At 41.5% G+C, this 141,519-nt stretch overlaps 1 protein-coding gene and 1 long non-coding RNA gene across 5 annotated transcripts; one reads left to right on the forward strand and one right to left on the reverse strand.

Moving 5' to 3' along the window:
- Window positions 1–26,552: 26,552 nt before the first annotated feature.
- LOC117876166 lies at window positions 26,553–35,011 on the reverse strand. Its single transcript, XR_004645435.1, has 3 exons — window positions 34,842–35,011; window positions 28,431–28,517; window positions 26,553–27,155 (listed from the first exon to the last, which is right to left on the reverse strand). It is a non-coding gene; the product is annotated as an uncharacterized LOC117876166 (long non-coding RNA).
- Window positions 33,585–120,059, forward strand: WASL (WASP like actin nucleation promoting factor). 4 transcript variants are annotated; one of them, XM_034767993.1, is made up of 12 exons: window positions 33,585–34,095; window positions 73,680–73,814; window positions 76,447–76,533; window positions 77,225–77,321; window positions 89,425–89,448; window positions 101,346–101,517; window positions 106,646–106,688; window positions 107,150–107,303; window positions 109,178–109,195; window positions 115,046–115,566; window positions 117,149–117,257; window positions 118,941–120,059. In XM_034767993.1, exons 1-12 carry the CDS (start codon window positions 33,979–33,981, stop codon window positions 119,000–119,002), a joined length of 1,539 nt encoding a protein of 512 aa, XP_034623884.1. In that variant the 5' UTR covers window positions 33,585–33,978; the 3' UTR covers window positions 119,003–120,059. The 4 variants fall into 4 exon arrangements, with proteins under 4 accessions (XP_034623884.1, XP_034623892.1, XP_034623869.1 ...); XM_034767978.1 differs by lacking the exon at window positions 33,585–34,095 and adding an exon at window positions 69,075–69,355; XM_034768001.1 differs by lacking the exon at window positions 109,178–109,195 and having other exon boundaries at window positions 33,586–34,095.
- Window positions 120,060–141,519: the final 21,460 nt, after the last annotated feature.

A 141,519-nucleotide genomic window follows, 5' to 3' on the forward strand; every position in this document is an offset into this window, starting at 1 on the left:
TAACAGAAGCCCATCCAGGCACTGATAATAAAAATCCCAGAAGCACAAGCACTAGCTCCAGATGGCAGAACAACCTCAGTGGCCAAACAGTCCAAATCAGAAGGAATTGTTTGAAGACCAAATAGTGGCTGCATGACCACAAAGTCACTGCGGTTCTGAGAGAGTAGTCAATGACAGATCTTTAATAAGAAGCAGAATAATCTGTCAGGAGTCAGGTAATCAACCTTGATCTCCATATTAGATATCCTGATGTAAGCAGGGTCTGAATGATCTCTGCCCCAAGAGCTAGTCATGAGCTGGGGAGGGGAAAAGGCTTCAGACCAGACTATATTTACATGAACACACCCACTCTGCCTAGCTCTGAGCAGACAGTACTTTGCTGCCAAAGTGACCAATTTTGGATGGTGTTGGGTTACAAATTACTTTAGTATGTACCTCATGAACCTTGTAACCAATACTTGCAATCCCCCATAACCCAAGCCTGACCGCAGATGTACAGTACCTTCCCTGTTAACTTGTGTAAATTTGATTTTAAACATTAACGTTAATATTTTTTTTAAATTTGAATGCAGGGGTAATGAAATATTATCTTTACTGTATGAGTAAAGGGCAGCAGAACTGTAGTAGCCTGTCCTGATTGAGGGGATAGCCCTCAACTTAATTGAACTTGCTAAACAGGGGGCTCAGATACCAGACCGCTGTGAAAAATAAGAGAGGATGGGGAAAGGCGTCGCGGCCTAGAGGTGTGGGCTCTGCCTAAGAGTCCTAGGCATGTTTTAAACCATCTGTTCAAAGATAGAGCTAATTAAGGCTCCATTAGCAGTCTTTGTTTTGTTAAGTGCTCACTAGAGTTGAAATCACCTGTTGTGGGACAACATTTCTGCCCAGTCTGCTTCCCCCACTAAGAGCTGAAAATCACTGAGAACTGAAAATCACTGAGAGCTGGGTGGAAACTCAAGAGACCAACCCACAGAGAAGGAGGTGGCAGCAGAAGGTGATGGTGTGCATCAACGACAGCTAGCAGGGTGGCCGACAAGAGCGGAGTGGCTAGCAGGGCAGCCAGCCAAATGACTGGTGGAGCAGGGCAACCGGCAGAGTGGCACAGTAGCTGCCCAGCAGGGTGGCAGTGTCAGAGCAAGAGCTAAGACAGCAGGGTAAGCAAGGTGCCTTCTCCCCCCAGGTTGGGAGGTGAACTCATGTAGATGCATCTCTGAACTCTGGGTCTTCGCCGACCAAGGACAACCACTGTGAGTGTGGTGTGGTAGAGGGAGAAGGGAGGGGCACGCTAAAGGAACTTTTGGTTGTTGGAATCAAGAACCTGAGGCAAAAAACACTGCCCAACTCACTCAGAGGTGGGTGTTTTGCTCACGGTTTTATGTTTATGAACCCTGCATACAGCATTTTTCCCAAATGAATGCTGGGTTACTTCCCTCCTTTCATTAAAAGTTTATTTTCTGCACTCAGATTCTGTACCTGTGAGAAGGGAAGTATTGCCTCTTAGAGGTGCCCAGGGGTAGAGTGTAATTTTCCAAGGTTACTGGGTGGGGTCTTGAGCTGGTTCTCTGTTGTATTATTGAAAAGGAACCCCTATATGTTGCTCCTGGCCCTGGTTGCTGCTGACTCCACCTGGCAGAAGAGTTACACCTATTTGTGCATGTATTAATAACTGGATGTATTAATTTGTGATGATTATTTTTAGTTTGGTGTTGTGTTATGTTTGCATTTGACTTTTGAAAATTGGACATGGGAAGGGAAATGTGATAGTAGTCATCAGAATCAGTAGATACCGAAACCTGCCATGTGACAAAGGTGTACCTGTAACCTTTTGTAACTCTGGCACATACCATGTGACTGGGACCAGGCAATAAAGGCCAGTCCCTTGCCAGCACTCATGTCTGTCATGCCTTTGTTACAACATCTGAAAGCCTGTGATGTCTTAAGACAGTTTCTCAGGACTCTTATTCTGAGTCACCATAAAGTCAGGTGCTAGTACCCTGAATAGAGACACATAGTAACGTCCGCTAACTCATAGTGGTAGGTGGATCTTGTGGGCTCCAGTCATGCTATAAAAGAGGTTGAAGCCTCTCTTGAAGCAGAGAGAATTAGGGGCTGAGTCAGAAGCATTTCTGCAGGGACAGTTGAGAGTCGGGTGATCATTTAGACTGAAGTTTGTGTGTTGTTATTTGTATTTGAGTCACCAATAAAAGCAAACCCTTTGAGGGGCTAAATACATATGGTATTGGCATAATCTGTTCAGAGCAGGGTGGGAACTTCAGCTGTCTACGGGTTCTTTACAAATAGCAGAGGTATAAAATAAATAATGAGGGCAAGGTAGTTTGTTTTAAAGTATCTTTCCAAATAAATGCAATCTATCTCCTTCGGAATGCCTAAGGACACCTGGTAATTGTAGGAGGGAAACGATCTGCTACTTGAATAAAATTTAGACTGCCTTAAATTATTGGACCCCTTTATTAACTACCTGACAAATAAATTTAAATTTCTAAATTATGTCTCCTTAATTAATACACTTCACTAATTACTAATCCTGCTAAGGATTTAAGACCCTCAAGAAAATAAGAAATTCTGATGTATGAAAGTCCAGGTTCCAACCTGAGTCTCATACCTGTGTTGTACAACAAATACTGATAAAAATTGATCCTTTGTGAGATTACCTACATGGTCTACATGGTGCATAATACCCTTCTAAGGTAGAAATGATAGTTTCTTTTCTTAGACAAAACTCAATTTAGCCTTTACTATGAAGCCCCAACTGGTGGCTCCATAATTAGGAAAAACATTAATGAATACATTTGAGATAGTGCAGATTCATGAGATCTAAGAATTCCTCAGTTCTAATCCTAGCTCTGACAATGGCTCCCTCTATATTTTTGGTTTCAGAGTAGCAGCCATGTTAGTCTGTAGCCGCAAAAAGAACAGGAGTACTTGTGGCACCTTAGAGACTAACAAATTTATTAGAGCATAAGCTTTCGTGGGCTACAGCCCACTTCTTCGGATGCATATAGCAGAAGAAGTGGGCTGTAGCCCACGAAAGCTTATGCTCTAATAAATTTGTTAGTCTCTAAGGTGCCACAAGTACTCCTGTTCTTTTTTCTATATTTTTGGTCAAGTTGATTAGCCTTCTCTGCATCCCACATATAAAATGAAGATAATATATACATATCCCTTTTGGGAGCATTGAAAGAGTTAATTACTGAATGTTTGTAAAGCATTTTAAAAATGAAAAGTGCAATATAGATGTTAAATATTAGTAACATATGGTGTAAAAATAAATAAGGATTAAATCATTCAGGAAATTGGTAATGGGATAGAGCCTTTCTAATCAAGGTTGGTTTAATCTAGCTCAAGACAGTAGTCTCCAAACTTTGCCACAATCCAACAGTTATTCAGTGAGTAGTACAGAATGAATTAGTGTTCTCAGACCAGCTCCTGTACAGCCACGCGCAAAACCTCACATAAACAGAACAGGAACATCAGGCTATATTCTACACCATCAACACATGCAACTCCCATGATTATATTCCAGTGGTGAATTTAACTCAGTATAGTCTGAAATTGTCCAAATCTGCTGACCATCAGAGCATATCCATTTTCATAGGCTGCTACAGAGGTAGGCTTTTAAGGGAAATCAGTTTTGTATGTTTGGGAAAGGGTGTTCTGTGGACAGCTTCATTTTATTTATTTTTGCAGTTTATGCCAGGGGCATCTATGGCCAGATTTTCAAAGATATTTAGGCACCTAGTATGATTTTCAAAAGCTCCTAAATAGGCATTTAACCTCCTGGCATGCTTTTGAAAATCCCAGTAGGTGCTTATCTGCATCTTTAGGCACCTAAATTCCTTTGAAAATAGAACCTTGGGTAGGTGCCTCTTTTATTTTTTTGTATAAATCTAAATAGATAATTGTGGGAAACATGAATCCAGGATTAGATGTCCACAGAGCAAAATGAACTCTAAAAATATCTAGGTAACTGTAAAACAGAATAAATTCCCTTCATTCTGTGGGGAATATCACCCCATTGTGACCCTGCAGGAGTCAAGGATGCCAAATCTATCACCACTCTTCCACTAGCAAAGCATTCTCACTTAGTAGCAGGCCCACAACACAGCCTCCACCACTTGTGTCCTACCGCCATCACTCAAGCTATAGGCTCATATCCAATCTGACCCCGCTGATTTATCTTTTCCAACTGCCTGTTTTAGGCTGTTTCCTCCTCATTCTATAGCCTAGTCCAAAAGATGCCAGAACTGCATCCTGCTGAGTTACCAAAGCAGCCCCAGTATGTCACGCTTTGTAGCAGGGCTGAAGTTCTACCAGATGAGAGTGACTGATACAGAGATACTATGTATGACTGGCAGTTTTCCTCTGGACCTATATGGATAAGTAGAGTGAGCCTAAGCAAATCTGCTCCCAGGGAATGAACTGGAGTGGATTAAGGTGTGGATAATAATTAATGCATACCTGTCTCTGATGTAGCCCTTTTTGTCAGTAGATTAGGAAATCAGTATAATTATTCCCATTTTGCACATGGAGAAACAAAGGCACCAATCTGGGACCAGCAATCAGAAGGCAGATTCAGTGCTGAATCTGAACAGCAGATAGCAATGCAGTGCTTGGGTTTATTAAGATGCTTCATAAGGAGGAAGGTCAAGAATTCAAAGGTGGGAAGAAGAGATTAGCTGAAGAGGATGTTGAGTCTGCCCAAGGTAGGGTGACCAGATGTCCCGATTTTATAGGGACATACCCGATTTTTGTGTCTTTTTCTTATATAGCTCCTATTACCCCCACCCCCTGTCCCAATTTTTCACATTTGCTGTCTGGTCACCCTAGCCCAAGGGATCCTAATATGTTCCCATTTAGCCTGTACCCACCTCTGGGCACCTTTAAAGAATTAAAGGATAAAAACACTTCCTTAACTTTGCTTATGTTTTCTATAGAACCTAAGATCTATTTAAGACAGAATCTAATGTTAATTGTGCTTGGGTTAATACCTTTGTTTTTCTGTAAGTATTTATTTGCCCCACGTGAATGTTTGATTTTGTGAATATCTGTAAACATAAGGCACTTCTATTTTAATTAGAATCTCTGGTTTGACTTTGTGGCTTCTTTTAATCCTAGTCACTGGAGAGGAAAGATCTGGAATGTAAGAGGTATATCATGTCTTTGAACCTAGAGAGCAGAGATCTTACTCTTACACTGATTAAGCGGGAATGTGCTTTGGGAATGCACAATGCATGATGGTCTTTGCAAGCTTAACTGGCACAGAGTGTGGATTTGGGAAAGGATAGATGGTTTTGTGAGAACGCATATTAAATTTGAAAGTATCCAGGGCTCCTCAGCTCCTCATAAACAGGTAAGATAGATAAGAGATAAGATGACTTCCTCTTCCAGAGTAAGTGTCTTGAGAGTTGAGGTTTCCCTGCATACTCTTTACTTTTGTGCGGATATTGCCATTATCTTGCCATTCCCCAACAGTAAAGAGTTGTGAATTAACTTTCCCTGTAGTCTGTTGAATTTTTATTGTCATGTGGAAGCTACTTTGAAGTATTAACTTTGTTTCAGCTCAGGGAATCCATAAAGATCCTCATTCTCTTGTATGTTAGCATTGTGCTGGCTGGAAGAGAATAGGTAAGTGGCCTGGTTCCTAGTAGAACACAGGAATGGGTTTTTATGAATTTTTTTGTTCTGCTTCATGCAGGGAGCCTCCCTGGGCACAGACCCAGAAGCTGGTGGAGTTTTCAAAAGACAGCAGGTAACACATGGGAAAAAATCAGTCAATATATATTTTCTGAAGATTAAGCTAAAGAAAAACCATGACTTCCTGTACATTTCTCCAAAGCAAGTGATGTGTTTATATCATGCAATGAGAAATCAAAAGGTAATTCCTATGGATAAATCATAACTAATCACTCTTTCTCAGACAACTTCTTAAACACTATACAACAGAGCTAGGATCCTACAAAACTCTTAAAATCAAGTTATCCCTGTGTATTCAGAAAGAATTCTTTTCATTTTTAAAACCAAGAAATTAAATTAAATTAAATTAAAAGCCATAACAAGAAATTTGTATAAGTGGAAAAAGGTATTTGCCAATAAAACTAGCTGATTCACTCTGTTAATATTCTTGACTACTTTTATTGGTGAACTCTCAGGTGAGTAAAATTTTATTTGCAAGAATGTTCACAGACAGAAGAAACATCACATATACATGTTTGTGAGAGTATTCATACTGGCAGTATTCCCTGGCCTTTTCTTTTAGGTGGAAAGTGGGAGGGAAAGGAAGGAATATAGTGGCTGAACTGGGAGATTATATCTTTAAAATGAGCAGCAGTAGCAAAAAACTACTGAGTACCAACACCATTAAGAGAGGTGCAAAGGGGGCCCTAGCCTGAATGTGCTCAATCTGACAGTATACGTGGAGTGCAATTGGGAAGTGAGGAGGGGAAATGATCACCCGGGGATACCCTCCCTCTGGAACCGCCTTTCAAAATGATATGCAGAGATCTATAGTGGTGTTCACCTGGATGGGTCACCACCAACATCCAGGCATAGGGGTGTTTGAACCCACAAGTTCATAGCATCCCAAGGAAGTAATGTGTAATCCACACTCTGTTGATCACACATTACTTCCTTGGGATGCTATGAACAATCAGAAGAGGAGGCTGGTCCCCAGCAGCAAGCAATAGTGGTGGAAAAGGTCCTCTGATATTAGCATCTGCCAAATGATGACAGTCATTCAGCAAGGGAGCAAGACTTGGAACAATGTGCTGTGTTGATAGAATCATGCATAGGTGCCAATGTAAAATAATATTTTTACATAAGCTATTGCCTATAAACCAAATTATGAAACTGTTTCACAGGTGCAGCAGTGGCGGCACTGAATCAGCTGGGCCATGCCACTACCATGACCCCCTGGTTCTATTCCTCTATCTTGTGCTTTTTTCACAATGCATGGAACTCTCTCTCAAATCATTTCCACCATTTCACCCGCTCTACAAAAAGGGAGTTAGTAAAAATAATGTTTAAAAATCTAATTGAATGGAGCCAACAAGATATGCACATTCATTACTGAGCAACTTTGTGATTTTACAATTGTAACCCTTATCTAGCTCTGCTCTTCTCCTCCTTTTTGACCATTTAGAACCCTGCACTTGTCATGTCCTGCATGAATTCTCCAGAGTAGGGACTGTGTCTTTCCATCTTCCTGTGAAGTATCTGTTCAACAAACGTAAACGATAATTTTTTAAAAGTACAAAGAGCAAAAACAAGTTCCCAGCTTCAAACCTAATGGCTTTTAATGTTGTGGGAGTAAAGACAGTAACAGGCCCCACAGAAATGAAAATCCAGTCAATTTCAACGGAAGATCCTCAGTGGCCAAAGAGTAGCTATTTAACAGAGAATTTAGCTCTTGATGCACACTTGCTAGGCTGTGTTGTGGGTGTAAATGTGGGAAACTGAATCACAAGTCTACCTAATTTAGGCTTAATCAATTTTCAATTGTATTTATATAATTTCAGATAGAATTATTGTCACTTAAGTATCTGAACATATATTTATGCCAGACAATAATAACAGACAAGATGGACTAGGTAGAGGGTCCAAGTTACCACATTCTCATTCTCCTGTACTTCATGAAGGTCGTGGCCTACTCTGATCTGTTGGAGTGGTCCTTCAGTCCTGTTCCTTCATTTTCTAGTCCAGTGGTTCTCCAGTTTGGCACTTGGATTTGTATACATTTTCACACCCCAGCTGGTTGCGGGGCGGGGGGCATGGACAGGGGCAAGTGGGGGCATGACCCTGAAAAGTTTGGGGGCCACTGCTTTAGCACATCAATCCATAGCTATATTTTAATGATTTGTAACTATAAAAGCTTTTAATCTTATCATTAGCAATCCTTCACTTTTATATTTCAATGTTATGTCAGTCTATATTATCCTACTTTACCCTTTAATCTGTTAAGGGGAGCGGGAGGGGCTGGAGAGCATGCTAGGATTCTCTAATGTCAACATTTCTTTATCGTCTGCAAATATGGATTTGTCAGGGGATTTTTGTTATCCAAAGTCCAAAGCCTTATATTTGTAATTACCAAATCTTGTCAGTGATTTTCCTGTTACAAATTTTGAAGTGCTTATGTTTTAGAGACTTAATATATAGTTGCTTTTAATAGTAATCCAACAGCTGTATGAAATTTTTGTTACTGTTCTTAAAACAAAAAATACTCTTTGTTAATTTTGAGATAATTTCAGTCTTCAGTTTAAATTTCACAAACGGCATGTATTTTCAGTAGGCCTAAGGCATGATCAGGAGAAATTGGAACTATCATAAGAAAACTGGACTATTCAGAAGGTGTGGAAACACATGTCCCTGTGACTGCAGCTAACCTAATTGAATACGAATACAGCTACGGGGCTGCTGAGAGTCATATAAATGATTGTAGTTGATGCAAATACTTGAAAAATAAGTTAACTGAATGTCTTTCAACATTTATTGGGATGAAAATGTAGTTATATAAGGTCCATGTTTTGAATAGGTTCACTGTAAAATTAGATATGCAAAGATTAAAACATAGATGAGGCTTACTGAATCACTTGAGACAAGAAGAATTCCGGTGTGTGGGTGGGTAATTACCACAAGACAATAAGTTGCCTCATATTTGGAGTCACCCACATTTTTTAACCAAATTACCTCTTCCTGTTGTTCTGTTTCTATGATGTGTCATTATGCAACAGTATCACTGATACCAGTTTAGTCACTCTTTGCCTGTTTAGTTTCTCTATTATAGCTAATTATTGCCACGTGAGTAGAAGCAATTTGGATTTTACTCTCAAGTAAACTTTTAAGCACCCATGAGACTGAGCCCTGGTCTACATTGGGGAAGGAGGAGGGGGTCGACTTACCTGGCCGTGAGGACAGCAGTGAGTCCACCGCTGCCACTCCCCCGTCGACTCCACTTCCGCCTCTCACGAGCTGGAGTTCCGGAGTCGACGGGGAGTGAGTTCAGGGATCGATTTATCCGCGTCTACACGAGAGGTGATAAATTGATTCCCGATGGATCGATCACTACCCGCCGCTGAAGAACTGCCCTTAGGTGCTTAAATCATGGTGACCTGCAATAGGAGTTTGGCTCCCAAGTCATTTAAGCACTTATGAAAATGTTATCTCTCTAACTTAAATACACATTCGGTTCCCACTGGTAAAAGGTAGGGCTGTCAAGCGATTAAAAAAATTTATGGCTATTAACTGCGCAATTCAAAAAAATAGTTGCGATTAATTCTACTGTTAAACCATAATAGAATACCATTTATTTAAATATTTTTGGATGTTTTCTACATTTTCAAATATATTGATTTCAGTTACAACACAGAATACAAACTATACATTGCTCACTTTATATTTACTTTTGCTTACAAGTATTTGCACTGTAAAAAAAACCAAAAGAAATAGTATTTTTCAATTCACCTCATAAAAGTACTGTAGTGCAATCTCTTTGTCATGAAAGTGCAACTTACAAATGTAGATTTTTTTTGTTACATAACTGCAATCAAACACAAAACAATGTAAAATTTTAGAGCCTGCAAGTCCACTCAGTCCTACTTCTTGTTCAGCCAATTGCTCAGACAAACAAGTTTGTTTATATTTGCAGGAGATAATGCTGCCCGCTTCTTGTTTACAATGTCACCTGAAAGTGAGAACAGGAGTTCTCATGGCACTGTTGTAGCCGGCGTCGCAAGATATTACGTGCCAGGTGCACTAAAGATTCATATGTCCCTTCAGGCTTCAACCACAATTCCAGGGGACATTTTTGTCTATCATTTTTACAGCGCAAATCTTTTATTTCAATTATAACATAGAATACAATATATATGAAAATATAAAAACATCCAAAATTATTTAATTTTTTTAATCACGATTTTTTTTTTGTTAATTGCGTGAGTTAACTGCGATTAATTGACAGCTCTAGTAAAAAGTGAAAGAATTCTCCAATAGCCTTACCAAACCTGATCAGTGTTGTTATTTGAGTCAGAGCTGGTAACAATGCCTAGAGTTAAGTTTTCCCTACACTTTTCCATTATATGACCCTATTTTTAGTTGCTTATAACATTGCCAGACTTGAACCATTCAGGTTGAAAGTTTCTTTGCCAGAAGTCTGCCTCGGGATGATTATTTTTGGAAAGTTTCTTAAAACAATTCAACCGAGAGGAAGATTAGGGAAAAAATATGGTTTTGTTTGGGGTTTTTTTGCTCATATTAAGAAGATTTTTACAACCATTTCATTGACAAGCTCTGGGATCTCCTTGCTTGAAATGTGGCAAGGGGACAATGTTCCTTTATCAGGAACGGGCCTTTTGCCATCCCCTTGAAAATTCACCCACATTTGGCCAAGCTATAAAGCTCCAAAAAATCTCAGTTTGCACATGCTCAGCAGAGATTTGTTTGAGTTTGGCAGCTAAATTCTCCAAAAACCCCAACATCCATCTACACTGAGCATGCTCCAGCTGAGCAGAACATTCCTGCAATTGCTGCTCCCAGAGCCTGCTGTAGTGTCAGGCACCAGAGCAGAGTGTGGAGAGGCTCTCTCTCCTGTACTGTCAGTGCTCCCCTGTCCTGGCTGTTGCCCAGGCACAGTGTGAGAGGAAACGGTTAGACTGGAAAGCAGTGTTGGGAAATGGTTAGACATAGGGAGAGTGGGTTGCAGAAGCCAGTGGGTGAGGAGGAGTAGAAGGGGAGGGTGGGGGAAGCAAAGGGAGACGGGGACACTGGAGCTCGTGGAGGGTGGATAGGAGTTGAGGGGGTTGAGAGCCAAGGGGATAGATTGGCACAGAGAGGAAGGGGAACAGAAGCCAAGATGATGTGGCATGCATAGGAGCAGAGGTGAAAGGGGGCAGAAGCTAGGAGCAGCAGGGATGAATAGGTGCAGAGGGGCACTTGAGTTCTGGCATCTCCAAACTTTACAACCTTAATGTTCTTTTCACATCGTTTTTATGGATATAATATTGTCTATAATCAACTGGGACCATAGATTTATTAATCTTACAGTTTTTTGTCTTGAATAATGAACTAATGTGCAATCATGACCAGCACTTAACATCCCGAAAGAGCCAAATGTGGTTTTAGTTTGAAAAGTGACTAAAAATGGCATTGTGGGCGTATATATTTATTGCCTTTCAATTATTTCTATATTGTATGTACTCAATTTTTAAGTAAACATTTTTTCCTACTGCCAGCTTTGAATACCCAGTAGGGATCTGAAAGTAAAGCTGGGTTCTTTCCACTTTATTAATCATCACCAATAATGACAATTCTATAAACCAAACTATGCCCTTGGTTACACATTACAGTCTCATTTTTTTTAAATTATACCATCAGTAATAGCTGTGCAGTTCTGCTGTCTTTGCACTGATATAATTCTTTAAAATTTGGTAAACAATTATTTTGGTGAAACATGGAAAGGAACAGAATCCAACTCACTTTTAGTTATGTTAACTCTCCAGGGCTAACAGAAACACAATGCAGTGAAGCTTATTTTTGTCATTCACGCCAAAAAATATGACTGAATTTTGCAGAGGGCCAGCACAAGGCCTACACATTATTTAAATCCCTCTTAAACCCTATTCTGAAGGCTTACATGAGATTTATGTTGTCCATAGCCCTTTTCACAGGGATTAATTTAATAAAAGTATCATTTTTACTTAGTTTTCAGAGTAAAATTGCATTCTAAATTAAGGAAGTGGCACCATCTTGTGGGTGATAGTAAAAAAATTTCTTAAAGTGAATTTAGAGTTCATTTAGTGTTTCATTCTACTCTTCTTTAATTTCTCTCTAATATTTCTTCAAGGCGCCACATAATTCTACAGAGAGGATTAACACAAGGTAAACATTTACTGTTATCAGAGCCTTTAGAGAATAGCCACCCAAAAATTGATCAGACGTATGCCATTTTGATAACTCGAATATGGTGTATAGACTTACATGAGATACTTAGGATGATACACAAAATGATGTACGAAAATCCATTTTTAAGCTATCCCCAGTCTTACAAAAAATATTTAATGACTGCTGTTTAATATTTGACAAATATATTCACTTGATCTTCTGTTCTGTTTTATAAATACTGTCAGATGAAACATGCCTATCGAGAAACTGTTGGTAGTCACACTGAGCCTAATAAAAATATAATTACAAAGACTTTCTGATCACCTACTCCACCCACTTTTTCACATGCTTCAGTGCTTCCTGGCATAAAGTGAGATTGAAACCATAAGGCTGCTCCGGTGGTATTTTCTGGCCTAATCGCAAACATGAAGCAATAGAAATTGTTCTATAAAACCTGTTCTCAAGGGATTCTCAGCCTAACTTTGCACACCAGAGGGGTGTGAATAGTTCAGAAAATTCTTAGATAACCTTCTAGGCTTCCAAATTTTGCCCAAGTCAGTCTGAACAAAACAAGAATTGACCCACCTGAACCTTCATCCAGAATTCAAAATGAACCAAATCCAAGCTGGTTTTGAAGTTCCCAAATGCTTGGTTAACTTCATTTGTCACCCTGCCTGTCATGTTTGTTAACTGTCACATTAATTGTCAGGTGTTCTGCATTTCCTCATTTTGGGCTACCCTAGAACTGGCACTGGGAAAATACAGCTTCTCTTGCAGTATTTTTGACTTGGCTTAAACCAGAAAGCAACAGAAACTTTGAGAGGAAATCTGTTCTTGTGAGACTACTTCCCAGACAGAAGAGATTTAAAGGTTTATAAACTAAAATTTGGATAAACTTTGCATAAGCCTCCAAACCCAACCAACCTATGAGCCTTTTGAGGTTTTCCCTTCATTAGTTACTGTATTTGAAAGGATCTTTATTATTTAAAAATGAATCGCCATCAGTCTGCCATTCAGATCAAATGCCATCCATCAGTCTAATGGATGGGCAACTTGATTGGATCTGCAAGGTCTTGCACAGCTTTAAGACAAAAGGTGAGTATATACACGGATAGGCCCGTCCTCCCCAAGTGCTCCCTTGCCATTGGCCAGCCTGAGAGATAAGAGCCAACTGTCTCTGGCTTCCCACAGTCATTTATTAAAACCCTGGTCTGGGGTTTTCAGACCTTTTGCCACACTTTTAGCTGAATCCACCCTCCCTCCCTGTAGTCATATAGTATATAACTGTGTTCTCAGGTTGCTATGGGTCTGACTGATCACTTGCTCAAGGAGTCTGGGGAAATGGACAAATAGTGCCCCTCTCCAATGTTAAATTTTTATAATGTTGTGGCCTGCCACTTAAAATCCATCCCTGTGTCTGTCCTCATTCACCTGCGTGTCCTGATCAAAAAGGCAGTACACCTTTTCTTTGACCTTCAGTGAAATGCTTTCAATGGTATTGATAGGTCCAGTTAGGAGTTCTAGATTTTATAATGGGCAGGGGTAGAGCAACTTGGTAGTGAGTGATCTTCAAGCACTGTTAACTGGACAACAACATAGGTCTCTATGGGCCCAAGCCTTTTCACTCAAGTCAATAGTAAAAATCCCATTTATTTCAATGAAAGCAAGATTAGGTTGTTTGGGACGGATGCTCAGCTCATGTAAATTGTCAAAGCTCCACTGAAGTCAGTTTATGCCAGTTGAAGGATCTGCCCCTTTTATCTGTTATATTTTGAATGGTTTGTCTTTCTCGATGAGCGATGACTTGCAACATGCTGCAGCTGTCATTTAATACATGGTTAAGCATCACTCAAAATTAAGAACATCATTCCTCCTGTACGTGGCTCTGATAATAAACTTCCAGAAGGAAACAGCATAATCGTCTGTTGTTGTTTCTCTTATTATAGTCCAAGGCATTTATCCAACGCCCATTGAAGCCAATCTTTCCATTAACTTTAATAGAACAAACCCTAAGGCAGCAAATTATCCTCTTTGGAATTTATGATCTAATGTCTTATTAGTACAATAAGGATTCCCTCCCTACCTCCTCCCTCCCCGATTTATCTTCAGCTAAATTCAAATAAATATTTACTAAATCCAGGAAGTGAAATAGCATGTTGAGTCTCTTCACAGAAAATCAATAGGAAGAAGTTGCTATGCCGGCATATGTACTGTAACAAAAATAAAAAAATGGAATGCTGTCTTTAAACTTTTATGAAGGAGACAGTGAAGAAGGTTACTTTTCTTCTTCAGATAATGAATATAAAATAGAAATAATCTCACAACTTAAGCCAAAAACACTCGACTGAAACATTATGGCATTGCTAAAGCGGTCACTAAACTTAAAGATGGGCTTCGACTGTAGTCTCCTAGTTTTAGGTGTTTTCACTTTTTTCTCAGCCACAGCCTTTTCTGTTTTTCTTTTTAAATAAATAGAAATGAAACACAAGGAAACAAGAAAAAATGTTAATACTAGGGTAGGACACTAGAGTCAAGGTTTAAATTCCGATTGAAATCCATACTTCAAATTCAGTCTCGTTCAGATTTATTGTCCCAAGTGGCCTACTGTAGAGATACTATACACCTGAGCTGTACTGTTTGGACCCACATCTTGACCTGAACTTCCCCTACAGTCTCATGAGCTCAGATCCAGTGTTCTACACTGAGCTCATCTCTAAGTACAGTAACAAAAAGTGATTGAAATTTTATATACACAAATCAAGAAATTCAGTTATGGTTCCTTCCTGCAGCAGTTCAGTCACATCGCACATGTATTTTAGGGCTTTATCATTAACATTCTGCATAGAGAGACAAGTTACTACATATGGGCAAGGGGATTATTTACGTGTGCCTGGAGCCAAATTCTGATCACAGATACACTGGTGTAAATTTGGAGTGAAGCTAACTTCAGTAGAGTTACACCAACAACTACCGAATCTGTGAGCTGAATTTGGCCTGAGTATCTTTGAATGTCCCAACTTTTGTACGTTTAAAATCTCATCCACAATGATGCATTAAGATACTTATTTGCATTTTATTTATATATTTGTTTCAAATGAAGCTTGCAAAGGAAATAACATTATTTAAAAGAAAAAACAAACATTTTTTTCACTTGTCTTTTGCTGCTGCTCCACCCATTATTCCCACAGGCAAATGTTATTTAAATAATTGCAATTTGTTGGTTCATTCTGTACTATTAGATATCACATCTTTCTGATTAGCTATTAGACGTGCTCTAGCCCAACAACTCCCAACCTTATTAAATTTACATATGGTTATATACAATATGCAAAGGCTGTCCACCAAGATACTGCAGCTTAATGCCTACCCAGCCATAAAATTAAAAAATCCCTATTCTTTAGTCTTTAGAGAGGAAACATATTAGGATATTACATTTAATTTTCTGTAAATGTGGTCCATCCAACACTTATCACAGAGTAACAGATATTTCTTTCCATGGAGGAATGTATTCATCCCTTGGTTCTGGACCAGAAAAGTGAGTAGTGAGAAGAAAATAGACCAAGCTGGTAAACTGTAAATAGAAGATTTTCCTTGCAATTAAAAAAAAAATGTTTAGCTAACCAAAATTAAGCTCTGCCTTCAATGGTATTATTTTTTATTCTTATATCCTGTATTATTTACTACAATGTTTATAGACACACTATAGTAAATAATACAGTACAGTATTGGTATTATGGGAAGGCACTTAATAGAATGACAAAAATATATCTAATATATCTGTCTTATATTATTTATATATCAATATATTTTTGCCATTCTATTATGTGCTTTCCAATAGTACCAGTTGTCCCACTGTGGCAGCTAAAGCCTTAATAATCTTAAACTTTTGAAACATTTGTTCAGAGACTAATTTTTCTCCAGGAGACCCAAAATCACTGAGTCATCCATATAATTTAAGACAGGGGACTCTGGACTCCTCCCATTTGTTAAATTAGAGCCTATTTATATTAATACCCTTCAAGCAACAAGAAATCAAAAGGGTAAATAACATTAGGATACAGTGACTAAGGCAGCTCATACATTTCATTGAAAAATTAACCAAAGTGCATATAATGGATTGCATCATGCTTTGATTAAATAAAAACATTATCATATAAAGCAAACAGACTTAAGGAGGCAAATGTTTAGGTAACATCCAAGTAACATGTTATAAATTAAGAGCAAGTTATCACTTATTTCAATAGATACCTTTTTCAGTGTAAACGTTATGATTTTTATCTTCTCTGCAGAAAACTGCAGATTACAGCTTTAGAATTTGTGGGCCTGATCCTTGTTCCTTGCTTGCATTCTATCTGCTTTGCACCAGTCAGCAGATGAGCTAATCTCCTAGCGTGAGGAAGGTCCCCAGATGGCATAAAGCTGATGTAATGACCCTATACTGCCCTCTTTTATAGACCTGTCCTAGCATATGGACATGGCCTGGGAAAAGGGAGGTGTGGCCGTAACACCACTCCACTCCAGTGACCCTAGGCTGTCAAAACGGCTCCTTGAGGCCCAATACAGCTGGACATAATTTAAAGCTGCCTTGAGGCATCTCTAAATTACATCAATGGACAAATGAGCCCGTCTGACAGCAAAATTGTTGAGTGGGAATGTGGCATAAAGATTGTATGAAGCTACATTTGCCTCCTACCACATCTATGCCAGACACAGCATCTATGCAGATGAGAATATGAACAAAGTCATGTGCATTCTAGCAAATAAATCTTAGCTAGACATTAATTAGAAACTTATATCTTTATTCCAGCAAAGTTCCATAGTCAAAGCTCTGCATGAGTGTAATTTGTGTTGGCTGTATTTTGGCTCTCCAGATGGCAGTCAATGGCACAAGGCAAATGGCAGCTGGCTAGAGACACAGGGCTTCCAACTTTCTTCTTCTGTTAATATTCAATTTCTCAGTTAATGATCTGAGACACTTTGTGTTTGGTCACTGGAACCAGCAGGAACAGTGGACAACACTCACATATCCAAAATTATCCTCTTAAGGTACAGAAATATCTTTCTCTTTAACTTAAGGATGATCCTATCTCTCATATAACTACCAAGTTACCAGTTCTTGGCTAACTAAATTCTTGGACATATGTTTCTATTTCCCAAACTAAATGTTTACACCTGGTATTTTCTTATGGTGATATTACCATCTACTTTGGTTATACCTTTTACTCCACCTCACATTCTCACTCACTCAAAAGCTTACTTTTCTTCCCTTCTGACTTCCTTTTTATGTCTAACTTCATTCTCTATTTGAATGTGTCTCCCCTCTTTCCTTTTCTGCTACTCTGTGAATAAAAATATTTGGCAAACACAAATCTAAGAATACCTTTCCCAACATATACAACTATCATAAGGACTCTTTTGTCTTATGTGAGAAATTTTAGCAAGTTGCCTTCTCATATCTAGGAGTATTCAGCTCAGAATACTCCTTGTTCCTGTAGTAACGGGCTCTCTTCACTCCCCACCAAATCCAAGGACAAACTAGCTGACATAGTTAAAAATCCCATTAACCCTTAGTTCATCAGTTTTGAGCAAATGATTCCACACCACATAGAATGTAGACTTAGTTATTAGGAGGTTTATTGAACAAACATACTCCTCCTAAACAAATGCCACACACGCTATACTTAAGGAAAATTATTCTCACAGTAATCAGCTGTAAATGCTGACAAACTGGTTCTCTTCTGGGTTTCCTATTTGTCTACCAAACCTCCCTCTGGCTCATTGCACTGACCTCTATGAAAAGGCAATATAGCAGCATTGATGTTTTCCCAGACAGCCTCATTGTCTCTGCTATATGTTTCTAGTCTCCAAGCAACTGCTTGTTTTAGTCTAATGAATTTTTAAATATTCTAAGTCAGCAAACTTGGTGTTATCTATTATACAGATGTGGAAAAATCCAAGGCCACAGAACATCATTGAATAAGTTAAGCTCAGTGTGCAGATTATGGAGTAGCAGCAAACACTTCATCGCTAATGTTCCAGATGAGTTTCCATTATAAATCCAATTCTGACACTCTTCTAAAATCCATAAAACAGTCATATCAGCTCAAAATTAGTAGGTTAGATCTGGGGCTGATTAGAATTTCTGTCAGATTTGAAGTTACTAAGATAAGGGTTTTATGAATTCTGACTCCCTAAAAATAGAGACTTTCACCACAGTTCAAAAGTGGTGTAACATTTATTAGACAATTTTTGGGAGAGGGACGAAGAGAGAGAAACTAGTTGACAAGTCTGTCCATCTTGAGCACCCATGATTACTTAATTACTAGCACACTTGAAAAGTTTTAACATTTTAATAGGAAGATCACTGTGGATGTTCATCTACAACAAGCGTAATATTTAGGGCTTTTGGGGATGAACCTTGGCTCTCAAATGTGATTGTTTGTGACCTCTGGACATTACCGTAATACAAATAATAAATAACAATAAGAAGACAAAATAGCTAGACAGTTGCTTGAAAATAAAAAAGCCCCAACTTTTCCACCTCCTTCATGTTGTTTTGAATTAATTGGCAAGCATGTTAAGTGGGCATCTGCATACCACATACTCATTGTTATGTGTCGTTTCATAACAATTGTTTATAATAGGGGAGACTAGTTAACCAAGTGTAGTGATAGAGTAGCTATGAAAACATTAGTTAGAATAATTTGGCTGTTTGTGTTAACATTCTTCTAGACATTCATAAGATCTTAAAAGAATTGTGTAATCTTCTTTAAATAAGAATCTTCTTTCTTTTGGAATCTAAACAAGTCTTCCTCAGAAAATGCAGATTTCTCAGACTCACTCAGACTTCACTTAATAACAAGACTGATTGTTGATTTTCTTGCCTCACAGCCCATTCATCCCCAGTACCTAGTAGTCAGCATAACATTTTTGCAAGTGATTTTCTTATATATCACTTTCATCTCCCTTTTCAAGATAGATGTTAATTTGTTTACTTCTTTCTTTTATCCACAGATGAAAAGCTGCCATATTTATTAAACATATTCTCTTTTTTCTACAAAAACGAAGACACAGGAAAGTGTATGTTCTATAGGCAAATTTTCTCTCCTAAATATGGATGTGAACATTTTATCCAATCTCTTGGAAAATATAGCATAGAAGTCAATGCAAAACCGGCCAGAGGTAGACAGTTATTAAAAACCCTTACAAAAATGTTTGAGCTAAATAATACTTAATTATTCTTCTGATATTTTATCAACAGTTCAGGTGAACTTATGTCACATTCAGGGCTGAAAACAGTGCCATTTTTCTTAAGATAAACATTAAAAAGAATTATAGTTACTGTAATGAATGATACCAACAAAGTCAACTATGAAGATCCAACCCGGGGGTGATACTTACTGACTGAACGTCATTACCATTTGACAGCTGTTCAGAGGCCTATGTGAATGAACTAGTGATAGTGAATCAGTACTTAATGGACGGTTTTCACATCATACTTAGTAGTCTCAGCAGAAGTGCTGAAGTTTGAATGGACATGAAGATTATACTACCCTCTCCCCCAACATGTTCCTTCCTGGTTAAGAGAGAGGCAGGTTGGGGTGAGGGGGTTGGTGACATTACAAAAGAGAATCCACATTTCAAATCCAGTGGGATCTCTTAGTTGTTAATGAAATCTTTTATAATATCAGTCTGACATTGGCAAACCAGGTGCCAGCTCTTTCCAAGACTGCTGGTATTAGCTAAGAACTAACAAACTCATAGCTGGAGAGCAGACCAGTTCACCTGTATGTTAGTTTTGCTCAAAACAGGTATTAGCCTTATAAGTATTTTGTGTTTAGACTCTATGAAATGCTAGTAAATTGCTGCATGCACTAATCTCACTTGTATTGTCAGTATTCTATGCAATAAGTAGGGCCCTACTAAATTCACAGTCCATTTTGGTTAATTTCACGGTCCTAGAATTTTAAAAATAATAAATACCAGGTGTTCAGGTATTTAAATATGAAATTTCACAGGGAGCAGTGGGGGGCACAAGGTTATTATACAGGGGATCATGGTATTGCCACCCTTACTTCTCTGCTGCTGATGGCAGTGCTGCCTTCAGAGCTGGGTAGCCGAAGAGTGGCAGCTGCTAGCCAGGAGCCCAGCTCTGAAGGTAGTTCTACCACCAGCAGCAGCGCAGAGGTAAGGATGGCATGGTATGGTATTGTGACCCTTACTTCTGTGCTGCTGCCTGCAGAGCTGGGCCCTCGGCCAGCAGCTGCCACTCGCCAGCCGCCCATTGCCACCCTTACTTCTGCACTGCTGCTGGTGGTTCTGCCTTCAGAGCTGGGTGCCTGGCCAGCAGCTGCCGCTTTCCGGCTACCCAGCTCTGAAGGCAGCGCAGAAGTAAGGGTGGCAATATCATGGCCGCCCTAAAATAACCTTGCAACCCCCCAAAACCTCCTATTGGGTCAGGACCCCTAGTTAGAGTAACAATAGTCTCCCCTATGAATTCTGTATAGTATAGAGTGAAAGTGCACAAAAGACCAGATTTCACGGTCTGTGATGCATTTTTCATGGCCATGAATTTGGTAGGGCCCTAGCAATAAGAAAATATGTAAGTTTTGCTTTATAGCTTTAAAAATATTTGCTCTGAATTTGTGAACCCAGCATGGGAATCGTCTCCATCACTATCCCTCCCTTGCCCATCCAGAAGGACTATCAAAATCAGATGGGCCATCAAGGAACACCACAATACAAATGATTGGTTAATGCACCTTTGAAATGCTATTGCAAAGAAGCTTATTCTGGGGAGTTGGAAGCTGAATAAAGGAAATAAAACAAAGTTGCAGGAAAATTTTCCATCTCTCTTGGCTGTTTCCACACTCATAGACTCATAGACTTTAAGGTCAGAAGGGACCATTATGATCATCTGGTCTGACCCCCTGCATGCTGCAGGCCACAAAGCCGTCCCTACCCCTTCCCTTGATTCTGCTGTTGAAGTCCCCAAATCCTGTTGCTTAGTGACTGCAATTGGCAGAGAACCCTCCTGCTAGAGATCCCTGCCCCATGCTGCGGAGGAAGGCGAAAAACCTCCAGGGCCTCTGCCAATCTACCCTGGAGGAAAATTCCTTCCCGACCCTAAATATGGCGATCAGTAAAACCCCGAGCATGTAGGCAAGAGTCTCCAGCCTGACCCTTGTTAGCCATTATACTATTTACCTGCCATGGCTCAGTATTCCTTGGCTAAAATCATGTTTTTCCATTAAACCATTCCCTCCATAAACTTATCTAACTTAATCTTAAAACCAGACAAGTCCTTCGCCCCCACCATTTCCCTCGGAAGGCCGTTCCAATATTTCACCCCTCTGACGGTCAGAAACCTTTGTCTAATTTCAAGCCTAAACTTCCCCACGGCCAGTTTATATCCATTCTTTCTCGTGTCCACATTAGTACTAAGCTGAAATAATTCCTCTCCCTCCCTTGTATTTATCCCTCTGATATATTTAAAGAGAGCAATCATGTCCCACCTCAGCCTTCGTTTTGTCAGACTAAACAACCCGAGCTCCTCTAGTCTCCTTTCATACGACAGATTTTCCATTCCTCTGATCATCCTAGTGGCCCTTCTCTGTACCCGTTCCAGTTTGAGTTCATCTTTTTTAAACATGGGAGACCAGAACTGCACACAGTACTCCAAATGAGGTCTCACCAGTGCCTTATGACTGACATGGCCAGAGACTCTAAACTGAGGCAGAGATCTCCATGAGTTACCCCTGGGTCCACTATGAATTGAATTGACAGATCTCTACAATTCTGCCACTCTTAGGATTGAGATAACTCATCTGTGTACATAAGTTTGCTTGCTTTAACCTGTAAATAACTCTCATTTCTTTTTCCTGGTTAATAAACCTTTAGATAGTTTATTACAGGATTGGCTATAAGTATTGTCCGTGGTGTAAGATCTAGGGTACCAATTGATCTGTGGTAATTGACTCGTCTCTTGGAACTGGAAGCAACCTAAAATTTGAGAGGTTTTTTTTGGTGAAAGTGACCATTTATCACTAAGTCCAGATTGTCTGGGTGGCAAGATAGACTGGAGAGTCTTAGGGGACTGTCTGTGACTCCATGGTAAGCATGTTAGCTTGATCAAGGAGTTTATATTTGTTACTGGCTTGGTGAAATCTAATTATAGAACACATCACCAGCTCGGGGTGTCTGCCCTGTTCGGACAGACTGCCCTGAAGTGAGCCACTCCAGACAATGTGACAATCAGTTTGAGGGATTATTAGACCTATCTGGGAAATTAAATGGCAGTATGCCAAATTTTTGCTGTGGGGTTTTTGGTTATTGTAAAAAGCAACAGAGGGTCCTGTGGCACCTTTGAGACTAACAGAAGTACTGGGAGCATAAGCTTTCGTGGGTAAGAACCTCACTTCTTCAGATGCAAGTTGCTTTTTACAGATTCAGACTAACACGGCTACCCCTCTGATACTTGGTTATTGTAAATATGCTGATTAGAGGCTGAAGAGGGATTTACAGGAAGGTCTATTTCATTTCTGTATTATTTAAGAATTGTCAACCTTATAAAGAGGAATAGATGCCCTTTTTCACAGATGTGTATATAAATCAAAATAAATATATACCATCACTCACATAGTTATTGAGTGTTTCCAGGTTTAAAATCAGAAATCACACTTCCACCAAGGTATGAACCAACTAAACAAAATAAGCTGAAAATACAAACAATACGCCAACTGTCCAAAAAATCCAATGGTGGTGTGCTGATGTGTGGTGGGGCAGGGAAAGAAAAATACTTCCTTCCATGCTGTAGAGTGGCTGTTGAACTGCTCCGCAAAGGTTACTGCAGACCAATGGCCAGGACACTTGTGCAGCTCCTATGCAGGAAGGGTGTAGGAGCAGAGATAGGAGGTTCCTTCTAACACCAGATTTTCTGTTCTTTCCTTATCACTGAACAGGGGGCTCATGCAGGCCCAGGCTCCAGGCCATTCAGGGACTCCACATGGACTCTCCTGGGCTATGGAGAAGTGGGCTGGATTTGCCCCTTAGTGATTCTAGGGTCAAATCAGTATCCCCACTAGGTTTATTCTTCAACAGTACATTCCAAGTCAGTGAAATCTTCTGGCTCTATAGGTAAAACTAAATTGGTGTTGTCTTCTGCTGAGCAAACTGGAATGGGTACAAACATGGAAATTCCTCCTTCTTTATCTGAAAATAAACAGATCAAGGTTTAAAAGGTATAGCCAAAAGATACAGTAAGCAGGAAGAAATGAACAACAGGCACAATTAAAACTCAGCTCTAGCTAGCACCCCTAGCAGTATTAATGAAAGGTGATGAAAAACCCTATTGTCCTACCACACCGAGTCTCAGACTTCAGTCTGGATACTCTGGTGGCTAAGGTGCATTTCCATGTGGTCTGCAGATCTGTCAATGTTCAAAAAGAAATGCTTCCTGCTAATAGTAACCCTGTCCAGGACTCTCAGAGAATTATCCATGGCTTTATTGACTAATTAAAAGAAAACATAACTGGCACCCATGTTAACCCTGTATGGCTGTTTCATGTCTTTCTGTGACAGGAGTTTCTCTGGCATAAATTCAGTTAAGAGCGAAACCTGCATACCACAATCTACCCAACTTTTATTTCAAAGAAAGAAAATAAAATCTCCATGGGAAAAAGAATACAGTGATTATATCTGAACTGAACAATAAAATGGTAGATACTTCAGAGTTGCTTCTGCAACAAGCTGGCATTTCCTCATATATTTAAAGGTTCAGTACCCAGAGAGTAAAAAAGTGAATGAATTAATCTCCTGACAGTAAAATAACTATATACTCATCTATTCAATAGCCTCATTGATTCAGTAGCCATTTGAATGACTAGCTCTGTCAGACAAATTCTCTCTTGGGGGAAAAACAATGCTGTTTTCCTAAAAAGAGAAGTGTTTATTGTCACAGCTCAAACCGCATCTTCAACCACAACTGGAGTTTTTTCTTGGTTACCACAAGTGGTTTTTGAGGAAATGGAGTAACGTCCTCCACAAGGACGATGAGGGAAACATGGCCCCCCTTACACTCGCCCATTTTTTTACTATCCTGTTGATGTCCTCTTTCAATGTGGCTGCAATAATCATACATTCTCACTTCTGGTCTCCACAAATCATATTTATGTGGCAGCAACTATGATGTTCTTGCTCTTCATATGTTGTGTCATTTAGACTCTATCTTCTCTGAGATCTGAAGATGTGAGATTTGAACAAAAAATGTTTGTATTAAGATCTTCACTGGCCTTTGATTTTATTTGTTCTTGTGGCCAAATCACTTATCTCTTGGTCTGCTGGAAAAATTAAAAAACATTACTCTACCACATGTAGCAGTTACCTTGAATTCCTGCTTTAAAAAAATTACACTGCCATGTAGGGCTTTAACACATTTTGATAAAGTTCACTTTACCATTAGAGTAATGGGGGAAATGAAGTGAAGGGAAATTTGGCTGAATAATAAAAAAAAAATCCTCAGTGAGTTTCCAAAGGGATGTAATGGACGTCACTTTGGGCATTTAAAACTAGACCTGACAGAGCATTTAAAATATTCTATGAGTAGGTCCCTACCAAATTCATATTTTTGTAAATTTTACGGTCATAGCATTTTAAGAATCTTGAATTTCACGGTTTCAGATATTTAAATCTTAAATTTCACATTGTTGTAACAAACATGAATCTGTATTTTAAAATGGCAAAATATAAACATGTAAAGCCCTTAAGACTACGCATTTCTCAAACTGGGGGTCCTGACCCAAAAGGGAGTTGCAAGGCTACTGTAGGAGAGTCACGGTATTGCCACCTTTACTTCTGTGCTGCCTTCAGAGCTGGGTGGCTGGAGAGCAGTGGCCGCTGGCCGGATGCCCAGCTCTGAAAGCAGCACTGCCACTAGCAGCAGCAGCACAGAAGTAAGGGTGGCAATATTGTGACCACCCCCCACAATAGCCTTCTGATCCTCTTTTGGGTCAGGATTCCCAGTGTTAGAAATGCTGTGTACTTTTGTATACTTTTACTCTATAGTATAGAGTACTTTTATAGTATAAAGTAAAAGTACACCTCTACCCCGATATAACGCTGTCCTCGGGAGCCACAAAATCTTACCGCATTATGGGTGAAACCGCGTTATATCGAACTTGCTTTGATCTGCCGGAGTGCGCAGCCCCGCCCCCCAGGAGCGCTGCTTTACCGCGTTATATCCGAATTCGTGTTCTATTGGGTCGCGTTATATCGGGGTAGAGGTGTATGCAAAAGACCAGGTTTCATTGTCCGTGATGTGTTTTTCATGGTGTGAATTTGGTAGGGCCCTATTTATGAGACAATACACTGCAGGGAGATTGACTTTAATATTAAACAGGCTTCTCCATCTCTATTCTCTATGTATGTTTTCTTTAATGTTATTTATAATTTCAGATTAATTCTGACATTCAATTCACAACCAATGACAAGTCATAAAATATTTTGTGGAGATTAATAACCAGAATTCATAGAATCATAGAAATATAGGGCTGGAATGGATCTTGAGAAGTCATCAAGTCCATCCCCCTGCACTGTGACAGGACCAAGTAAACCTAGACCATCCCTGACAGATGTTTGACAGGTTGGGTCACAGAGACCCCCTTGGGACTGTCACCTGATGTGCTGAGACTACCTCTGAGCCCATTTTCCATGCCAGTTTGGGACTTCAGTACCCTGTCTTGTTGAGCCAGACATGCTAGCCTGCTGCAAACACAGACCCAGGGTCTGAACCACGTCCCCCAAAAGCTGCAGACTTAATTGAAAACAGCTTAAGAAGTGCTCCTGTCTCTAACCCGACTCCCAATTAGGTCCAAACCACAAATAAATCTGTTTTACTCTGTATACAGTTTATACAGGGTAAACTCAAATTGTCCACCCTCTATAACCCTGATAGAGAGATATGCACAGCTGTTTGCTCCCCCAGGAATTACTTACTTACTCTGGGTTAATTTATAAGCAAAACGTGATTTTATTAAGTATAAAAAGTAGGATTTACATGGTTCCAAGTAATAACAGAGAGAACAAGCAAAATAAAATAAAATATACAAGTCTAAGCCTAATACAGTAGGAAACTGAATACAGATGAAATCTCACCCTCAGAGATGTTCCAATAAGTTTCTTTCACAGACTAGACTCCTTTCTAGTCTGGGCCCAATCCCTTCCCCTGGTACAGTCCTTGTTCCAGCTCAGGTGGTAGCTAGGGGATTTCTCATGGCTGCAGCCCACTTTGTTCTGTTCCACCCCCTTTATAGCTTTGGCACAAGGCAAGAATCTTTTGTCTCTCTGGGTCCCCACCCCTCCTTCTAATGGCAAAGCACCAAGTTTAAGATGGATTCCAGTACCAGGTGACATGGTCATGTGTCTTGGGAGACCCCAAGCCTTCATTCTTCCTGGCCTGACTCACAGGAAGGCTTGCAAGTAAACAGGGCCATCTTCAGTCAATTGTCCTGGTTAATGGGAGCCATCAAGATTCCAAACCACCATTAATGGCCCACACTTTGCATAATTGCAATAGGACCTCAGAGTTATATTTCATATTTCTAATTTCAGATACAAGAATGATACATTCATACAAATAGGATGAACAAACTCAGTAGTTTATAAACTTTGTAATGATACCTTACAAGAGAGCCTTTTGCATGAAGCATACTCCAGTTACATTATATTCACACTCATTAGCATATGTTCATAAAATCTTATGGAGTGCAACGTCACAAGATGTTTGTCCAAGTTTTTCTCAAAAACCTCCAATGATGAGGATACTTCTTGGAAGACTATTCCAGAGCTTAACTACCCTTTTAGTTAGAATTTTTTTTCTAATATCTAACCTAAATCTCCCTTGTTGCAAATTAAGTCCATTATTTCTTGTCCTACTTTCAGTGGACATGGAAAACAATTGATGACCGTCCTTAATGATTACTAATGAAAGTCATTAATGAAAATATTTAATAGTACAGTGTTGCATGTTTTTTGTTCATTTCATGTTCAATATAGTCCTATGCACTTTTAGCTGTTTGTTATTACATTTACTGTTATTAGTACAGGTTAGACAGGTGTGTGTCTTTAAAAAGATTAAATTAGTCTGAGCAACCATTGCTCGGAGGATGTCCTTTATAGAGACAGTCAAGGTGCAGTCTTTTCTGTGCAGTGTCAGATCTTTGGATCAAGACCACCAGACCAGGCAATCGGATCAAGATGACCAGCAGCTGTAAAGACGTTGAAGACTATTAACATCTAGCCACTTACCTTAAACACTGTGTTCCTGAGTTCCAACTGTGATGGGTTAGATCACAGAGCCCCCCTTGGGAGCTGACACCTGATGTGCCAAGACTACTTCTGCCCCTGCTTTTCTGTCCTGTCAGCTTAGGACTTTAGTGCCCTGCCTGGTTTGAGCCAGACTCGCTAGCCTACTGCAAACCCAGACCCAGATTTGAATCACGTCCCCTAACAGCTGTAGGCTTACCTGAAAGCAGCTAACAGAGGTGTTCTTGTCCTTAACACTCAGATGCCCAACTCCCAATGGGGTCTAAACCCAAATAAATCCATTTTACCTTGTATAAAGCTTATACAGGGTAAGCTCATAAATTGTTCACCCTCTATAACACTGATAGAGAGATATGCACAGCTGTTTGCCCACCCAGATATTAACACATACTCTGGGTTACTTAATAAGTAAAAAGTGATTTTATTAAATACAGAAAGTAGGATTTAAGTGGTTCCAAGTAGTAACAGACAGAACAAAGTGAATTACCAAGTAAAATAAAATAAAACAAGCCAGTCTATGGCTAATACAGTAAGAAACTGAATACGGATAAGATCCTCACCAGTTCCAGAATGCTTCCTTTTACAGACTAATCTCCTTTTAGTCTGGGTCCAGCAATCACTCACACACTTTACAATCACTGTCCTTTGTTTCAGTTTCTTTCAGGTATCTGTGGAGGTGGAGAGGCCCTCTCTTTAGCCACCTGAAGACCACATGGAGGGGTCTTCCCTGGGCTTAAATAGACTTTCTCTTGTGAGTGGAGACCCCCTCCTTTCTCCTATGCAAAGTCCAGCTACAAAATGGAGTTTTGGAGTCACCTGGGCAAGTCACATGTCCATGCATGACTGAGTTCATTACCAGCCAAGCCACATTCCTAGGAAAGCCTAGATGTGGATTGGTGTTTCCAAGTTCATTGTTGGCTTAAGTGTTTCTTGATTGGGCAGTTACTGAGAATAGTCTTTTCTCAGGAAGCTGACCAACTGCTTCACTACAGCCTACTTAGAATCAAACAAGTATGAAGCCAATATTCATAACTTCAAATACAAAAATGATACATGCATAGCAATAGGATTAATAGATTCAGTAGATCATAAGCTTTACAGAGATATGTTATATGGCATATGTAGCATGAAACATATTCCAGTTGTGTCATATATATACACTCATAAGCATACATCCATAAAGCCTTATAGGGGGCACCATCACACCAACATCTTACCTTTGGGAATAGTCACCAGGATCCTGAGGGCTCTCACCTTTGGGTCCCACTACTTCAGCTTCCACATCCCATGAGCCCATGGATTACCTGTGAAGACAAATGCATCTTAACCTCAATCCTGCTGGCTAAGAAAACCTAGAGACAGTAAAGTATCTTGGGGTATTCTTTTATTCAGTTGTTGCCAAGGTTCGGGTTAGTTGGGGCCTGAGCTTTATACTCGCCTCTGTTAAACCACAACTCAGTTGTTATTTGGTTATAGTTCATGATTTTCCCGTTCCCGTTGTTACTTCCCTTAAATAAATCTGTTGTTGTTTTGGAAAAGTCCTCTATCTCTTTTGTCCACTACACTTCACAAGGGAGGTAGGAGGCACACCAACTTCTATCTAACCCCAGGTGATATATCCTGAGGGGTGAAAAGATCCCGCTGCTGAAACTAGAATTGTAGCTGGCCTATTTACTCTGAGTTTCAGGTTAACAACTGGATATAAGCAGTGTTCCCTCTAATTTTTCCACAACATGTGTGGAATGAATTTTGTTATGTGCATCAATATGGAGGTGATGTGTGACCTTCATATTAGTGCACATAACCAAATTCATGTGGTGGGGCCAAGGGGTTCAGAGTGTGGGAGGGGGCCAGGGCTGGGGCAGATGGTTGGGATGGGGATGCAGGCTCTGGGGTGGGGCCAGGGATGAGGGGTTTTGGGTGCAGGCTACCCCGGGGCTACAGCAGGGAGACAGGACTCCCCTCACCTCTCTCTCCCCTCCGCAGCAGCTCCAGGAGGGGGGGCGACAGGATAGGCACCCTTCCCCTGGCCACGGCAGGTCAGGGGCTGGGTTGGGGCTGGGGCACGTCTCCCACAGCCGCGTCAGGTCCGGGTCGGGGCTGGGTTGGAGTCGGGGTGCCCTCCCCCAGCTAGTCTGGGGTTTGGGCTGGAGGAGGTGCACTCCTCCCCCAGCCATGGCAGGTCTGGACAGGAGCTGGGTTCGGGCCAGGGGAGGGGTGCCTCTCCCCCAGCCACAGCAGATCCCAGCTGGGCAAGTTCCCTAAGTGCCTGCATGGCGCTTAATAGGCTGCTGTGCAGCCGCACAGCTTGCAGGGAACTTAGGATATAAGACTGATCCCTGATGAACTCCCACTAGATACACCTTCCCAATCTGACAGCAAACCATTGATAACTATTCTTTGAGTAAGGTCTTTCAATCAGTTGTACACCCACCCTATAGTAATCTCATCTGCACCATATTTCCCTAATTTGCCTATGAAAATGTCATGTGGGACTGTGTCAAATGTTTTACTAAAATCAAGATATACCTTACTACAATCAAGATATTAACAGATATGTTTTGTTTACAAAGATAAGTCCTCTAACAAGAAATAAAAAAATCACTAAAATTTCACATTTAGAAAAAGCCTACAAAAATAATTGAACTTGCTCATATTGAAGAATGTATGTCATGGTGTTATGCGATGGGCACTTTTATAAGTAGGTTCAAAAACAAATGCATTTGTATGACTCTAAGAACAGCCACCAGTTACCACAAACAGTGACAGAGTTGTAGTCACTGTCACCAGCAATCCACTCAGCTTGAATCTTAAGAGGACAAGGGAGAAATCTAGAACAAAGCCCAGCAGAAACAAGAATAGAACTTTTCAGGGAAAAAAATCTAAGGTTCAGAAGCCCACCTGGGCAGTATATAGAACAGCAATCCCCCTAAGAGCTTTTCTCAGCAGCCTTGCAACCTCTTAAAACAGTAGCCCATAACTCTGGTTGGTGACCTAGCTGGAGATTTATTTGGGACCGGGGAACAGCAGCTCTTTGTTGTTGGTGCTGCAAATGCCATTATCAGAGACAAAAAAGTGATCCCCTGATTCCCTGGCCAATTACTGATATTTTCTATCCCACTGCTATGCCAATGCGTCAGGAACAGAAGAGAATTTTGCATAGATGGGATTCACACAATGATAGTCATTTCCCCTCTGCCTATCTACTACAATTAAAACAGTAAGTAAGATCCTTTGGGTGAGGACCCTATAATAACAGAGGTGGAATATTGGAGTTTGAAGGTTCTATGACAGTTAGGAATGATTGCTGAACAGCTGGGTTGACCAAAGAGATGCATGTGGTGGGGAAGAAATAATGCCAGTAGCATCAGGACTCTCAGGTGTGGGAGTGGATGGAAGAAATACAGGAAATGAGGAACAGTCAATAGGAAGTGGAGAAAATGTCAGAACAGTCAGGGTGAACAAGGAACAATACAAAAGATGAATCTGCCAGGTTTTAATGGCCAGAGGTTTGTCCAATTTCCAGTACATGGTTTGGCCAGCAGTAAAGCCAGGTTTATGAATTTATCTACAGTAGCTATTGGCTACAAAACAGTGCACTATTTGTAAGACAGAAAAAAGCTGCAGTAGCTTGTAAAGTATTTCCATGTGTTATCATCTGTGTATATTTTCAGTCAATGTGATGCTGCCAACATTCTAATAAGGGGCTTCCACTAAAATGTTTCTCTCAGCATGTGTCTCAAGGGTGCATACGCTTACACAGAAGAGGGATGAGGAACTGCAGTATCTATATAATAAAATTCCAGGATCAGCACCTGTCTGCATCACTCTGAAGCCTAGAATGTCTGTTGAGTCAGTGTGAAGTGATGGAAATAAGCAGGGCTGAGGGTTCTTTTTGTTCAGAACATCACCAGATTCAATCATCACTGGGATTCACGGTTTGTTGCCGTCCATTTTTTAAGTTTTCAGCCATTTTGACTTTACCAATTACACCCGTGCGACAGCAAGGCATGTATCGATGCCATGCCACATCCTAAGCCATTGTGATACAAGAAATAACTCAACCAATCACCACCCTTACTCTACCGCTAATTTGCATGCAAAATTTAATTGATTGTATGAAGGAGACTGCACAGATGGTGGATTACTTGGCCCAACTGCTACACCCATGCAACAGCACGGGCTTTCAGCTACAAGTTATTGAATGTTTTTGAAGGATCAGGACCTAAGCTATTTGTTTTCCCTTTTAAAATAAATTACTTTCTCATAACCAAGGCCCAGGTCATCTCCTCTTCCTCCAGAGATCTGCACTTCCCATGCATTGATCTCAATCTCTCCACATCGGAGGCTCAGGACTTTCCACAATACTATGCCTCCCTCACATTCCCAGACGCCACAATAGGCTCTCTTAAATTTGAACCTATTAATTTTTTGTGGTTTCCCCCCAAGCCTCCTCAGTTCATTTTTATCCAGGCAGGTGCCAAACTCCAACAAAGAGAGGGAAGCTGACACAATATTCCCTTTAAAATGCAGAGAAAATTTTAGCTAGGGGCTCTGATTGACACCTGCTTTCATCTCAGCCCTGGTGGAGGCTTGACTGTTTCCCCTTTGCAATTGGAGGCTATGTGAATTGTTCTAAAGTGTGTCTATAGCTGTCTTAAGCCCCAATCGCACGAAGACACCCCACCCCTGCCATAGGGAGGGAGGAGAAGCCTAATTGAAAAAAGTACTGACTTGCGTATCCATTTTATGATGATCTCTAATAGCTGGTCCACAGAGAACCTAAAGGATCTATTGCCATTACTACTAGCTAAAAGGAAAGTTTCTTTGCTTCAAATGGCCCGTGTTTCAGAGTCTAACATCCCATTATCCTACTTCCTGCTCTCCACATATGTGTGATTTATTATAGAGTTGTAATAGCCTCTCTACACTTAGGGTTTTATTGGGAAATGTATACAACCCTATTTTACCCACACTACAACTTTGGTTTGGGAAATTATATTGGCTTGAAAATTTGCCAGATGTATTCTGAAAAGAGAATTTCCCTACAATGAAAGAAAAAAAAATCATAGGATTTTTAAGTTACAGGTCACTACAAAATTACCTTGAATTCAATTTTTGACTTCTATCTAATGTTCCCTTTCTCCCTTTCACTCAAAACCAATACCCCTTCAAATACTCCATAAAGTAAAACTCCTTGAAAACTCAGACACCAATTATAGATAATGAAAATAAGTTACAACTAAGAAAATGTATCAAAGTTTTTTTAGTGAATAGTTCTTGATGCAATCACACTCCAGTTAATTTTAATGGGGCTTAAGGGTCAAATCTCTCTCCCTTGCTCCTTGAAGTTGTTGAGTTTTTGTTGTTGTTGTTGTGCATGCTATTGACATCAGTGGGAGCAAGATCAGGCATCCTGGGTTTGATTTACAGAGATGCTGAACAACCGCAGCAATCATTGACTTCAGAGAGAGTTGCCAAATCAGGCTCCAAACCTGTGTGTGATGTTACCTGCGACTGTCACATTGCAGATTAGAACCAATATATGGATAGTTCTATAGCAGAGAGCTAATACAGAGCTTCATTAGAAGAAGTGGCAGAAGTCATTAGCAACCCAGGTTCCCTCACCCCATACCCTCCCAGGGCATTTGCAACCCAGGCTTCCTCCATTGCCTGCCCCCCTTGTCATTTGCAACTCAGGTTCCACCATCCCCTCCCCCCCCAGACCATTCACAATCCCGGTTCCTCCATCCCCTGGCCCCTCCCCCCAGCCATTCACAACCCAGGGCTTCCTCATCCCCAGGCCACTCACAACATATGACTTCCTCATCCCTTAGTTTCAGAGTAGCAGCCGTGTTAGTCTGTATCCGCAAAAAGAACAGGAGTACGTGTGGCACCTTAGAGACTAACATGCTCTAATAAATGTTAGTCTCTAAGGTGCCACAAGTACTCCTGTACATCCCCTAGTGATTCTCAAACCAGACTCCCTCATCCCTTACCCCCTCCCCCTTGCCATCTGCAACCAAGGCTCCCCCTATCCCTTGCTCCCCAGGCTATTCGCAACCCCCCCGCCGGCCCACAGAGGCCACTCACAACTGCTCCCCACTCCCTGCCATTACCAACCCAAGCTACCCCATCATCTGTGCACCCACCCAGGCATTAGCAGAGCAGCAGGCTCCACGCCCAACCCAGCCTATTTGCATCCCTGCAAGCGCCTTAGTCCCCGAGACAAGAGCCCAGCACCGCCCCAGGCCCCTCTCGGCTCCGCCGCGCTCGCCCGCCGCACCGGCTGAGCAGGTCGGACCAGGCGGCGGCGGCGGCGGGGCAGGTATTTAAGGGGAAGGTGAGGGCGGCGCTGCTCACTAGCCGCACCAGTTCCCAGCCAGCCAGGCGCGGCCCAGCACAGGGGCTGCAGGCGGAGCCGGGCTCCGTCAGCGTGTGGCGGCAGCGGCGGCGCAAGTCCCGGCCTCCCCTCTTGCTCCGGTGCCGTGTGGTCTCGCCCGCCCCCGCTGCCATGTTGGATTGTGCGGCCGTGGGAGCCGGGGAGAAGTTGGAAGTTTAGTGCTGGTCCGACGGGGTGGGGGCGATCGGGCCGCGGGAGCCGGTGCTGCCCCGCCCCGTGCCGGGCTGCCGGGCGCCGCCAGCTGCCCCCAGAGGAGAGGAGACTCCGCTATGCAGCCGCTGTGAGGCCGCTGGGCCAGGGGACGCGGACGGCGAGTTGCGAGAGGCGAGGGCACCGCGGAGCCCCGGCGGCCGGCCCCGGCCATGAGCAACAGCCAGCAGCAGCCCCCGCCGCCGCGGAGGGTCTGCAACGTGGGCTCGCTGCTCCTCACCCCGCAGGAGAACGAGAGCCTCTTCGGCTTCCTGGGCAAGAAATGCGTGGTGAGCCCCGGGCGGCGAGGGCAGGGAGCGGCCCGGGGCAGGGGCAGCAGCCCCTGGGGAGGAGCCGAGCGCAGTGCTGGGGGCCAGGGGCTCGGGCGGGTTCATTCATCCACCCCGAGAGGGGCCCGGCCCTGCCCGGCGGGCTCCCTGTGCTGGGTGCGGGCAGTTCCCTGCCGCGGCCTTTCCCTGGGCCCCTTGGGCAGCTGCCTCGCCGAGGTGCTCCCCCGTGTCCCAGGGAGCTGGCCCGAGGAGGCACCGGGACAGCTCGCTCCCTGGGCGGCTGGGTGCCCTGCTCAGGGGGCTTCCTGCCTCCCCCGAGGAGAACCGGGGAAGGGGCGTGAGGAATGAATGAAGCTGGGGCGAGGGGCAGCCGCGGCCGCCGCCCCCGCGCTACCCGCCTCCTAGCGCTCTGCGCTGCGGAGGTGCTGGGCGCAGGTGACTGGGCGCTTCTTGCCGCTCCCGGGGCTCTCGAAGTAGGAAATGCCGCTGCTCTGCTTCCCCCGAGCAGAGCACGGAGGGCTTGTTTCCCCGAAATTCTCCGCCAGGCCTCGCCCTCTCCCCCCCTTGTTGGCTCCTGGGATGCTGCCATGCGCAATGGAGCCAGCGTCTACGCCTGCTGGTTCTGGAGGACTCGGGAGTTGGGCCAGGTTTAGGGACTTGAACTGCTGAGGAGATGGGAATGTCATTATGGGAAAGGGGCCGGGGTTTTCATTACACTGGCCTGGGTGGTGCAGATCTGCTCAGACCTGCTTTTTCAACGGCTGGTCTCGGAATGCTGTCGGCAGCTCAGTTCCTCCTCCCCTCTCCGTCTACCTGCTGCTGAGTACTTTTGTAGGTATGTGTGACCAGGGCTTGCCCAGTATGCAGTGCAGCTAATCTATGACTTGGTATGGGAGCTAGTCAACAATAGAGCTATTGCAGCATCCGGTAGAAAAGTTTAATCAGTTGACAAGGTTGAACAAATCTGGCAGATTGCACCTGTAGTAGGACAAAGCTACAGGAAAACTCTTAGCAGAGCTGGGTCTAACTTGTTTTTAGCTTGTCTGTCCACGTGACTTTGTTAGCCTAAACCAGGGGTCAGCAACCTTTCAGAAGTGGTGTGCCGAGTCTTCATTTATTCACTCTGTTTTAAGGTTTCGCGTGCCAGTAATACATTTTAACGTTTTTAGAAGGCCTCTTTCTATAAGTCTATAATATATATAACTAAACTATTGTTGTATGTAAAGTAAATAACATTTTAAAAATGTTTAAGGAGCTTCATTTAAAATTCAATTAAAATGCAGAGCCTCCCCCCCCCCCCGGACCGGTGGCCAGGACCCAGGCAGTGTGAGTGCCCCTGAAAATCCGCTCGTGTGCCGCCTTCAGCACGCGTGCCATAGGTTGCCTACCCTTGGCCTAAACAATGGATTCAAACTTGCAGATGCAGTAACTCCGTTGCTGCGTTCATCCCTGCAGGAAAAAAAAATACAATAAAAAGATTTTAAAAGCCATTCATAGACCTGGTCCTAGCCACCTTAATTAGTTTCAGGTTTCCTAAATGACATCTTGTATTCTAAAGGTAGAGGATAAACTGCTTTGGGGCTACAAAAATGGAAAGGTTACTGTTCAGATCTTTGCCAAAGAGGAATCAGATCTATGGAATACGCCTCATAATTTTTGAAGGTTTTCAGAATCATCCCTTGTTGATCTGGTATAAAATTCATTGATAGGCTATAGTATAGTACATTGACTTGATGCTGTTCTTTGTATGTCGTGCCTAGAACATCAGTAATAGGCACCTAATATTTTTATAATATATTTTTATTGTATGTATGGTTTTATTGTAATTTAATACTTATTTTTAAACAGGGTATCATGCACAAGTCTTAGCAGAAGTCACAAAAGTTACACATTTTAAGTGAGGTCTGATCAAACTGACTACTTTCTAAATTGTAAGGGAAGTGTGGGAAATATGGTGATTGAACAGGAAGTATGCAATATTTGCATGTAGGCAGACTACATAAAATTATAGTAATTAAACTACTATCACCTTATTCTAGGTGTTTAGATGGTTCAAAATGTGTAGTCATAAAGCATGAAAAGGAAGAGAAAAGACAAGAGAAAAGATTTATAGGGTTAACTTAGGGCCAGCTTCACCCAACTACTTGAGCTACTCACTTGTAAATTATGCCTATGCATACTTCTGGGGTCTAGAAATAAGATTTGATTAGGTCAGTGAATTCATATATGCTTGATTACAGAAGAAAACTTCGTGGCTTGGCTAACAAAAAAAAGCATACGAATTACTCTTTAAAAACAAAAAGAGATACAACTCTACCTCGATATAACGCTGTCCTCGGGAGCCAAAAATTCTTACCGCGTTCTAGGTGAAACCGTGTTATATTGAACTTGCTTTGATCCACCGGAGCACTGCTTTACCGCATTATATCTGAATTCGTGTTATATCGGGTTGCATTATATCAGGGTAGAGGTGTACTTCCTGGGGAAAATTGTTGGTTTACAAGCCATTCTACTACACCTAAGACTTTCTAACTTTTCTTAGGGGAAGGGATAGCTCAATGGTTTCAGCATTGGCCTGCTAAACCCAGGGTTGTGAGCTCAGTCCTTGAGGGGGCCATTTAGGGATCGGGGGGGGAAATCTGTCAGGGACAGTACTTGGTCTTAGTGAAGCCAGGGGACTGGACTTGACCCTTCAAGGTCCCTTCCAGTTCTGGGAGATAGGAATATCTCCATATAGTAGTAGTAGTATTATTTATTTTTTAATTATTAGCCAATAGTTTGCTCTCCTATAGTGCTTTCTCTGAGGCACTTGGAACTCACTATAAACACTGATGAATTAAGCAACTTCTGAGGTAAATACCACTGGTCACATTTTGCAGACAAGGAAACTGAAACACAGATAGTTATTTGAGAGTGTCAGGATGTCCGTGCAGATGGCAGCTCTTTTGGGTTGACTTTTTAAACCGTGGTGGCCAAACAACACTGGATTTATCCCATCTTTTCTTAGATTCTACGCATATTTGTGGCATACTCTGAATCTTGGTTATTTTTTAAATTGGTTGAAGATTTTAGGAATTTAAGAAAGATTATGCTTTTATTATGGTCTGACTAGTAGGGCTGCCTAGAAAACAAGAGTTCCATTTTGCAAGAACAATTGAGGTTTCAGCATTTGGTTTTCTTCTGTAGCAGAATGAAAACTAGGCCTAAAAAAATTTTTTTTTTGGAGAAAAAAATCAGATTCCACTCTGGAATAGCCAATAGTTCAGTGGTTAGGGTACTAACTTTGGATAATAGGGAATTGAATCTGGTCTCCTTCTCTAAATTAGGCAGAGCAGGCACTTGAACCTGGGTTTCCCACTCCCAATTGAGTTCCCTAATCGTTGGGCTCTGTGTGCATGGTTTTTTTTTTTTTTTTGCTGGTTTTGACCAGAAATTCCATCCTGGATCTGCAAGACATTTTTGATTTAAAAAAAAAAAAAATTGTCAAAACAATACATTTCCACAGAATTTTCGTTTTGCAAATCAGCATTTTCTGATGGAAAAAATGTTTCATCTAAAAATTCCCAACTAGCTCTATTGACCACACAGCACACTCAGTTTGCAATTAGGGACACCTTAATTATTGTTGTCGGGACCTGTAACTAAAGTCTGCCTAGGGAGTCTTCTGGATTAGTCTTTGGACATCTTGAGTGTAGTGCTCTGGATGCATTAGGACCATCCACTATTCCACAACCATCATCCTTAACGCTGTCTCCTTCTGTATCATCCTCTCAAATTGCTGTGCTATGCATCTATGTGACAGATGAAACATAAGGCAGAGGCTAGAGTACTGGTGACCTGACAGGCTTCAACATCAGAGTATTTAAAGTTGTATGCTATGCTGATGCACGCTTTCTTCTCTGTAACATACATAGTATTTTTTCATTTTTCTAGGTGATGAGCACTTGCCATTTTCTGGAAACAATCAAGTATTTCTCACTATGACAAGTTAACCTAACTTCTTGGGATCTGAGATCACTTGGATTTAGACTGGATTAACTGTGCACATGGGTTTGCGTTCAGGTCCAAGTCTAGATGGGATATACATCACTAGTCTGTTTTTACCAGTGTAGCTCACTAATATGTTGTATTAGATGTTCTGTCAGACTTCAAGCTATTACTGTTTACACATCTAGTAAAATCAAACTAAGAGGTATGGGGTGCTTTAACATGCCTTGTGTAGTTGCAGCAGAGCACTGAGAGAGAGCTCTCCCAGCACTCGTTTTTTTTAAAACACCTCCATGAGGGGGCATAGCTACCAGTGCTGGGAGTGCGGATTCCAGCGCTGGTGCACTATCTACATTGGCGCTTCTAAAACTTGCTGCGCTAAGGGGATTGTCTTTTCACACCCCCGAGCGAGAAACTTACAGCACTGTGTAGACAAGCCCTTAGACGGTACTGTTGGGGAGAACGTGGTGCTGGCATCTCAAATATGTGGGTTTATTATCTGGGGCGTCATTACCATTGTTTGATATTAACTCTTGTGCTAAACTTTCAGCTGTAAAGTTTTAACACTCCTCTTTGGGACAGATTTATTTGAGAAGGTGGTAGGTATGGTGTCACCTGGAGGGTTTAATCCGATGCTAGCATATTGACACACAGATGGCTTTTCGTTGATTATCTCTTCCAAGTGATAAAGGTGTAGGGTGTCCATGTTGAGGTCTTAGATTTGCTGGTAAAGTTGGTAATGTTGACCCTTTCAGGATGGTATGGCCTAGTGTGGCTGCGTTATCTTGGAAGATGTCTTTGTAAGAGCTCTTACACTTTGCATGTTCTGTTACCTATCTTGTTACTCAACGTGTATTGTTGACCAGTAAGGAGATAGCAAGGTGATTCAGAACAATGGACATGCAGATTGCCAGCAGGTTTGTCTTTCATTGGATGCAGACACTATTGGTGCCTGACAGAGGATGGATGACAACAAGGTAGTGGAGTCTCAGTCCATACAAAAGAGTAGATCTTGTTCAGATAAGCATCTAAAGACGATGATGATGGCAATGTCTGCTCCATCATTAACAACAAATGAGTTTACCTGTCATTGAGAGTTGGGTTTAAAGGTTCTCATGTGGTCTGATTACTTCTGATGGTTTTGATCTATAAAAATACCTGTTTTGTTGGAAACTGGCATTATATTAATGGCTTTTATGAAAGAAGTGGTCATAGTCTTCCAGGTTAGACTATCGTAATACTCTCTTAGTAGACCTACGTTTGAGATTATTTGGGAGCTTCAGCTGTACCAAATGTGACTGCCTGCTTGTTTAGTGTTAGTTTTTCTGTTTGGCAGACTATGTTGGCTTTTTGTTTGCTTCCAGGGGCAATTCAGGGTGCTGAAACAGAGTTGCTTTTGGTCCTTGTTTGCACACAATCACATTTGCCCTCCCTGTGTGCCGCCACAACAGTTGAGACTACCTGATGAGTTCATGCTAACAATATTGCATTCACCTAAATTCATGTGTCCGTTTAACAAATGGAAAAATAAAATTGCACTGCTAGGTAACTTCATTACGCGCTTGTTCAACTTAATGAACATTTTAACAATAGATTTAAAGCTTATTTTTGCTCTGAATTGATCTTTTTTAGTGAATATTGCTAGTCTTGCATTTTGTCTTTCAGACAAATCTACTGTTAGTTTTTATTTATATATTGTATTTTAGCTAGTCTCTAATGACTTCCTGTCCATGGCTTTGTTATAAATTCAGTTTACTGGTTATTGCTTATCTTCTAAAGTCACAGTTGGGCTCGATGGAAGACATTTTGGTGATCCTAGGTAGAGATTAATAAAGGTTAGCAAGGCAGGTCATAAACATTACTGCTGAAATTAAGTGCATTTATTTATAAGCCTACGAAAGTTGTGTGTGTGTTGGGGGGGAGGGTTGATCCAAAAGTTGGGGCTACAATGTGTTAGGCTGTATGTCTTGAACTGCAACTTTATCTTCCAGAGTAGGGCAGCAGCACAGAAGAGACACTGTCTCCCACTTAAGTCTAGAAGGCAAGTGTGAAGGAGGGGTGGCAGTGCTGAATTTGAGCAAGTGGCTTTGGAACCTGGTGTGCAAGAGTGGAACACTAGTCAAATTTACAGCAACTATAAGAAGGTGTGTTGTGTTGCAGTTTCTGCAATAAAATCACAACCTGTGACTTTTGTACAGCCTTATTTACTGTGAATGATGCCAGAATGATGTTACTAGGACTAGAAACTGAAATCCTATTGTCATAACTATAAAGGGAAGGGTAACAGCTCTCCTGTGTACAGTATTCTAAAATCCCTCCTGGCCAGAGACTCCAAATTCCTTTTACATGTAAAGGGTTAAGAAGCTCAGGTAACCTGGCTGACACCTGATCCAAAGGACCAATAAGGGGACAAGATACTTTCAAATCTTGGGGGGAGGGGGAGAAGGCTTTTGTTTGTGCTCTTTGTTTGGGAAGTCGTTTGCTCTTGGGACTGAGAGGGACCAGATATCAATCCAGGTTCTCCACATCTTTCTAAACAAGTCTCTCATATTTCAAACTTGTAAGTAAACAGCCAGGCAAGGAGTGTTAGTTTTTATCTTTGTTTTCTCAACTTGTACCTTTTACTAGAGTGTTTATCTTTGTTTGCTGTACTTTGAACCTGAGGCTAGAGGGGGGTCCTCTGAGCTCTTTAAGTTTGATTATCCTGTAAAGTTATTTTCCATACTGATTTTACAGAGATGATTTTTCCTTTTTTCTTTAATTAAAAGCCTTCTTTTTAAGAACCTGATTGATTTTTTCCTTGTTTTTAGATCCAAGGGAATTGGATCTTGATCCACCAGGGAATTGGTGAAGAGTTTTTCAAGGCTTCCCAGGGAAGGGAATTAGCTTGGGAATGGTGGCAGCAGACCAGATCTAAGCTGGTAGTTAAGCTTAGAAGTTTTCATGCAGGCCCCCACATTTGTACCCTAAAGTTCAGAGTGGGGAAGCAGCCTTGACACCCGTACTTCAGAATAGGCCTGAGCAGCCAAGGCTCTATGCTATCCTACCAGTCCTGTTCTGGAAACACTACATGCAGGGCTGTGAATAGGTAAGCTAAGTCTTCATGGCCTCTGTCATTGGTCTGTATGCTAAAATGGAAAATTCAGTGCCAAGTGGGCAGATTTCTCTAGACAGGGAGGATGAGGTAGAAGCAGTTCCTAAGTCAACTATTGCAGAATGTAAGTTGATTTATTTTAAACCCACATAGTTATGTAGGTAACTTGCCCTTTTGAAGGGGAGAGGGAGGGCAGGTGGATGAGCCAGGCTAACATGCTTTGGACTTCCAATTACCATCCTAGCAGTTATTGACAGGAACCGTTTACACTCAGCCAAATATTTACCATTATTTAGCATTGGTGGATAACATATTGGCTGTATGTTTCATTGTTGATAACTTCAGCTTAGAAATCATAGAATCATAAGACTGGAAGGGACCTCGAGAGGTCATCTAGTCCAGTCCCCTGCACTCATGGCAGGACTAAGTATTATCTACACCAGTGGTTCTCAACCAGTGGTCTGGAGCCCCCTGTGGGACTCACTGGGGCCCAGGGCAGAAAGCCGAAGCCCCACTGCATGGGGCTGAAGCCTGAGCAATGTAGCTTTTCAGGGGGCCCTGTGGTGTGGGACCCTGAGAAATTGTCCTGCTTGCTACCCCCTAATGCCAACCCTGGCTTTTATATGCAGAAAAAACGTTGTTGTGACACAGGTGGGCCTTGGAGTTTTTATAGCATTTTGGGGGGCCTCAGAAAGAAAAAGGTTGAGAACCCCCGATCTAGACCATCTCTGACAGGTTTGTCTAACCTGCTCTTAAAAATCTCCAATGATGGAGATTCCACAACCTTATAGTTAACAAATATTTAAATTGACCATAGATTTCAGAGTTAACAGCCCATTGAGATGAATTGTGTAATTAAGAACTCTTATAGCTGTTTTGTGCTGTTTGATCAAACTCTCTGACAACTCTCCATGGGCTTATGTTCAGTTCGTGTTTGTAAGATTTCCTCTGCAACCAAAAGAACTAAAAGCCTTTTAAAATGATACCTTAAGTTCTTCTCACACAGCTGCAGGTGTGGGTTCTGTGCTTACTCCACAGCCATAGAATATGTAGGGCCCTTCCTACATATATTTCAAAGCTTTCTAATAGATTGAACCAGTGCATTCAAGGGTTTATTACAAGGCATTGAAGCACCTTACATTTTCTTCATATTCTGTCCAAATAGAAAGCAACAGTCTGCAGAAAAGACCTTCGTTATAAATTAATACTGACAATTTCAAAATCACAATTCTTATGTGCCTTTAATGAAAAGTTAATACCATTAAAATTACATGGGAGGGATGGGAGCAACAATATATAATTGTTTGGATCATTCGAGCTGGTTGGAATAATTCGGATAACATTTTTTTGTTAAAATCTGCTGATTTAAAATCCCAGATGCTGTTACATTTGACTGAACTTCTGACGGAACACTGCCTGCCAGGCAGATTTCAGAACCTGTCTAATTTCCTGACAGTTTCTCCTCTTCCTTCTCCATCTCTCTCGAAGGGGCTTCTCAGCAACATATATTATGGGCTGCTAAGGAGCCTGGGCTGTCCTGAAGCCAGGGCTTCCAGGGTTCACTGCTCTGGAGCAGGGATTCCACTCCTTTTTGCAGAGAATTCTGAAATTTTTGAATTTTGATCCAAAGCCAGAACTAAACCATATTTTAACATACTGAAACAGAATGATCTTTCTCCATCCAGCTCTAGTCATGAAAATAAAGTGATTGTTTAATTTGTGACACTTTTTCTGAGCACTCTCATATCAGTGCAGTATTTAATGTTAAAGTACTAAGTGCTAATCATAAAATAATTTGAAGCATTTAAGTTCTTTCTTCTCTCTGATATTCCATATCTTTACATATCTGGAAATGGCTTCAACATAGTTTAAACTCAAGCAAACTAGTATTGATACTTTGCTTCTAATCTTCATTCTTACAAGCATTCAGAGGAACATGAGCAGTCTGTTTTCATGTTAGTACAACATCTAATGTAGTGGGGCCCCATTCCTGATTAGTCTCTGGGGCTCTATAAATAATGTGGTGCATTTCCACTCATAGTGCTGGAGCAGCACATTGAATCTGACAGTCATCTTGTCAGTTTTGCCTTTTTACTCTTGCCAATGTCATAAGCTGTCCTTGACAAAGGAAAAGTTCAAAAGAGGAATTGCTCCTGCAAACCAGGAGGAAACAGAAAACTAGGGAGACCTAAGTAACTGACACATGTAGATGCTTGCATGTGTCACAGTTGCAGGGCTGGCTGCATCTGTCCTCTTTTTGATTAGTTGGAGTACATCCCCCTCAGGTGTCTATCCTTGTGACTTTACCTTTCCTGGGATGAAATACCACAATTCTTCCATTCTTACACAGGGTACTGGAGCCCAGGCCCTGGTGCATCAATCTTGCTTACCCAGCAAGTTGTGCACTTGCATTTCTTCCCTTTGTGAATAGTGAATACAGTGACCATGCAGCCTTTTTTTAAACCAAAGTATTTAATTTTAATAGTAGAAACAAAGTTCTTGCAAGGAAAGGATTTTAAAACAATAAATAGTCTAACTACACATCTGTTTTACCTAATGCTCTACCATCTTGCTATGGTAGCCTTGGCAGGCCTCACTTCTTCAGACACACTTGTGGAACCTGGCTTTCCCCAAATAACTATCTCCCTTTTTGAGAGAGAGACCCTCTTGTCAGTTCCCGGAATTTTGGCTCAGTTTGTCAAAACTGGGTCTGTCGGCTCAATGGGAGGCTGAGCCAAGCTCCTTGGAACCATATGTTATTGTCCCATAATGACCCTCAAATGTTTGCTAAGGGGTAGCTTATCCCTAGCTTATTCTTCATCCTTCCTGCTTGTTTTCCTTACAGCCTGCTAGTAAACTAAACCAGCATATTTCTGACAATAAACATCCCAATTACCAGGTCAGCACATGGTATTCATAAAATATTTCAGAGGAGCTCCATGTGTGTCGCAACGTATTTAGGTGAAAATTTCTCTTGGTGTAGACCCAGAGTGTATCACTCTTGCATGCCCTTCTGATCAGCTGAAAGGAATATGGACAGACTCTGGACAGGACTGGGTGTGATTCATTCCAAAGGGAGAGTCGATGGTGTGGGAAAAGCAGAAATATGAGAAACTGGTTTCTCTGTCCCTTGCTCCCAGGCCCCCCTGCTGTCTCTGATCTGCATGTGTAGAAGCAGCTGGGCAGAGTGCACTGTGATGGTGGTGAGTGGGAGCCAGCCCCAACAATTCCTCACAGCCCTTCTGGGATTCCTTATCTCTGCCTCCTAGAGTGCAGCGGGGGCAGAGAAAAGGGACACCCCGGCAGTGCTGGAGCACACTGCATCCCAAGCCTTGGGGTTGCACTTTACGGTTCAGCCGTTGGCGGCAGGCGGGGGGTGTATGTGTATGCTTTTTCTTCTGAAACCTTTATTTTACAAACTTCAAAACAAACAATAATAAATAAAAAAGACAGCCAAACAAAAACACCTTAATTGAACATTCCATTTTAAAAATTAAGAATTGCAAAGTTTCATTTTAATAGTTTCTCAGCTCTAGAGACTGATGTCCTTATTATCTTCAGAGTCAGGTGCACATGGGCATTTTCCTTTCAATGTGACTGAGTTTAGAGGCGAGTAGCGCAATTCTCAATTAGATTGTCGTTCAGTATAAAGCAGTCATTCTATCGAGACAGCCATCAAAGTAGCTAATTAAGCACTTTATGTACTCATGTTGCACCTGCGTCCCATCAGTAGAACCATCAAAGTTATGAAACGGTGGGCAGTAGTTTTTTCCCATAGTACAACACATTCGTAGGGCTAGAGTGTCAACATCGGAGTGGTGGCAGGCACTAGTCTCTCTGGGATAGTTATTTTGTTTGACTCAGGTCTGTGCACTGCAATATGGCCACTAGAGCCATAGGTTTAAGAATGGGTCAGAAAATCCTTAAAATAGAGTTAAAATGCTTTGTAGATTTTTCAAGCCTAGTGTTCCCTGACTCGAGTCCCACTAACCTTAGGCTTACATTGCTGTGTAGACATATCCAGTAAGAGGTATCTGGTCTGGGTACTGCCATCCAGTAGGTCTGCAGAGCTTGTGCACTCTTTTGGATTAGCTTGCAGACCCCTTGAAACTTCTGCTGCTTTCTTGAAGTGGTCAAAAATGTGTGTACCTCTTGAGGAGGGTGCTAGATAAATCTCCCACCTTCCCCACAAGAGTTTAGAAGTGTTAGTATCTAGAGAAAAGATCAGCCACACTCATGGTAGTGCATCCCAGAATCCTGAGACGCACCACTGGAATTTAAAGGGAAGAAGTTGGGCTGCATCTGCAGCCCCTTGCATCATAGACTACTAGGGCTTTATAGCCTGGTGCACTTTAATATGAAGGCCTTTACTCTGGTCCATTTTCTTCCTCAAGAGAAATGTTGGAAAATGTTTAAAAAAAAAAAAAAAAAAAAAAAAAACACACTTGGCTCCATGTTGGGTACAGGTAGGGTGACCAGACAGCAAGTGTGAAAAATCGGGACAGGGGGTGGCGGATAATAAGACCCTATATAAGAAAAAGACCCAAAAATTGGGACTGTCCCTATAAAATCGGGACATCTGGTCACCCTAGATACAGGCAGCATTTAATGCATGTGTGAATATAGAAGGCAGCTGACTATGCTCACAAAGCACTTAGCTGCAAGCATTGGGGTTTCACCAAGAAGTCCAGAGAGATTGATGATCTGCCTTGCCCTGGAAGGAATTTGGGAAACAAGTGGTGGCTTCTTTGCCTTTTGAAAAGGAGACAGAAGTCACACTCCGATTTCTTGAGCCTTTATCTCACTCATCTACCTTTTCCTCCATGGGAGGAAAGGCAAAGGCTGTGCTTTGTACCTGCAGCATTGGAGTATATAGAAGTCCTGCGAGATGTAGCTGAACTCAGTGTTCTTCCCCATGACAGGATCCAGAATGTTGCTAGTCTGGTAAAAAGGGTGAGCATGAGTCAACAAATGACTGGTCAGACCATGCGTTAAAAGTTGGGTCTAAAGTTCATAACTATTATTAATGTACATGGCATGTCCCCTTGTAAGGCAGCCAGAGTGGAGCATTAAATCCTAGTGAAAGCCAGCATGACAGGTACTCTTGCATTTCACGTGGTTAATGTCCTACTGTCAATTCAGGGACATCTGACAGTTGGGAATGGACATCCAAATTGATTCAACCACATGTGCATCCAACTTGATATATGGGAGCCAACACAGTGGGACACCACACCCAGATAACTTGATTTTTCCAAAAATAGCAGTTGCACATAAACTTCTAGAGATGAGGGTAGTCTGTATCGTTTAATGACCTTCAGAGATCTGGAATCTCTAGTTGAAACACTTTGTTTTTACATAACAAGGAAGTTACCAGTTCTTGCCTACTGGATCGGGAAGCGCTGCAGATCTGGAAATGAGCTCTGTGTCACAAAGCATTCCTTGTTGCTATATTCTTGACAATGAAGAAGGACATTAGTGTGACTGATTTCAATATCCTTGAAAACCCTTATTGAATTAAGTTTAAGTATCTTTGGAGTCCAGTGCAAAGGTTCTGTATTATTGTGGGCCTGAAAAATCAGAGGACTATATTGAACAATGTGGCAGACAAGAATGGTTGGGTTTTTTTTGTTTTTTTTGTTTTTTTTTGGACAGTACGTGTGAAGTGGATTTCTTGGGAAGTATCTAGTAGTATGTGAAAACCCACTCTTTTGATGCTGTCCTCAGAGGAAAGGACCACTGTCTACTGATTACCCATTCCCGGAACCTGAAAATCCTAAGCGAAGGTTGAATAAAGGAAACACGAATTTATGTATGGGTATGCTTGCTCTGAGTTAAATCTGTTATGAACTTGTTGTAACCACAGAAAAACCTGCTGGTGGGGTTTGCAGGACTGACCCTTACTGGAGACCTTGTTGGAATTGGGGGTGATCTCTGGTAAGCTTATTAGCATGCATGCAAGTTCTTTTCTTGTTTTAATGTTTTTTTCTGTAATGCTTTCACATTAAGAATAAATGTGCTTGTAGAAAGAGCTGTGTGGTAACTTATAACTGAGGCTCAGATTTTGTCAGAGATCTTTTTAGTAAAAATAAGGGACAGGTCACAGGCAATAAACAAAAATTCATGGAAGCCCATGATCTAAAAAGTTCCCTGACAAAATGGGGAGGGAGGAGGGTCCAGCACCCACAATGGTTGGGGGCTCTGGGATCCCCTCTCTCATACAACCCCCACAGCAGCTGGGGTCTCTGGGATCCCCTTGTTCCCCTACACACACACACAGCGGCTACACTGCTGCAGAGGGGCCCCTCGCCGCCTGCTGTCACTGGGAGCTCCGGGGTCCCCCTGCAGCCTGGCTAGGAGCTGCTGGGGGCCCACTGCCAGCAGCAGCCGAAAGCTGCGGGACTGCCTGCTGATAGCTCCAGCCCCGGGGCAGAAAATGTCACGGAGGTCTCTGGAAGTCACAGATTCAGTGACCTCCATGACATAATCGTAGCCTTATAACTGTGGGCAATTACACTGTTGATAGCCTCTGGAGAGAGCAAAGTACTGATGCTGGCCTGTTCAATGGGTCGGATTTGCTGGGAATAACACTGTGTAGGCGGAGAAATGTGTGGCCTGGAAACCCCCAGTTAGGAGCGGGAGTGATGTGGTTCTCTGCCCAAGAAGTGTGATGGCTGAGAAACTTAGGGGCTGATCATGATTGTGGGGAGAAATACTGGTGCAGTTTCCCTGAACTATAACAGGTATCAGAGAAGTGGAATTGGTTCATGATAAATCCTTGCAAGGGGTTCCTGAATCAGGGAGAAGCAGATCAGATTTTCCCCCAGTGGATAATGGCTATGCCACTTCTGTCTGTATAGGGCTCCCCTGTCTATTCTATATGCTATTCTAATACATCCCCCCCCCCCTTACCATAGCATCTGAGTGGCTTCAAATAGTGCATTAAGTGACATGACTAACATCAGTCACCTGTGTTTTGTTTTCTTTCATTCTCTCCCTAGCAGGAGAACTGTATGTGCAATATAGTTTTCTTTTGGTAGGTTTTTAAAATGTACATGCTGCTATTTGTTGAACAGAGAAAGCAGGTCAAAGAAGTGTGCCTTGCACTTGAAGTGGAAGGTGGTGAAGTTTATAATCCTACCTTAGTTCATGTAGGAGTTGATTTCACAGTCTTAGACCAGCCCTTGAGAAAGCTCTGCACAGATGAGCGTTAGTTTTATGGTAGAACGTTCCTTTCCACCTGAGAAACTGAGTTGTTGACCACTGTCCTCGTTCCCATGTATTAAGTGTTCTTTTAGCTATCCTGGGCCATGACAATTCAGTGTCTGGAAGATCAGGGCTAAGACTTTGAACTTGATTGCATAGGGGGAGGGATAGCTCAGTGGTTTGAGCATTGGCCTGCTAAACCCAGGGTTGTGAGTTCAATCCTTGAGGGGACCACTTAAGGATCTGGGGCAAAATCAGTACTTGGTCCTGCTAGTGAAGGCAGGGGGCTGGACTCAATGACCTTTCAGGGTCCCTTCCAGTTCTATGAGATAGGTATAGCTCCATTTAAAAAAAAAAAAAGAGATTCTATAAGAAGCTAGTGTAGAGAGAAAGGACAGGTTTGATGTGCTTGCAGGACCAGTATCCTGTGTTGCTTAGAAGACAGTGCAGAACTGTGACCTAGCTGTAGTTTCCTGAAGGCCGATGGCTTTGTAACCTCATATGTTGCATTGCTGTAGTCCAGATAAGAGGTGAAAGAGGCATTGCATAACTGAGGCCAGGTCATTATTGGAATCTTATAGCTAATCACAGATGGTAGAAGGTGTTACTTATTACCTTGGGATAGAGGGAATTCTCCATTTGTCCAGTTTGACTAGTGCACAGTGAACAAACAGTGCAAAGCAGACTAAGTGGACCTGAGACTCCAACCTGGGCTGTGATTTTTTTTTTTTCTTGACATTTCGGAGGCAGTGTACCAGGAGGGCCAAGGGGAAGAGGATTGTTTGCACTGTACTACTCCTGTATGGCCCCCTTACTTGTCCCACGCAGCCTGAGTCTAACTTAAGTATGTTTGGCTGCTAGCTCAACCTTTCATGAGTGAGTTAATGGCAAGTGACTTTTTTCTGCAGCCCCTTGTCACATTGATGCAGAGCTAGACATCTTCGGAATCTCCTATTAAAAAGCTTCTTGTGTTGTGGAATATTAATGTGGTCCTGAAAAAGGTGATGAAAGCTTCTTTTGGACCGTTCAGTTCCTTTGAGCTTATTTTGGGGTGATTTTTTGCATCACGGGTCACTGTAACCAGGAAAGTGATTTCAGTTTGCAGGGTTTCAGGCCCTAATGGCAGATTCACTTTGTTTCAGATTTTACAAGGATAAAATAGTGCTAAGAACTCATGCTAGATTCCTCTTAAAAATTGTGATGGTATTATACACTAATAAGCATAACATCCTGTCAACATTTCTTAACAGCTGTACCCCCACTCCATTGAGACCTTTATTCTTAAGCTCTATATCAAAAGATCTTAGTGTTCTTGTATTGCGCAGACTAAGGCCCTTAATATCCATCCAGCTTTCTTGTTTCATATAAATTTGCTGGGCAGTGTGGTTGGTGGAGCTTCTATGGTTTTGATATGGCCAGTCTAAAGCTAGAAGGTTGTGTCAAGGCTCATGGTCAAAGGTGAGAAATATTCCTCATAGGTTTTCCATTTTTTAACGTTAACATATATTTTCACATGCTCATAATGTTAAAATGTCCTTTTGTGTAGAAACTTCTATACCTAGCCATAACCCAAAAAGTGAGATTTTTTTTTCTCATATTTTGAAAAACTAAGGGAACTTTCACGTAGCTGTTTGAATTCTGTAAATACGGAAAAATACCTTTCCTATTTTTTTAAAGTAGAGTTTTTAGACTGAATTGTAGGAAAAACACCTGAAACTTAAAATTTCCATGTAAATAACCTTCAATAAAGAGTGTCTTTTTGCTAATTTCTCAAGGAATTTGTAAGTTGTTGTAGACTAGTTATGCCAGTAAAATTGAACCCTTTATATGTCAGATGACTACATTGTGTCCTTTAGAACCAGGCTTTGTACTGACCGACTTAAATTTAAAATATACAGTAACTCCTCTCTTAATGTCATCCCAGTTAAGGTTGTTTCATTGTTACGTCACTGATCTATTAGAGAACAAACTCATTTAAAGTTACGCAATGTTTGCTTATAACATTGTTTGGCTGTGGGGGCTTGGAACGAGGGTGGACCAGCAGCTCCCCTCCACACACTCCTCAGCGCCTCCCGCCCACCGGCAGCTGGATCAGCAACGCCTGCAGCGATCAGCTGTTTCGCAACATTCAGGAGGCTCTGGTGGGGAAGCGGAGGAGCAAGGACGCAGCACGCTTGGGGGGAGGGGTGGACTGGGGGCGGGCCTGGGGCAAAGCTGGGGGTTGAGCACACACCCTCTCCCCCGGCACTTTGGAAAGAACAGCAAGAGGAGCAGCCGAACCAAGCTTCACAATCATTGCTGATGTTTAAAACATATACTCTATATGTATATAATGTCCTTTGTCTGGTGAAAAAAAATTCCCTGGAACCTAACCCCCCATTTACCTTAATTCTTATGGGGAAATTGGATTCACTTAACATCGTTTCACTTAGTCACATTTTTCAAGAACAGAACTACAATGTTAAGTGAGACATTAATACAAGAACTAAGGGTCATCAAATGAAATTAATAGGCAGCAGGTTTAAAACCAATAAAAGGAAGTTCTTCTTCACGCAGCGCACAGTCAACTTGTGGAACTCCTTACCTGAGAAGGTTGTGAATGCTAGGACTATAACAGAGTTTAAAAGAGAACTGGATAAATTCATGGTGGTTAAGTCCATTAATGGCTATTAGCCAGGACGGGTAAGGAATGGTGTCCCTAGCATCTGTCTGTCAGAGGATGGAGATGGATGGCAAGAGAGAGATCACTTGATCATTGCCTGTTAGGTTGACTCCCTCTGGGGCTCCTGGCATTGGCCGCTGTCGGTAGACAGGATACTAGGCTAGATGGACCTTTGGTCTGACCCAGTACGGCCTTTCTTATGTTATTACTGTATGCCTTAAAGTTAATACGGAATGTTAAGGTTTTTATCAAGTGTATAAAAACTTGACTTACCAGTAGTACATTAATGGAACGAATATTGGATGGAAGATGGAGCAACAGCTACTTTTCAAGATGAGATTTGAAACCACAGAATTTTGTAGTATTGCTTGAATGTAATGCAAGTTATTTCCTGTTTTTGTATTCTCATGGCTTTTATCTCTTTCTCTAAGATATGGTCAGACTTTGTATGTAGACATTCTTCCTTTGCTCACTCTTGCCCCCAGCAGAAGCCAATAGAAACATCATTTGGTTTGTGAACAGACTTGCACGGATTAGATTTTTATCAGTAAATGTTAATTTCACTGTACACATTCAAACCCAGACAAAATATTTCCATAGGTGGTGATTGAAATGTACAGATGAGCAAAGTAAGAAAAATACTACATGAAAACTTTAGAATTTGATTTAAGGATATTTGTTTTGTATATTTTGCAATGTGATGCTTACAATTTATGTTTTAACTGTTGTAAAGACTTAACTTTTTGAATCTCAGCATGTCATTAAATAATTCTGCCCCCCCATGACGGTCCCCAACATAACTTCCTGCAGCTGTGAAAATATAAATCAAGAAAAATCAAAAATGCTTAAAAATAAACATTGACATGTCAATTATAAAAAAAAAAAAATCTGCCCAGCCTATTTATGATGCTAAATAGGCACAGCCACATCTGAGAAAGCTCCTCTCTATTTAAAGCCCAAGTTGCTTTTTTTGGTTAATTGAAAACAGCGAAAGAAAGTTATGAACCTCCTATGGTGGTGTGGTTTTGTGGTTTTTTTTTTTTAAAGTGAAATACCACAGATTAGCTTCCTCCTTCAATTGTTAAAAGGAAGCAGTAGGGTCAGAAAAATGAAACTATTCAAATGTCTTTCCTACTGACTTCAGTTGATAGTTAAGAGTATATATCAAACAAAGCCTTTTTCTCCTAGAGGGAAAATGAGACTAAATGATTCCTTCAGTCATTTCACTAGTCAGTTAAACTTATTATTTTGTATACTTAGCAATTGCCATGTACCTATTTTGGGAAGGGGAAAGTTGAGGTGATCAATTTAGGAATTAGTCCCAAGTCTACACTAATCAGGCTCTTTCATTAAGAATGAAGGAGTTTAGGCCTACAGTAGAAGTAGAATATGCCTTATGGTTTGACCTTCCTTGGGCAATAACCTTGGCCTGCACCTTTGGGCATTATATTCCCCCATTCATTTCAGTCTATGAATCTCTATTTTACCACAAACCAAAGTTCCAGTTTGCATTGTAGACAATTTAAATGTCACTGCAGAAATATGAATTGTATTAGCTTGATTTCTGGCAGAAAGCCCAATGTTGATATGACGAATCAATTCTTTAAATTAGAAGAAATGAATGATGTGTAGTTCTAAACTTGAATGATTAAATCAGCACAGATGTGGGTTCTTAATTGATTAAACCAATGAAGCAGACTGTTGCACACCTGAGATTGCTGACATGCAATTTGTACATCTGCCACAGTAAAGCCATTAAAATTTATTTCTAAAGTCCTCCATTTATGCAAGGAGTGACAAGCCCTTGACCGGTCTCCAGTACTACTGCTGTATTTTCTGTTGCATCAGAGAGCCACTAATCATTGAAGAGTCGCTCATCAATTTCAGTAAATTAAGAAAAGATTCCAGTACTTGCACAAATGGATATAGAAGTATATAACACTTCAGATCTAAAATGTGATTAGTATGCATTGATATTCTTTGGACTTGTGATACTTGCTGACTAAATTTCCATTGAACTTCAGATTGAAAATTTTGTTTTCATATTTCATTCTGACTATGGTACAGAAAGGAGAATATTCCCTAGGAGTTATTTGGCTGTAGAATTGAAGCCACAACACTAACACTCAGCACTTTTTTGCTTCATGCTGTAGTCTGAATTAACTAAAAAAACTCAAGACTAGCCCAAAGGAATAGTAAATAGTGACGTGTGAATGGAAATCTGTACTTAATGCAAAAAAGTGGTGTGGTTTTGAGTTCGGTTTTTTTGTTTGGTTGAAGGTATTGAGTGTATTTTGTATTCAGAGCTTCATGTTTTTCCTAAATTGAGTGAACTTCAAACGGTTTTTATGGGTCAGAATAGTAAAAACTGGAAGCTTGTTGTATTTCTAATTTGTGTAATATTTTATTTCTGTGGTGTACTGGGTTACTAGTACAAACCTGAGTGGTGTTATTGACACCTTGAAGGCTGTAACCGTACCTGTTATGGGAAAATTCACTTCTGGACAAAACTTAAATTCAGGTTGGTTATATGTTTTATGACATAATGTACAGTTCTAATTCACTAATCAGTATGTTGCACAAAGCTGTGAAGGCTCATGAACAGGTGCAGTGGAAAACTGCAGAAGCTGATAATGCATTTTCCTGTTCTTGAATGGTCAACCTTAATTCTGGATTTCCTAACAATTGAGTGCTTGACATTGAACCACAATTTTCTTTTAACAAAGTTTATATAATATCAATATATGTGCAGCTACTCAAATTAATACATAGTCTTAACCTAGGATGCAAATGTGATTGGTTGGAGTACTAGTCCGCTTTGTAAGCTTTCCTTAAGCTAGAAATCAAATCTGTCACATACTAGTACACAGTATGGTATATTAAGAGTGTCATTGATGGGGTGTTTTTTTTCCCAAGTTGAAGTTTTAAAGTTGCTTAAATGTATTAACACACTTACGAGAATCATATTGAAGCCTGACTGCTATATTACCTCTTCTGTGCTCAGTCATATACAAATTAGTTTGCTATTACAGTATTGCTCATTAGTGCTGAGCTGCTAGTGTTTAGCTGCCTGTCTATCTGAAACAGTTGTAGTTAGCAAAGGCTCACATTGATACTATCATCAGTACAGAGAGTCTGCTTTTTTGTTTTGTGATGGTACATTGTGTTGTAAGGTATCAAAGCTAATACCTGATATGGAAAAACATCTTATAATTTAGCATTTTAGCTAGAAGTTTCGCAAGTAGACCTATGTTCTCCTAAACAGAAAATTCCTTTTTTCTTTGTGTTCGTGGCTTATGGCTTTAAATTGCTGCACATATTCACTTTTCTGTAATTGATAAAAGAAGATTGGCTCCATTTTAAAGAAACAGAATATTCTCCAATGGAATAAGCATTCTGTTTAGAGAGTAGCCTAATAAGGGGGAAATATATCAAAGCCACACAAAATAACAAATGGCAAATGAAATAATTACTCTTTTGCATGACAAGAATCTAGGAATAAAATTGTGAAAGGCTAGAATCTTAAAATTTGATTAGTTAAAAATATATGTATTTCTTTTAGTTACTCATTAACTTATTGTTACAAAGTAGCACTGAGACAGAGGTTAGTAGGATTCAAAAAATGAATAAATCCAGAACTCCAAAATTCAAAACTAGAACTTTTTCATAGTTGTTTGTGCCTGATAAATGCATAATGATACAACCCTCATGCTTCATGGTATAAGCAAAACAGAAACGGTTAGTGTTTGGATGAAACTTCTGTTGGCAGGTTATTTCATAATTCTCCATTTGATTGCTGATCCTGGCTGCTGTTAGACAGATGGACTATCACTTGGATGTGGATGGCAATTTCTAAATATCTCTCATTAGACCTCATGGTTTCCTTTCTAAGCCTCCTCTTTCCTTTAGGGCTCTGCTTTAATTTTTGTTGTGTCAAAAATTTCCCCCGTGGGTGTTTATAGAGAGTCCTGGTTTTTGTGAGGAGGGTTCAGGATGGTTCTGGTCCTTTGGTAATTCTCGGTGTTTCATCACTTGGTTTTGAGTCTCCTCCCTAATATTCTTGCTTCCTCAGTCTTAAGAAAAACAACCAAAAGGATTAGGTTGAAGTTGTATAGTGTGGAGGGAATTAATGAACAATGTAACAAAATTCAAAAACATCCCAGTAAGTAAACCCACAGTTTCTACAAAGAATTTAAATTTGTAGTACATATTACTTGAAAAGGAATTGTAGTACTTTTCTCTTCAAACTTGTTAAGATTTGTACAAGAACAACCACAAAGGGCTTATCTTCACGGTGCACAATGCACAATAGCTTTTGAACTCAGTCAATGATGTAATTATAACTGCTAAATTATCTTTGCTACTTTTTCCAAAAGCACAGCTGCCCTTCAAAATTTGTCCTTTGAGGATGGTTAGGCATCTTAACAGACTCAAACATTTTGCTATAAATTGACCCTATGTACATTTACTGACTTGCTTATCTCTCATTTCAGTTAGTAACAAAGCAATTATTGTACATTAATTACTGAAATAAGAGTTGGGCTTGCTGAAACCTTTCCTAACTTGTATATCCTAATGTCTTTTATATACACTAATTGGGTTTGCTTTTGAGCGAGCTGTCAGGACACTAGTGGAATGCTTATATCTTTAGCTGTCATTCATAGTGATTTTACTTTTAGTAGCCTTCTCTGGAAGTTGGTTCATATTAAGAAGGGGTGTGCTTGTTTGTGTTGGCATAAGTGATAGCTTTAATAAATAAGATTTAGTTGACCAACATTTTCTCTTTATAAAGTACTCTGAGCTGTTTTTTATTCCAATGTTATTGAAGTTCATGGAGTCAGAACTCTTGAAAAGTGTTCCAAACCCCCTAGGAATATTAACCATGTTAGACACTCTGATGCAAAGAACTTCACGGAGCAGCCAATGTGTACCTCACCTTTGTGATGTAATCATCTTCACTTTTTAAGTCGGAAACGAATTAAGTAGCGTGCCAAAGGCACAGGCAGTTGGCTCCTGAGCTAGGATTATGAGTCAGGAATTCCTGGTGTTCAAACTTCTCACCACCTCCCACTAGACAACTTAACAAGTACAGTATTGCTCTGGACCCTTAACTTAGTTTTTATTCACACTAGTATAAGCAAGTATGCGAACATAGGGTACGCCTATGAGAAATTTGTGCTTTCTCTTAATTGGGTCTAAAGGTTTTAAAAGAACTTTTGTGCCTATTTTGCTTTAATATGCAAGGACGGTATAAGATGTGTGTGTATTTTTCCCCGCAAAGGTCTCTTCTGCATGTCTTTACATTCTGGCAGACTCCACAGTGAATGGGAAACTAGTGAGAGGCGTCTGGAGAGAGATATACCTTCTAGTGAAAGGGAAGGATTTGATGGAGACAGAGGGCAATAAGGTGCCTGCTGGCAGGAGGGTAAACTTGACACTTAGCAGGAGGAAAGGGGAAGAAATGTGGGGAAGGGAAGGGTTTTGAACTATATGGGCTGTGAGAGGATACGAGGGAACTGCTATGGTCTTTGGGCAGATTCCTGTCACTTGAAGAGAAGGGTTATTCTTCTCCCACAACTTTCTGGGAAAAATTACTCCACTGTTGCTAGGATAACAACAAATTTGTTACTCCCTGTATTTCTTTCCCATCAAATAGAACCCAGTTGAAGGTTGCTGTACCAATATTTTTTCAAAGCTCTGCACAGTACACAAACTAACCATAAGGAGAGAATCTCTGTTATGACCATGACCTCACATAACAGTGGTTTTTCACTGTAAAAAAAGTTGTGTGTCAGCAGGAGACAGAACTCTCACAGCAGCTGGACTAGGAGTATGAAACTTGCTGTGGTGCAATTAAAATGACCCCCCCCCTTTCTCTGTGTCCAGACCTGAATGCAAAACCCATCTGTTTGACTTAGCTTTCCCACAATAGTAGTTTAAAACACATCAGCATCTTCATGTTGTGTGGGTTATAGAACTCTTTTAAAAACCCACTTTACAATAATCTTCAACTTCTTTGAGTACTGTCCCTATGGGTGCTCCACTGTAGGTGTGTGTATGTCCCCGCGCTGTCGGAGAATTTCAGTAGCAGTCCGTACTGGTTGTGTGGTACCCCTCCGGCCATAAGGATAGCTGATGTGTGCTGGTATTCCCTCCTCAGATTCTTCTTAGCCACTCTAGTCTAGAGATGGAACTAGAGCTGTCCATTCATGTATAGTTCACTTCTGTAGTTTTGCAAATGGTTGCTTCTTTGAAGCACCTTTTCTCTTACTACTTAATTGTTGGGGTTTTTTTTAAGTTGGCTGTGTCAAAAAAAGAAAGGGTTTGCCTACCGCCAAGCCTGGGGGGGGGAGGGGGAGGAGGCGGCCCTGGACAAGGGTATGTCTGGCTTCCAGGCTCAAAAAGTGTCAGAACTGCAAAGAATTCATCCCAGTAATGGTGGGCATTCACAGTGTATTCGCTGTCCCGGGGAGAAGCACAATCCATATGTGTGGTTGCTGCCATCAGCTAAAACCCAGGTCCAGGAAGGACAGAGTTATGGCTAAAACTCCTGCTCATGGAGTTGGCCCTTCAATCTCTGGAGTCCCAGCGAGAGCGGTCACCGCAGTCTTCTACATTGAAGGCAGGTGATTCTAAGAAGATGTGCCACTCACTAAAGACGTATAAGAAAAGGTCTCCGGCTCAGTGACAACACCGAAGCCACCTACAGTTTGTACCTATGCAGGGTACCGAGTTGGTAGACAATTGGAGCTTCTGAAGACCCAATGGGCATGGGCAAGGAAATACCGGGACTGTAGGGGCATGAGAAACAGATATTCCGCCCCAGGGACAGCTATATTCACAAGGCCACCAGCACTGACCCCGGTGCGTGTGGGCACTGACGGACCATATAACCAGATCCATGTCTCCGACAACCTTGGTACAAGCCTCCTGGCACTGGCAGTCATTGGCACAGATACTGGTACCATCCACACTGATGGAATACAGGTGCGCATTGGACCTTTCAGTGTCCCAACACACCAGACTCTCCCCTTCCAGCACCAGGCTCTGGTACAGAGTTCGCCAGGACTAGCGGACTCAGTGACATCTCCAGGCCGTGCACCGCCTCTCTCCTATTTGGACTCAAATAGTGAGCCAGAGCACTTAGGTTCTCACCGCTCATACTATCCACCTTATGGGCTTCATTCTCACCATTGACAACAAGCGTACCAGCCAGGCTCTCAGCCTCTGTGGTTCGGGAAGCCATGGTTACCAGCCGCCAGCCCCCTACCTGCAATGGCCGTAATGGGACCCCTGGCAGGCCCAGAGACAGCAAGCCTCACAGGTCCATAGCATTGTGTACCAGCAGGCAAAGAGGTATCCTCCTTCAGTAGCAGCATCAAAGGTGTTGGACCCTCCTGAACTATTGGGGGAGGAAATGGAGGCCAAGGCAAAAAAGGAAGATACTCCTTAAGCCCGCCTTTCATCGTCCTCACCTGACAAGGCAGTGATCTCCTCCCCCTGCCATCTTTGGCAGATGACTTTAAATTAGTGGTTTTCAAAGTTTTGTATTGGTGACCCCTTTCACACAGCAAGTCTGAGTGCGACTCCCCTCTTCTAAATTAAAAATACATTTTATATTATATATATATAACACTATTCTAAATGCTGGAAGTGAATCCGCCTCCATCCCCATACCCTCACAGCTCGTGACTCCCACATAATAACTTTGAGACCCACTTGGGGGGGTCACAACTCTCAGTTTGAGAACCCTTGCTTTAAATCATTTCAGGACTTAGCTCAAAGAGTGGGTGAAGCCCTGCAAATACAACTGCATGAGGTGACTGAGCCTCATCACAAATTGGTGGACATTCTCCATTCTTCCACCTCTATCAGGATGGCTCTCCAGGTTAATGAAGTGCTCCTAGACCCTGCTAGGGTCATATGGCAGACCCTGGTATCCATCCCACCGACATGCAAGCAGGCAGATAAAAAGTACTATGTGCCGTCGAAGGGCATGGAATTTTTATTTACCTACCTGCCTCTGAATTCCATCATAGTGGATATGATTAATTTTAGGAGCTGACAGTACCAATCCAAATCTATCCCATATGACTGTGACAGGAAGCGCTTAGACCTGTTTGGCAGGAGAGTCTCTTCTTCAGCCATCCTCCAGTTTACGGTAGTGAATTATTAGGCTCTTTTGGCCAATATGACTATCAGAACTATGCAAAGATGAACTATTTTATTGACCAACTCCCGGACTCTTGCAGGGACCATTTCTTGGCCATTATCAACGAAGGCCAGCTGGTGGCGAAAACGTCTGCAGTGCACACTGGATATGGCAGACCTGGCAGCATGCTCAATCTCCATGACTGTGGTTATTGAGGAGTGCCTCTTAGCTCCATTCATCCGGCTTCCCTAAGGAGATCTAAACAGTGGAGGACCTCCCCTTTGAAGTAACAAAGTTGTTTGCCGAGAAGACCGGTGCATCCCTTCACACGCTGAAAGACTCTCAAGCAACCTTTCAGTCCCGGGGATATACATGCCGGGCTACAAGAGAAAATACAGCCCTCAGCTATAGCTCAAGACCAGATCATCACAGTACACATCTCAATATGCATCTCCGAGATCGTACAAGCCACAGAGAAAGAAATCAAAATTCTCTAAGGGCGAACAATTGGGGCCACAACAGTCTTCGATTCATCCCTGAGCCTTGAAGCGGCAGTTTTGATGGATTTGCCGAGGTGCCGATAGAACACTTTCCTTGTCCTCTCACGCTGGGAATCCCCTCTCCTCCCATTCCACAGCACCTGGGAGCGGATAACCTCCGACAAGTGGGTGTTAGAAATTGTCCAGAGTAGATATGCCATCCACTTCCTCCCTTCCTCCTCCCAAGCACATTTCCCTGTCCCTCTTCAGGGACCCTTCTTACAAGAGTCTACTATATCAAGAGGTGAACCATCTCCTCAGGTTAGGTGCTTTAGAGCCGGTACCCATGCACCTCAGGAGCAAAAGTTTCTACTCTCGTTACGTCCCGATACTGAAGAAAAAGGGAGACTGGAAACCCATACTGGACTTCAGAGCACTCAACATACATAAGTGCAAAAAGTCAAGATCATCCCAGCATTAGGAGGAGACGACTGGTTCTTGGTCCTCAACCTTCAAGACCCATACTTTCACATCTCCATCATACCGAGGCACTAACGTTACCTCAATTTCATGCTAGGCCAGAACCATACCAGTACAGAGTACTCCCTTTCTGCCTCTTATCAGCCCCCAGAGTATTCTCCAAGGTCCTTTTGGTAGTGGCGGCCCATCTACACGCTCAGGGCATCATGATTTTCCTTACCTGGATGATTGCCTTCTCAGGGCACGATCCTTTGCATAGGCCCAACACTCAGGTCACATGGGACCTTTTTCTGAGTCTGGGCCTGCAGATCAACAAACAATCTACCTTAAGACCAGTTCAAAGACTAGAGTTTATAGGAGCAACCTTGACTCTATTCCAGCGAGGCCACTCATACCACATCACGGATTTCTCAGTCTCTCCTCGTTGATAGAGATGATACAATTTATTTCTCAAATCTCGGCCAGGCACTGCCTTCAGCTTCTGGGGCACGTGGCCGCAGGCAAATCGGTCATTGCTCATACCAGCCTACACGTGAGATGCCTCCAAGCATGGTTTGGTTCAGTATGCAGACCAAACAGACAATATAAGCAAGCTCCTTTCAATGACCACCAGAGTCAAGCAATCATAAGAACATAAGAATGGCCATACCAGGTCAAATCAAAGATCCATCTAGCCCAATATCCTGTCTTCCAACAGTGGCCAATGCCAGGTTCCCCAGAGGAATGAACAGAATAGGTAATCATCAAGTGATCCATCCCCATCACCCATTCCCAGCAAATCCTTAGACTGATGGAAGGACCCAGTGAATGTCTGCACATGGATCCTGTTCACTCAGTCAGCCCCATCCCTTCTCCTGACCACCAATCCGTCCCTCATAGGCTGGGGAGCACATGTCAATGGTCACATGATACAGGGCAAATGGTCCCCATCAGAGACTACTGTAACAGGGGTTAAAAAAAAATTAAATTCATGGAGGATAGGGGCGTCAATGACTATTAGCCAGCATGGGCAGGGATGCTGTCCCTAACCTCTTTTTGCCAGAAGCTGGGAATGGGCAACAAGATGGATCACTTTATGATTACCTGCTCTGTTCATTCCCTTTAAAGCACCTGGCATTGGCCACTGTCGGAAGAGAAGATACTGGGCTAGATGGACCTTTGGTCTGACCTAGTATGGCTGTTCCTGACGGTATTATGTTCTTTCTTGTCTCCACATCAACCTGCTCGAGCTCAGAGCAGTTTGAAATGTATGCTCTCGCTTCCTCCCACTGATCAAGGACACGGATACGAAGATCGTGACGGACAACATGACCTGTATGTACTACATAAACGGGCGAGGAGGATCCAGGTCTCATTCCCTGTGCATGGAAGCACTGAAGCTATGGAACTGATGCATCTCCCATAACAACCTACTATTAGCAGCCTACCTACCGGGAATACACATGACAGCCGATTATCTCAGTCGCAAATTCCCGATTGCCATGAATGGGAAATAGAGCTGACCATTCTGCATGACATATTACAGCAATGGGGGGTGCCGTCGATAGACTTGTTCTCAACTGACCAGAACAAGAAATGTCCACAGTACTGCTCCAGAAAGGGGATCGGACAACAGTCCAGAGGAGATGGTTTCCTCCTCCTTTGGGATAAGGGTCCTCTTTATGCCTTTCCCCTGTTCCCTCTGCTGCTGGAAGTTAAAGATAAAAAGGGAGAAAGCAAACATCATTCTGATTGCCTTCACCTGGTCCAGATTGACATGCCAGCTGTGATAGGTAAGGGATCATTAAGTCCACTGCTGACCCTACCGATTACCCCTTACCTCCTGTCACAGAACGAAGATCACATCCTCCACCCCAGTCCACGGGGCCTACATCTCAAAGCATGGCTCCTTCATGGTTCCACAACATAGGCATCTTGCTCTGAGGAAGTACAGGAGGTACTGTTGCACAGTAGAAAAGGTGCTATTCGTCATACCTACGTACAAAAATGGAAGAGATTTTAGATATGGTGCTAACTCAAGGGTGCTTACCCCTGATTCAGCCATCCTCCTAGTGGTCCTAGACTACCTGTTATCCTTAACAAAATAGGGTCTCTTTGTCAGCTCGCTGAGGGGTCACTTAGCAGCAATCTCAACCTTCCACCAACAGATAAAAGGCTACACAATCTTCTCCCACCCAACTACGAAGAAGTTTCTTAAAGATATAGCAAACCTCTTCTCATAACCCAGGGCCCCCACTCAACTAGGCTGAGGTCCCATTGCATTCAAGGGCCTGACTAGACCATCATTTGAACCCATGGCCAGTTATTCATTAACTCACCTTTCTATGAAGACAGAGTTCCCCATCACCATTACCTCTGCCAAAAGAATAGGGGAGATAGCGGCAGTGATGGCGCATTCCCTTTTTACTGTTCTTCCCTGACAATGTCACACTCAGGCCACATCCAAAGTTCACTCCTAATGTGACTTTTGCATTTCACATGAAACAACTTATTCAGCTCCCAGCATTTTATCCAAAACCTCATGTGGCTAACAGGGAAGCAATCCTGCATACGCTCGATGTGAGAAGGGCCTTGGCCTTCTCCTTAGACAGAACAAAGACCTTTTAGAAAATCTGAGACACTTTCTCTACAGTGCAGATAAGTCAAAAGGTGCGGCGATCTCAGCTCAGCGACTCTTCAAGAGGGTCTCTGGCCATATTAAACTCTATTAGCTGTGTGTGGAGGGTAACACCTCCATCTTGAATATGCGTGCATTCCACAAGGTCAGTCTCCTTGTCGATGGCCTTCTCTGAGGGTATCCCCATATCCGAGATCTGCAGAGCAGCTACATGAGCATCTGCACATATCTTTGCAGTTCACTATGCCATCCTGAGTGATTCGGCTTCAGATGCCCAATTCGTGCCACAGTACTATCCTCTATATCAGACTAGACTCCGAATCCCAGCCTCCAGCGGTGAGTACTTCTCAGGAGTCTCCTATTATGGAGCACCCATAGGGACACTTTGAAGAAGTTACCTAGTGCAGTAGCAATGACTCTTGGAGATGTTGCCCTGTGGGTGCTCCATGATCCACCCTCCTCCCCTCTATTTCAGAGTTCCACTGACTCTGTGGTAGAGAAGGAATTGAGGAGGGAATGCCCATACACGTTGGCTAGCCTCATGGGCAGATGGGTGCCATGTGGGCAGGCAGGCAAGACCGACTGCTGTTGAAATTCTCCAGTCAACAGCATGTGGGCTCACACACACCTACAGTGGAGTACCCATAGTGTTATGCTTATAAGAAGCGCACAGAATCTTTTTAAAGGGGATAAGGCAATACGCGTGTTCATTGAGAGTACAATTTAAGCATTGAAATCAGCATATGCTTCCATTCTCTCTCTCACACGCAAGATTCTGCAGCTGGATCTTATAGTTAACAGTCTTTACTGTTGCTCAGTCAGTTTCAATGGCCAGCTGAAACTGCACATGAGGGAGGGGAAGCTGGGCTCTGTCGAACGTGTTTGAAGCTCTCACGTTGATGCAGAACAAACCCAAAGTCCCATGGCAATACACCCTTCTTTTATAGTAATAAGTTCCCATACAAGTCTCTGGACCTTGCTGTGTTACACCGGAGCTGTTCAAGGTTGCTCCAATCAGCATTATTTGGGTTGTTACTGGGAGTTATCCGCAGCCGTTTCTTCACTCACACCAAACAGTAAATAAGGCAATTGCAGCCATAAAACTTCTAACCTTCTAAAAACAATCATTAACACAATCAGTAAAGAATAAATTCAAAACAATTTCTTCTTACTAATTCAAAGCTAGCAACATAAGCAAAATGGAGTACAATTTTACTTGAGACAGTTTTTTCCCATTAGTGTTTTGGCCTTCTATAGGGGGACACATCTCGAAGAAGCATCGTTCCTGCATAAGGTGAGTAACTTTTTGCTCCTGCTGGCTAAGCTGGCAAAGAGAAACTTGAGGGTATTTTATTGGGTTTATTGTTTGTGGAAAGCACTACACAGTGGTATATGACTTTATTAAAACTTAAAGATGTCTTAGATAACAAGGCAGAGTCTGCATCTTGCTAAATTATACCTGACAAATCATAATTATACTTATTTTGGGGTTTTGTCTGTTTTTTACCAAAAAAAGTTTTAAGCTATATTTTTTTGAAAAATGGGATTTTAGATGAGCCACTCATCACACACATAGCTGTTGAAGGAGTAAAGGAATGTACTTGGAGAAATCTTGTCACATTTAAAGAGATCAACACTGGAACCTCGTGATATTCTTCAAAGATTGCCTGCTTGGTTACCCAATGTAGGGAAAGTGCATATCCTCAGTTCTGGAGCTAAAATCTTTCTGGATGGAAGTAATCTTTTTGCCTGCCACCCAAAAATAGTAGGCTAATAGATGGATGAATAACAATTGCAGCTAACTGTAACTCTAGCGAACATCAGGCAGGAATGCAGTTAGAGAAAATTGACTCTGTTCATGTTTTAACTAGGTAAGGTAATTCACCTGTACTTTGGCACACTAGCTCAGTGGTTTGAGCATTGGCCTGCTAAACCCAGGGTTGTGAGCTCAATCCTTGAGGGGGCCATTTTAGGGATCTGGGGCAAAATAATCTGTAAGGGACGGTACTTGGTCCTGCTAGTGAAGGCAGGGGGCTGGACTCAATGACCTTTCAGGGTCCCTTCCAGTTCTATGAGATAGGTAGATCTCCATATATTATTAATTAATTAAATAAATAAATTACCAAGGTTTGTGGCTGTTGAATCTAAGGGAAAGAAAAGCTCACTGAGCTTCTGTTTGTTGTGGGTCTTGGTGCCCCACTCCCACATACACTTGTCTTTTGGGATTCAGGTGAAGTCCGCTATCTTTAAGCTCTGCCTCTGCTGGAACGGCTCTGTCCATGATGGGCAAGCAAACTCCACTCCAAGACAGAACAGACCCCATCTCAAGCACTGCTCTGTGTGCTACAACTTCTACAAAAGTTGCAAGTTTGAAGGCAGCCATATAGAACTTTTGTTCCGTTTTGTGAGGGATTTGATGTAAAATTATCCATCCAGGTCCACTAAGTATAGTGCTGGCAGCCAAATGTGCTACATGGCCAAAGGCTTAATGTCAGGGTTTGGGGCTGTCTTTATTAATAAACTGGTGGTTCAAAATCCTTAAATTAACAGAAAAAAGTTCAAGGAAATGTTCTTTACTTCCTAGATTTAAACCCCATATCAGAAATTGTCACTTAAATATGGCTGAATATCCAGTGTTTTGAAAAAAAGTTTAATAAGGCAGGGCATATCTGGACTTCTTAGAGTGTTAACTATATACTCTCTATAGAGTAGGAAAGAAGAGCACCTGCAAGGTACATATGTTCAATCTAAAATGTCAGATTTTTTTCACTTGGAAGTAACTGAAACTTAAAACTTCAGTAGCATGACACAGCTATTGTATGTCATGCGTGCAGCTACAAATTTTGTCTATTCATATCTTCTAGGTTTATAGGCAGGAACACAATATACTTGAGATTATATGGATGAATGATGTAAACAGGTCTTTACAATATTCACATGACACTCTTTATTGGTAGAAGGAAGTCAAGCTGGTATCTAGTGTAGTAAATCTTTGTAGACAAATTGGCAGACAGATGAACTAGTCAAATATTTACTGGAGAGCTTTGAGTGGCATAATTATACTGGAATGTGTTTATGGTTACATCCTGTTTCTGGAAGGCTTCAGTAATACTTGTTTTCTAGTTTGGGATTGAGGTTGTGCGCGGGGGGTGGGGGTTTGCGGGTAAATTATGCTTTGTTTAGTTAAGGGTCTTTTTCTTCCTTGAACCAATCCTGGGGTTGTCTGATTTGAACTGAAGTTTGGTGTTTTGTCTAGCCACATCTTAATTGTAGGACTTTTGTGAACCACAATATGAGCAGCTCTGGTAGTCTGAATATTGGGGAAAGTGATGGAGATTGCTATTTCCTTGAATATAGCAGGTTGAGTGCTTATCAAACGGCATTAATAACATTTTGCAAGTTGTGTAGGTTATATATGATCAAAAATGTGAAGGTAGTTTCAGAAAATGTGGATGTGATATTGCTTATCTTATGGCATCTTCTCAAGGAGGAATTTTTGGGGTGTATATGGTAACTTTCTTAATAATAGGTGACTTAAAATGTACAAACATCCTGAAAGCAGCTTCATTGAAAAATAAGCAGTATGTTTAATTTATGGAGTAGATTGTGGATATGTTTCTGCAAATAAAAGTATGAAAACAGTATCTCATTGAAATAAATTGTGTGCTTTCTCTTTCCCTGTGCAAAAAATCCATTTTAAAATGGGCTGTAATTTCTTAGTCTGATTTTTTTTAAAGGAATTGTATGCTTTTTTTATTTAAATTTTTATATCCTGGACTTCTAGATGTATTCATGTACAAGGTGTCTTAAAAACTTCAAAGTTAAAAACTAAATACAAAGCATCACAACTGTTAGTTTATTTATAGGTTTTTGTTAAATTATGCAGAGAAAACACATCAGCATTAAAATCCATGACATACCTACCTTTTCAACTTCTCCCAAAAAGAGAGCGCTCCCAGTTAGAAAAAATTTGGAACATTGAAGGCGAAGGAATCTTAAAATAGTCAATCTCAACTTTCCATTTTCTTCAGCATTAACCTTCTATTGTTTGAGTTACATCTCCAGCCACTCCTCTTCCTTTCCTCTTCTTCCCTCTTTTCCCCACCGTGGCATGACTTTATGGTCATTGGGGATTTCCACAACCGGGGAATTCTGAGCAGGGAACTTTTGCAGGTGATTTCTATTCCTATTGTGTTGATTGGAGCAGCACTGAGAATCGGTTGCAAAGGGTTGGGTTGTCTTTTTGTTCATCCCTTGCCTTTTATTTTTTTAAATATGTTTTGTCTTCAGGGTGAATGTGTTGGATAAGACTCCTGTTCTAGCCCTTCTTAAGATCCTTCACATTTTGAGTGACCTGAAGTATTGTGGTGGCTCTCCATTGCACTTTCTCAGTCACCTTTATTTGAATGGTGACGTAAAAGGTTGCAGCATCCTTTTATGTTGTGGACTTCTCTCTCAATAAATACTCTAACTTCAGACAGAAAAATTGGCGAGCATAACAGTAAAGAGAGTAAAAAGTCATATGTGCAGTGTATATTCACAACACAACTTTCAAGTAGAGCAGGCATTTCAGGGATGAGACAGGTTGTCTTAAATTAGAGTCCACAACAAAGGTTGTCTAGTAAAAACTCTGTCCGCTGTGTTTTAAGGCAAATGCATTAAGGGGGGGCTGCAGTTGAAGTGTGGTGTTGGTTTGTTCATTTAAAGGCTCAATCTTGTCCCTCTCCTCAGCAATCAATTTAAACCACAATTAACTTAAAAACACAATAAATACTGGCAAGTCACCTGAAAGTGAGAACAGGCATTCGCATGGCAACACAAATACAATGCAAATATTTGTAATAAAAAATAGTGTATTCTGTGTGGTAATTGAAATCAATATATTTGAAAATGTAGAAGACATCCAAAACTATTTAAATAAATGCAATGCTATTATTGCTTAGCTGTGCAATTAATTGCAAATGGTTTTTTTTTTTTTTAAATCGCTTGACAGCCCTACTTTCTACCAATTTTCCCTCATCCCCAGGATTCAAAGTCAAATGAGACAGACCAATTTTCCCTCATCCCCAGGATTCAAAGTCAAATGAGACAGACCTACACAGAGTTGTCTGACAGACCTGCTACAGGTGTCCAGCTGCTGCCTATCCAGCTCCCAGGCTGCCTGGATCTAGTTTCACAGCACCATAATGAGATGCTTCAGCCAGACTTGAAGTCCCTGTTACTGACAGCCTGATGTTTAAGTACCTCAGACAGGGTCTGCTGTAAACAAGTCCAGGAATTCCTGATACAGAACAAGACACTGAGCAGCGACTTACTTCTCAATATAAAAAAAGTTCTTGATATGGGTTGTGAAACATACCCTGTGCAGGCTACGGTTCTGAAGATGGTCCTCAACTACTTGTTGCAATAAAAATACTCTGACCTTTTGTTCAACTCCATTAAGGTCCACCTCACAACATTCTCAGCTTGCCATCCTCCTATGTAGTTGTGCTCAATTTTCTCTCACCTGACTGTTTTGAAGTTCAAGGGCCTACTACGTTCTTGCCAACTGGTCAGAGAACCTGCTCCTGCCTAGGATGTCAACATCATCCTCTTGAGACTTGCAAGGCCTCCCTTTGAGCCACTTGAAGAATTCTGCTTACTTTATACTCTGAAGATCGTCTCCTAGTTGCTATTATGTCTGTCAGGAGAGTGAACTTCAAGCACTTATGGCTGACCCTCCCTTCAGAAAGTGGTGCTGAAATCTCACCTTCAGTTCATCCCCAGAGTTCCATATCAATCAGTTCACTTGTCTTCTTCCCGAAGCACCATGCTATGTCATGAGAGCCAGAACTACATACTAGCTGTTTCCTGTGCCTTACTTTACTACGTTGTCAGAATCAAACTATTCAGACTCTCTCTCCATTTATTTTTGGCTATAAATGGCAGTTCCAAAGGCCAGCCCATCTCATCACAAAATATCTAAGTGGATAACACTATACATCTTACTGTGCTACTAAATGGCTTCCACCGAACATCAAGACTCGCTCCACCAACATCTGCCTGCCTGCCTGCTTCAGAAATGTGCCAATTTCCCAAATTTGCAAGTGAAGTCAAGTAACCCACTGACATTTATCAAACCTAATGCATTGGACTTAACTACCAAGTTCAGGAGAGCAGTATTACAATCATGGTTTGACTGATATAGCTGGTATTCCTCGTTCTACCGTATGGGAGGAGGAAGGAGTACTACTTGCCAATTATTTACTGTGGGATCCACTCTGTCATCTGAGAGAGAGAGAGAGGTTATCTACCCTACAGTAGGGGTTTTTTTCCAGATGTTGTCACTGTACAGTCCATGACCCTCCCTCAAGCTCCAATTTAGGAGTCCTCCACTAATACAGACTTCATTTTCTGATGGCACTGGTGGGGGAAGGGTGTGTGTTTGTGGCTGTTCTGCCCTCACATGGGAGCAAAAGGAGGCAAAGGGGGCTCATGCATGGCCCTGATAGACACCATGGATCAAAAGACCATTGCTCCTGAGCACATGCACACCTATGGTGGGATTCAAGCTGACATCTTGAAAAACCTCAGTTACTATATGGTAAGCAGCTCTTCTGTCGTTAATTCTTGCCCAACACAGAACTTATCAGAGAGCTTGGATTAGGAAGGTGAATAAACCACCACTCCTCAGATGGGTTTGTAGAGCTGCTAGGTATTTTGATAGCTTGTAATTTTAAATTTGATGAATAAATTGCATAATTAAGCCAATTAACTAAGTAAAATGGTAATATTTGAATATTCCTACACGAACACAAATAATTTTTCCAGGTATTTAGAGGATTATACAATAAAAAAATATTTGTGTGTAGTATTATGAACCGTAATTTGAATCTCATGCTCATTAACTTAATATCCAGGAAATAATTGCACATCTAACCTGTATTTTAGAAATAAAATACAAAATTTAATGAAGTGTAAACACATCCCTCTACTTAGAAACCTTTTTGTTTCTATGTGGTTTCCAGTCTGAGTAACATTTCTGCCCTTATTTTAAAAAAAAAAAAAAAAAAAAAGTTTGCCTCTGAGTTCAGGAGTAAGGAGTGGGGTTAAAACTCCCACTTTGTGGTTTTAAAAATATCTGGAATTACCATGAACTAGTTGCCTCCTTCTTATAAATGACTGTTTTTTCTTTTCAAACAGTAGTTTAGCAAATGTGTAAGCTTTGACTCTCTCTGATTTTTATATTTATACATATTGCAAAAATATTTGAGCTCCTTGTCTCAAGGTAACATTAGAAATGCTTTATATCTTATACCTACAAACGTGATTAAAATCCAGATTGTATCTTTCTATAAGAGGGCTAGGAATAATCTGTTATGATCATGGGGTTGCAAGTTATTGATCAGCAATTATAATATCTAAACAAAGCTTTGTGTTGGTTAAAGGAGGGTGGAAATCTGTCTTTAAATGTGAAGTTCAGAGCCAGTCTTTCACCATCTCAGTGTGACACCAGCTCAAAAACCTTAACGGAGATTATAAAAGACTGGGTTTAGATTTCTTGAAGGGTATAAGCATATGCAATTCATTAAAAGTTAGAGCTAAATCTATATAATATCCCATCAAGCCACTCTAATTGAATCTATTTGGGGTAGGGTGTTATAGGACTAGAGGTGCTTTTTAAGTTGACTGACGTGGCACCCAGTTTATCATTGAGTACAATTCAAGATGCTGGCTTTGACCCAAAAAGTTCTTTACAGTTTGGGTTCTTTGAATCTTGAAGACCAGGTAACAAGTGAAATCAGCTGTGACATCCAAGCTGAAAATTCCTAAACCAGTTTATTGAGAAGTCATGGATATGTGCCCTCAGTAGGGGGTTCTCTATTCTGGGTCTGCTGCTTTTTCCTTTTGCTCTCCTTAAGTCCAACAGAACCAGCTTCTTGACATTCAGGGCATGTTGCAATGACTTCATATTTCCTGGGAGTAAGGAGGTTTGAAGATAGTTTATTAAAGGGACAGTCAACTTGAAAATCACCTATTAATGATAATAGGTGTCAGTAGCACCTAATCTTACGATAGTTGAAAAAGCTAGCAAAAGTTATTTATTTTGTATGGTTGGCAGCACTCTGTGTACAGTCACTCTCACTGTTTCCCCTATTTAGTTAGTGGTCCACTTTCTCCCTTGCAAAAATGTCCCTTAAACATAAACAATGAAATTTATTTTGCGAGAATTATTTTTTAAAAGGGCATGCTTTTTGTAAGATATGTGACGGGTTGTACCCCTGGGGGGACCCAGGAAGCCGTTGGAACCATTGTGCCCCCAAACCATTCAGCTGGGTTGGTCTCTGCCCCTGCTCTGCTAGTGACTTACAGCCAGCCCCCTCTGGACCCTGTTATCACCCAGCACGACAGCAGGTGGCGCCACACACCCAACGGAGTCACCTGAGTGCTTTACATAGGCCACTCATGGACCGACAATGGAGGCACCAGCCAATTTCCCAGCTCCCAGCCTTGTACCCCCTACAGGAGTATAAACCCAGACTTTCACTGTCTTGCACTGCAAAGAGGTCTGTATGATGCAAGCTCACTTAAATTAGTCAGTTACCCCTCGATGTGGGGAAGATATGCAACAGCCTTTGTTACCAGAGCTAAGATTTCCAAACACTTCAGTCAAAGACACACTGGTTAAGATAAAACATAAAACAGGTTTATTAACTACAGAAAGATAGATTTTTAGTGATTATAAGTAATAGCAAACCGATGAAAGCAGGTTACCTAGGAAATTAAACAAATTTGCAATCTGTCTCATACAAACTAGATAGGATTTGAATCTGTAATATCTCACCCTGACTGATGATACGAGCAGGTTTTAGCATCCTTACACAGACAGGGCATTCTTCTTTCCCACCTGGAACCCCTTCTCCAGTTCAGTCTTTGTTCCTCTGGTATTATCTTGTAGGGAAGCAAGTCCTGGTCATGATGTCACTTCCTCGTATAAAGTTTTTCTATAGGGTGGGAACCCCTTTGTTCCAAGCCAGGTTTCCAGACCTGTTTGTAGAAAAGTACAGGTACTAGAAGAGTTCAGTATCATGTGATCTGGTCACAAGCCCTTCTGTGCTCCCGATAAGTCATGGCAACCATTATCCAGGTGCTCCCAGGTGAGGACAAGCCTTTTCCATGGTCCATTGTCTTTGTTGATTGGCCATTAGCACTGTCTAACTTTTTCATTGTTGTACCTGAAAGGCTAGTTGTGAGTGTTTCCAACTTTACAGTATCTTTCAGTGACACATATATAGCAAAACTTTATAACTTCATACAATGACATACAATCCAATGAGATAATGTTTAGCAGATCAGGACTTTTAGAATAATACCTCAAGGCATATTTTGTACAAAACATCATAATTACATCACCATGGTAAATATGGGATGCTTTGGAATGCAGAATGTCACAGGATGTTTTGTCAAATTGAACCCTTGAAATCAGATGAATTCAAAAAAAAATCGGAGACATCAAGCAACATACTTCAAATGAAATTATGTGGAGAAAGTCCAGCAAAGACCAACAAAAGTGACTAACGGTCTAGAAAACATGACCTATGAGGGAAGATTAGGGGGGGGAAATATGGGGAAATATGGGTTTGTTTAGTCTGGAGAAGAGAAGACTGAGAGGGGGCATAACATTTTTCAAGTACAGAAAAGGTTTTCACAAGGGAGAAGGGAGAAAAATTGTTCTCCTTAACCTCTGAGGAAAGGGCAAGAAGCAATGGGCTTAAATTGCAGCGAGGGCGGTTTAGATTGGACATTAGGAAAAACTTTTACTGTTAACATAGTTAAGCACTGGAATAAATTGCCTAGGAAGGTTGTGCAATTTCCATCATTGGAGATTTTTAAGAGTAGGTTAGACAAACACCTGTTGGGGATAGTCTAATACTTAGTCCTGCCATGAGTGCAGGGGCTGGACAAGATGACCTCTCGAGTTCCCTTCCAATTCTACAGTTCTGAGATATGTAAAATTAAAACTTGGTTCAGTGTTCTCAGGCTATGATACATGCGGTTCTTATAAATTGGAAAAATAAAGTGGTTTTGAAGTTAGACTAAAATAGTTGATATTCATAGTGGTTGACTTGCAACATCTATTGGTACAGTAAACATTAATAAGTTAAGAGCTTTGCCAGCTTAGATTGTAAGTTTCCAAGTCTCTGGACGCTGAAATGAGACTAAGAATTACTTATACTATCAGTCTTGCAGAAATTGAGTAATGTGGAGTGTCAGTGGAATGAATAATGCCATGTGAGGCCTTCAATGGTGGTTGATGCAGAAGAGTAGGAATTTGCTGCTTTTCCCAAGATGCTGCCGAAAAAAGCAAAACTTTCTGAAAAATGAAGCTGTTTCTTGTCTTTAAAAATCCCATTGGAGACACCCCTCAATTGTTTTTAATTGTGTGTTAACTAACCTCATTGTAAATTCTAGAGTTGACAGGACACATGTTAATTAACATGTAAAAACATTATTAAAACTCCTAGTGTAAGCGAGTCCTAATTGAATCAATTAAATTCTCTACATTGAGTGTTCTAGCTTTTGCATTAACTTTTGCATAGGTGCTTTGCCAATTGATGCTAACTCCATCACCTACACAATCACCCCAGTTATCTATCTGCCTCTTGCTTGTATTTATTTCTACTAGCTGGTGTCTGGTTAAGAATTCTCAAAATCCTATTCTTTTTAAAAGAACATCTAAAGGAGCTTACATAAGGATATGAAAAAAATAAATGCTTAGATCTTCTGAGCTCTGCTACAACTGGTGATTTGTTGCTGCTGCCTGATCCATAGAATCAAACTAGGTGTAGGTTTCTCTAGAAGGAGGAATGTGGAACTCTTAATTTTAAGCTTTAACCAATGTGAATTTTCTCATCTTCTTTTTTTAGACAATGTCTTCAGCAGTTGTCCAGATATATGCAGCTGATCGCAATGCCATGTGGTCAAAAAAATGCTGTGGAGTAGCCTGCCTTGTAAAAGACAATCCACAAAGGTCTTATTTTATCAGAATATTTGACATCAAGGTGAGAAACCTTTCTCTATCTTAATTTTATTTGCTAAGATAAGGTCATTTTATATTAAATGTGATATTTCCTTGAATTGTTCGTATGAATTTCATAAAGGGATGTTATAAAGTGAGTAATGCAAGAATTATGCATAGTAGAGTTTAGTAAGACTTTGATAAAGTCCCATATGACATTTTGATAGCAAACTAGGAAAATATGGTCTTGATGAAATTACTATGAGGGGTGTGTATAGCTGACTGAACGACTGTACTAAGAATCAATGGCTTACTGTCAAACTGGGAGGACCTATCAAGTGGCATTCCACAGGAGTCTGTGCTGGGTCCAGTAATAGTTAATATTTTTATTAATGACTTGGATGATGGAATGGAGTCTTCCTATAAAACTTGTGGATGAGACCAAGCTGGGAGGAGTTGTAAGCACTATGGAGAACAGGATTGTAATTCAAAATGATTTTGATAAATTGCAGAATTGATATGAAATCTACACTATGAAATTCAGTAAAGACAAATGGAGAGTACTTCAATTAAGTATGAAAATCAAATGCCAAATACAAAATGGGGAATAACTGGCGAGGCAATACTGCAGAAAAGAATCTGAGTGGTGTAGTGGGTCACAAATTGAACATGAGTCAACAGTGTGATGATGTTGTGAAAACGGCAAATTTCGTTCTGGAACGTATTTAAATAGGAGTGCCATATATAAAACATGGGAAGTAATTGTTCAGCTCTCCTTATCACTGGTGAGGCCTCTAGTTCAGTTGTGGGCACCACACTTATAGAAAGGATGTAGACAAATTGGAGATGCACCAGAAGCCAGCAACAAAATGATACAAGGTTGAGAAATCATGACTTATAAAGAAAGGTAAAAGAAGAAACGTGCAGTTCTAGAGAAGAGAAAGCAAGGAATGAGGGAGACACAAGTTTCAAATATGTAAAATGTTAACAAAATGGACAGTGATCAGTCGTTCTCCCTGATCAAGAAGTAATCCTCTTAGTTTGCAGCAAGCAGGGGTGAAAGTAAGCTGATATGGGCCAGTTCGGCATGCCGGTAAAAAGTGGCTGCTAGTACCGGCCCATACCCAGCTGACCTTAAAGCGCTGCCCCTTTTGCGCCCCCCGTTGGCAGCCCTGCCAGATCCCTACCGCGCTGCCATGGCAGAGGATCCTGCTTAAAGCGCTGCCGCGGCGTGGGCCAGGTAGTGCGGATGGGCTGGCTGGGGAATGCTGACCCCCCAGCCCCACCCCTTCCGCCCAAGGCGCTGGCCCCCGTACCGGTAAGTCCTGTGTTTTTACTTTCACCCCTGGCAGCAAAGAAGATATAGAAAGCTCTTCCGAGTATCTAACCTAACCGTAAGGATAGTTAAGCTCTGGAACAGGTTACTAGTGAGGTTGTGGAATCCTTATCCTTGGAGGTTTTTAAGGACAGGTTAGGCAAACATCTGTCGGGGATGGTCTGGGTATACTTATTCCTGCCTTAGCACAGAGAGATGGTTTAGATGATCTCTTGAGGTCCCTTCTAGCCCTATGTTTCGATGATGGGGAAGGGGAGGAAATTGTAGGGGGCATTTTTCATATTTAAGTATGCTGTATAACTATCTGATAGTTTTAAATTCATATTTTAAATTAAAATATGTGACAAAGACCATTTTTATTTCTAAGCAGCCTTTCATCTGAGCCATAATTTTAAAGAGAGGCTCCTGTGAGCTGTTTCTAGAGGAAATCATGGGGAGTTGGTGCAGTGTCACTGGTATGCCAACTCTGAGCAGCTGTCTAGACCAGGGATCGGCAACCTTTGGCACCTGGCCAGTTAGGGAAATCCGCTGGCGGGCTGCAACGGTTTGTTTACCTGTAGCATCCGCAGGTTCGACCGATCGCAGCTCCCGCTGGCTGCGGTTCGCTGTTCCAGGCCAATGGGGGCTGCGGGAAGCTTTGTGGGCCAAGGGATGTGCTGGCCGCCGCTTCCCGCACCCCCATTGGCCTGGAACGGTGAACCGTTCCAGTGGGAGCTGCGATCGGTCGAACCTGCGGATGCTGCAGGTAAACAAACCGTCCCAGCCCGGGTTTCCCTGACAGGCCACCTGCCAAAGGTTTCTAATCCCTGGTCTAGACCATGTAAGCGTCACAACCTGAGAGTATCTGTTTTGGAAAGTGCTGAATAAACAAAAGTATATAGCTATATACTATACAGCTATAGCACGTAGCTGTACAACAGATTTTCCCATTCTACACTGTCAGTGTGTCTCAATTCAGACACACAAAGCTTTCAAAGATGCCTAAATCCCATGTTCGAAAGAGACTTGAGCACTGAGGAGCCATACGTCTGATTTTTGTCACTTGATCATTAGTCACTGGATTGAGACCACCTATTTTTTTTATATTGAACTCTTGTATAATATAGTAACCTGTACGAATAATTTGGCTTTCCTGCAAGCTCCAATAATCATCTGACTTAGATTGTAAGCTCGGTGGGGAAGACACCATCTCTTCTTCGTGTGTGTACGGTGTCTACCAAAATAGGGCTGTAGTCTCCAATTGTAGCCTCTGAGCACTATTGCAATACAAGTTTGTCTAGTCAGTCTTTTAATAATTACTATCTTCAGTTTTCAATATCTGCATTTCTTTCCTTTCCAGGATGGGAAACTATTGTGGGAGCAGGAATTGTACAATAATTTTGTATATAATAGTCCTAAAGGATATTTTCATACCTTTGCTGGAGATGTAAGTTTCAATATTTACTTAATTCTTGAATAGCTATTTTTAAAATGTTTGTCCTGCTTTTTTTCTTTGTACAATAGCTTCTTTTAATATCTCATGTTTTTCACCTTTCACTTTGTAAATAACGTAATTTTATAAAGTACACTATTACCTATATCTTCTTTCTAGCAACTTGTTGCAGATTTAATTATAAATAAGAACTTTTTCTAATGTCAGTGATAAAATAAAAAATCTAAACTACAAATGGAACAGGAACACCTCTTTAGTGTGCTCTTTCTCTGGCAAAGAAATAACACCTTCAAACTGACAGTTGCTTCATTAGTGTCACCAAACAAGCATTTTCAAGTACATAAGCAATTTTTATGTACCCTTAATATAAAATTTTCATTTTTGTCATTCTGTGTATTGGAAATATTGTTAAGATCTGACAAAATGTGGACTTAACACATCTTGTTAGGAAAAAAAAATCCACAATTTGAATATATTTTTTAATTGGACGTTAATATTTGCTTCTACATTCTTCACTTACAACTATAAGGTGATGAGTTTTAATCATTTCCAACTTATTCCTTCATAAACCAAATCTGTTCACTTAATTTTTAGAATATTTCATAATTTAAGCTTTAAAAAAAAATCTTTTAAACAACTTTCTTGATCTCTGTGGGAGGGAAAAACTGATGATGTCTTCTTTCAGACATGTCAGGTTGGTCTTAATTTTGCTAATGAAGAAGAAGCTAAAAAATTCCGGAAAACAGTAACTGATTTGCTTGGACGACGGCAAAGAAAATCTGGTAAATATTCAATTTAATATGTCATTAAATTGAGGTTAGGCTAGGGGTATAGGGGGGATTAGTTGATACTTCTATATCTGAAAGCTATTTAAGAACTTAGTGCCATATTCAGAAGTTAGTTTCCCTGTGTAAGCTTATTTCATGTGTGTGATACAGAAAAATATAGAGTACAAATTTCATTAAGGGAATACAAAAATTGGTTCATCTTAAAGTCTCTTTGCAATTTAAGGCTCTGCTAATATGTGCTATTTGAAAGAACAGAGAGGAAGGGGTAAAGAAAGTTTACTTGTGAACTGGAAATCTTTATGTAAATTGTGGGCAAATTAAACTAACCAGCCATTCAGTTCTGGGGTTCTCTTAACTAACTCTACTGTTTAAATTTGGCCCAAATGACTAGTAACTGAAATCTCTTACTATCGGGTATGTCCAGTAGTCCATGTGAAATTGATTGTTGGCATCAATCCAGTTATTAGTGGAGAAATGTCTTATTCACCATTGGTAAGGCTACCTGTGTGTTATGGCATGAAATAATCACAGAAAATTTTATACTTTTTTTTTCTTGTTTGAGTTTTTTCTGTGTCCGTGTCTCACCCCGCAGTGGCGGCTTCTGCAGCTCCTCTGTCCCTGCTCCAGGTGTTGTCTTAGACCACCAGGTCACAGCACTGCTCAGGTATGGCTCAGTCATCCCTCCCATTATGACGGAGGGTTGGGTGAGTGAAACCTGGAGGGTACTGCAACTCCACGTGCACCTGGTTGCAACACCCAGAGCAGAGTGCTAGGTCCAGCCCCAAGTTTAGGGTTGTGGCTCCAGAGGTAGATGGTGCTGCTGCGAATGATTGATGTCCCCTTGATGACGCAAAGAGGATATTTATCAAAAATCAGATGGCAGTCAAGTGACTCTTCCTAAATTTACTATGACTGCGCCATTATTTTTTATTTAAAAAAACCCAAAAAAATATCTGCTGCCCTAGCAATTGGTAATCAAATCAGAGGCCAAAACCTGAATACATTTAGAGGCAGAGCTCATTGCAGGATTGGAGCCTACATTTCTTTGGGTGGGATTCCCTAAATTGTGTAGGTTCCTAAATCTGGGTTTAAGCACCTAAATCTCAGTTTTAGGCTGTGCTTCAATTCACAAAACTCCTACCAAACTCTGTAGGCATCTAAACTTGGCACCTGAATTTTCAAAGTAAAAGTTCCCTAAACATTTAAGTTTCTGCCTCTGGGTATATGCACTACTGCCTCGCTGTAGGTGTCTGGATACCTTCTCCCATCTCAGCCCCAGAGAGATTCACAAACTGGAGGAAGATAAGTGGTTGGACGCCAATCTTGCATGCAGGCCTGCTCTGGTAGCTGTGCTCAGAAGTCACCTACCAGATTGGATCCCATTCAGATTCTGATGGAGGAGATGGTAGGGGTGCCCCTTATAACTTTTAGCTTTTGTGGCTAGAACACTCACCCGGGATATGGGAGACAATACCCAGGTTCAATCCTCCTCTGTCTGAGAGAGAGTGATTATTTGAACAGGGATCCCCCATTTCTCAGAATTAGAGCTCAATGATTAGAGCAATGGGATATTCTGATGTGGGACTGCTTCAGTCTCTCCTGTTCAAGTTGTTCCACTTCAGATAAATAGTCACTGGAGCAAGGGGTCTGAACCCTGTGTCTCCCACCAAGCTCCAGGGTCATTCCATAGCTTTTGCACATGCATGTGCCTAATGACTCTTTGACTATTTTATTATTAATTATAAATAAAATAATGAGCTAACAGTGATAAGATGGGCACCACCATCACCTCCTGTTTTGTGTGAAGTGAGGCAGGCACCTAGCTCCTTCTCACAACAAACACCTTGGGTGCCTTTGCCTCCTGACTCCAGGAGAGAGTTCCCAGCTGTGAATCACTGGTAGAGAATAGGCACTTATCGCCAAGAGAGGATCGAGACATAGAACACACCGATTTCATTGGCATCTCCCATTGCTAGCTTAGGTGGCTCCTCACTGACCAGGCTGGCTTTTGTGAATCACTGTCTATGGTGCCTGTCTCAATTCATTCATTTTATAGGAAGCCTACGTGCCTAATTCAGGCTTCGAACTGCAGCGTTGTTCCTGAGATTATCTAGGCACTTAAAAGTTAGGCATTGTGACACTTGACATCACAATACTTAAGTCCCTTTGTGAATGTCCAGAGTTAGAACATGTTAGTGGGGTACAGTGGTGGAAACTTGTAGGAATGGTGCCTTGCTTTAACTATTCATTGGGTAAATATGTTCTCCAAAGCTATAAGCCTTGCAACTTTTACAAGCCCAAGGTTTCACTTTCATAAAGATACTACTACAAGCAAAGCAACATTTTAAAACTCTAAAAGCCTTTATTCATATATGGCTGCAGAGCAGACTTCTGCATGATGTTGGCCATGGTAAACTTTCTTCAAAAATACAGAAAAAAGATGATTTCATAAAAATAATGCTAGTTTTTAATATAGTATTTCTTTCATGTAAAGACACTTTTACTTTAGCACACAATATAAGCACGCCATTATTAACCTATACTGCTTTGTGTGCTTGAATTTCATGTTTTATGCACCATAATAACACTGACTTATTCATCCTTTTTGTAAAGTTTCTCTGTTTTAATTAAAAAGGCTACATAATCAACAGCTACTTTTTTTACATTTTCAGTTGATTGCTGTTCGCCTTTCTAATACATTTCTAGGGTTTTTTTTCCTTTCATGTACAAAACTCGTGAAGTTCTCTGATCAAGCCACCAGATGGAGTTCTGAATTTATATACCTCAGACAGGATTTTATCTAATTCTGGGTGTTTGAATTAATAGCTACTGTATTTTTCACTTATCTAAAGACTATACAAGTATAGCTTGATTAGTAAATTGATATGCTTACGTAATGCTTCTGATGAGTCTCCACCTTGATTCATCAGATGTAGAAATAAAATATTCTAATGCTCTTAGTGCTGTCTATGCACATGGTATTAGAATAGTCATAAAAATTGAGCAGTCTTGGTAACAGGTGATACTCTAGACTTCCCAGGAATTACTTTGATAATGCCAAACATTGGAATGTTAATCTTTTTCTGCTTTTTACAAGAATCCTATCACTCTAAAATATCTCTCAGAATAAACTTCACCTGGAACAGGTGCCACCTGACATATTGGCAAGTGGTCACACTGCAAAAATACTCCTGGCAGGCTCTGACTAGCCCGCAGGACTACTAGGAAAGTTTCCAGTTGTCCCTTGAGGCTTTTCATCATTGGAAGAGACTGTGCAGAACAATTCTATGCTCTTGTGAACTAGGTCTTGGAGCTGAGGCTTGCACGTAGAATGCCTACTTGCAGCTTCCTGCTCTTCCTCGTTTTCTGCCAGCCTCTTCCTACTAGAAGTGCTGGGATGTGATAAGCACACTGATCTTTAACAGAGGTGCCCAGGACCAGCAGCAACAGCCACCCAGAGGTGCGCAGGAACTCATCTGGCAAGGCTAAATAGAGATTTGGAAGACAGGAAGAAGAGGGGAGGCCCCTGATGTTCCTTAAAAGGGAAAGAACATTGTGGAGGGGAGAGTGTAGCAAAGGTCTGGTAGGTCTGAGTGCAGGTAAACAAACAAACAAAAGAGGCTAGATTGACTGGGTAGTAAACAAGAGGAGAAAGAAATTGAGTTGAAGGAATGGATGGATGGATAGAAAGAGAATCTGGGTGAAGGAAGGAAAGAATAAAACAAGAGAGGTAGGTTGGAGGGAAAGAACACCAATTACCAAACATGTTGTGATTGGGTGATTGGAGGTTTTTGGTGGTGCATGGCTGTGACTGACTCCTATTTAAGCACAGTTGAGAACTCCCACAAAACAAAAGTCTTAATCCCATGTAGCTAAATGGATAAAACAAAAGGAAATAGGAGCAAAGAGTCTTTACTGTATTTTCTACCTCCACACCCAAGCAGTATTGGTTTGTGGAGTGTTAGGGAGAGATTTTCGTTCTAAAATGCTACAGGTTTTGGCTGGGAAGATAATTTAACCTTCTTGTAGACCTGCAGCCGTGTCCTTTGCTTCTTGTCAGCCCCATCTCCCTTTACCTCTCCTGAAAAGATATCCTTACCTGCCCTCACCTTAATTTCTGAAGGAACAGAACTAGAAGTCTTACATCGTCTCCCAATTTAGATCTCTAGAGTCATCTTAAAAGCCGCCCGTCCATTTCTAGAGTAACAGCTGGGAGCTTTTCTTCGAACATCTAACTGCGGGAGGAAAGCTGCCACTTCCCCAGCAATCCAGTTGCTACTCACCAGAGCTTTTATGATCCGTTTCAGTTGTCTTACTTGAAAATAGGTAGCTCTGAAAGTTTTAATTAGACATCCTGCTTTGAAGAAGTTAGTCTTCTTCTTCGAGTGCTTGCTCATATCCATTCCATTAGGGGGTGTGCGCACGCCGCGTGCACGATCGTCGGAAGATTTTCTACCCTAGCAACACCGGCGGGTCGGCTGTGGAGCCCCCTAGAGTGGCGCCTTCATGGCGCTGAATATATACCCCAGCCGACCCGGCGCCCCCTCAGTTCCTTCTTACCGCCCCTGACGGTCGTTGGAACTGTGGAGCGCGGCATAGCTGTCCTCCACTCTCCCTAGCTTTGTTTGTTGTTCATAGTTGTAGTTATAGTTATAGTTATAGTTCTAGCGTTTGTAGTTAAATAGTTAGTAGTTTCAAGTTATAGTTCTTATAATAGTCCAGGGGACTAAGGGGGTCGTCTCCCCCTTTCTCCCCCGGCCGCGGGGCCGGGCTCATGCCCAACGCTCCCGGCTTTAAGCAGTGCGCCTCCTGCGCTAAGCCTATGCCCACGAGCGACCCGCACGACTCCTGTCTGAAGTGCCTGGGAGAGTCCCATCAAACAGATAAGTGCAAGATCTGTAAGGCCTTCAGACCAAGGACCAAGAAGGAGCGGGACTTTCGGCTCCGGCAACTCCTGATGGAGGCGGCACTTAGTCCGGACGCTCCATCTAAAAGTCAGGCCCCGGCACTTAGCGCCTCGGTACGCAGTGCCCCGGCGGCACCGGCTATGACGACCACGCGAGTGGTGTCGGACAAGCCTCCCCGGCACCGGACCTCGTCGGCACCGCAAGCACAGCAAGTGCCTCGACGCCGGTCATTATCTCCGGGGCATAAAAAAGCCCATAAGACGGGGACCTCCGTGCCGAAGACGCCGGCTCCCCCAGTGCCGGGGGTAGAGCCGCGTCCGCCGGTGGAGCACCGGAAACAGGTGCCTCCAGCACCGTCGACTCCGGCGCCGAGGCCGTTGAGTCCGGTGCAGATAACGTCTCCACCGAGGCCGGCGGTGATACAGTGCCTCCTGTCGACTCCAGAGACCTTCACGGCGGCGAGAGACTTAATAGCTCTCACGGAGCCGGCACCGCCTCAACCACCGGCACCGACGGCACCGTTGACTCGCCCGGTCCAGTCGAGGGGGAAACCTGCCCTGATGCGCCCTCCATCGCAAGGGCTGGAACCTCGGCACCGATCCAGGTCCCGAAGCAGGTCCCCACGCCGCTCGCAGTCCCGGCACCGAATATCGCCTCAGCACCGGTCGTACTCGCGGCCAAGATCTTCTTCGCGGCACCGCTCTACGTCTCGGCACCGCTATGATCGTCGGCACCGATCGACGTCGAGACGTAGTTCTCGGCACCGCTACGGTCGACGCTCGACGTCGAGAGGCCGCTCCCGGCACCGGGCATACTCCAGGTCCTCGTCGAGGTCCAGATCTGACTCCCGGCACCGACGAGGTCATCGGCACCGGTCGCGGTCCCGGCACCGATCGCCGGCACCGCGTAGAGATAGATCATCTCCGGACCGGCACCGTGCGGCACCGCAGCCCACGGGAATCGTCTCGACGCTCTCGGCACCACTGTGGCCATCGAGATCGGTGTCCCACTCCTCGGAGGACCTCTCGAGATCGGCATATCCCCCTCAAGGGCAAGCCGAGGAACAGGACTTGGGCCATTGGCAGGAGATGACAGAGGACCATTCTCATGGCCCATCTCACTGGTCGTTCTGGACCCCGTGGGCGTACCACCAGGAGCAAGGGGCTCCAATACCCTCGACCTCTCGCTCGGGTCACTCCGTTAGAAGGGCCCCGGAGTCCACCATCTCTCGGCCTCCGCCAGGGGACATGGAGGCTTCCGTGTCCGCACCGCCTGACACCCTGGACCCAGGCGCAGGTGATGCTCCGGCCCAGGAACAGGGAGACCAGGACCAGCCCTTGGATCCTGTTCCACCGGAGGCATCTTCCTCTTCTTCGCCGGACGAGGCAGTGGCGGGCACATCGTGCACAGGCCCACCTCCAATAGATCTTCGGGCTCACCAGGATCTTCTGCGCAGGATGGCACGTAATATGGACCTGCAGGCGGAGGAGGTAGTGGAGGTGCACGACCCGATAGTGAATATCCTCGGAGCGGATGCCCCATCGAGGGTAGCGTTACCCCTGATCCGCACGATCCAAACCAATGCGGATACGATATGGCAAACTCCTGCCTCTATCCCACCCACAGCGAGAGGGGTGGAACGGAAATACTTTGTCCTGTCGAAGGACTACGGGTACTTGTATACCCACCCCCAACCGTGTTCACTGGTGGTGGCATCAGTGAACGCACGAGAGCGCCACGGCCAGCAGGCTGCAGCGCCTAAATCAAAAGAGGCTAAACGGCTCGATTTGTTTGGCCGTAAGGTTTACTCAGCCGGAGGGCTGCAACTTAGAGCGGCGAACCAACAGGCACTACTGAGCCGCTACAATTTTAACTCCTGGAACTCCATGGGGAAGTTTAAGGAGTTGATTCCCCAAGAGTCCAGGGAAGAGTTTGGAGCCATGGTAGAGGAGGGTAAGAAGGTGGCTCGGACCTCCTTGCAGGCCTCCTTGGACATAGCAGACTCGGCTGCGAGGACCATGGCTTCGGGTATCGCTATGCGGAGGATCTCCTGGCTTCAAGTTTCGGGTTTGCCTCCGGAGCTGCAGCAAACCCTACAAGATCTGCCCTTTGAGGGACATGGTTTGTTCTCAGACAAGACGGACTCTCGCCTGCAGAGCCTCAAGGACTCGAGAACAATCATGCGCTCCCTGGGGATGCATGTTGTGGGCCCTCAGCGCAGACCATTTAGGCCGCAGCCTCAGCGCTTCTACCCCCCCCCGCCTCGTCAGAGACAAGACTCGGCCCGGAGGCGAGGGCGAGGTGGTAGGAGAAGGTGGACCGGCCCTCAACCCGGCCAGAACCAGGGGCCACCTAGACCACCTTCAGGCCCCAGACAAAACTTTTGAAGGTGCGACCGAGGACGGCGCACCAGTCATCCCCCAGGATCCAGCCCCCTCCTTTCGGGATCGTCTCTCCCACTTCCACCATGCTTGGTCCCTTATAACTTCGGACCGTTGGGTCCTCCGCACGGTGGAAAGGGGATACACTATCCAGTTTTCTTCTATCCCCCCCTCCCACCCCCCTTCCCCGTCCCTCTTCAGGGACCCTTCTCACGAGCAACTTCTTATACAGGAGGTTTCTACGCTCCTGGCCATGGGGGCCATAGAGGAGGTTCCGATAGAGTTAAGGGGCAGGGGATTTTATTCCCGTTACTTCCTGATCCCCAAGTCCAAAGGAGGTCTGCGGCCCATCTTGGACTTGCGCGGACTCAACAAATTCGTAGTAAAGTTGAAGTTCCGCATGGTCTCTTTGGGGGCCATTATCCCTTCCCTCGATCCTGGAGACTGGTTCGCCGCCCTCGACATGAAAGACGCATACTTTCACATCTCAATTTACCCACCTCACAGACGCTTCCTGCGATTCGTGGTAGACACGGGGCACTACCAATTTGCAGTCCTTCCCTTCGGCCTATCCTCGGCCCCAAGAGTGTTCACGAAATGTATGGCTGTCGTGGCAGCGTACCTTCGTCGGAAAGGGATACAGGTGTTCCCGTACCTAGACGACTGGCTGGTGCGTGGTCGCACCAAGGAGCAAGTTCAAGCCCACGTCCACAGAATAGTGCACACATTCAACGAGTTGGGCATCCTACTCAACAAGGACAAATCCACTCTAGAACCTACCCAGAGAATAGAATTCATCGGCGCAGTTCTAGACTCCAGGCGTGCACAAGCCATCCTGCCAGACAATCGCTTTGGCACCATCACGAACCTCATTCAAGGTCTCAAGGCCTTCCCAACTACCACGGTGAGGTCGTGCCTTACCCTGCTGGGTCACATGGCTTCCTGCACGTACGTAACCAGGCATGCCAGACTTCGGCTTCGCCCACTTCAAACCTGGGTGTCATCAATATACCGTCCACATCGGGACAGCCTGAACATGGTGGTCACGGTCCCGAACTCGGTCCTGGCCTCCCTCACCTGGTGGCTAGATCACAATGTGGTCTGCGAGGGGATGCCATTTCACGCCCCACAACCCTCTCTGCACCTGGTCACAGACGCGTCATCTCTGGGTTGGGGCGCCCATCTCAACGAACACCATACCCAAGGCCTGTGGACTGCACCCCAGTTAGCCCTGCACATCAATGTTTGGGAACTGATGGCGGTGCGCCTGGCGTGCCAGGCATTCCTCAATCTCCTACGTGGCCGCTGTGTGTTAGTTCTCATCGACAACACCACGGCCATGTTTTACATCAACAAGCAAGGAGGAGCACGTTCGTCAATTCTATGCCAAGAGGCCATTCGCCTGTGGGACTTCTGCATCGCCCACTCAATTCATCTCTCGGCATCGTTCCTCCCTGGAGTCCAGAACACTCTAGCGGACCGACTCAGCAGGTCCTTCCAGACGCACGAGTGGTCTATCCGTCCGGACATCATACATTCCATCTTCCAGAAGTGGGGGTTTCCCCAGATAGACCTGTTTGCATCTCGAGACAACAGGAAGTGCCACGTGTTCTGCTCCCTACAAGGTCGAGCTCCGGGCTCCCTCTCGGATGCGTTTCTCCTTCCCTGGAAAGACCACCTGTTTTATGCCTTCCCTCCGTTTCCTCTGGTCCACAAGGTACTGCTCAAATTGCGCAGAGACCAGGCACAGGTAATTCTGATCGCTCCAGCGTGGCCGAGACAACATTGGTACACCACACTGTTGGAACTCTCGGTTCAGACACCGATCCCGCTTCCATTATGTCCGGATCTCATATCTCAGGACCACGGTTGACTGCGTCACCCCGACCTGCAATCACTCCACCTCACAGCGTGGCTGCTCCATGGTTCACCCAGGCAGAGCAGCAGTGCTCGCACTCTGTCCAACAGATTCTGCTGAGCAGTAGGAAGCCCTCAACACGGACCACGTACCTGGCCAAGTGGAAACGGTTCTCCTGTTGGTGCGAACAACGAGCCACGTCCCCGTTACAGGCACCTATTCCTCTCATATTGGAATATCTCCTCTCCCTAAAACAGCAAGGGTTGGCGATATCTTCAATCAGAGTTCACCTGGCTGCTATATCAGCCTTTCACCCGGGGGGAACTCGCGTCCTCGGTATTCTCTAACCCGATGGTCGTTAGATTCCTCAAGGGCTTAGACCGGACGTACCCACAACAGCGTCAGCCCGTCCCGACGTGGGACCTTAATCTGGTTCTCTCCAAACTCACAGGTCCTCCGTTCGAACCACTAGCCACCTGTTCACTTTTGTACCTGTCCTGGAAGACAGCCTTCCTCGTAGCCATCACCTCAGCAAGGCGAGTTTCTGAACTCAGGGCACTTACATCCGAGCCCCCTTATACAGTTTTCCATAAGGATAAAGTGCAGCTTCGTCCACATCCGGCCTTTCTCCCTAAGGTGGTTTCTCCATTTCATATCAACCAGGACGTATTTCTCCCGGTCTTTTATCCCAAACCACATGCCACTCGCCAGGATCAACGTTTGCATTCCCTGGACGTAAGAAGGGCCCTGGCCTTCTATATTGACCGCACAAAGCACTTTAGAAAGACGACGCAACTCTTCGTTGCAGTGGCCGACCGAATGAAAGGCTCACCGGTCTCCTCACAACGCCTATCCTCCTGGATTACGTCTTGCATCCGGACTTGCTATGACCTGGCAGGTGTCTCAGCACCGCACCTCACCGCTCACTCCACGAGGGCCCAAGCCTCCTCGACTGCCTTCCTGGCACATGTTCCAATCCAGGACATTTGTAGAGCGGCGGTTTGGTCATCAGTCCACACGTTTACAGCTCACTATGCACTAGTGCAGCAGTCCAGGGACGATGCTGCATTCGGATCAGCGGTTTTGCACACAGCAATGTCTCACTCCGACCCCACCACCTAAGTTGGGCTTGGGAGTCACCTAATGGCATGGATATGAGCAAGCACTCGAAGAAGAAAAGACGGTTACTCACCGTTGTAACTGTTGTTCTTCGAGATGTGTTGCTCATATCCATTCCAAACCCGCCCCCCGTCCCCACTGTCGGAGTAGCCGGCAAGAAGGAACTGAGGGGGCGCCGGGTCGGCTGGGGTATATATTCAGCGCCATGAAGGCGCCACTCTAGGGGGCTCCACAGCCGACCCGCCGGTGTTGCTAGGGTAGAAAATCTTCCGACGATCGTGCACGCGGCGCGCGCACACCCCCTAATGGAATGGATATGAGCAACACATCTCGAAGAACAACAGTTACAACGGTGAGTAACCGTCTTATCTTAACTCCATACTTAATCAAAAATGCTGAGTACATGCCGCTTCAGTTGACTTCCTTTGTAGTGTGGGTGCTCAGTGCCTTTAACATCAAGGCTGCTTTCATTTAGATGACTAATTTTAAACCAGAAACTTAAAATTTAGCTGCCTGCTGCATTGGGAGGGATAATCAGGAAGCTAATCTAGATGAATAAAAACACACATCCATTTGTGCAATAAAGTAAATCTAAAATAAACCTTCCCACTTTAATTCCAAAAAACAAATGAACTGATCCCAAATGTCTCACACATAAGCATTTACAAACAGAAGAGTGCATATGGGTGAAGAAGAGAATAATATTGTTGGAGGGAAAGCCATTTTAAATGGTAGGGTTCAACATCACAGCTGACCCCTCTGGTTGCTAGTTAAAGCTGTAGGTTGGTGGCCAAGTTGGCCCTATTTGGCTTGTTCAGCTTTAGACCTATATGAAATACTTGCAATTAAATTCTAATATTTCAAAATGTAATATTTTTTGCTTCAGTGGGGGACAGTGTTTCTTAGTGGATAGAATACTGGACTGTGACTTTGGGAGACCTGCATTCTAACCCCAGCCGAGCTACTGGCTTGCTGGGTGACGTTGGGCAAGTTGCTGCACCTCTGTGCCTCAGTTTCCCCATCTGTAAAATTGGGGTGATGCCTCTTTTATAAAGTTCTGTGAGATCTATTGATAAAAGCACTATATAAGCGCTTCAGATTGTGAGTAGTTTCACATAAATGACTAAAGTTGCATGAAGTCTGTTAAGAGAGGACTCTACTGAGTAGAGTGCATTCTCTTTAGAAGTTGTGCTTTAACAATCTTTGCATCAAACACGTTTTTTTAATTTTTTGTTTGAAAACTAACATTATGTGAATACTTCACCGTACAAAATGTTAAGGCCTCAAATTGGCCTGAATCAAATTTTCAATTGGGGAAAAAAGATAGCTAGTTCCACACAGTCTTACTTAATGTAAACTGTTCAAACAGCTAATTCTTTCCTAATGTGGGTTTTATAGTTTTGTAACTTCTAATTTTGCTTGATGATTAGGCTCTCTGTGGCATATAATCTAAAGCCCTGACTCTCCAAAGACTAAGCATATGCTTAGCTGTAAGCATGAGAAGTCCCAATTGTAAACTCTTATAGGATCGGGGGCTCTTTTGATATATAAATGATTTCACTGATCTGTTGTGCTAAACTTTGTGTTTCAGTTTTAAGTCAGTTTATAAATGACATAAATCTGGTATTCTTTCCTCTGTTCTTGGACGATAGAACTGCTAAAATAAAACAAAACGGCAATTATGGATAATTTGTATATTACTAGAAGAATAAAATTTAGATGTAGGAAGTCTGTGTAGTTTGTAAAACTACAAATTATGGAGATGTGTGTAATGTTGAAGAATTCAGTTTTACCTTTTGAATAAATACTTTTTTGTTTTGTCTTTTTAACAGAAAAAAGACGGGACCCACCAAATGGTAAGCTTTTGCATAGGGTTACTTCAATTCTTTTTCTTAACTCCTTCATGTTTAGACATAATCACTGACTTTTGGCTCTCTTTAACGTAACCTAATGGTTGTATTAACGTAACCTAATGGTTGTATTAAACAGTCCTGAAAGGATCAATTCCAGGAAATCAGAATTTTAATGTTTACATGATTACTTACCTGTACAGTAGTTCATGATCACTACCAGTGAAGATGAGGGGCAGCTATTGAATGAGATCAGAACTGAGGTTTGGAATTGTCTACAAGTAAGGCAAACCATAGATTCATATACAAACTGATTCCAAATCGCAGCAATCAAGTTGCAAACAAAAATAAAATCATAGGGTGGGCCTTTTATCTTAAACAGGAGTGCTTAAGTCTTAATAGGCAGTGATTTATTTTTTAACTGCGTAAAATTGACGTTTTCATCTTTCACAAGTATCCACAAGGTTCTGAACTGCAACAATGAAATTGATCCAATTCTTGTCAGTTTTGTGCAGCTGCTTGTAAAACTACCCATTAATTTAGGAAGACAAAACTGCTATAGTTTACTTTGTAAAGTTGACTGTCTTCTCAGCTCAAAGTGCTATTAGAAACTTGAGGGCATGTGCTCAGCCTGACCTTCCAGAAAACTCTTTGAACCTATTTGTAGCATCTAAGATTACCATAACTGCAAACCCAGCAAAAAATCTACTTTTCTCAGGTCAGTTATTTTATGCACTTGACAGCACATTGTGTACAGTTGATTTCTCTGTCATGCTGGTCGTTTGCACTACCTTGTCTTCATGCTCAGTACTTATGAGACATCACTCTTGGCCCTGCTCTGAGTGGGAGAGCACACATGCACAATTTTCTCAAGGCACTAGAGTTGCTGTTTGAGTTTAAGACTAGAAGAGTGTCTCCTTATCCCAGAATCTCTGCATGGAGCCAGGAAGTAATGGGCAGCCAGAAAAAGTCCCTTTTTTCGCTTCTCAGGCCCCTGTACAGGGTTGAGGAGTAATGGGAGCCTGTGTATATTCAGAAGTCCCTCTTCAGTTTCACACAGCGATGGCAGTAGGGTGACCAGACAGCAAATGTGAAAAATCGGGACGGGAGTGGGGTAATAGGAGCTTATATAAGAGAGCGACCCAAAAATCGGGACCCCTGGTCACCCTAGATGGCAGTGAGGAGAAATGGGGGCTGGATGACTTGCCCCTTCACTCCCAAATATTTTTCAAGGATTTGGGGAGCATCTAGCACTAAATGGGGTATGCATAACAACCCTAGACTGCTCCATAGGGTCTGTGGAGAAACCTTGAACAGTCAGGTCAGGACAGATGCTTTTCTTTTTCACTTCTACTGCTACCATGGACTGGGAGAGAAGGGAGGCAGTGGGTGGTGTGTGGGGATGGAATCCTCCATAGATATGGAGAAGGCAGTCAGGCATTAGACTGCAGGGAGAAGGGAGGCATGCTATTTCCACCAGAAAGACTTGAAGACAGAAGTGGGGTAGCCGTCAGCCTCTCCAGGGGATTTGAGGAAACAAGCAGTTACATAAGGGGTGGATCTTTCTGTCAGATGGTAGGAGGGGGCACAAGTATGTGCACAGGTGGAGGTGAGGGAGGGGATTACCCTCCACCTCCTCCCCCCCCCGATATCGAGCACACTGGGAGCTGAATGGGATTGAAGCTGGAAAGCAGTGATTCATGGGAAATGATTTTCCAAGAATGTCGTGCAGGAGGGAAGCAGTGGAACTCCTCTGCAAGTCCTGGGGAGGAGTTTGGAACCTGGTTGGTCTCATGCCAATGCTGCTGCTGAAGAGGCTGCCACATAGGAGGCCCCCAGGTCTGGGGAAGAGCTTGAGAAGGAATGGGCCGAGCATATTTGATGTCTTAGGCCTGCTCAGTCTTCCCTGCTGAAGACATGTAAACATCAACATCAACAGGGAAGCGGAACTGTCCCTCATTCTTCTTTTTAAAAGAAGAAAAGATTTTAAACTGTAACACTTATTGAAAGGTTTTGCTATCAGAATTCTTTAAAGTAGCTGGTAGCAGAAAAATCAGACAATATTAATTTCATTCCAAAAAAGTTTTCTGCAAAATTTGTTGGTTTAAGCCCCTCATTAATTTCACAGCTGTCCTTGCATTTTGTGGAGAGCTCACAGAGACCAAATCCAAAAGACCTTTGGACACTCAAGGAGACTTAACCCTTTGCTACATATAAATGTTCTAGAGCTTTTTGATTAGCCTGTGTAGCTTTCCTGCCTATGATCCAGGGCCGAGCTATGACAGATAATACTGCAGCAGTGTTCTACATGAACAAGCAAGGGCTTGATTGACCTCCCTCTCTGTCAGGAATTGGTGCATTAGGCCATCACATCACCTCATCTGCTAGGGTGCCAGAATTAGACACCCTAGCAGATCACTAAGCAGATAGTTCTCATGAGATCGCAAATGTTCAGTCGAGGATTCCAACCTACAGAACACTTCCACCAGTGAGATCTCCTAGTAGTGGACTTGTTTGCCTCAGAAGCAAGTGTCAATTTCTGTTCCAGGGAAGGTCTGAGCCCTGGATCACAATCAGTTGCTTTCCTTATCCCAGGAGACTTGAGGGTAATGTATGCCTACCCACCAATTGCGCTAACATGAAGGGTCTTGAGAAAGCTTAAGAAACCTCTCGTGGTAATAAATCCTGGAAGCAGCAACTTGGCCCAGGAAACTTTGGTAGGCAGATCTGATGAGTCGATTCAGCCATCACTAATGCTACCGCTAATTCCAGTTTCCCAGAACAATGAAATACCCCAATGACCGCAGCTTCCTGATAGTCTAAACCAGATGCTAGACGCATGTTCTATGTCACCACATGGAATGCGTTAACACTGAACAGCATTGGGTACAGGACAGTTTGTCAAAGAACTCACCCATTACAAAATCATCATTGTCACAGAGGCCCATTTGCCATAAAGCAATCAAGTTACTGTTGAAGAAGCAAAATTCCTCCACTACTGAACTCAGGGTGTGATATTAGTGCAAAAGTAGAAGCATGGGAACAAAAAGGCATTTTCTGGCCCATTGTAAAACCTGACCATGAGATCTACAGCAAACCCCTGGCTGATGAAGCAGAGGATGGCCTAAGTACAACAATCTACATCTTGCCTACAGAACCATCAGCTCCCTGGCTGGCAGCCGTAAAAGCCTTCTAACATCATTAGTATGAAACCAGATTGCTGTCCCTGCTCATCAGTGGACGAAGTTCTGGACAGATGGAAAATACATTATGAAAGCATGTTGAACCACAGAGCTGCTGCTGACTGTCCAGAGCTATGTGACCTGGCAAACCACACAGCTTCAGATGCTCAAGTGATAGAGGATCAGTGTTAGTCCCTGGAATTACAAAAGGGCATCCAAAAATTGCAGAACAGACTTGTAGCGGGACTTGATGGTATTCCACTCGAGCTGATCAAAGGTGCCTTGGAACCAGTGAGCATTGGCCTGCATCAACTATTGTTAAGTGTGGACATCAGAGTAGCAGCAAAATGGAAAGATGGCATCAGTGTCCCTGAACAAGGGCAAGCATCTCGCACATTGTGGTGCACCTACAGGCCAATAGCATTAATGGTCCCTGGAAAGGGGTTCATTCACATTCTGCTTGGTAGGATGCAGGTGCTCCTTAATAGGTATTGTTTGTGTACAGCAATCAGGTTTCACTGTTGGATGGTCAATGATGGAAGCTGTTCTTACCCTCCAGCTTCTGGTTGAGCTGCATCAAGAATTTAACCACCTGCTTCTCCTGGCATCTGTCAAAATTAAAATGGCTTTTCATTCCATCAGCAGGTCAGCACTTTGAATCATACTGATAATTGGCATTCCAGATATTCTAGGAAAACTAGTGCAAAACCTTCACACCAGTACCGGTGCAAGAGTATGCATTGGTCCTCAGTTTTCACCACTTTTCTGTACAAAATCAGGTGTGTGGCATGGGTACATTCTCACCCCGCCACTATTCTGTTGAGGTGCTGACTGGATATTGGAACTTGCTGATTCATACATCAGAATCAGTTTGGTCAAGAAACACTCACCAACCAAGATTACATTGACGACACTGCCTTGCTTGTGGAAGAGACGGAGACCTTGGAGGGTAGATGCTGTCCATACTATGGGATTAAATGTTCTATGGCAGAAGACCAAGGTACAGAACCTTGGAGTTGGGCCACCAGAGCCCTCAGAGGAGGGGTGCTTGAGTACTGTGGAGAGCACTAACTAGTTCATCTACCAAGGCTGCAAGTAGAATTCAAATAGTTGCAGCAAACCAGATGTTCTTCAACGAATAGGGCTTGCTGCTTCTTGTGTGAAGTGCATGTCTCATTTATGGATATAAATACGTTTGAGCTGAGACAAGGATCTATCAAACCTGCGTGCTGCCGGTATTGTTATGCAGAAACGTGGACCCTCTTACAGGCAGACTTGGATCAGTTAGAGGCATTCCATACACGCTTTGAGCGCAAAATCCTGAGCATAGAGTGGTTTGACTTCATGTGAAACTTCATGATCTCGCTCATTCTATTCAGAAGTCATTTTGCATGCTCTTCAGCTGAAGGAACATAAATCCACACCATGTAGAGGTCAAGCATAGGAGTTTATTACATACAGCGCTGATGGAGTGTTACCTTGCTTATTAGGCTCAGAGACACTGTCAGTCAATTGATTACAGTAGAATATATGGCTTTTCCATGGGCGGGGGGAAAGTGACGGGGTAGGCAGTTCCACACACCCCGGGATAGGTCTAGCAGCAAGACAAGATAACAGTCGCCAATGGTTAAAAGGTTACATAATGTCTCTGCCCATGGTCTCAAGTTAGCAAGTTAACATTTAATTAATACTTTGATAAAATATTAGTATAAATATATATACATGTTGAATTCTGATTTGGGGTCCATAGGAATGAAGCAACTCCTTTGATTGTCCAACAGGTACATTCCTAGGGGTTAAAGCAAAGAAACAGTGAAAGTATATGGCAATAAAGATTGTCTTCCTTGTGTTTTAAGGCAGGCATTGGTCCCTGGGAAAGGGAGTTGGGAGAAGGCCCTATCTTATACTGACATGTTCCATCTTTCATAAACTCAAGGTTGGATGTGTGGGAAGAACTTTTCCCTACAGGAGAAACTAACACAATAGGAACAGGGATTCTTTGTTCAATTTGCAACTCGAATCAGACACAATTATTTAGTTCTCCGCTCCAACACCTGGCAATTTGCTGACTAGTCTTATTTTAGCAAAACAAGATTATCTCTTTACCCCAGCTTTCTCTTAGCTGATCACTGTTTGGTAGGCCTCTGGTCTCTTGACCAAACTCTGGACTTTGGGTCTGGAAAAGAGCTGGCACAATCCATATACCAGGTTGTTATATAAAATGCACATGGATTTTAACCCTTCATCAGCCATCTTGCCAGAATGGACAAAAACACCCTAGCCATTAGTCTCAAACTCTCTATCAGCATACAAAAGGGGGTATGTCCTGACCCCAGCTGTTGCCACCTGCAGGACCACCCTAGAGATTTGTGAATTTGCAGGATTGAAACAGATCTGTGAACTTCACTACATAATGTGACACCATCAACCGTGGTCACTCTGGCTGATGCAGTGGTCTTCAGTACACTATAGGTGTTTGATCACCCAATTACAAAAAGGCATACTGTATTCTCACTCACAAAGGTAGGTAAGTTCCTGAGGGGCCTAGTCTACTCATTTCCTCTAAGCTCCTCTTCCTTCCTGGGATCTCAGTGCACTTTCCTCTCTCCGGGAAGATGGTATTCCTAGTGGCAATTACATCAGTCTGCAGAGTAAGGAAGTGCAGCCACTCATGAGTGGGCCGTCATACACTGTCTTCCATCAAAAACAAAGTTCTCCTTAGGCCTATCCTAAATTTTTACCAAAGATGTTCTGTCTTCTGTCTGAATCAGATGATCCATTTATCTTCAGTCTTCCTTTGGTTGGCATGGGAATAAGGGAAGGATAGACTTCACACCTTGGATATATTTGCGGCCCTCTCCTTTTGCCTTAATGGAACTAAATTATTTGGGGTCTCCCCAAGGCTGTTTGACCTTTATCCATAGGATGTCAAGCAATATCCACCTAGACGCTTTAAGTGGGTCGCTAATTGTATTGGGGCATGTTATAAGCTAGCTAAATTAGACCTTCCTTTACACACAGATCTTCACCTATTCTGAGAATGCTCGGGCATCCTCTGCAGCTTCTTTGAGAAATGTACCCACTTCTGATATTTGTAGGGCAACTGCATGGGGATCATTACATGCATTTTTTTAGGCATCTAGGTCAGATGTCCATTTTGGCAAAGCTATTCTAGAGTCACTATTCAGGTAGACACCAAGCACCCTCCTTATTTACATCATTTCACTGTTGTAAGTCACCAAAGTGAAATACACATGGAAAAGCACTGAAAGAAGAAAACTGTGATTTACCCTACAGTAAGTGTGGATCTTTGATATGTTGTTCATATATATTCCACAACCTGCCCTCCTTCCCGCTACTACAGAGTCTGATAATACCTGGATTCTGTATTGGTGAAGGGCCTGAAGGCTAGTTGGCCCTCTCTACACTTTGTTCTCAGGAGGAGGAGGTACTAGGGTCTCAAGGTTCAGGGATGGCCACAACAAATACTGCTGGTCAAAATATTCTCAACTTGAGATGTGCAACGGGTGCACCAGAACGGAATACCTATGGACAACTCACCTCTAAGAACCACAGTTACTGTAGGTTAAGTAACTATTCTTTCCTATAACTTCCTCCAGCTCCTAGAAGGTTCTAGTAAAAAGCAAAAATACATTTCCTTTTTCTAGGAAAACAATTATTTTACTTTGTTTCTTTTCAATGCATAACTATATTTTTATAAAAGATTTTGTGAACTGGAATATAACCATTTTTTTATATATATAAACACACACACATAGTGTGAAATCCTGGCCCCGTTAAAGTTAGTGGTCATTGATTTTACTGGGGCCAGGATCTCACCCAAAATGTTTCTCTGAAGCTTTCTGCACATGTAGAGAAGGCTGATTGTAGAGCTATACTTCCAATAAAAAAAATCCTCGGTTTTGGATGACCTTTTTGATATTAAGGATTTAAGATTTCAAACAGAATTGCGGGATTAAAACCAAAGTAGCATTAATGGTTATGTAAAATGCATTAGCCAGTAATTTCCTGGGATTTGTTTTACTCTCATTGGTAATAGCAAAGTCTCTTTATGCAAATTGAAGGAGTTGCCGTGGTTATACTGACATCATGGTAAAATTCTGGATCAGAAAAGAAAGGGATTTGTCAGAGAATTAGGTTTTGAGAGATTCTAAGAACCACGTGGTACAATTTTTATTTCAGCTCTAATACATTACTACAACCAATTAAATTTATTCTAGAGTTGTCTGCACTCTGGGACAGATGACATGCAAAGCTTTAAAATACAGAGAATTCTATAAAATACAAAATACTGAAATGTTTTGTACTACTTTTTCTGGAGTCTCTTCTGAAGATATCACAGATATTAACATCAGTGGATGCTTAGGGCCACTATATTGTCAAGTACTTCCAAATGATGAGCTCTATTTGCCTCTCTCATCATTTGTTGAGCTGTCTACAGCTGATGGGGAAGGTGCATGTGTTATGATGGGGAAAATTTTGTTGGATATAAATATGGCAGTACTAGAAGAAAATGATAGTTCATTCAGAGGTTCCTGTATTCCTCATGGACAACTAAGGTCTAAACCTGGTGGTAAGCATTCTCATCTGGCTAAAAATTATTCAGTGAATTTTGGAATGGATATTGTTAATATCAGGGAACCTGACTAACATTTCAAATATTACAGCTGAATAAAGATTAATTATGAAATTATCTAACTCTTTGAATGGACAGCCATTTATAGTTATAGCATTTTACATACAGTGTGTGGGCAGAATATATTCAATATACTGAATATTTGAAGATTTAATCTTATCTGTCAGAAAAGGTGAGATATGAAATGTTTTGATCTCAAAAGAAAATGCAATACATTTCCCCCTGCTCCCCCAAGACAATGTTACAAGTTCCATTTGATTTTTGGAATAATTCTTAAGAGTAATATATTAAAACTACTGCTATCATGCAAATGCATACCCATAATCATGAAAACTAAGAGTAAAATCAATAGTTAAATAAGATTTATGTAGTGACTTCATTTTTAAATTCATCTATATAAGGAAGCTTGTAATTAATGCATCATGTAAATATAAATGTAATTTCATTTTGGCTTAAGATTTGGCTGTGAGTCAGTGAGCTTCTTTTAAAATACTGGTTTTAAATGTGATCTACAAAATCCTGTCAGCTATAGCAGTATGTCCTCACTGCCCCAGTATCCAAGTACTGAGTATACGATTAGTTTGAATCTTATCTTTTTTTCATTTATATTTAGTAAGTCTCTGAAACAATAATACACAAGCTTTCTTTCAAAGGACAGATTTCAGGAGTCAAACAATATTTAACATATTCAAGGCTGTTCAGAGAAAAATCTTTCCCTGCTAAGGAAAGTCCACTAAAAAAACAGGCAACTAAAAAAGGGGACCTATTAGCTAATACTACCAAAAATACATTTGAATAACCTTCTTATCTTAAGGAAAATGTAAGATAATTCCTGAATTCATTAGTATCAGGAATATCTGTATTTGAATGTAGTCAGTTGCCTTCAGAAAAGAAGTTCTAGTTAAGCTGAAAAAATAGAGCACTCAGTATTATCAAAGTCAGATGTTCAATTTATACTTAATATTACATCCAAAACAACTCTTAGAAGAACATATGCTAAAGTTGCAAAGTCAAGTACCCAAAACTTAAGAAATGCCAGAATTAAGGTTTCTTGTGCAACTTTAATCAGTCACCTTGTGTGATTGTATTTGCTAGACAGCCAAAGAATATTGAGACTAGTGATCCTAGGTTCAGTTCTAAATTCTGGAGAGGAATATCCTGTAGTGACTACACACCGTTCTGTTTGTGTCTCTTTTCTTCCTCCGGCCTGGTCCCTTCTACCTCCTCCCTGCCAGCTTGTCCAGTCTTCTTTCTGTTCCCCCAACCTCTTCCCTCATCCATCTGCATTCCGATGAGGCTGCTTCTTTCTCTATGCAGTCTGGGAGCCAACAGGAGGGGCATTGAACAGAAGAAAGTCTTGCTCTCATTTCTGGTGCCAGTACCACAACAGCCCTCAGTTGCGGTGAGGTCCAGTTGTTGAAAAAGTCCTGGTCAGCCCTGCAGCTTCAGGATGGAATATGCTCAGCCACTCTGGAGATGGCGCATGCGCCAACTGGTCAGCACTAGGAGCAGTGAGGGATGGATTTTGGCTGCCAGCCTCTAACAAACCTCTATACTGAACATGTGCAAACCGACTTTTCAGTGGCTTATAGCTTGGATAAACTTGGGCAGACTTTCATGGGGACTGTAAAATGCACATCCCTGGTACTATGACAACCCGCTGCCAAACTTCAAACTCCTGCTCCAAAGCATAGAGATGTTAGTGTGTCAATGAAAAGTTGTAGGAATTTAACCTGGGTAAGACCAATGTTTTTCCCAAATTTTGTTTTCTGAAATGGCTGAACTGTTTTAGCCAATACTTTCCAAACCCAGGTCTGCCTGAAGCATATGTGGTTTCAGCCCAAAAGATTAAAGTTTTCTAAAGTTATAAGCAAATGAAAATAGGGTCTTATAATGCAAAGTGTTGAGCAGCCTTAACTTTCAGCTTTGCTATCAGCTCCACCTATAATTAATTGAAGGTGGAGAGAAATAATATTGACTTCTAGAAACGCAGACAGGTGTATTTGGAAGATGACTTTTTTCCTACAGTGAGAGGTATTCTAGAAAAACAAGCTGCAGATTTACCTTCGTTTCCGTACCTTCGTTATTCAGTTTTTATCATATGATGTGTTCAAATTGCCCGTGGTTCAAACAAAATTTAAAAATTGAAGCATTTCTAACACTATAAAGGATTTTTAAGGATATCTGATACATTAGGTTATATTCAGTTGACAGTCATTTGATCCACCACTGCCGTACCTTCCTGAGCTTGAGCAGGGACTGGCTAGAATGATCTTTGTGGCTGCCATTTACTTACAACATTAAAGCCCAATCCTGTGAACACTTGAACTGGAATCGAGGAATTGCCTTACTTAATCGGACCTTGAGGCTCATCTAGTCCAGTGTCCTGTCTCCGATAATGGTCAACAGAATTCAGAGGAAGGTGTAAAGACACTGTAGGAGGTAGACGTGGGATAATCTGTCATATTAAGTCTTGTTCTGGTATCTAATAGTTGTAGATTAGCTTGGGCCTTGAAGCATGAGTTTTAATGTCCTTTCCCAAAAATTTTCATGTGGATTGCTGAACTGAGAGAGTAAATGTTTCGGAATCAATGGGACTACCCATGGAAGTAAGCATAAAACTGTCTCATATGTCTCCTTCCAGTAACCAGATTATTCACCAAACCCTGCTTTTTAAGGCTGCTGCTTCATCTGAATCTATTTTTTCTGCATCTATTTGTTTGGTCAGTTGTGCTACAAGTGTATATTACAAGGAGTAAGTAATTCTGAATAGCTCTAAGAGCTTAATTGGGCAACTCAAAAATAATTTGTGGCACATGAGGTGTGACCACTTTACTAAGTAGAGTGCTTCTGTAGAACTCTAGTTATTTCCTAAAAACCTATGGCCATGGAGAAATAGATCTGTCTTTATAAAGCCCCTTTAACTTGCACTGATGCATCATCAGTTGAACCACTACATTAATATCCTCCTCTTGATTGACATAGTACAAAAGAATGACTCACTATCAGCATTGGTTTGTATAGATGTACAGGTATATCCTCAGCTGGTAGATTCTCATAGCGCCATTGACTTCAATAAAGAGATAACAGCTTACACCATCTGAGAATTTCATAGAATATGAGGGTTGGAAGGAACCTCAGGAGGTCATCTAGTCCAACCCCCTGTTCAAAGCAGGACTAATCCCCAGACAGATTTTTTGCCCTACATCCCTAAATGGCCACCTCAACGATTGAATTTGCAAACCCTGGATTTAGCAGGCCAATGCTCAAACCACTGAGCTATCCCTTCCCCCACATGTCATGACTCTCCTCTACCTTAGTATCCTCTTTATTATAGTGGAAATATTGATTGGATGAGTCGGAGGACCAAATCCCTACTCACCTTACTCGTCAATAGGGCCACTTATATGAGTAAACTACGTTGGAATTGGCTTTGGGAGAGTTGTTTAATTTTTGGCTGTTCTCAATCGGAAACAGAGTAGCTATCTGGCTATCTACTATCCTTTTTAAAAATAGATTGTCAAGGGTTTAGTGAACATCACAAGCGTCCATCACAAAAATTTCAATCACGGGCTAACACTCTGGTAGTCTGAGGTTTCTTGTCTCTAGAGATCAGTTGTTTGCCATGATATGGTGATAGTGGTAGTACACTGCTACTGAATATATAGGGTTTAGTGTTCCCTATTTGAAACAGATCTATATGCAAGCAAATCTTACTGTTATGCTTCAGTGAAAATCATGGAATGAACAAGTTTTCTTACTCTTGATTTGTTTGATTTCTTCTATACAAAAATGACACAAAACAAATGTCCTGTTTGTGAAATTGTTGTGGCAGTACCCCAAATCAGATTAAAGTTCAGTCCTGTATAATGAATAATTTATCTTGAGCCTCTCTACTGATTCGTAATCTACTTACACTCAGAACTCAAGCAAAGTACCACGTTTGGGGAGCAAATGGGTGCAATATCTATATGTCAGCAATACAGAATGATCCAGTTGGTAGGTTAAATGTGTGATCCACTTTGGTTAAGTATAGTAGTGAAATCCGTGTCCTCTCTTCATAGGTCCAAGTCTACCAATGGCAACTGTTGATATCAAAAATCCAGAAATTACAACTAACAGATTTTATAATTCACAAGTCAACAATATTTCATATACCAAAGAGATCAAGAAAAAAGGAAAAGTGAAAAAGAAGAAATTGACAAAGGCAGATATTGGAACTCCAAGCAACTTCCAGTAAGGACACTTGTATTACTGTTCATTTCCTGCTTAGAAAAACAGTTCAGCCACATAAATATGGCTTGTTTAAATGGTTGTTAGCAAATTAGCCCTAAATTTCAAATTGACTGCTTAATCAACAAATCTCTTAACATTTTGTTAGGTATCATATCTTTTTATATAGCTTAACAGTTCTTTTCTAATTTAATTTCTTTTTACACATGAAATATGTTAGATCCTATTTCACATATTATTTTTCAAATTTCACAGTCATACTATTTTAGGTTAATTCTTATCAGTTTCCTGAATTTAACAGGATTTAATTTCAATGCTTTTTAAAGTGCATTATCCACTCGTTAGAAAAGGAGAAGTAATGACAGATAACACCAAGAAGACTGAGGGGTTTAATGCCTGTTGTGTTTGTCTTCCCAAAAAGGTCCATCGTGACCCAGATGCTTAACACAGTATTAATAAGGAGGAAAGGAACACAAGCTAGAGTAGGGAAAGAACAGGTTAAAGAATATTTAAATAAGTTAGATGTGTTAGTTGGCAGAGCCTGATGAATTTCACTCTAGGGTACTTAAGGAACTAGCTCAAACAAACTCAGAACCATTAGTGATTTTCTTTGAAAACTCATGGAGGACTGGTGAGAGTCTCAAAGGACTGGAGATGGGCAAACATGGTAGCTATCTTTACAAGGTGGAACAGAGGGGACCTGGGGAATTATAGACCAGTCAGCTTAACTTTGATACTCAGAAAGACATCTGAATAAATTGTTAATCAGAAGATAATAAGGTAATAGTAGTATTTGTCAAGAATAAAGCATACCAAACCAACCTAATTTCCTTCTTTGACAGGTTTACTGGCCTAATGTATAGCGGGAAGCAGTAGAAATGATATATTTTGATTTTTAGTAAGGCTTTTGACACAGTCCCACATTACATTCTTATAAGCAATTAGGGAAATGGGGTATAGATGAAATTACTATAAGGTGAGTGTACAACTGGCTTAAAAAAAAAAGTACTCTGTAGTTATCAATGGTTTACTGTCACTCTGGGAGAACATATCTAATAGTCTTGCCAAGATCTGCCCTTGGTCTGGTACTAGTCAATATTTTTGATAATTTTGGATAATGGAGTCGAAAGTATACTTATGAAATTTTCAGATGACACCAAGCTGGGAGGGGTTGCAAGTGCATTGGAATTCAAAATGACCTTGACAAATTGGAGAATTGGTCTGAAATAAACAAGATGAAATTCAGTAGATACAAATGCAAAGCACTACACTAAGGAAGAAAAAAATCAGATACCCAAATACAAAATCAGGAATAACTGGCTAGGCAGTACTGCAAAAAAAAAGAATCTGAGCATTGTAGTGGATCACAAATAGAACATCAGTCAACAGTGGTGATTCTGTTGCACAAAAGGCAAATGTCATTCTGGTATGTATTTAACAAGAACATTGTATGGGAGACCTGGGAGGTAATTGCTCAGTTCTACTCAGCATTTGTGAGGTCTCAGCTTGAATTGTGGCTACCAAACTTAGAGAGAGATGTGGGCAAATTGGAGAGAGTCCAGAGGAGAGTAATACAAATGATAAGTTTAGAAAACAATCTGTGAGGAAACCTTTTTTTAAAAACAAGAATGTGCAGATTTTAGTGTTGAGAAAAGAAGACTGGAGGATGGGGGAAGACTTGGGAATAGTCTTCAAATATGTAAAAGATTGTTATGAAGAGGATGATGCTTAATTTGCAGGGAGGAATATTTAGGTTAAATATTAGGGAAAAAATTCTGACTATAAAGATAGTTAAGTACTGGAATAGGTTACCAAGGGATATTGTGTAGTCCCTGTCATTAGAGATTTTTAAGAAGAGGTTAGACAAACAAAAACCCAGGGGAGGTGGGGTGGACTAAGTGACCTTTCGAGGTCTCTTCCAGCCCTGTGTTTCTACGATTATCCACTAGGCTTCATAGTCATATTATAGCAATGGGAATTTAAAGAGCCTGAGTTAGCTACAGAAGGCATCCACTTCAATTCCCTTACTACAAAATCAAGGTTTTCTTCAGTGTGGGCTTATGCCCTTGTCCAGCAATCCTGTTTTATTGAACCCTCATCCTCCATCACTAGTATGCTGGGATAGCCTGGTAAACTTTCCCATGGAACTAGTAGCACTACCGTTATAGTAATCTCATGTAATAGTGTTTGGAAAAAATGTGGACTATAGTGAGAGCTCAATAAAGGTGAGGAAAGAGAGGATAAAATGTTTCTTTTTTCCAAATGTGATGCTTAAGTTCTTTGAGGCAGGAATCATTTTATCTGTTTGTACAGTGCCTAGTACAATGGGGTCCTAGTTCGTGACTGGGGCTCCTAGACTGGACCAGAATACAAACAATAAAAGAAGCACTACTGCCAGAAAACCAGACAATAGGGAAAAGCTGAACTGTGTGACCTAAAAGAAGGAAAAACTCAAGTGACCATCAGGCCTTAGCTGAAATCCCCAGTGTAGACATCTGTGGCCCACTAATGGTGGAGCTCCACCGACGTATATCCTAGCATAGATAAGCAAAATCATAATAAATGATCAATTGCACTAGTGGAGTTTATCGTTGCTTCAACCAATACTCTGTGTGCACTAGTGCAGCCACACCAATGGCTAATCAGAGAGATCTGTCGCAAAGGCAAAATTCCTACTGAAGAAATTCATTTATAAAATTTTTTCCATTGTTTTTTACTTTGGTGGGACGTGGTCTTATTCTGATGTGTGTGTAACGTGTGTGTATATATACATACATACATTATAAGCTTCCCAGTAAAAGTGACCTAGTATTGTGGGATAAATGTTTAATATCTGCTTTTGTTACAAACATAGGGAAGTTCTAATACTTGTTATTGTCAAGACAGCACAGTAGATGTTGCATAATTTGGTCCAGCATAGATATAAATAAGTACTGTGGTTAAAGTGCTGAACTATTGAGCCTCATAACTAGAGCTGGTTGGGAAAATTCCAGTGAAACATTTTTTCATCAGAATTTGCTGATTCCTCAAAAATGAAACATCATGTCTTGTTACACTAGCCAGAATCTGGTCAGTTTCATCACTGTTTGATGGTGGGCAGCACTGAAGTGATAAGAATCATGTCCATTTCAGTCAACACCTGCAAAGGCTTTCAGGGTTCCTGGTTCTACTTCAACCTGCCAGGGATTTCAGGGAATATATTTTGTTTTAGAAATGCCACATTTTTATCAGGCCAGAAAATATTTCCTGAAACTCAAATTTCACAAACCTAAAATTTGGCTTCTCTGCCAGCTCTAAGCATAATTCATGTTACATATAGCCAGGTTCGACTTTGATTTATACAAGATAACTAAAGATGTCATTTGAAACCAATTTAGTTAGTTGTGCACCCATGAGTTAACTGAATTGGTTTAAAAAAAAAAAAAAACCTCTTCGTTACACTATTGCAACTTTCTTGTGTAGACAAGGCCTTACCTTACACACAATCATAAAACTTGCATGCGAAATATTTTAGCATTTTCATAAAAATTAATTTTTGTTTGTTTATTGGAAAGAGTAATGTGGCATTTTCCAAAATAAATTTGGTCAATACATAAAGGTAATCTGTGTGATATTTCTCCACATTTGTTTTTCCAAAGATTTTTTTTAAAACTGTTTTTAATACCACTGGGAATAACCATGAATATGTAAGAAACAAATGAACATATAAATGTTTTTAATGTAGTGCCAGTCATGATCTTCTGTCCATCAGCTGTAAGTCTTTTGAGGAGCAGTGTGAAATATGCAACTAGCTTAAATGTTTAATTTCTCTGATAATTTCAGCTGACTTTATACAATAAGTATTAGGAATAAACTGTATATATAATTATATTTCATATTGATATGAGACAGTAGGTTTATGTAAATACTTGTAAAATGATTAAGTTAGAGATCGCTCATGTCACTTCATATGAATGTTTAGAATAATAGCATGATTAATAAGGGGTTTTTTAGACTAGACTTTTGTTCATTTTGCCTGTCTTGTCTAAAAGACTTCTAATTATGCTGTGTAAAAATGGTCTTTGTTACTTTTTGGTCTTAATAGAATTTGTATCATTCTTGTAAGGGAATATTTGTATTAGAGTAGCACCTAGAAGCCCTAACCAAGATTGGGACCCCAGTGCGCTAGGCACATATGAAGGCAGTCCCTGTCTTGATTAAGTTAATCTGAAGTATGCTGTTTGTCAGCTGGATATCCCCCCTGATGTATTTTTGTGACTATCATGACTTACTCAGCTTGTGCAGAATCTCAGCTTGATTTTTAAAAAGGTGTTTTTAAGCCCTTGTTTTTGTCGGAAGATGTTCCAAATATGAAATGCTTGTAAACTAATGTAGTGCTGCCTTCCTGATTCTGCAGGCAGCCTGAAACAATGGCTTGGAGAGGTGTGAACTCTTGTCTTCTATTAATCTCATGGGAATGTCAAATAAAATGCTGCCACATAAATGTCAACACTAACTATTTTAGTGGATGGAAGGGTGTGGGAGACTGAGAACTGGGAATTGCTTAGGGAAGGAAATGCAGCGTAGAACAGAAACACTAAGAGAAGGAAAAGGAGAGAAATGGAGAAAGGAGCAGTAGGTGAGGAAAAGGAGCAGAGCAAAAATGGTGGTGGCCTAAAGGAGGGCCAGCATACTTTCCCACTGTGTGGTATTGAATGTGACAATAAATAACTTAAATGATACTAGCCAGAAGTGTAGTTACTGTATAAAAGCCAAAAGCTATCCTTGATTTTTGTGCAAGCCTTCAGTTAATGTCAATGTATTATTCTGGGGTATGGAGTCCTAAATTTATGCCACACTCCATAACCAAAAGTAGTGGAATTCGATCCTCTCCACCAAATGAGTGTGACTCATGTTCCGGATGAACAAGACAACAGGTGGGAGAAAAACTATTTTATAGTGCATAATACAAATGGAGAGCTGAAGCACTGAGAGGTGTTAATTGTTGACTTACCCAGTGTCTCACAAAAAGACTGTGGCATAACCTGGTATTGAACCCAGAACTCTTGGAGTTCTAGTCCAGTGTTCTAACCACAAGACTGTCATTTCTCTGACATGGATTAAATGGATTTCTTTAATTTTGCTTTTTTAGACACATTGGACACGTTGGTTGGGATCCAAACACAGGTTTTGATGTAAGTAACTTCAGTATTGTACTTAACATATCAGATGGTTAAAGGCATGTTTTTGACTAAGGTGTCCAAGAATGGTATCAAAAACTAAAAGTTCCATCGCAAACCATGCAAATCATGGCTACTGTGATGCTACAGAATGATGCACTCTGGAAAAATTCTATGTGGAGGGAAAACACTAAAAGGATTTGGGGGGGGGGGTGGATATTTGTAGAAGACTAGCTAATCCTTAAATTTTGTGCTTAATATTTTCCTTCCACACCAAGAAAAGTCTGTTCTTATTAAGGAATTCAGCACAGCTTGAGTCTCATTTTTTGTTTAGCTGTTCCTCTTAGCTAGATGGGATTTTTTAACCAAAAAAATGGTTTATAAGTAAAATAAGAATCTTTCTTCTATTTGTTTACTTCAGGCGAGAAAAAACAGTATCCATAAATAAATTATAGTACTAAGTGTCTGATTTGCAGGTGAACAACTTGGACCCGGAACTGAAAAAACTATTTGATCTGTGTGGAATTTCAGAGGCTCAATTAAAAGACAAAGAAACATCGAAGGTGATATATGATTTCATTGAAAAAACAGGAGGAGTAGAAGCTGTTAAAAATGAGCTGCGTAGGCAAGGTAAATCTTCAGCAACTATTGCATCAGACTGAGCTATTTGACTTACAGATTAAAAAATGTTACTCATGTGAAGCAGTTTCTGGAAGTCTTCTCATGTCTTTACATTGGAATAGAAATTGGATATTGAGTTTGAGATTTCTGTGCATTATAGTATACTACATAATTGTCCCAGTGTCACCCATGTGTATAGTTCTAAAATATTTTTCTTTATGATCAAAATGTTTTGCATGTCATAAGTATTTTTTACTTTCACTGACTGCAAAGCTATGCAATATTTCCCATTTGAATTTTTAAAGTCGTTTCCATTGCATATTTTATTTTTGGTCTTGCAAAATCATAAATATTTAAAGATAGAATTCAAGAAATCCATTGCTGCTGTCAGTTCAAGGTAAAGAACTTAAGCTTACTAATACAGTAGGTAATGAACCTTCTAATATACAGAGGCCTGCAGATTGTTCTCCTTTTAACTCGGGTAGCAGAACTATTGCTTGGTAATCAAAGGGTCTCTGAGTTAAGTTTCTACTGGAACTTTATTCATAAATGAGCCATTTCCAGCATAATACTACTTAATGTATTTAAGAATGGCCATACTGGGTCAGACTAAAGGTCCATCTAGCCCAGTCTCCTGTCTTCTGACAGTGATCAATGCCAGGTGCCCCAGAGGGAATGAACAGAACATTCCCTGTGTGACAAACAGAGGCTAGGGACACCATCCTTGCCCATTCTGGCTAATAGCCCTTGATGGACCTATCCTTCGTGAACTTATCTAGTTCTTTTTTGAATCCTGTTATAGTCTTGGCCTTCACAACGTCCTCTGGCAAGGAGTTCCACAGGTTGACTGTGCGTTGTGTGAAAAAATACTTCCTTTTGTTTGTTTTAAACCTGGTGCCTATTAATTTCATTTGGTGACCCATACTTCTTGTATTACGAGAAGAAGTAAATAATACTTCCTTATTTACTTTCTCCACACCAGTCATGATTTTATAGACCTCTATCATATTCCCCCCCCTCCCCCAGTCATCTCTTTTCCAAGCTGAAAAGTCAGTCTTATTAATCTCTCCCCATAAGGAAGCCATTCCATACCCCTAATAATTTTTGTTCCCCTCTTCTGAACCTTTTCCATCTCCAATATATCTATTTTGAGATGGGGTGACCACATCTGCATGCAGTATTCAAGATGTGGGCATACCATGGATTTATATAGAGGCAATATGATATTTTCGGTCTGTCTTATCTATCCCTTTCTTAATGATTCCCAACATTCTGTTAGCTTTTTTGACTGCCACTGCACATTGAGTGGATGTTTTCAGATAACTGTGCACAATGATGCCAAGAGCTCCTTCTTGAGTGGTAACAGCTAATTTAGACCCCATCATTTTATATAGATAGTTGGGATTATGTTTTCCAATGTGCATTACTTTGCATTTATCAACCTTGAATTTCATCTGCCATGTCATTGTTGCCCAGTCACTCAGTTTTATGACACCCTTTTGTAGTTCTTTGCAGTCTGTTTTGGACTTAACTATCATGAGTAGTTTTGTATCCTCTGCACATTTTGCCACCTCATTGTTTACCCCCTTTTCCAGATCATTTATGAATATGTTGAATAGTACAGGCCCCAGGGGGACACACCACTGTTTGCCTTTCTCCATTCAAATATTTGTTGCCATCATATTTATCTGCTGTTTTTCATAACATATTAATGTAACTATAGTGGTGGGAGGGTGTAATATGACATGTCATTCTGCTAAAAATACATTGATATCAAAATTCAAAGTAATTCCCTGATTATTTTTCAAGGCGTACCGATATTAATGCTGTTGGAATTGTAGCAGTTTCGGTCTGCTTGGTAAATTGCTACATTTATTCTCTAGGTCCCCCACGTTGGAGTGGTATGTATTGAGCTGTCATTTAAGACTATATCACTAAAAAATGTTATGTTGTGATTGCGTGACCCTTACTTAATGGATCAGAAGCGTTAGGCCAAAAACTCATTTATTAACAATAAAATACACAGTAATTGTGACACTAAAAAAATCTAGTCAAAAACTACCTTTCTGTGTTGGTTTACCATTGAAATTTGGCTTGGATTAGGACTTTTTATATCAAAATATTGGATTTGCAAATTTCCAATTATATTTCTCTCCTTTAAAAGTTTGAGTCTCCTTTAATCATAAAATATGTATAAAGTACCGAATTTTGAAACTGCCTGACCATGTTAGTCTTTGAGTTGTTTCTTTACTTGTCCGTGGTGTTTTACAGATAGCGTACAATGCTAGCTTTTACAACGTGTACATTAACTTTAAAGTTCCACCACTTTGCATGGGTGTAGTTAAACAAAAAGCTGCTGCCTCATGTTAGCATGCATGACAAATGAGATGGGGGCTTCCTTTGTGTTAGAAGTAGCTCAATAGTCCTTAAAGGTCTTAACTTTGTCAGCTAGAATGTTTTTATCTATAACTATTATACATAATATACAAGATAATGTTTAATCTTGACTGCAGTTTGAAGTGCATTCTGATTTTTTCACTGAAAAACCACCTCTCCTCCTCCCCCCCCCTCCCCCCCCCCCCCGAATTTTTCATTTTCTGTGTTTTATTGCAAGATTCTCTGTGCTTATGGATGGCATTAGGCCTGACAGGATGCTGGGTAGAGGTTTGAGTCCATTCTGCTGCTAGCTGATTTTGAAATAGGAGTCATTTGTCTTGGGTTTCTTTCCCCTAACTCTTGCAGAATTGATGGGGGGGCTTTAGCAAGGGGGTTTTCATTAGAAGGTTTTAAGAAACTTTGAACATAACTATTTGCAAAAATAGAGTAATTTGGTTCAGTTATATCAATCTTGCTTGGAATGTTTCACTTACTTTTTTTCTCATAAACCTCTGATATACTCTGTCATTCTGTTTTCTGGTGTGAGGTTACTCTCGCTCTTTGAGTTGTACAGTTTTGAAAATCCATAAGGCATTCAGCCATTCCCTTGGTGGTATGTAACATTTGTTCAACAAATTACTTTCTTTGCATGCAAGTGAGCCTCATAGAACCTCGGACTCTTATTTCCAGTCATCAGGTTGGTGGTTTCACTATACTGTCTGGGATATGGCATGTTTTTCCCCTCTAGATATGAATCTAATGCATGTGGTAGATAAGTTTTCTCTGTAAATCAGAGAGATTTTAACACCACTCTGTCAAGGAAAGTGGACTGCAATAAATTATGGAGGCAGCACAAATTCTGAAGCATGGCAAAGTTGTGTATTTTTCTAGTAATCCAGAAAAATATACGTAGCTATTACTGAAGATGTTGCATATGGTGACAGTGACATCTAGCGGCCAAAGGGGAAAATTCCCCCAATACAGCCCATATTCATGATACCATGGGTGTTGGCAGCATTGATTTCTGATGCAATAGATCTGTGAAACTGAGGTGTGGGCAGGGAGTAGAATATCTTCCTTTCCTCCTTTTTGGAAGGAAGGGGGAGGTAATAGCATGGAGAGATCCTCCCTCCTTTAGAGGAGAGGAAGTGAATGTTGAACTCTGTTGGCACACGCCTTTTCTTGTCAATGCTATTCCTGCTTCACGTACAGGAGGAATGGTTGGGAGCCCCTGAATCTTCCCAGTGAGATTCAGGGGCTCCCAGCCAATCTTCCCTGTGCCTCCTGCAGTTCCTGCTTCAAATTCCTCTTCCTGGTGATTTGACTATAATCAAACCTCATTCTTCAGGGCATCAGCCAGTCACACACAGGGGTCAGGAAGCTCCATCCCCACCCCCTGTGCATAATTGGCCAGATGTGTTGTGGTAGTTTTTCCTTTGGAGCATTGGGAATTGGCCACATCTGAACTCTGGACACAAGATGGGATGGACCAGTGCTCTGAGGAGGTACAGATAATGATCTTTCTTAGATGCCTGTCTGGTGTGTCTTGCTCACATGCTCAGAGAGAAATGATCAGCAGATATGGGGTCTGGAAGGAATTTCCCACAGCTCATATTGGCAGGGACACTAGGGTTTTTTCTAGGGCTGTCGATTAATCGCAGTTAACTCACGCGATTAACACAAAGAAAATTAATTGTGATTTAAAAAAATGAATCGCAATTAATTGCACTGTTAAATAATAGAATACCAATTGAAATGTTTTAAATATTTTGGATGTTTTTCTACATTCTCAAATAAATATATTGATTTCAGTTACAACACAGAATACACAGTGTACACTGCTCACTTTATATTATTTTTTATTACTAATATTTGCACTGTAAAAATGATAAACAAAAGAAACAGTATTTTTGCAATTCACCTCATACAAGTACTGTAGTGCAATCTTTTTGTTGTGAAAGTGCAACTTACAAATGTGTGGGGGGGGTTGTTTTGTATTTTTTGTTTTTGCATAATTGCACTCAGAAACAAAACAATGGAAAACTTTAGAGCCTACAAGTCCACTCAATCCTACTGCTTGTTCAGTCAGACAAACAAGTTTGTTTATATTTGCTGGAGATAATGCTGCCCGCTTCTTATTTACAATGTCACCTGAAAGTCAGACATTCGCAGTGCACTGTTGTATCTGGAGTCACAAGGTATTTATGTGCCAGATGTGCTAAAGATTCGTATTCCTCTTCATGCTTTAGCCATCATTCCAGAAGACATGCTTCCATCTTGATGATGCTCGTTAAAAAATTGATGCATTAATTAAATTTGTGACTGAACTCACATGGAGAATAGTATGTCTCCTGTTCTGTTTTACCTGCATTCTGCCATAAATTTCATGTTATAGCAGTCTCGGATGATGACCCAGCACATGCTGTTCTAAGAACACCTTTCACTGCAGATTTTACAAAAGGCAAAGAAGGTACCAATGTGGGATTTCTAAAAATAGCTTCAGCACTTGACCCAAGGTTTAAGAATCTGAAGTGCCATCCAAAATCTGAGAGGGTTGAGGTGTGGAGCATGCTTTCAGAAGTATTAAAAGAGCAACACACTGATGCAGAAACGACAGAACTTGAACCACCAAAAAAGAAAATAAACCTTCTGCTGGTGGCATCTGACTCAGATGATGAAAATGAACATGCGTCAGTCCGCTCTACTTTGGGTTGTTATCGAGCAAAATCTGTCGTCATCATGGATGCATGTCCTCTGGAATGGTGGTTGAAGCATCAAGGGACATATGAATCTTTAGCACATCTGGCACGTAAATATCTTGTGATACCAACTGCAACAGTGCAATGCGAATGTCGCACTTTCAGGTGACGTAAATAAGAAGCAAGCAGCCTGATCTTCTGCAAATATAAACAAACTTGTTTGAGCAATTGGCTAAACAAGAAGTAGGACTGAGTGGACTTGTAGGTGCTAAAGTTTTACATTGTTTTGTTTTGGAGTGCAGTTATTTTTGTACATAATTCTACATTTGTAAGTTCAACTTTCATGATAAAAAGAGATTGCACTATAGTACTTGTAATGGGAGAATTGAAATACTATTTCTTTTGTTTTTTACAGTGCAAATATTTGTAATGAAAAATATAAAATGAGCAGTGTACACTTTGTATTCTGTGTTGTAATTGAAATTAATATGTTTGAAAATGTAGAAAACATCCAAAAATATTTAAATAAATGATATTTTATTATTAACAGTGCAATTAATTGTGATTACTTTTTTTTAATCGCTTGACAGCCCTAATTTTTGCACCTATCCTTGTAGCATAGATCGCTGGTAGGTTTGTGTGGGCTTATCTCACCTATTCAGTTTCCTGACATTGCAGGTACTGCAAGCATTGGTAGCACCTCGGTCTCTCCTGTTCTTTCCCTGTGGCATATAACAGCTTGCTCTTTTGAGGACTGAAATGCTTTACTATAACTCAAGTTATTGACTTAGGTATAGGGGCAGCTGGATGAAATTTAATGGGCTGTGATGTACAGACTAAATTAGTTAATAATGGCCCTTCTGGTCATAAACTTATTATTATGAACTCCCCCCTTCTTGTGAGGCAGGGAGGGAGCTCTAGCTCTGCATTTCGCAGGACAGAGGAGCTGAGCTTACACCTTCAACTTCTCCTCTTGTACTTCCCCCTTCCAGAGCCCAGGACTTCACATAACATGACATCTTCCAAAGCATAACAAATGAAAAGAATGCACATTCTTCTCAAACAACCTAAAGACCATCCATCTAGCTAAGTATTTAAAGTACACAAACTATAATATCATACGAGCCATTAGAAGAAGCCCAGTTGAAAGTAAAGTGATACTATGCTATTGAAGATAACTATTGTTCAAATAAACTCATTTCAATATAAAATTCAGTTAAGCTAAAAAGTTATCAAAAATGTATTCAGGCGGACATCTAAAAAGTCGTTTCCTTCTGTCATTCTTTCACATAAGGATATTGTTATAAAGAATAAATTTATCATCTGAGCAAGATGAAAGGCAGTTAAAAAAAAAAAAAAAATCCACATCTACAAGTTAATTATAACTTCAGGTTCACTTTGAGTGATGACACTCAAACTGTAAGAGTTGAAACGTCACATGGGCAATAGAGCATTTTTTCTATCAGATAAATGGAGAAGCATCAAAATTAAATTTTCCACAGTTATATGTGTCTGTCCATTCAGGACTAATGTTCATCTGTTCAAGCACTTCTGGAGAGCTCAGGACACACAATCACAGAAAAATAAGATCTTTCCAATGTGAAACTCTATACTAAAACTTGTCTCAGAAAAAGTCTGAGTACAAAGATGGGTTATTGAATAACATAAAATATGCTGAACTATCAAAATGCACATATGCTGTCTCTAGGACAGAGTATTTTCAAATATGGAAATTAGAAGCACTGAAATACTTAGACAAAACCATAGACTAACTGGCATATAATCCAATTTTGTGCACATAATCTGTGGGGTAAAGGACAGGTTCTAATAGACACTAGTTTGGGAGGTATATTACATGCCATATTAAAAATAAATGTTGAACAAGAAACATTGCCTATAACTTGAGATGCTGTATCTGCAGTACTGTTTAATCCTAACAGGTTTGGTTTAATGTGCATTGCTGAGAGTAAATTCTTAAGATTGCAATTGTTTGCTATTGGCCTGCACAACAGCATAACTGTACGTGCAATATTGTGTGTCGTCTTGTCTTAGCAAGAAAGTAATTATGGTCGCTCATGTTAGTATTATCAGAAAAGTGTTACAGAATTACTAACAAGGCATGCTTTTAAAAATACACATTTCCCTAATTTGAAAAAATATACTATTCTCTCCATATTTAGGGTAATTACTAGGTTTCCATTTAATGAGTATTTTCGACCTGCTCATCCTTAACTTAGCAAAGACTAAATAGTCTTGAAATCTTACCTGTGTGTCTGAGGTGAATGTCTTGGAAAGCTTAATGTTAACTTCCTAAAATATTTCCCTATACAAAAAGGATTATGGATATTCAGGGAAATTCATACCCAATGATAACACAAGCCACTCATCGACCCAGTTTATGGTTTATAGCTTATTTGTTTTTTTTACAAACATAGTGCAGTGCTGATAGCTGGTATTATCACTTCTTTTCTTGTAAAATACATGAGAAAGATGACACATGGACAATATTTTTCAGCGTACCAAGATCAGGACTAGTAAAATTTGTATAGGCACAGAGATCCTTGTAAAAGACATGGCACAGGTGTTTTGGCACTGTTACATTTTACTCCTTCCTATGCATCGGTACAAGAATTTTGTGTAGTATATAATTAGGTACTATCTTGTGTTTTGTTTCAGCTCCACCACCGCCACCACCATCCAGAGGAGGACCCCCTCCACCACCACCACCACCTCCACATAGCTCAGGTCCTCCTCCTCCTCCTGCAAGGGGAAGAGGAGCCCCACCACCTCCTCCTTCAAGAGCTCCCACAGCAGCGCCTCCACCCCCACCTCCATCTAGACCAGGTGCAGCAATGCCCCCTCCTCCTCCAAACAGGATGTATCCTCCTCCACCTCCAGTGCACTCATCATCTGCACCGTCTGGCCCACCTCCACCGCCTCCACCACCAGCAAGTGGATCATGTGTACCTCCGCCTCCTCCTCCACCACCTCCCCCTCCTGGTCCTCCTCCACCACCTGGCTTCACTTCAGAGGTTGATAACCAATTTCCAGCTCCTGCAGGAAACAAAGCAGCACTCTTAGATCAAATCAGAGAAGGGGCCCAGTTAAAGAAAGTAGAACAGAACAGTCGACCTGTATCCAGCTCAGGAAGAGATGCGCTCTTAGACCAGATACGACAGGGTATACAGTTGAAGTCAGTAAGTATCTACTGTTTGTCGTCTTCTAAATTTCCAAAACTAATTTAGAGCAATAGTCAATGGGTTGGTTTTTTTTATTATTATTATTATTTGGTGGGGGTTGTGGGGAATTGGCATGTTGTATATTTGTTTTTGGGTTTTTTTGATAAATCCTTGGGCCACCTTTCTTTAATGTTATGGCTTGGCTGTTGCTACACCATAATTAAAATTGATTCTCCATTTCTAATATTTATGACTTTTGGCCCACCTCTGAAATCCTTAAAGGAGATTTTGGCTACAAAACTCTGGTGTGATCTATGATTGTGTCCATCAGAGAATTTTTCCATTATTTTTTAGGCAAATCAAATCTTTTTTCAGTGACATTTTAAATAATAATCATTGAATAATTCTTCTAGATTTTAGTTTTAAAACAGAAATTAAAATTTAATTTATTGGAATTATCTAGTATAGATTTAATGTGCAGTCCCATACCTCTGACGTTGCAATCAAATTACATTTTTTATTAAATGTTGGTTTAGTAATGTCAGCATGGCTCATGAGGTTATGGTGACCTTTGCCAGGAGCATCCATGCTTTAATAGTTTTCTGAAGAACTGTAGAGGATGAGTTCCATGGGAGGCAACACCCGGATTTCTCCTTATGCTCCACTTCTCGTCACTGTTTCCCATCCTCATAGCTCTACTCCAGCTTTCAACTCCTCTCCTAATGCATGTGTGTAAACACCCTTCGTTCTGGTCACTTTTCTCAATCTGTAGCTCCAACAGTCCCTCTTCCAGTGCAGCAGGCATATTCATTCTTGTCAGATCCCTTCTCAAACCACTCTGCACCATCTCTCATCTTGCTGTCAGTCTTTTAAAAAAACAAAAAAACAAAAAAAAAAAACCCACCTGAATTTGTAACATTTGTTGATAGTGCAATACTCACATAATATTTGTTTCTTTCTTTACCCCGGATCCTTGCCTGGTCTGCTTCTAGGTTTTTCTGAGCATGTTCTAAGCATTTTGGGACAGACCAGGTCTTTCTGTAAAGCACCATGCAAAAGTATGGAGAACTATAAATAATAATAGACTTGTTAATACATGGGTGCAGTACCCAATTTTATAAATCCCTACTAGGGAGATGCAGGATTTATCTATGTAGGCTAGGACCTAGTCAACAAACTTTGGCAAAAAAATTTCCTAAGTTTTCTGTTATCTGGAACATAGAGCATTATGCAACTGAACAAGGCTTGCTATTTAGATACATTACAGAACTTTCCCTCAGCTGTGGAGGTCTCTTCCTGATAAGACTTGCCGAGTTTAGTTGTATGTATTTAATCATCACTGTGTCAATCACAGTATTGACTAACTGGAACTATGTTGTCATGCAAAAAACAGTGAGAGAACTTGTATTTAGAAAACATGGAGTTTCCGAGCTTTCTTTTTTCTTAGTTTTCTTAGCTCTAGCTATATCTGAGATTGTACAACAAATTTCTAATCTCCCTCCATAATTGAAAATGTTTTCAATTTTCTAAAAGAGGATTTGCCTGGAAATATAAAGGTTCTCCATTTAATTATATCATAGCATTGTATTCGTCTTTCAAGGTATCTGATGGCCAAGAGCCTGTGCCACCCACAGCTGCACCCACCTCAGGAATTGTGGGTGCATTAATGGAGGTTATGCAGAAAAGGAGCAAAGCCATTCATTCTTCAGGTAGGTTTGTGGGAACTTTTGCTTTGGTTTATCAAAGTGTAGGTGTTAATATACTGTGGACCATGAAATGTTAATGACATTTGTTTTATTCCTGATGGCTATACTGAATTCTAGATGTATAGTGAAACAGAATATACCAGACCTAGCCACTGGCCCATCTGCAGTAATCTAGCATACTTCATCAGGCAATGGCCAGTGTTTTGTACTTTGAACTAATGCTGTATTGAAAATTACCAGTTAAGACTAGCCACCACCTGATGTAAAATCTTAGAATATAGAAAGTGATTACTAATTATGTCTGATCTTAAATATAATTATTTTGGCCAGCCCAGTGTTTGGTGCAATACCAGATTAATGAACACTGCATGCAGGAGTCCTTCATTCAGAAAAACCTTTAATTGCCAGAGAGTCTGTTTCTAACTGAAGATGCATCTGTTAGAACTGTAACTATGCTCTTTGAATGTCACGTGCTGCCCAACTAACAAGTGACTACCATCACTTGCTCATGTCTGCCTTGTTGCAATTTTTAATGCTTGGGTACATGCAAAAGGTAATGTTTAGGTTGATAGTTTTTGGCTAGTTTTCTCACTATCTTGTTATTAATGCTGTGGTTACAGCTGTTTTGCTGTATCGCTTCATTTTGCCAAATCTTCCCTTGCTGCCTGCAGCTACCCTTACTTTGATATCCACGAGTCACTTTGCAGTTTGATTCTGTGTGTGAACATTTTGATTATTTTGGTTCTATCTTTGTGTGGTAACCTTCTAATTTTGATGTCCCCTGCAAACTTGATCACTATTGAATTTACTCCAGAGAAAGATCACAAGGACATTAAGCACAATACTATGCCCTCCTTAGCTGATTTTTAAAACAAAAAACAAAAAAAACTTCAGTTAATCAAAAAAATAATTCTAGCAATTCTGGACTGCACTACCATGAGCAGCAAACAATACTATTTGAAGACTGATACATATTTCACGCTTAGGCAGATATAGCTTCACACACAAGTTAGAAGTATTCCATGAACCACAAGTGCTCTGTGGACATGATAGAAATACTTTTGTCTGTTTTTGAAGGGAGAAGAAACCCCTTTGGTAGGAGTTTAAATTTGGAGAAGCAAACATCTAACTTGCTTTTTTCATCTTTGCAAAAGTAGAAAACCTAATTTAGAACATGTTTTTCACCCTGCCTCACTCAAAGAAAAAGCGGGAGGGCAGGAGTATTTGAAAATACATTTTTTACATTTACACCTCTGCCTCGATATAACGCTGTCCTCAGAAGCCAAAAAATCTTACCACGTTATAGGTGAAACCGCGTTCTTGAATTTGCTTTGCTCCACCAGAGTGCGCAGCCCCGCCCCTCCTCGCCCCCCAGAGCACTGCTTTACCACGTTATATCCAAATTCATGTTATATCGGGTCGCGTTCTATCGGGGTAGAGGTGTATATCTAAAAACTGTTTTTTGTTTTGTTTTTGTTTTTCTTCCTTGGAGAAGAAAACACCCAGAACTGGAACTCGTATATTAGGTATTGATAATAAGAGCAATTTAGAGTTGTAAATTTCATTTCTTGTGATGCTAGTAACTATACTTCAGCTATGCAGCTACTGGATTGATTTCTAATGGAAAGGTAATATTTTTTGTCATGTAAATTTTGTATACTCAAATGACTGTTGCTCCTCTTCTAGATGAAGATGAGGATGAAGATGATGAAGAAGACTTTGAGGATGATGACGAATGGGAGGATTGATCAATATATTATATTATTATTATATATATATATATATTTTTTAAGGTGAATGAAATACTAAACACTACTTTCTGTCTATGGATTCTGTAAAATTATCATGTAAATGTTCTACCAATTTGCTGTATATTTTTGTTGCCTTTTGCTTTTTTATTAATCTGTGCAATACCTCATTTAATCTGTAAAGGTTTGTCATAATCCTCTACAAAGCTACTCCCTATTAATGTGTGCAAGTTTACATCTGGATGCTCAGTGTACATGTGAATACTTTCCATTCCATCAATAAGGGAGTTTAAATGTAATATGTGAGACTGACAAAAACCTTAATGTAATTTAGTTATAATGCAAGAAGGAAAACACTATTTTCATACCCTACTTTTCTGTATCTAAATTTTCTTATTAAAAACTAGTATAGTACTACATTCTTTAAGTGATGCAGCTCTTAGTTTATTTAGCCCCTTCATTTCAAATACAATGCTACATGAATGTTGAGGCTGATTATAATATTGTACGGTTTTCAATACATCACAAAATTGCAGTTGTTTGAATCTTTGCAGTATGCTTTTCGTAAAACTACAAAAATACACAGCTAGTTATGAAAATTAATAACTTACCATTATACTGTAGCAATATTGTCTGCTATTGGATAGCAGTGATATTTGAAGGCTTTAATTAGGGAACTCTCTGCCTGAGATTAAACAGGATGGCTTTTTACTATAGCAATGGTGAAGGCATCTTTGATGCAAACCAGTTTAGTCCTGTTGTCTTTCAGAATGAGGAAGAGCCTAAATTGCTGGGGTTATACTGTAATCTGGCTGTTGCTACAGTCATTTGATTTTTTTTAAATCAATTTTACGTATTTTGGGCTGAAGGGCTGCGTTTAATGCTTGCTTCAATAATGTTGGGTTTAAATTCATTTTAAAATGTGTAGGGCACTGGTATACTAATAAAGTAAACTTACGTGGTGTTACTTTGCAGTCTTTATGGGTTATGGTAATACCAAACACTAAGACACCAGTCCTACACTTAAAAAAAAAAAAAAAAAAAAAAGGCATATAAATCAGAATATACACTTTAAATATGTACTGAACTTTATTATTGCAATATTCTGTCTGCGTACGTTGGCTTTAAGACCAAGAGTTGTGATAAAAATCAAGGGCCCTATTCATAAGAATAGTGTTTGAGTACATAATTGGAAAATGGGTTTCTTGTTTCACAGCTTTCACCTTTATATAAGATGTACTTAATAGTGAGGTAAAAATTGGAGTATCTGCCTATTAAAATACACTACTCTGCTTTAGCCTGGGTATTTAATGTCTGCAGCACTAATTATTGTACTTGCAGTAAGATTTAGGTAGAAACTCTTTTTAAAGAACCATATTATCTCACTGATACAGAATGTTTAGTTAAGTCAGTCATATTTGGAGTATAGTTAACACATAGTATCTTGAGACTTTCTGACTATAGTCAAGGTACCAAACTACATTTAAGTTATCCAGAGTTGTATTGACTGAAACCCAGTGTTGGCCTGATCTTGACAGGCTGGACCTGCATGATGTGGCTTGGGATTTCTAACCCAGCTATCTAGTCTCTAGTGATCAAGTACTTAATCGGGTGAGAAGAAAAGAATTTAAAAGGTTATGTTGCTGAAAACTGGTGTGAGAGGAGTTAAATCATTCCAGCGATGCTAACTCCCTTCCAAGTGTAACTTAAGCATGTAACTTGGGAAATCTCTTCCAAGTGGTCTCATTTTCTTGCAGTAATATTCACATTGCCCTCTGCTGCTAGCAATACTTCTACTGGCTTTGCTGCTGTAATGGCTTGAGCGTTCTGAGTTGACTATGGGTGAGGCCTGGGGAAGCTACTGTGCAGTGGGCTTAAGAATGTCCATATGAAGAATATTCTATGGCTTTGATATAACTTCCAACATTTTCTCTCTTTTTATAGCATTAAGGGCATTTTAAAGTTAAGTGGACAAGGCCCAGATACTCTTAATACATTGCTTAATAGGGCATGTTTAACCCCTATGGAGTTGGGATTTCTGTCCTTTAATGCATAATTAGCATTCATCAAGAAATCTCCATTCCCTGTGTTGGCAGAGCGGGAAGTTAAACACTGTATACTTGGGATAACTGTGTTTGATCCATGGATCACTTAGCAAAGAAGGCATTTGATTCTGATCTTCTATAAAAATATATCCACTTTATTGCACAAAGTCCAAATTAATATTTGCTTAAATCTAGGCATGAAGCCTGCAAGTGCAATTAAGCTAAAATAATGTCATGGCTGCATGTTTCAGAGCTCCACCACTTGCACTATGGGCAGAAGAGTGTTTCATGCGATTGATTCACTATCACTAAACATTGTAAAGAAGGCCTCTCTATATACTCCAGTTAAATGACTCTGTCCAGATAGCCTTAGCAATTAACAAACTAGCATGAGGCTTTTAGTATCTCAACACTATGTGCATAGACAATATCAGCTAGCCACTTATTGTACGTATGGAATTCATAAGAACTTCTCAATCATTCAGTTTTCCATTTATCAAATTGAAACTTTTAGTATGTGAATTTTTGAAATGTACAGTGAATAGGATGTTGCACTGGTGGCAATTCATCATTGAGCATAATAAAATTAATTTGACCCAAATAGTGTAAAACTGTGTAGTTTTTTTAAGTGCTAACTGTAGCACAGCTTTTAAAATAGCTCTCCATATTGATTACACACTTTAAAAGTAATTTCAATTGCTGAGCCAGGACCACAAAGCAGTAAATAGTGTCCTCAAATCTGAATAGTTCTCATGTCTGGAAAGTTGGATTGTGCCACTGAATAAACACATTCTCTTACTCATCGTAACACCCAGTCCTGCTGGCAAATGTGACAGCTGCTCAGCAGCTCCCTTGGAAACAAGTGCTGCTACAGGCAAGTGCAATAATGAATTAACACTTCAAGGTCAAACAATTGTGGCCTGACTAGTCAGCATTCCCAAATAATCCCCAAATGTTTGAGGTTTTTTGTCACAAGTATTGTATGTAATTTGACACACTTTTCTAGATGTAAATCCAAACTTTGTACCTAACATTGCAATGTGTGAATTTCAGAGGACCACTTCTTACCCCAATAAGCATAAAAAGAGTTTGGGACCTTTTCTAAACTATGAATTGAATCCTTATCCTCCCATGTTTGCAGTCTCACACCTTTCTCTGCTGTAATCTAAACATCTCCATTCCTAAACTTGGAGATCCAAAATATCTCCCAACAATACTAAGTGTATGGCAAGGTACATTCAAGTTTAGTTTATGTATTTTAAAAACAACATACTAATGTTAACATTCTCTCAATTTAGTTGTTATTGAGAAATAAGAATGTTTTTTATATTGAATGACCGTATTCACTAGGATTACTTTCAAGAGTTAAATGTGTGTAGGAGTCTTGGGTTTTTTTTGCCTTTTCATCACAACAGCTTTTATCTAATCGTTAGAGGAATTCCTGGTCTAGTTAGTAAAGTTCCTGAAGTTCAAGTACAGTGATAACGGCTTATTTATAGTACAGCAAAAAATTGTTTAAGGGATGTTTGGGAGACATTAACACTTGGTTCTTTTTTCCCCCACAATAGGACACTGTCATGTTACAACATCCCAAGACAAGGTTAAGTTATTGTGTATTAGTTTCCTGTCTGAGGCTTGAATTAAGGTGGCAGTGAAAGGAGAGAATTGAGGCTGGGAGAGTAAAGAATAGAATTTGAACTGCAGTTTCTATTCAATTTGATGGTGAAACACTGGCATCAACCTTGCTTTATATTCTGACCATCTGTTTAGTATTTCTGCGCATGTTTACATAGTGAAGGAGGAAGCTTTATTTTTTTTTAAAAAAGAAAAAGCTCTTCACTAAGGAGAAGAGGTAATAAGCTTCATCAGTATATGCTACTTTCAATATAATCAGCAGTTGACTGAATACAGTAAGGTTGCTTCATGGATGTTTTATAAGCAGAGATTTGAAAGTAACAAGAACATTGAGAGTAAAATAGAAGCATTACACATTCTGCTTATTTCACTGCTTCATTGTCAAGAAATTGAGCATGGCTGGAGTTATTTCTATATAAAAGATACTTGTGCTGAATTTTAAAGCCATTTGCAGAGTAGCCTAGTAGGTAGACCACTTTTATGGTGGATCAGGACACTTGCTTTCTCCTCAGCTAGCCTGCTGTATGTTTGGGCTTGGGTAACTTGCACAGCCTCTGTTCCTCACTTTTACCCTTCCCTAAAATGGGGAATAATACATACCTTTCAGACACGTTGAAGCTTACTATTTATAAAGCATTATGTACTCAGTAAGTGCTGCAACTATGCTAGTAATAGCTAACGTTGACTCTTTAGTTCAAAGCCAGTATTGTCAATGGTGTACTTTTTGGGAAAGTTATACATCTTGGGCTAAAATTGCTTAGGGAAGCAATGACTGTATAGAAGACTTAAGAAAATAATCCTCCCCCACGCCCCCGGTTTTGACTGCCTATTTTGATAGGCTTGAATCAAACCATTTGGATACTGAACTTGCATTTGGGCAGGGGGATGGGAGGCATTTCTGAGGGCTTCCTTGCAAAGTTGGGAAAATATAATGAGGGGGAAATATTGATGGCTACTAATTACAATTTTCTGTTTAGGATGCAACATGGTCTGAAGTGTAACTTTAGAAGGATAAATGTGATGAGAATGTGCAGAAGATATTCACATATATCCCTTTGTCCCCAAATACTCTTAAGGTGATAAATACAATGGGAATGCAATTTATTCCTAAGGAGGTTTCGGGTGAGGCCTGCCAGCTTCACAACAGCTTGGTGCAATGCTACACAACAGTTTATAATCATGTTATTGTATGTAACTGAAATTATAAGTAGAAAATTTCTTACCAAACTGCAATTTAGCTAGACCATTAAGGGGGACACCTTCATAAAGAAGTTCTGCAATGAATAGGAATCTCTGGGACTTGAGTTTGACATTGCATCTGAACAATGGCATTTCCAACTATTTCCCCAACTGCTTACTAGGCAGGGTAGTGGTTCAGTGGAAATTGGGAGAATACCATCTCTTGAAAGCAGAACCTCCTGCAGTATTTAGAGGTTTCCTTCAAGTGCTGCTCACTTTCTTGTACCAAAATTTCCTTTTCCTCCACCTCACTCCACCATAAAGAAATTGCAAACAATCGCATGTTTACTTCTCTACATGAAAATCTCAGTTGTTTGACTTGTTGTACATATATATATTCCATTGTCTGTATCCATGTGCCAAACACGCTCAAGTTTGGGTTCTTTTGGCCAGCAGTGTCAGTTGGGGACCACGGCTGCAGCCTGATTGTTCTCGCCCTTCCAGTCAAGGGCGTAAAAAGCCGGGTGATCCCAAATGCCTTCAGTTGCTGCTCACCGCCAGTGTCTGAGTTGAACCTTGCAGTCTTCAAGCCTCTTCGCTTGCTGTGTAGTTTACCCATTGTTTTGTAACCTGAGACTTAGCAGTTAATTTCCTTTCCTCTTAAATAGAAATCTTATTTATTTTCCCTGAAAGTCTGCTCTGGTAATGGGATCAGTCACTATAACTAAACACAAATCTCTAGGCTTTAAGAATTGTCCTTAATGTCAGTCAGTAATGCCTCTTAATGATGGTCACACTAGATGTTTAGTGTGTCTGGGCTAAGCTGAAAGATGTGCCATATATAAATCCTTTTCTAAGAGACCTGAAAGAGCTAGGAGTCTAGTGTGAAAATGTTTCTTCTGCTGGAGCGGTCAGTGCAGACTTTGGAATGCCTTGGGCAGAAACTTCTAAGCAATAGGTGCTCCTGCTCTGGGAGAAGAACAACAAAGGGCACTCAGACCAGAAAGAGGAGAGATCAAGGTCTCCTCCAAAGGCTCCTTCCTTGAAGAGCCACACATCCTCTTACTCCTTGGTTGAAAAGGATAGCACAAGGCCCAGCAGGGTATACTCCTGATACCCAGTCAGGTGCCAGTGACTGTGCCTCTAGACCATGTTCCATGATGCTACAAAAATCACCTCTTAGCTCCAAGGCTCCCGGTACACTCTACTCTGGTACTGACCTCAACCACTCATCTGACTTAGGCACAGACATATTCAGCACCAAATTCCTATATGCATCAAAGGACCTACTGGTTAGTTGGGTACCACACTCCCCACTAGTGGCAGTAGCTAAGGTATCTCCATTGGCAGTATGTTCCAACACCAGTAAAGAGCAATGTAAGTGACACCAACCAGAGAACAGTTTGAGGATGCTCCAAGCACACCATCTGGTACAACTTCTCTTGAGGAGGACTGTTCATTCTCATCTCCAGTCTCTGAAGCCAGTAGGGAGGTTTCCTCAATAGACAGCTTAGAGGAACTCATGAGATGAGGTTGAGTTTTCATTGTTTGTGGTGGTGTAGCCATGGTGGTCCCAGGATATTAGAGAGAGAGAGAAGGTAGGTGAGGTAATAATTTTTTTTATGGGGCCAGCTTCTGTTGGCGAAAGAGACAAACTTTTGAGCTACACAGAGCTCTTCGTCAGGTCTGGGGAAAATATTCAGTCACAGCTTAAATACAAGGTGGAATAGATTGATCAGTATGAGTAACTCATATTGTGAGAGGCTATTCAAAATGAAGTGGCCCACTAACATCTCTACAGTAATAGGACAAAAAAGGGGAGTTGGTGGGTTAGTGTTGTAATAAGCCATAAATCCTGTGTCTCTTTAGTGTCTCAAGCAAAGTTAAGAATTTAAGATCCCAGGCTCGTCTTTTGAAGGGTAGTGCAAGTTTCCTTTGAGGACAAGGACTGAGGTTGGATATGGAATGATTGCATTTGTTTGCCCACTAGTGCTGTGGTGGTTTTGTCTTTTATCATTTCTCTGTGTGAGTGTGAGAGCATAGTGGTTTCATCCTACAGCCAACTCTCTACAAGAAACTCACGGATCTCCACACTTCACAAATCCGTAACAACCCCAAACACTAAGCAATGTTATCTACAGTCAGGCAAGATACCTTAGAATGTGCTCTGAGGAGAAAGTCTGGCGATACAGACCTTAGCACGCTTAAAACTGCCTTCAGCAAACAAGGATGCTCCACCAGAGAAATAGAGCTCATCGTGGAACAGGCCACTTAAATAGCTTGAGAGGGGGAAAAACCCTCTGACTGCACCCCTGTAGTTATCACCTACCACCCCGCATTGGAATCCATCTGGGGTATCATAGAATCAGGATTAGAGGGACCACAAGGATCTAGTCTAACCCCCTGCCAATGCAAGATTTGTTGTCTAACCATCCAAGACAGATGGCTATCCAGCCTCCTTTGGAAAACCTCCAGTGAAGGAACTTTCACAATCCCCAGTTCATTCCATTGTCTTACAGTTAGGAAGTTTTCCCTGAGATGTAATCTAAATCTGCTGTGCTGTAGTTTGAACCCATTGCCTCTTGTCCTGCCTTCTGTGGCAAGAGAGAACAACTTTTCTCCACTTTTTTTTTTTTTTTTTATGGTAGATTTCAAGTATTCATAGAGTACTATCACATCTTTCTCCTCTTTTTCCAAACTAAACATACCCAGTTCTTGCAACCTTTATCATTAAACAATTACAATACGTACTTAATGGGGACTGCATTCTGAAATAAATCTTTCCTGAACCCCCTTTTCTGGCCTTCAAATAATCTCCCCTCCTGCCCAACCTTGCCAAACTCATCGTCAAAAGCAAGCTGCCTGCAGACCAGGACACACCAACTCAAAGTGGCACCCAACCCTCCCATAACGGATGGAAAACCTGCAGACATATCTCTAGTGCTGTGATGATCAACACACACACACCCCACATACATACAGATACACAATACACTTTTTAAGATCCATGGGTCTTATGTGTGCCTATCACATGTGTGTACCTCATCCAGTGCACTCATTGCCCCAATAACTATGTGGGTGAAACAAGACGATCCCTATGCTCTCGAATGAACTTGGACAGAAAAATAATAAAAGACAAAAACACTATCACCCGTGGGTGAATATTCTTCACAAAACATCACTCCATATCCCCCTCAGGCCTACACAAGAAAGCACCAAAAATTCCACAGGAGAAAGTCATCCGCATCCACCATCTTGGCTGATCATCAGCCCTTCTTCATCATCATTAAGGCAGCAGATTTGCCACTGTTGCCATCACAGATGTCAGTGACAGATATGTCCCCACTGGGGAGCCTACTTAGACAACCTTCAAACACAGGGCATGTGGGCTCTTCAGGAAGCCCAGCTTCCCATAAATAGCTTGCCACAAAGGGCCATTCGTCAGTTTTCCTCCCAGTTTGAAAATGTTGAACAAGTGAAATCATTATAGTAAGCCATTTTTATATACACAAAGGGGAGTATTTCCCCATGATGGATCTTGGGGTGCCCTTGTTACTACTCTGCCTCCAGAAAGAGAGAAACTTGCTTATGCTTACCTAGCCATCAGTGTTAATCACCCAAACTTAACTATACTTGCTGCAAAGCCATGGCCAAGCATTAAATAAATAATAATAATAATAAGCTTCACAGCCTAGGTGCTCTTAGAGGACACTCTATTCAGATAGAACTAAGCCATTTAAGATGTCCCCCAGATTGATCATAAGTTATGGAGATAGGGTAAAAGATCAGGCCATATTAACACAGATGCTGTAACTGGATTAAGCTGTACAGTAGAACCACAGAGGTATGGACACATCAGGAATGGAGGTGGTTCGTAATTGAAATGTCCGTAACTCTGAACAAAATGTTATGGTTGTTCTTTCAAAAGTTTAAAACTGAACATTGACTTCATACAGCTTTGAAACTTTACTATGTAGAAGAAAAATGCTGCTTTTAACCAGCTTAATTTAAATGAAACAAGCACAAAATTTCCTTATCTTGTCAAAATTTTTTTTATACATCCCCTTTATTTTTTAGTAGTTTACGTTTAACACAGTACTGTATTATGTTTTATTTTGGCTTCTTCGTCTCTGCTACCATGTGGTTGCGTACTTCCGGTTCCAAATGAGGTGTGTGGTTGACCAGTAAGTTGATAACTCTGGTGTTCGTAACTCTGAGGCTCTACTGTACTATGAGTTATCCAACATAGACCCAGCAGGGAGAGTGAAGGTTCAGTCTGTGAGAGTGCAAGCAGCTTCTGAATTTCTTTGAGAAATGTTCCAAAACTAGAACTATGTAGGCAACTGCTTGGGGTTCAGTGCACACATTTACCCAGCATTATTCCAAGTGTCAAGATCCGATGCTCATTTTGGTAGAGCTGTGCTACAATAATTGTTTAGGTAGACTCCTATCACCCACCTCCTGTGGTCTGGGTCACTGCTTTTGGTAGTCACCAGAAGTGGAATCCATGTGACAAGCACTCGAATAAGAAGCTGTTACTTATCTTACAGTAACTGTGGTTCTTTGAGATGTGTTGTCCATGTGTATTGCATTTCCTGCCTGCTATTACAGAATCTGATAAGTCATGGAGGCTGCTGGTGAAGGAACTGAGAAGTGATTAGGTCATCCTGCTCTTTATGCCCTGGGTGGAAGCATGAAGACACTCAAGGTGCAGGAATGGCCCTCAACAACCACTGCTGGGCAAAAGAATCCAAACTCAAGTGTGTAGGATGCATGTGCACCAGCAATAGAATATAGGTAGAGATGATGCATCTTGAAGAACCACAGTTACTGTGAGGTAAGTAACCATTTCTTCCCTCATCAACCCTAGCCCTGCCTGCCACATGGCACACACATTAAGGGCCAGACTTTGCAAGTCTTTTCTATGTATATGCAATGTACGTGTCGGGGGGCAGGGACAGAGTCATAAGAGCTTTCCCCTCCTGCCCATGTGGTCCGTAGAAAAGGCAGGCTGAATTTGGCTCTATGCCATGCCTGCATCCCCTTTCACACTGGCCTGCAGAGCATGACTGGCATGGGGGCGGGGGGAGAAAGTGAGCTACTTTTCTGTGCATTGGTATCAGGCATGTTGCCTTCTTCAGACAGAATGTCTCCTGGCACAAATTCAGGGGTGGTGCATCTCTGCACAGCCCCTTGCCAAGGACCGTGCCTATATGGCATAAATCAGCTTTAATTGTAATTCCATAATGAATGCCTCAAGAGTGAATTGAGTTGCGGTGAGCCCCATGTATCTGAATTTGCTGACTTCTCTGGCTATCCTAGGGAAGAATGGTCTGGTGGTTAGAGCACCAGTTTAGGACTCAGGAGACCAAAGTTCACGTTTCCTGCTTTGCCACAGATTCCACATGACCTTGGGCAAGTCATTTAAGACTTGTCTACACAGTACTTTAATGGGCACCATCAGGGGGGTAAACTCAAATGCACACCAATGTGTTGCATGCTAACTGGTCCATGTGGGCCTGCTGGCATGCACTGAAAGTTCCCTAGTGTGCGTTAATGCAGGACTGTTTGAAATTTTTAGTGCATGCCAGCGGGGCCCACATTAGCCCGTTAGTGTGTGAGACACTGGTGTGCATTACAATTGACACCTCTGCTGGAGCTCACTGGAGTACCATGTAGACAAGCCCTTATTCCTCTCTGTGCCTCAGTTTCTCATCTGTAAAATGGTTATAATAGTATTTAATCAGAAGTGATGAAAAATGAGTGCTGATAACTACATTAGGCTGCGAGACACTCAGATACTGTGGTAAGGGGAGTACATTTTTAAAAAATTTAATCTGATTTCATTAACCTTAAGCACATTTATTCATAGAATGGATCTTACCTAATGTTTTTGTTCTTTCTTGCTACTGGGTCTCATTCTCAGAAGCAGCAATTATTTCTAGGCAGCTCAAAGCACTGCAGGGTGCCAAACCATGCAGTTAAATTGGGCAGTTACATTATCCATGTCTGGAAATACTATGTCATGCTCCAATCAGTTTGTTGGGTGTCCAGTAACTTAGAAACCTAAGGCTGGATGAGCAAACATTAGCGCCTGAGTCAGGCCACTTTGACCTGTTAAACTTTTTACTTTCATTTTCTGACATTTTCAAAATCCCTTCTCCCAACTTTCCTGTATGAGCAGAATCCTGGAGAGCCAGTTGCAGTACATTTCCCAGTGCATTTAGTTTTACTGAACTACATGTAAGGACATGGAGTTTCTGTGAACCACGTTTTTGGCTTTCAATTATAGAATCAGTGCTAATCCTGCCTGCTTATAAGTGAAATGGACTCTCTGGTTTCTGTAGCAGTTCATGTCCCAACCCACCATACCAGATGTGCCTTGGTATGATTGACAGTATCAGAAGTTGAGGTTTAAACTTGCACACAAAGTCCTCAGTGAGGATGATTCCCTCCTGCTCAAGGTTGTGATTACAGAACCAGTATTCGTCTAACTTGTATCATCTGGAGATATTTAAGAGTAGGTTAGATAAATGTCTATCAGGGATGGTCTAGACAGTATTTGGTCCTGCCATGCGGGCAGGGAACTGGACTCGATGACCTCTCGAGGTCCCTTCCATTCCTATAATCTATGAATCTATGAATCTCTTCCTGTGTCCCTGAGCGCTGTGTATGTAATAAATCAGACTTTTCATTAGGCTGCCATGAACTGTTGCCAAAGTTTCTCTTCGCCAAAGATAAAAGAGCAACATCACATTTGACCAGGTCTAAATCACTAAAGGATCAATTCCATTTCCGAACCTTCTAACAACCGCAAGACCAAAGCAATCAGTAGTGGTGCATCTAAAAACTAAAGGGCTTCTGGAGGTTTTAAGTATAGAAGGTATTTTGTTTATAGGATGGATTTAATACTGGCAGCTCTGTGTGGGTTGGCCCCTGCTGGTTTCACCTTACTGCCTTGCCTGTGCCTATCGTTCCTGGTTTGAAAGGGGCCATCCTGTTTTCATCTCTATGCACGCTAAAGCTCTGACTTTATTTGAGCAAGGGCAGCCAATAGTTCTGAAGTGTGTGATAACATTTTTGCTGCATGATGACAGTCACAATCTATAATCCCCAGCCCCTCAGATCATCTTAGGACACTAGGGGAAAAATCATTCTGGATAGGGCTGAAATTAGATTGATTTCTTTCCTTTTACGTTCCAATATAGTTTCCTACCTACATTTGATACATTAAATATTACAGTGGCATGGTAAAAAGGTGCCTGATCTCTGTTTCAACTGAACAGCTTGATCCATATAGTACTTCAAACTGTCAGACTTGCTATATATTCTGAGAACCAGCTACAGAATTTATTAATCTTTCTGAATAATTTTCTGTGAACAGCTGCACTGTCGATTTAGAGACCGGGAGTTCTTCCAAGAACCACAAGGGCAAACAGAGCACTTTAAATCTGACCTACTGGTTTTATTATTACTAAGGCAGGGAGGTTCTAATTTAGTAGCAGCCATTTTGCAATACTGGAGAAAGAAGAGGAAAACAAAATCTTTGCCCAGGCCTTCTGTGCTGCTAACGTAAGGCAAACTGGCAGCATGCTCCTGCCCTGTTCAGGAGAGCTTGCAAAAAGGAAGATTATGTATATGTTAGTCACAGAGTTTTTAACCCATTTTAATTACTGATAAGCCTTTGCACTTCTGTAGCACCTGCCATCTCAGGATCTCTAAAGCATTTTACTAACACTCATCAATTAACTCAAACACCCTTGTAATCCTGTACAGAAGCAAAGCATTATATTCCTTGTTTTACAGATGGGGAAAACCGAGGAACAAAGGTTAAGTGAATTGACCACAGTCCCAAAGGAAGTCTCTGGCAGAGTCCAGAATCAAGCCAATTTCTCCTGATGCCCCATGCTATGCTTTAACCACTGTGCCATCCATCCATGGAACCTTCCAAAGAAGCACATGATTAAAACTACGAAATTAAAATGAAATGCTTGTGCTGTCTTGATCAGTTAAATTCTTGGACCGCTGTACTGATAGAATGGGAATTCCTGTGCAGAAAGAATCCTTCATCATGCTTTATTGCATTTACTGACTAGTATGGTTTGGGCATGTGTGTCTGAATTTAAAAATTTGTGCTTAATTGGTGTCATACTTTAAGTACAAGCTTGTCAAAAATTGGTGATATTACCATCTGTTGAGAATTCCAATAGATGTTTCCCTCTGTTCAGTATTTATAGTGTACTGTACATATCTTTAGGTTTCAGAGTAACAGCCGTGTTAGTCTGTATCCACAAAAAGAAGAACAGGAGTACTTGTGGCACCTTAGAGACTAACAAATTTATTAGAGCATAAGCTTTCGTGGACTACAGCCCACTTCTTCAAGACTTAATCAAGCTAGCCCAGTACAGACAGTTTGATAATAAGTGTGAGAATACTTACAAGGGGAGATAGAGTCAATGTTTGTAATGGCTCAGCCATTCCCAGTCCTTATTCAAACCGGAGTTGATTGTGTCTAGTTTGCATATCAATTCTAGCTCAGCAGTCTCTCTTTGGAGTCTGTTTTTGAAGTTTTTCTGTTGTAATATAGCCCCCCGCAGGTCTGTCACTGAATGACCAGACAGGTTAAAGTGTTCTCCCACTGGTTTTTGAGTATTTTGATTCCTGATGTCAGATTTGTGTCCATTAATTCTTTTGCGTAGAGACTGTCCGGTTTGGTCAATGTACATGGCAGAGGGGCATTGCTGGCACATGATGGCATATATCACATTGGTAGATGTGCAGGTGAACGAGCCCCTGATGGTATGGCTGATGTGATTAGGTCCTATGATGATGTCACTTGAATAGATATGTGGACAGAGTTGGCATCGGGGTTTGTTACAAGGATAGGTTCCTGGGTTAGTGGTTTTGTTCAGTGATGTGTGGTTGCTGGTGAGTATTTGCTTTAGGTTGGGGGGTTGTCTGTAAGCGAGGACAGGTCTGTCTCCCAAGATCTGTGAGAGTAAAGGATCATCTTTCAGGATAGGTTGTAGATCTCTGATGATGCGCTGGAGAGGTTTTAGTTGGGGGCTGAAGGTGACAGCTAGTGGTGTTCTGTTATTTTCTTTGTTGGGCCTGTCTTGTAGGAGGTGACTTCTGGGTACTCGTCTGGCTCTGTCAATCTGTTTTTTCACTTCAGCAGGTGGGTATTGTAGTTTTAAGAATGCTTGATAGAGATCTTGTAGGTGCTTGTCTCTATCCGAGGGATTGGAGCAAATGCGGTTATATCTTAGAGCTTGGCTGTAGACAATGGATCGTGTGGTGTGTCCTGGATGGAAGCTGGAGGCATGTAGGTAAGTGTAGCGGTCAGTAGGTTTCCGGTATAGGGTGGTATTGATGTGACCATCGCTTATTAGCACAGTAGTGACCAGGAAATGGACCGCTTGTGTGGATTGATCTAGGCTGAGGTTGATGGTGGGATGGAAATTATTGAAATCATGGTGAAATTCCTCAAGGGCTTCTTTTCCATGGGTCCAGATGATGAAGATGTCATCAATGTAGGGCAAGTAGAGTAGGGGCGTTAGGGGACGAGAGCTAAGGAAGCGTTGTTCTAAGTCAGCCATAAAAATGTTGGCATATTGTGGGGCCATGCGGGTACCCATAGCAGTGCCGCTGACTTGAAGGTATATATTGTCCCCAAATGTGAAATAGTTGTGGGTGAGGACAAAATCACAAAGTTCAGCCACCAGGTTAGCTGTGACATTATCAGGGATACTGTTCCTGATAGCTTGTAGTCCATCTTTGTGTGGAATATTGGTGTAGAGGGCTTCTACGTCCATAGTGGCCAGGATGGTGTTTTCTGGAAGATCACCGATGGATTGTAGTTTCCTCAGGAAGTCAGTGGTGTCTTGAAGATAGCTGGGAGTGCTGGTAGCGTAGGGTCTGAGGACAGAGTCTACATAACCAGACAAGCCTGATGTTAGGGTGCCAATGCCTGAGATGATGGGGCGTCCAGGATATCCAGGTTTATGGATCTTGGGTAGCAAATAGAATACCCCTGGTCGGGGTTCTAGGCATGTGTCTGTACGGATTTGTTCCTGTGCTTTGTCAGGGAGTTTTTTTAGCAGATGGTGTAGTTTCTTTAGGTAATCCTCAGTGGGATCAGAGGATAATGGCCTGTAGAATGTGGTGTTAGAGAGCTGTCTAGCAGCCTCCTGGTCATATTCCAATTTATTCATGATGACGACAGCACCTCCTTTGTCAGCCTTTTTGATTATGATGTCAGGGTTGTTTCTGAGGCTGTAGATGGCGTTGTGTTCAGCATGGCTGAGGTTATGTGGCAAGTGATGTTGCTTTTCCACAATTTCAGCCTTTGCACGTCGACGGAAGCAATCTAGGGGCTTGACTCTATCTAACATTGACTCTATCTCCCCTTGTAAGTATTCTCACACTTATTATCAAACTGTACTGGGCTAGCTTGATTATCGCTTCAAAAGTTTTTTTTTTTCTCTTAATTAATTGGCCTCTCAGAGTTGGTAAGACAACTCCCACCTGTTTATGCTCTCTGTATGTGTGTATATATATCTCCTCAATATATGTTCCATTCTATATGCATCCGAAGAAGTGGGCTGTAGTCCACGAAAGCTTATGATCTAATAAATTTGTTAGTCTCTAAGGTGCCACAAGTACTCCTGTTCTTCTTTTTGTACATATCTTTAGTATTTATTTGCATGATAGGGTCTGGGAGCCCCAGTCATGGATCAGGACCCCACTGTGTTAAGCACTGTACAAACACAGAACCAAAAGACAGTCCCTTCTGCTAATCAAATCAGCTTCCAATCAAAGTTTAAGACAAGAGTCAGCAGCCGGTTACAGAAAGACCGACAGGAAGTGCAAGGAAACAATGAGACTATATCGATCAGCATGATGATATTCAGTGGTCTCAGCACACAAGCAGCCTAAGGAGATGTTATATTAGGGTGTCTCTGCTTTTCATCAGTATTTCTTTTCCTCTATGTGTCATCTTCCCAGAGAGAGCAGGGCCAACATACAGGTTGCAAAAGTTAGCGAAGGAGCTGGGAGAGTATTAAGGAGTCTGCACACTATGTACAATTCAAACAACTAAACTTATCTGCAGCGCATATGAGCACTTGGCAGACTGTGTAAAACAGAAACAAAGACTGGAATTACAGGAGTGATAAGGGGTTTTGTTGCATTATCTCAGGCAGTGCCGATTACACACATGTATAGGAATGAAATCAAGGCTCATACAAACTTCATCCTTGACAAGGATACATCAGGGAATCCACAAGTTCATGCTACAGTTTTGGTAACTCAAACCACAAAACACTATTGATTGTCTTCGACAGTAGTTGTTGCAAAAATGGGAAAGGAAATGAGGAAATAATAGAAAAGTGCCAGTAGCTAACCAGATGTAATCAAAGACACAATGTAGTGGTAAGGTCAATGTGAGGATTTAGAGCTTTGAAGTGGGAGGTTATTTATTTGTAGTATGTTGTACACTACTTCCTCACTCTACTACTTTAAAAAAAATCCTTCGGTCGATGCACACAGGGGCCCTGGAACAATGTGTATAGTGGGTGTACTGAGAGCCACTGAACTAAATTGTAAACCCTGTATATGATGGAAACCACTTCAAGGCAGGTAGTGCGACAACACCCACAGCACTACTAGTTCCAGCACCTTTCGATGCACAAACTACTCGTACATCAGGTTTCGACTTGCTAGAAAAACATAATGGAATATATCGTTATCAATCATTGAGCAGAATTCCCTTAATGATTTCAATGGGGAGGCCTGCTCCAAAACTGATGAGCTGAGCTGATCCAGGGAATCTTGCCAATGGTAACCAAAATGTTTGAATTTGAAAACTTCCTAGATCATCTATATTACCATGCAGATGATGATATAGATACGGCTGCAACAGCAGCTCCAGTCTAAACCCCAATCTTTAATTTCTTTAACGCTGTCTTTAATAAATTATCTGGTGGTTGAACTGCCTCATGGTTGTTCCCAGCTCAAAGTTCCAACCAAGTCAGATGAGCTGCTTTTAAAATTGTGCTGGTCTCTATAAAAGTTACGTGTTCCTGTTTCGAAAAGGGGTCTAACATTCTGTACTCAAGTAACTTGCTTTAAAATGTCAACCTTACTATGGGCTAAGGCCTCAGGGAGGATTCAATGCCTTTGGCATATTTGTAAAGATTTTTGTTTTAAAAATCAGAATGTTATGAACCCAGTGAATGCTTACAAGGCAGCAATACAGAGCTTATCTCAACACTTGGAGCAAGTCCTCTGAAATGACGTGGCCTTTTAGGTTATACCTTCATGGATAATTTTCTAAAATGCTCCCATTGTCCCAATGCTGCAGCTCCACCAACAGCAGTTCTGGTCTACACTGACCCTCCCCCCACCCCGATACTTGAACTCCTTCATTGCAAGTCTAGCTCAGCACCCCTACTAGTGCAGTGGTGGGAGAATTTCAGAGAATTGACAGCTCAGGCAAGGCGGGGGGAGAGAAGTTCTGGACAAGCAAAAGCGGATTAGGGGTTTGTGGGGCCCTGGGCCCACCCCTTCCACCTGCAGTCTGCCTGGTGCTCCTGCGGGGGCAATGGGGTTGGGGCACGGGGGCTTCCCCTGCTCTCCAGCAGGAGCGCCAGGGGGAGTGGGCAGGAGTGGGGCAAGGGGGCTTGAGTGGGTGGGCAGGAATGGGTTGGGGTGCAGGGGTGCCCATTTTTCTGGGGAACCCCAATTGTCAGGGGCACCTGGGCATGGGTCCCTCTGGACCAGTGGTTAATCCACCACTGTGGACAAGCTGTCTCTCAAACCTTCAGACCTTTGGCTGTCCTACAGCCCAGATATACACCTGCTAACGAGCTTAGAGTTGGTACTCCAGTTACTCACTGCATAACCCTTTTCTGAAGTTGCAGCTGTATATCTATCCTGGGGTGAAGACATTAGAGGAGTCCCAAAGCTCTAACTGAAGCAGCAGTGGCTGGATGCTTCAGAACAACTGATGTCATTGGTCTGATCATGTCTAATTACATTGTGTAAAGAGGATTGGGCCCAATTAGTATTTGAATGGATGACGAGCGTCCTTTTCTTTTTATGGGCCTGTTCAGCTCCCACTGAAGTCAATGGGATAATCACACGTAACCTTTTATATGCTCAAAACATTGCACAGATAGTAACCGATCAATCCTCCCAACACCCTGTGTGGAAGTGCGTGAGTATTATCCCCCTTTTACGGATAGGGAAACTAAACCAGAAAGACCAAGGGACTTACTCAAGGCTACACAGTAAGCCAATGGCAGAGCACAATGGCTTGTTTATATTTTAATTGCTGTCCTAGAACTCCAATGACGTGTGGACATTAGGGGTTTGATTCTGCAGCGCGTTGAACTTTCTGGCAGCAACGCATTTAAGCAAGAGTTTAATTTTAAGCATGTGGGTAGTTAATGGGACTGCTCATGTACTTAAAGTTAAGCACATGCTTAAGTGCTTTGCTGGTTCAGGCCAGAGGGCTCAGCACCTGGCAGAATCTAGCTGTGTATAAAGAAAATGTATTGCTGAAGGCAAAATATCTTGTAAAGCTTCCACTGGTGGCCCCTTTGAAAATGCTATTGCAAATACAAATAATTCTGATACTGAAGAACTGTGAACTAAGAGGGTCACACTGTAAGGATGATTGGCTAGTCTTGGTCTTCTTTGGCCTGCAAGCTGTTTCATCTGCAGACTCAGAGATGCTCTAATTCCAGAGTCTTCCATATGTTTTTTGGCAAATCTTCTCAAGAACATCATTCAAGGGGGCCCAATTCCTGCCCACCCCCAACCAGGATCTGCATGCTACCCTCCACGCACGTGTGCAGAGTGCAGCACGAAGACCATGCTATTACCCAGAACCTTTACGTGAGGATATACACATGGGATTAGAACAGAAATTATGAGGTTTTTAAAAAGATGTGACGTCAAATCTCATGTACCCTATAGGCTGCCTTTCTGCCTATAAACCTCAGCCACCTTTCCTGGACTATCAGATAACTATGTAAAAGCTAAAGGGCCAGAGTCTGCCAACATTGCTCACGTTGTGTAGTACTCTACTCCCCCAATTCAATGGGGTCGCACTAGAGAAAGGTACTGCTCAGTGTGAGTAAGGGTGGCAGAATCTCCTTACTTTCCTTATTCATCCAACTGCAGTATCTCTGTTCTTCAGTGGCTCAGTCATTTCAATGGCTGATGACAGGAAAAAGTAATGTAAGGCATTCCTAATGGAGTGTAGTGTGCGAGTCAGCAATTCTGCACCTAGATCCTTCTCATTCTGTTACAGCCCAGGCAGAGCAATCTTGGTTACCTTGTCAGCTTTTCCCTGCAGTTCTTACTCACGTGGACCATCCAGTTGATTCAATAGGGAAAGGTTTGCTAGATCAGACCCCTTTTACTATGCAAGTGCTTGCTTTGCTTTGAGTGTGATCAGACAGGTGGTCCCATAGCAGCACCACCATCATCCTGCTACGAATCTCAGGAAATCAGATAAGGAACATACTTGCATTGCTGGACTCCATTGTAAGGTACTACAATCAGCTTCACGGAGAGCAGATTACTGGATACACTGCAGTTGACCCAAGGATCACATTCTTTAGAGGTCAAACAGGAGGCCGTCAGCTTTCAGAGGAAACTATTTGCCTGCCTTGATGGGGAAGACTCAAGGGAATAGTACAGAATGTGAACTAAGCCTGCAAGCAGGAAATGGGCCCAAGGAAAAATGCAAGCTTCTGGTGCTGCTTGTTCCCCATGAGATTTTAAACTAGGTAGTAAAATAACCTTGCCAATATTTCACTTGTGTGAAGCTTGCAGACCCTTACATAAACTCTCAAGTCTCATTCTAACCTAAACAACATCTCCCAGAATGTTTTTGTGTGCATCTCATTTGGTGCAAGCGGGTCTAGTTAAATGCAAACAAATTATTTTCCAGCACCATTTATAAGTCACCTCTGGAAGGGAGAAGATAGCAACATCAACAGAAAGAGCAAACTTCTTCTAGGTAGGGAAATCATCTTAACCTTTCCTGCAGCTGGGTGGCAAAATATTAACGAGGTGTGCCCGGAAACCTTCCTGTCTAGCACATCTGTGAACAGAGGGCAGGCTTTGCAATTTCTTCAGCTGAAACAGAGACATTTAGGTAGGCAGAATGTAATGCCCCAGATTTAGAATTTGACCAGGACACAGGGGAACACTTCATCATGAAGAGTGCCATGGGATCTTGAATGACTGTAAGTGATCAGGGCCGCCTTGTTTTTACATTTTATCTATAATTCTCACCTGTATCAGCACAGTTGGGCCCCAGCATTCTGCAGGCATATTGAACAACTTGTCAGCAACTATAAGGGTCCATGTCCGTTTGCCTGCCCCCGTTATGGCAGTTAGAATAAATTAAGTGTTTAAAATCATGGATAAATTAAGCAATGTTTACTACTGACCTGAAAGCTGAGTATTTGTTTTCTTGCTTTTTCTTCCCTTTTTCAGGTTTTCCATTCCCTTCACACAAACACTTTTTTTGCCAGCAACTTTCCCTCATTTCTTTTTTCTGTTTGTTTTCATTTTCTGTACTTTTTTTCTCCCTTTTTATTTTCTCCTCTTCCTCTCCCTGTTGGCTTACGCACTGCTTGCTTGCCTTTTTCCTTTCAACCTCCATATCTTTCTTTACCTCCAAATTTCCTACACTGCCCTTTCCCTGAATCCTGCATTTGTACTTCAGTCTACTTTCCAAACACTGGCTTGCCCCCTCCCTATTTGCCTCCCATTTCACTGTAGCTTATACTTACATCAGAATGGGTTCCTGGTGCAAAAGATCTTGGGCTCGCATGCCTCCTCCTGGTTGCAGTCTGTGTTCCAGTGTAAGGTTGCCATATTGCATCCACCCTTTAAGCATCCTGATTTCAAACCTCCATGGGCTTGAGGGAGACTGTGGATTGTGCCTTGGGCCTCAAAAGCCTAAAGAATTGTAGAGGTTTCCAAAGAGTGGATAATCAGACAGACCATATTTATTGTGATACTGAGGCAAAAGGGTAAGTCATGGAAGGAGCCTCAGTCATCTATCAATTGCTTTTGGTGGATTATACTGTATATTATAAAAGCAAGTAGAAATGGAAAAGATCCATTAGTTTATGTCATCTATCCCCCCTGCCCCTAATTTCAGCTAATTATATGTGCTTGGGACAACATAAACAATTGTTTTGTGTTTATATCCTTCCAATACATATAAAGAGGTAGAACAGATATTATTTAATATTGAAACAAAATAAACATATTTAGTTCTTTGTTTTCCTCACAAACTCACATCCCTTTGAACTTAATGTCTGGCTAACTTTCTCTGAGTTCCCGCCAAATTACACTGGTCTACAATTTTTGAGAAGTCGTCTGCTTCAGAGATAAAATGTGCTATTTATTATGTATTTTGATGTGCTGAATTCAAATATGACAATTAAAACAACTGATTGGCTACTGTTTCTAAGATATTTAAGTTTTTACATTTTATGTCTATGTATATTGTGTAGATAGAGTTTTAATCATAAATTGTAAACCTAGGTCTTTTCATGTGTTTAAGGTTGCTTTACATTATAATATTTCACCTGTCCTGTTTATGTAACACTTTAAAAATCAGCAAAAGGGTTATATAAATAAAATTTATTATGAAACAAAAGGCAAAAACTATTATGTACATAGTTTAGTCCTATTCAGTGTCTTCTTGGCTTGTCTCTTGTATTCATTAAATGGAGCATCTCTTGTCACTGTCCAGCAATAGTCTGCAAGCATTGATGGGCTCCATTTGCCCTGATAGCGTTTCTCCATTGTTGCAATGTCCTGGTGAAATCGCTCACCGTGCTCGTCGCTCACTGCTCCGCAGTTCGGTGGAAAAAAATCTAGATGAGAGTGCAAAAAATGTATCTTTAGTGACATGTTGCAACTAAGACTTTTGTATGCCTTGAGGAGGTTTTCCACCAACAACCTGTAGTTGTCTGCCTTGTTGTTTCCGAGAAAATTTATTGCCACTAACTGGAAGGCTTTCCATGCCGGCTTTTCCTTGACACGCAGTGCATGGTCAAATGCATCATCTCGAAGAAGTTCACAAATCTGAGGACCAACAAAGACACCTTCCTTTAACTTAGCTTCACTTAACCTTGGAAATTTTCCACGCAGGTACTTGAAAGCTGCTTGTGTTTTGTCAATGGCCTTGACAAAGTTCTTCATCAGACCCAGCTTGATGTGTAAGGGTGGTAACAAAATCTTCCTTGATTCAAGAAGTGGTGGATGCTGAACACTTTTCCTCCCAGGCTCCAATGACTGTCAGAGTGGTCAATCTTTCTTGGTGTAGTGGCAATCTCTTGCACGACTATCCCATTCGCAGAGAAAACAGCAGTACTTTGTGTATCCAGTCTGCAGACCAAGCAAGAGAGCAACAACCTTCAAATCGCCACAAAGCTGCCACTGATGTTGGTCATAGTTTATGCATCTCAAAAGTTGTTTCATGTTGTCATAGGTTTCCTTCATATGGACTGCATGACCAACTGGAATTGATGACAAAACATTGCCATTATGCAGTAAAACAGCTTTAAGACTCGTCTTCGATGAATCAATGAACAGTCTCCACTCATCTGGATCGTGAAC

The sequence above is a fragment of the Trachemys scripta genome, chromosome 1 (assembly GCF_013100865.1).
Source record: "Trachemys scripta elegans isolate TJP31775 chromosome 1, CAS_Tse_1.0, whole genome shotgun sequence".
NCBI lineage: Eukaryota > Metazoa > Chordata > Testudines > Emydidae > Trachemys > Trachemys scripta.

What these genes read in the sequence shown, in the direction of transcription:
- WASL (XM_034767978.1), top strand. Translation starts at nt 69,218, where the DNA reads ATGGGAGCAAAAGGAGGCAAAGGGGGCTCATGCATGGCCCTGATAGAC. An exon ending in AAAACCTCAGTTACTATATG is followed by an intron (nt 69,356 to 73,679) that starts GTAAGCAGCTCT and finishes TTCTTTTTTTAG; the next exon opens with ACAATGTCTTCAGCAGTTGT. An exon ending in TTCATACCTTTGCTGGAGAT is followed by an intron (nt 76,534 to 77,224) that starts GTAAGTTTCAAT and finishes GTCTTCTTTCAG; the next exon opens with ACATGTCAGGTTGGTCTTAA.